Source organism: Oncorhynchus clarkii, chromosome 5 (genome assembly GCF_045791955.1).
Source record: "Oncorhynchus clarkii lewisi isolate Uvic-CL-2024 chromosome 5, UVic_Ocla_1.0, whole genome shotgun sequence".
In the NCBI taxonomy this organism is placed as follows: Eukaryota; Metazoa; Chordata; class Actinopteri; order Salmoniformes; family Salmonidae; genus Oncorhynchus; species Oncorhynchus clarkii.
Window position 1 is genome coordinate 53,462,240 of NC_092151.1, and position 124,349 is coordinate 53,586,588.

General features: G+C 43.9%; 2 protein-coding genes across 6 annotated transcripts; one reads left to right on the plus strand and one right to left on the minus strand.

Moving 5' to 3' along the window:
• Window positions 1–1,801: 1,801 nt before the first annotated feature.
• On the plus strand, window positions 1,802–97,097 carry LOC139409710 (obscurin, cytoskeletal calmodulin and titin-interacting RhoGEF a). The gene is made up of 83 exons (XM_071155110.1): window positions 1,802–2,045; window positions 3,177–3,293; window positions 3,398–3,682; window positions 3,998–4,159; window positions 5,296–5,400; window positions 5,536–5,802; window positions 7,286–7,555; window positions 7,746–8,006; window positions 12,551–12,814; window positions 13,129–13,395; window positions 13,517–13,786; window positions 14,027–14,296; window positions 14,570–14,836; window positions 14,981–15,253; window positions 15,414–15,677; window positions 15,926–16,192; window positions 16,417–16,683; window positions 16,845–17,114; window positions 17,268–17,537; window positions 17,881–18,156; window positions 18,326–18,592; window positions 24,206–24,472; window positions 24,689–24,955; window positions 25,058–25,327; window positions 25,568–25,834; window positions 26,088–26,354; window positions 26,712–26,978; window positions 27,288–27,557; window positions 27,852–28,130; window positions 28,259–28,516; window positions 28,683–28,949; window positions 29,677–29,940; window positions 31,144–31,410; window positions 32,770–33,033; window positions 34,237–34,503; window positions 35,863–36,126; window positions 37,329–37,595; window positions 38,958–39,221; window positions 40,412–40,678; window positions 40,831–41,094; window positions 53,142–53,408; window positions 54,840–55,103; window positions 55,262–58,549; window positions 59,629–59,704; window positions 59,796–59,893; window positions 65,895–66,004; window positions 66,201–66,404; window positions 66,588–66,670; window positions 66,769–66,942; window positions 67,070–67,229; window positions 67,360–67,467; window positions 67,558–67,722; window positions 69,516–69,674; window positions 69,957–70,134; window positions 70,510–70,623; window positions 70,855–71,022; window positions 71,271–71,373; window positions 71,512–71,641; window positions 72,136–72,241; window positions 73,988–74,096; window positions 74,182–74,321; window positions 74,439–74,551; window positions 74,808–74,976; window positions 75,260–75,347; window positions 75,490–75,690; window positions 75,808–75,868; window positions 76,002–76,079; window positions 76,235–76,407; window positions 76,529–76,555; window positions 76,662–76,814; window positions 76,900–76,945; window positions 77,062–77,136; window positions 90,449–92,204; window positions 92,314–92,445; window positions 92,546–92,668; window positions 93,067–93,234; window positions 93,328–93,433; window positions 93,605–93,844; window positions 94,055–94,272; window positions 94,417–94,473; window positions 94,763–94,838; window positions 95,800–95,949; window positions 96,114–97,097. The coding sequence occupies exons 2-83, from the start codon at window positions 3,257–3,259 to the stop codon at window positions 96,292–96,294; spliced, it is 20,541 nt and encodes a 6,846-aa protein (XP_071011211.1). The 5' UTR covers window positions 1,802–2,045; window positions 3,177–3,256; the 3' UTR covers window positions 96,295–97,097.
• Window positions 97,098–97,114: 17 nt separating this feature from the next.
• On the minus strand, window positions 97,115–117,017 carry LOC139408996 (guanylate kinase-like). 5 transcript variants are annotated; one of them, XM_071153593.1, is made up of 16 exons: window positions 116,915–117,017; window positions 114,682–114,797; window positions 114,182–114,223; window positions 113,877–113,973; window positions 113,442–113,580; window positions 111,255–111,339; window positions 111,047–111,132; window positions 110,886–110,929; window positions 110,673–110,788; window positions 110,242–110,283; window positions 103,531–103,608; window positions 102,347–102,443; window positions 102,056–102,194; window positions 101,537–101,621; window positions 101,320–101,405; window positions 97,115–98,681 (listed from the first exon to the last, which is right to left on the minus strand). In XM_071153593.1, the coding sequence occupies exons 2-16, from the start codon at window positions 114,791–114,793 to the stop codon at window positions 98,646–98,648; spliced, it is 1,284 nt and encodes a 427-aa protein (XP_071009694.1). In that variant the 5' UTR covers window positions 114,794–114,797; window positions 116,915–117,017; the 3' UTR covers window positions 97,115–98,645. The 5 variants fall into 5 exon arrangements, with proteins under 5 accessions (XP_071009694.1, XP_071009696.1, XP_071009697.1 ...); XM_071153592.1 differs by lacking the exon at window positions 97,115–98,681 and adding an exon at window positions 100,249–101,182; XM_071153595.1 differs by lacking the exon at window positions 103,531–103,608.
• Window positions 117,018–124,349: the final 7,332 nt, after the last annotated feature.

Sequence of the window (124,349 nt, forward strand, 5' to 3'; positions counted from 1 at the left end):
GTACTCTTCCCCAGATCTGTGCCTCGACACGATCCTGTCTCGGAACTCTACAGACAATTCCTTCGACCTCATGGCTTGGTTTTTGCACCGTCAACTGTGGGACCCTATATAGACAGGTGTCTGCCTTTCCAAATCATGTCAAATCAATTGAATTTACAATAGGTGGACTCCAATGAAGTTGTAGAAACATCTCAAGGATGATCAATGGGAACAGGATGCACCTGAGCTCAATTTTGAGTCTCATAGCAAAAGGTCTGGATACTTATGTAAATAAGGTTTCTACATTTTTCATTTTTAATACATTTGCAAAAATGTCTAAACCTGTTTTCACTTTGTCATTATGGGGTATTGTGTGTAGATTGCTGAGGAAAGGTTTAATGTAATCAATTTAAGAATAAGGCTGTAACGTAACAACATTTGGAAAAAGTCAAGGGGTCTGAATACTTTCTGAAGGCACTGTATATTTAAAACGACACACATAGCCTACCTACTGTATATGTACATAGAAACAAAATATCTAGGTCAAATAGGGGAGAGGCGTTGTACCGTGAGGTGTTGCTTTATCTGTTTTTTCAAACCAGGTTTACTGTTCAACTGAGCAATCTGAGATGGGAGTTCCATGCAACCATGGCTCTATACTGTATAATTGTAGCGGTGCGTAATAGGCGGCAGAGAAGTCAGGCGCAGGAGAGCAGAACTGGGTAGTAACCGGAGATTTATTAAGCAAAACCAATGGCATCCAGAACAACAAGACAAATGGGCACAAAAATAACCCGCCGTGCACTCATGGGGAACGTTCACAAGCACTACAATAAACAATCCCACACAAAGACATGGGGGGAACAGAGGGTTAAGTACACAACAAGTAAATGAGGGAATTGAAACCAGGTGTGTGGAAAAACAAGACAAAACAAATGGAAAATGAAAAGTGGATCGACTATGGCTAGAAGACCGACGACGCCGACCACCGAGCGTCGCCCGAACAAGGAGAGGACCCGACTTCGGTGGAAGTCGTGACAATAATACTGTATGTTTTAATGAATTTGTTCTGGTTTAGGAGACTGTGAAAAGACCCCTGATGGCATGTCTGGTGGGATAAGTGCGTGTGTCAGAGCTGTGTGTAAGTTGACTATGCACACAATGTTTCTCTTCTCTATAAAAAGAAGAAGTAATGTAATCAGTCTCCCCTCAACTTTTAGCCAAGAGAGACTGGCATACATGGTATTGAATTTAGCCCTCTGATTACAATGAAGAGCAAGATGTGCCGCTCTGTTCTGGGCCAGCTGCAGTTTTTCTACGTCCTTCTTTGTAGCACCTGGCCATATGACTAGGTAATAATCAAGATAAGATAAAACTAGAACCTGCCGGACTTGCTTTGTGGAGTTTGGTGTCTAAAAAAGAAAATAATCTCTTGATCATGGACAGACCTAGCTTTTCAACCGTTGAATCAATATGTTTCGACCATGACCGTTTACAATCCAAGGAATTTGCAGGAACAGGCACAAAACAAATTTGTTGGTCAGAGGAGAGCTTCCCATCCAATATGACATAAGCACAAATGTGAAAACCATCATAGCATGTTTATTATATAATTGTCTGGTGATTTATGAACTTGCGTGGATATATCCACACTACTGATGCCGGGCAAGGCTTGCCTCACTGCAGTAAAGCCAAAGCTATCTTAGCGTGTGTAATGACACTGGTCTATTTTGGAGGAGAGGCTGACAGGAGAGATATGTCAGCTGTTCAGCATTAGGCTTTACCAAAGTAGACAAAAAAGAGAAAGGGCCACTGGCTGACCATCCGCTCTGGAGACCGTGTGGTAGGCTAGCCCTCCAACCTGGGCATTCTCTCTCCTCGCCAAACCTTTGTTGTTAATCTTGAGGGATTTGGGGTGAAAGAAGACAAGGGTCGGACATACCCTTCATGACAGGCGGACAGTTTTGGCAGCTTTTTTGTCCAGCTGAAAGTGGTATTTTTGTAAGGATACTGAGAGGGCATGTGAGGAAAGAGATTTTCCCAGAATACAGCTGAGCAGGCTTAAGGTGGGTACAACCACAGTAGGTGGTCAGAGTTCTATTTCTGATACTGTATGTTATTGTATCAAAAGAAATCACTGCCATTGACCATTTTCTGGCGCTTATTTATATGCGTCAGGAAATTGATAATGATTGGGGACCATAATGCTCGTTGGTCTGAGAATTATAATATTACAGGCAGGTGTTCACGTGAACATTTAGTATAACTTCGAAGCTGCTTGGCGTTGTATCTATCTGCTGTTCTGCTCTATGTTCCTGCAGTGACAAGTTGTGAGCATGTCATCCATCAATTAGTAATGTAGACTGAATATCGTACTACGTGCTCACCCTAGCCAGTTGCCCATTTGGCCAATGTTAATGTGATCCAGTTGTTTAGATTTTTAACTTCCATGGAAATGGATACATGGAAAATGACACAGTCCCGAGTGGGAGATGCATGATGGTTAATCATATACTCTCTCCACAGCTGTTTGGATATATAAATATGTGAAGTGACTTTGGCTGACCTCCTTTGTCGATAACCTTATTGGGTTTCGTGGCATTAGCTCTGTGAGACAATGTTGTCTGAGATTGAGAACGTGTTTGCATTTCTGTATTGCGCACACGGCACCACGTGAGTAAAACCGATGTGACGTGGCAAGTCATTTGATGAGGTCTTGTCCTTGGATGGCCCTCCGCCATTATCAAGCTTCATGCCCCTCCGAGGGGGTGGAGTCTTAATAACCTTTCAACTCATCGATTGGTTATGTTTTTGTATTCTATGTCAGTCAGTCATACTGATTGACACCTTTCGTTTGTTTAACCCATTTTGAGGTTAGTGGAGTTTCCTAACATACATACTATACATGTAGACTGCTGGAGGGGGCAGCACAGCTGACGCTAAATTAGTGATGCTGAGCTCAGCCATGTCAGGTGACAGAGATGACTTGTCATCTTCATGATGTCGGGTGCCAGCCAGCCATGCCACATCACAGTATAGCCATATTAAAGTGTCGCTCTCAAGTCCACGTTGGTCCTTCATTTTGAAAAATGTCTGCGAGAGTGAGAGAGTGGAGGGGTTATTTACAAGTCAATAGGAAGGTTTCCTTGACTTATAGCATGTTTTTTTTTTTTATGTATCAAACTGTGCCGTTTTAGCCCCAGGGACAACCTAGATACGGACAAGGGGAAAGCCAACCACTATCAGAAGTGGTTGATGCCACCCCTCCTGACGAACCATGGGAGACAAGTCTGGGAGCAAAGTAGCTGCTGCAAGTAAGGCCACATTCTATGCTGTTACTTTTCTTTTGACTTTGTTTTTCCGCTCTAATTTATTCAATATTCAATGACCCCCCCCCCCCCCCTCCCCACTTGTACAGAGAACCAGATCCATCTCCGGGTAGTGAAGGGGCTGGAGGATGTGGATGTGCGTGAGAGGGAGGGCTGCACGTTCGAGGTGACCCTCAACCTGTCCTACATAGCGGGCACGTGGACCAAGGACGGGGTCAGGCTACAAGCCAAGCCCACCTGTCACATCGCTGCCCATAAGAATAAACACACTCTCACCTTCACCCGGGTCACCGTGGGAGACACTGGCCTGTTCTCCTTCCAGACTGACGGGAGCCAAAACTGGATCCAAACCTCAGGCCAACTCACTGTCATAGGTAACAGCATGACAGAACACAACAGTGGAGAGGAATAATGCAACGGGGACAATTGTATGACCCTCCCTCAGTCTAACGTTCTTGTAATAGCTGGAAGTCTTATTGCCTGTCTGTTTCTATGTTAGCCGGGATATTTTCTCACTGACTTATCATCCAGACTTAATGGCTTGGCGAAAAATACATGTAAAATCACAGATAAATCCCAGTACAGACCACAATACTTCTTAGCACATAATTTGATGGAATCGCATACTGGATCTCTAGGTAATGTCGGGCCTATCTGTCTGTGTTTGTCTCCCTGTGGTTGTCTGCCAGCCAGAGACATACAGATTGTGAAGGAGTTGGAAGACGAGGAAGTGACTGAGAGGCAGAGCGTGACCTTCCTGTGCGAGGTCAACTGTGAGGACGTGGACGGGCGTTGGTACAGCGACAACACCAGGATCAAACACGGAGACAACGTCAAGATCAGGCACGAGGGTGAGCATGGGCCACAACTGAGCCACAATGTGTTTATAGCTCCGTATACTACCGATGATATGTATTAACCCTAGATGACTGACAGGAGGCGCTGTTTAACTGCAGAGGAAGTTTTACCTTACTAAAAGTTGACAATGAACACTTTTTAAAATTGTATAGTAACAGCTTTAACAGGTGTATTATTTCTGTCTGCCTTGGGCATTTCATCACTTTACCTGAAGCAATCAAAGATGACTTCATAGTGGCTTATAAGTATGCTATAACACACCATAACAAAGATTATGATGTAGTAATCATGATGTGCTGCTCATTGACAAAAACAATACATTAGAATCATCACACTGATGGTCGTTATAATACTGTATGATCCTTGAGGAAGAAGTGACCAGCGCTATGTTGCTGTACATTATAAGTGGTTATAAACTGGGTGGTTTGAGCCCTGATTGCTGATTGGCTGAAAGCCGTAGCGTATCAGACCGTATACCACGGGTATGTCAAAACGTTTATTTTTACTCTTCTAATTATGTTGGTAACCAGTTTATAATAGCAATAAGGTTCCTCTGGGGTTTGTGGTATATGACCAATATACCACGGCTAAGGGCAGTATCCAGGCACACCGCGTTGCATCATGCGTAAGAACAGCCCCTAGCTGTGGTATATTGGCCATATACCAGACCCCCTCGGGCCTTATTGCTTAATTCTAATTATACCCATGATGCACTAGGAGTATTGGTACACGGAATTATGAGTCTATACAAGTCTTTATGTGAGTGTATAACTATGCTTATAGGGCATTATTACTCTATCGTAGTGCATTATGAGTACATGTATAATGCATTACGCATATGTTCTTCCTAGAAAGTGTTACCATATTTTTTTACTGTCCCCATTAATGTATCTGTCCCCATTACAACAAACACATACTTAAATACATGCAATTTTGCCCTTGAAACATTTGATTGAAGTACTGTAGGATTCCATTCATTCCTATGGAGGACAGCTCCAACTGGGGAGTGCCAATATGGCAGCCGGTGGCTTCAAAGCCTCTCATTGGCCATTAAATAGCATCAGCAATCCAGGGGTTATACACACAATTGAAAACTACTAATGAAACACCTATTTCTATCTGAATGCAGGTAAAACTCACACCATGTGCTTCAAGTCTGTAAGGCCAGCAAACGCTGGGGAGATCAAATTCACTGCAGACAGGGTCTCCTGCTATGCAACTCTCACGGTAAAAGGTGAACAACATCTATTTTTAGAATCAACGATCTCGATGTTTGTCAATGACAAAAAAAAACTGTAATCTGGCCTAAGTGGCCTCATCAGGTGAAGCGTCAATAAACAATGGTTCAGTGTTACCCCTATTTCCACAGAGCTGCCTGTGCAGATAGTGAAGCCTCTGAGAGTGAAGATTGCTATGTACAAACACAAAGGACTGCTGGAGTGCCAGGTGTCCAGGGCCAACGCCCTGGTCAGGTGGTTCAAGAACAGGAGTGAGATCCAACCCAGCAAGAAGCACCAGATTGTTAGCGACGATGTCTACAGGCAGCTGCACATTGATGACGTGGCCTCGTCAGACGAGGACACCTACACCTGTGATGCTGGCGATGACAAGACCTCCTGCCAACTACTAGTGGAGGGTGAGATGCTCAATGTAATTCCTTCTGACTTATTGTCTGGTCAGCTTAACATACTAGTTCCAATGTTAGGTATATTTTTATGCTAAATGTTCATAAGCAGTTTACAAGCAGACCTTCATATAAAGTGTTACACCCTCATACTTATCCGTAAGTCACCAAAACATATCATTCAACTAAACATGCTACATGGCTAAAAGTATGTGAACACCCCTTCATTAGTGGATTCGGCTATTTCAGCCACACCCGTTGCTGACAAGTGTATAAAATCGAGCAGACAGCCATGCAATCTCCATAGACAAACATTGGCAGTAGAATGGCCCGTACAGAAGAGCTCAGTGACTTTTAACGTGGCACCGCCATAGGATGCCACCTTTCCAACAAGTCAGTTAGTCAAATTTCTGCCCTTCTAGAGCTGCCCCGGTTAACTGTAGGTGCAGTTATTGTGAAGTGGAAACATCTAGGCTCAGCCGCGAAGTGGTAGGCCACACAAGCTCACAGAACGGGACCGATGAGTGCTGAAGCGCTTAGCACGTAAAAATCATCTGTCTTCGTTTGCAACACTCACTACCGAGTTCCAAACTGCCACTGGAAGCAACGTCTGCACAATAACTGTTCATTGGGAGCTTCATGAAATGGGTTTCCATGGCTGAGCAGCTGCATACAAGCCAAGGTCACCATGCACAATGCCAAGCATCGGCTGGAGTGGTGTAAAGCTCGCCGCCATTGGACTCTGGAGTAGTGGAAATGCATTCCCTGGAGTGATGAATCACGCTTCTCCATCTAGCAATCCGATGGACGAACCTGGGTTTGGCGGATGCCAGGAGAACGCTACCTGTCCGAATGCATAGTGCCAACTATAAAGTTTGGTGGAGGAGGAATAATGGTCTGGGTCTGCTTTTCATGGTTTGGGCTAGGCCCCTTATTTCCATTGAAGTGAAATCTTAACGGTACATTCTAGACAAGTCTGTGCTTCCAACTTTGTGGCAACAGTTTGGGGAAGTCCCTTTCCTGTTTCAGAATGACAATGCCCCTGTGCACAAAGCGAGGTCCATGCAGAAATGGTTTGTCGACATTGGGGTGAAAGAACTTGACTGGCATGCACAGAGCCCTGACCTCAACCCCATTAAGCACTTTTGGGATGAATTGGAATGCCGGCTGCGAAGCAGGCCTAATCTCCCAGCATCAATGCTCTTGTGGCTGAATGGAAGCAAGTCCCTGCAGCAATGTTCCAGCATCTAGTGGAAAGCCTTCCCAGAAGAGTGGAGGATGTTATAGCAGCAAAGGGGGGACCAACTCCATATTAATGCCCATGATTTTGGAATGAGATGTTTGACGAGTAGGTGTCCACACACTTTTGGCCATGTAGTGTATGTTCACACTGATAACCCAACTATCTACATTACTCACTTCCTGGGTGTACACTTTCCTTTGAAGTAGCTCTAAGTGATGATGCTGATCCAATGTGTGCTCCCTGTGCATGCAGAGCAGGCGATCAGCATAGTGCAGGGGCTGAGGTCTGTGGAGGTGACCGAGCCCAGGGAGGCCCTGTTCCAGGTGGAGACCAGCCTGAGGGCAGGGAGGCCCCCAAAGTGGACCCTGGACGGAGAGGTCCTGATGGACGGGCCTGAACTGAGCATAGACCAGCAGGGCACAGTGCACACCCTCTGCTTCATCAGCACGAACAGCTCTATGACCGGCCCTGTGCAGTTCAACGCCGGGAAGAGCCGCTCCACCGCACAGCTCACCGTGAAGGGTAAGGTTGATTGTCACCAAGTGGAAGTTGGAAAGATGCCCTGCTTACTGTTGACAATGACTCTCCAGGCCCTAGGATAGAGTACTGTATTGTGAGAGGTGTTTCCCGTTGGGTTCATACTTTGCTTTTTAATCCCTTAAACAGACTAAGATACAGTATTATGTCATTATCCATCCCTGTGCCTTTCCAGAACGCCCTCTGAAAGTGGTCCAGCCCATGCCAGACGTGGAGGCTAAAGAGAACAGCTCGGTCACACTGAGGTGTCAGTTTGCCCCCTCCCCCAGGGTGGTGCGCTGGTACAGGGGCCGCACTGCCCTGCAGACAACCAGCAAGTACAGCATGAGGACGGAGAAGAACCAGGCAGAGCTGACCATCCAGGGCCTCAAGGAGACCGACACTGGCCAGTACAGCTGCATGGCTGGAGGGTCAAAGAGCACAGCCAAGGTCGATGGTGAGGATGCTGTTAATCATACAGTATTAAAGAGAACAACAAATATTTTTCAGGGACAAAGCTTCAACGTTCAGATGGTTGATCATGGAAATCAGCTTCATGCTTGAGGAAGTGAAACTCTTTGTATAAAATGTAATCTACACTGCTTCGCCTATACTGTGCAGCTTCAGTGATAATGCCAGATAAGCTGGTGTTTGGAGGATACATTGGCATGGGTGTAGTTACGCCAGAGACGAAGTTGAGGGCCGGCAAACCGTGCCAATATATCCTCCAAACACCGGCTTTGAGGACATTATCAAATAAAATGTTATTTGTCACGTGCCGAATACAACAACCTTACAGTGAAATCTTGACTTACGAGCCCTTAACCAACAATGCTTTAAGAAGTTAAGAAAAATAAGTGTTAAGTAAAATGTTGTAAATAAGAAATAGAGTAACACAATTAAACAGCACCAATAAAATAACTATGCATAGATAATAAACAGAGAGCAGCTGCAGCATATTAGAGGGTCCTTTGATTAACTGTTCAGGGGTCGTATGGCTTGGGGGTAGAAGCTGTTAAACAGCCTTTTAGACCTAGACTTGGCGTTCCGGTACCACTTGCCGTGCAGTTTGCAGAGAGAGCAGTCTATGACTAGGGTGGCTGGAGTCTTTGACAATTTTATGGCCTTCCTCTGATACCGCCTGGTATAGAGGTCCTGGATGGCAGGAAGCTTGGCCCCAGTGATGTACTGGGCCGTACGCACAATCAATCAATCAAATGTATTAATAAAGCCCTTTTTTACATCAGCCGATGTCACAAAAGTGCTATCCAGAAACCCAGCCTAAAACCCCAAACAGCAAGCAATGCAGGTGTAGAAGCACGGTGGCTAGGAAAAATTCCCTAGAAAGGCAGGAACCTAGGAAGAAACCTAGAGAGGAACCAGGCTCTGTGGGGGGCCCAGTCCTCTTCTGGCTGTGCCGGGTGGAGATTATAACAGTACATGGCTAAAATGTTGAAACGTTCACAGATGACCAGCAGGGTCAAATAATAATAATCACAATGGTTGTAGAGGGTGCAACAGGTCAGCACCTCAGGAGTAAATGTCAGTTGGCCTTTCATAGCCAATTATTCAGAGTTGGAGACAGCAGGTGTGGTAGAGAGATAGCGTAGAAAACAGCAGGTCCGGGACAAGGTAGCACGTCCGGTGAACAGGTCAGGGTTTCATAGCCGCAGGCAGAACAGTTGAAACTGGAGCAGCAGCATGACCAGGTGGACTGGGGACAGCAAGGAGTCATCAGGCCAGGTAGTCCTGAGGCATGGTCCTAGGGCTCGGGTCCTCCGAGAGAAAGCGAGAGAGAGAGGAAAAAAGAGAGAAAGAGAATTAGAGGGAGCATATTTAAATTCACACAGGACACCAGAAAAGACAGGAGAAATACTCCAGATATAATAGACTGACCCCAGACCCCAACACATAATCCATTGCAGCATAAATATGGAGGCTGAGACAGGAGGGGTAGGGAGATACTGGCCACGATACCCCCTGGACAGGGTCAACCAGGCAGATATAACACCACCCACTTTGCCAAAGCACAGGCACCACACCACTAGTGGGATATCTTCAACCACCAACTTACTACCCTGAGACAAGGCCGAGAATAGTCCACGAAGATCTCCCCCATAGCACAAACCCGAGGGGGGCGCCAACACGGACAGGACCCACTGAACAGATGAGTCTTCAATAAAGACTTAAAGGTCGAGACCGAGTCTGCGTCTCTCACATGGTTAGGCAGACCATTCCATAAAAATGGAGCTCTATAAGAGAAAGCCCTACCTCCAGCTGTTTGCTTAGAAATTCTAGAGACAATAAGGAGACCTGCATCTTGTGACCATAGCGTACGTGTAGGTATGTATGGCAGGACCAAATCGTAAAGATAGGTAGGCGCTATCCCATGTAAATGCTTTGTAGGTTAGCTGTAAAACCTTGAAATCAGCCCTAGCCTTAACAGGAAGCCAGCGTAGAGAGGCTAGCACTGGAGTAATATGATCACATTTTTTGGTTCTAGTCAAGATTCTGGCAGCCGTGTTTAGCACTAACTGAAGTTTATTCACTGCTTTATCCAGGTAGGAGGAACGTAGAGCATTCCAATAGTCTAATCTAGAAGTGTCAAATGCACGGATACATTTTCCTGCATCATTTTTGGACAAAAAGTTTCAGATTTTTTCAATGTTACGTAGATTGTTAACAGCTGTCCTTGAAACAGTCAAAAGAGAGTCCAGAGTAACGCTGAGGTCCTACAGTTTTATTTGAGACGACTGTACAACCATCAAGATTAATTGTCAGATCCAACAAAAGATCACTTTGTTTCTTGGGACCTAGAACTGGCATCTCTGTTTTGTCTGAGTTTAAAAGTAAAACTACCCTCTGTAGTGCCTTGCGGTCGGAGGCCGAGCAGTTGCCATACCAGGCAGTGATACAACCAGTCAGGATGCTCTCAATGGTGCACCTGTAGAATCTTTAGAGGATTTGAGGACCCATGCTGAATCTCCTGATGGGGAATTGGTTTTGTTGTGCCCTTTTCACAACTGTCTTAGTGTGTTTGGGACATGTTAGTTTGTTGGTGATGTGGGCACCAAGGAACTTGAAGCTCTCAACCTGCTCTCAACCTGCTCCATTATAGCCTTGTCGATGAGAATAGGGGTGTGCTCAGTCCTCCTTTTCCTGTAGTTCACAATCATCTCCTTTGTTTTGATCACGTTGAGGGAGAGGTTGTTGTCCTGGCACCACACGGCCAGGTCTCTGACCTCCTCAATATAGGCTGTCTCATCGTTGTCAGTGACACTGTTGTGTCATCTGCAAACTTAATGATGGTGTTGGAGTTGTGCCTGACCATGCAGGCACAACTGAGAAGCAGTGCCTTAGACCGCTGCGCCACTCGGGAGGTAATGGTAGGTAACGACACATCTGCCATGCTGATCCTCAAAACGGGGGCCCCTCAGGGGTGTGTACTCAGTCCAATACTGTACTCCCTTGGACTGAGTACACACCCCTGAGGGGCCCCCGTTTTGAGGATCAGCATGGCAGATGTGTCGTTACCTACCATTACCTCCCGAGTGGCGCAGCGGTCTAAGGCACTGCTTCTCAGTGCAAGAGGCGTCACTACAGTCCCTGGTTCAAATCCAGGCTGAATCGCATCTGGCTGTAGGGCGTCCCATAGGGCGGCGCACATTTGGACCAGCATCGTCTGGGTTTGGACGGTGTAGGCCGTCATTGTAAATAAGAATTTGTTCTTAACTACCTTGTCTAATTAAATAAATGTAAAATAAAAATAAATACTACCTGGCGGTGGCCCATCAGGAAGTTCAGGATCCAGTTGCAGAGGGAGGTTTTTATTCCCAGTGTCCTTAGCTTTGAGGACACTATGGTGTTGAACGCTGAGATGTAGTCAGTGAATTGCATTCTCACATAGGTGTTCCTTTTTTACAACGGGTTACCAACATATGCAAATAATGATTTACATATTTTCATTAAAAACTTTACTTCAATTAATTTATTCATACTATTTCCTCCTTCCACAAGATATTGTCACGACACAAATCTTTGGTTGCTACCCAAGCCGGCTGGTCGTTCATTCTATTCGTTCGGTTGCCAGAGACGCGACCCAGTCATTAAGTATTTTTGTTCTGTATCTATGGATGCGACCCAGTCGTTCGGTCTAAATGTTCTATTGCCATACTGGCTGGCAACGTTCTTATCCCTTGCTTGCTAGCTAGCCAACTACGGCTAAATTACAGTCACATCAAACAGTGCAGACTGAATAACAACAAAGTAGCTGCATTTTCATTTGGTTAAGCTGTTTTCTAGTGACATTTATTTGGATAGATCCAATACAATGAGCTAATGATGTGTGATTTCACCTGGCATAAATAATGTGCTCTCTTGCCTGGTTTTGTTGTTCAAAGGAGCTAGCCAACAACACAGCTACAACAATCACTTCAAACTGAAGCTGGAAATACTGCAAATTAGCTGCTCTTTCTTTCGTTTGACCTGTTTTCTATTGATATTTCTTTGTATGTATCCATAGAAATGATGCTGATTCATGATTTCGACTGGCTGAGAAAAGCTGCCTGCCTGTCTGTCTCATTCCGACTCGAGATTCGTTCATTACTATGCGACAACTGGAGATCGAATTTGAATAATAAGACAATGTTGCAAATGTCGGAGAGACAGACAGTAAGGTTTAAACTATTCTCTGCTGTTGAAAACCAACATGTTAGTCTAAAAGAAATGTGAGATAATGTCTAGATGCTTTTTATAGTGGAGATCAAGTTTATAAATTGCCTGGCTGGGCTGATGAGACAGTGGATTGCGCAGTCAGATGGAATAGAGTAAATAGGCATTTAAACATCAGAGATTTAGCCGGTGGTAACTTGTGGAAAAGACTCCAGCTGAAATGCGGTTATAACTAATCAGCATTCAGGATTAGACCCACCCCTTGTATAAAAGTTAGATATTAATGACAAGAAACCCCTTACACCATGGAACTATATATACTTTTTTCAGTGCAAAGGCTGAAGATCGTAAGGCACCTGGAGCACGTGAAGGTGGAAGAGGACAGCAACGCCACATTCACATGTGAACTCAACTACGTGGTAGCCAATGTGCAGTGGCTTCTGAACGACAACCACCTCAACGCCAACATTGTTACCAGGATTCAGAACATGGGCACCATTCACAGCCTCACCATCAAAAATCTCCGCCCACAGGAGAGCAGGGTGACCTTCAAGGCTGGCCTTCTCACAGAGTCCACCTCCCTCAAGGTCAAAGGTATGCCTTGTACAGTTGTCACTTTTCACTTGTGAGCTGCCACTGCAAGAGTAATTGAGAAACTAATGTAATTCTAGTGGTTGTATGTTCCTAGTCAGTACAGAGTTTGTTTCTCCCCAATCTGGAGATCTAATTGGAAAATGAAGCAAACATAGTAGACTTGGTATTTCTGAGATCTGAAGATGATTGAAATGATCTCCTTAAGTAACTCTGAATGAGCAAGATATCTATCAGCTACTGATGCATGGAAGAACTTAAGAGATTTGGATTAGATCAGTAGCTAATGTGTTCGTACTGTTTTTTGTCTCCTCCAGAAAAACCAGCAGTGTTCCTCAGGTCTCTAGAAGACATGTCAGGGGAGGAGGAGGGGAAGGTGTGTCTGCAGTGTGAGACCTCTAAGGAAATGGCCACCCCCATCTGGAGGAAGGATGGTACGGTCCTGTACAGCAGTGACAAATATGAGCTGCTCATGTTTGGGAAGTCCTTAACGCTCATCATCCATAGTCTGAGTAAGGATGATGCAGGCGTATACAGCTGTGACTTGGGCACCAGCCAGACCAAGGCCAAGGTCACTGTACATGGTATGTATGGTCCAGATCATCAGTGAGGTCTGGTTCAGAAATTATTAGACCAGAAATCCATCTGATCCATCTGATCGTCAATCAATTGTCCATCTCATCACACTGAAATCTCCCTCCACAGACATTCACATCACCATCGCCCAGCGTATGAAGACTGTCTCTGTTCTGGAGGGCGAGAGCTGCAGTTTCGAGTGCATCCTCTCTCACGATGTCATCGACGAGCCCTCCTGGACCCTGAACGGTCAACTTGTGATCAGCAACAGCCGCATCCAGATCGTAAACAAGGGTCGCAAATACAAGATGACCATCAGAGACGCAACTGTGACTGAAGCCGGGGACGTAATCTTCTTCATCAAAGACCTCAGCTGCAGGACCATGCTGTTTGTCAAAGGTGAGTGTCTGAAATGTCTACTAAGCTGGGTGTCATCATGGCCAGTCATGACCTAATCTCTCGAAAAGCAAAAAGAGTATTGCACTCAAGTAATATGAATTACTCTATAATGTGTGTTTGTTTCTAAAGAGAACCTATAGCGACACATGTCTGTGTCTCTGATGTGCCTCCCATGTGCCTGCTGTAAACATATCTGTCCCTAGAGGAAATCTGATGTAATATGTAACCCTACTCCTATAGAGAAGCCAGTGCATGTGTTCAGGGACATGATGAGCGTTAAAGCCACCCCAGGGGAGAACGCTGAGCTGAGCTGTGAGATCACCAAGCCTGAGGCCTTCATCCGCTGGCTGAAGAATGGTCATCAGATCAGGCACAGCCCCCCCAAGTACGAGATCAGTGTGGAGGACCACCTGGTACGGCTGGTTATCACGAACACCTGCATCAGAGACTCTGGGGAGTACTGCTGTGAGGCTGACGGCATTGCCACCCGGGCCAAGCTGGAGGTCAGAGGCAAGTACTGGGTGGTACTACAGTATTTCTGTAACAGTATAGTGCTGTTTAGCAAAGTTGTGGATTTGTGTCACATGCACATTAGATTAATTGTGACGAGACTTTGACTCGAAGCCTCAAGACTCAGACTTTAACTTGAGACTGATGACTTGAACGACTTCTTTAAAAATGGTCTGGACAGTTTTTGCACTGCTTTTGTACCATGTTGTCGCTCCACACACCTGCTCGGGTGTAGCACACAGGAAGTGCATTTAACCCCTCCCACCCCTGCAGAGCTGCAGCACACATTTGCTCGGGAGCTGCGGGACACACGGGCCGAGGAGAAGAGCAAGGTGATGCTGGAGTGCGAGACGAGACTGCCGGCCAAGCGGGTGACCTGGCTGAAGGGCATGGCAGAGCTCCGGGCGGGCAGGAAGTATGTGATGAAGCAGAAGGGAGTGGTCCTCTATCTCACCATCAGCTGCCTGGAGAAGGTTGACACCGACGTGTACACCTGCGATGTTGGCACCATGCAGAGCCGGGCGCTACTGACCGTGCATGGTAAGACCATAGAAATAGAATGAATAGCTCTTTCCCATTCAAGTCAGCATTCAGTGATAGGTGGAATGGCAGGCATTTTGAGTATACCCATTCTATGCAGCTTGCGCGTTTCATGTTAAATCCCTGTGTGTGGGATCTCTGCAGGTCAGAAGGTGTTGATCATGGACGAGCTGGAGGATGTTGAGTGTCTGGAGAATGACACGGTGATGTTCAGGTGTCGTATCTGTCCCAGCGATTATGTTGGGGTCAAGTGGTACCTGGATGAGACCTTACTGTACACCAATGAGCTGAATGAGATCCAAGTGATCCCGGGGGGCTACCACAGCCTCACGTTCAAACAACTGGCTCGTAGAGACTCGGGCACCATCTCCTTTGAGGCAGGCGACAAGAGGTCCTACGCCTCGCTGCTTGTTAGAGGTAACGTCAGCGTAAAGTTGTTCTGTTTAATGAACATCTATTAACACACTGTACTATTACAACAACTATTCACAACATGTAAATGATGTGTCTATCATTTTTGTCCAGAGCGTATGTATTTGACATGTTGTCTATGTAATCTACCCTTCCCGTGGTAAAGAGAGACGTCCCACCATCACCAAAGCATTGGAGGACTGTGAGGCCATTGAGGGAGGCGGTTTGGTGCTGGTGTGTATCACCTCTAAGCCATGCCACATCCTGTGGTACAAAGATGGCTGCCTGATGTGGATTTCCTCGAGGTACCACGTCAGTCGCTCAGGTAACGAGGCCAGGCTGACCATCAGGGAGGTCAGTAACAGCGATGCTGGGGTGTACGAGTGCAGCGCTGGGTCGGTCAGCACCAAGGCTGTCGTCACTGTAAAAGGTGAGAACAGGACCTTTTTTCCTTCATTTTATCATGTTGTTGTCCTGCTTACTGTGCATTTGGCATCACATGTAAAGTAGTAAGGTATGGGATAGTGGTCATAGACAAATATGATAACAATTATTTCAGAAGACAAAACAGGATTACTTCTTTACCTGTTTGCTTTACAGCGCCCCCTAGAATATTCTTGTCACAGTACAATGTACAGTATTACTCATTGGGAGATGCTGTCCTTCTTTCTATTCCAGCCATTCCAGCTGAGTTCACCCAGCCGCTGCAGAGCATGGAGGTAAAGGAGGGGGAGGATGTGACCCTTTCCTGTGAGTTCTCCCTGCCGGGGGTTGCGTTCCACTGGAGGAGGGGCTTGGAGACCCTCAGAGCTGGAGAGAGGTACCTGATGAAGCAGAAGAGGTCCTTCATCTCTTTGACCATCACTGGCCCGAAGCCTCAGGACTCAGGAGATTACACCTGTCAGTGCCGAGACCACAGAACCACAGCCAGCCTCACAGTCCACGGTAAAAGCCATCCTTGCTTTTCATTTCAATTTCCAGGATGCATCATATGGAGTAAAAAAAAAATGAATTCAATAACTTTGCAATGTTGCATTATCACACCCAACAAATTAAACCCAATCTATCTGAAGATTAATGGAACTATTTTTCATATACATTTTCCATTGTCATTCAGTCTTCATGCCTGTTGGTGGTTAATACTAAAATATGGCTATTTTACTCCCCAGCCATCCCCATCTCCTTCACACAACAGTTGAAAAATGTTCAGGCCGAGGAGGGCAACAGTTTAACGTTGCGCTGTGAGCTTTCTAAACCAGGAGTCCCTGTGGAGTGGAGGAAAGGGGAGGAGCTGTTAAAGAATGGAGTGAAGTTTCAGATAAGGAAGAGAGAGACCATATCGGAGGTTCAGATATGGAAAACTGTGCCTGAAGACAGTGGAGTCTACAGCTGTGAGTGTGCGGACCAAAAGACCACAGCCACCGTCAAAATCAGCGGTAGGAAGTTTCTCAGCCTTATTGTGTTTTTATGTAGAGCTAATCTTTCCTGAAGTTACATTTTATAAATGTACATTTCGGACATTTACACGAAGGCAATTTTTTTTTAAATAAAAAATGTTTGTACTATTCTCATATTTTCTTTCTTCCTGTTCTATCAGCCCTGCCTGTTACCTTCAAACAAAAGCTGAGGAACGTGCATGTTGAAGAGGGGAACAATTTGGTGTTACACTGTGAGCTCTCTAAACCAGGAGTCCCTGTAGAATGGATGAGGGGAGGAGAGGAGCTGCTGAACAACGGAGAGAGGTTTCAGATAAGACAGAGAGAGTTGGTGAATGAACTGAAGATAATAGATGCCAAACCTGAAGACAGCAATATCTACACCTGTGTTTGTGGCAATGTGGAAACCACAGCCGGTGTTACAGTCACAGGTAAGGGTTTGAGACAACTGAGAAAATATTTAAATTCACATTGAATTCATATCCAATGTGAACAAAATTGTATGCAGTGCATCAGCATGAAACCACAGTCCTTTAAGTGAATAGAAGGCATTCCATGTCTCTCATTGCCATGGTGTCTTCCAGCAATTCCCATCACTTTCAAGCAAAAGCTGAGGAACCTGCAGACTGAGGAAGGGAACACCATCTCGCTGCACTGTGAGCTGTCTAAAGCAGGGGTGCCAGTGGAGTGGAGATTGGGAGGAGAGAGGATACTGCAGAATGGAGACAAATACCAGATCAAGCAGACAGACTCAGCACTGGAACTCCTCATCAGGGAGGCTCTGCCAGAGGACAGTGGAGTCTACAGCTGTGTGTGTCGAGACAAGAAGACCAAGGCCACTGTCAAAGTCATTGGTATGGGGGGCTGGGAATGCTCTGTGCTCTAATGAAACAACTGTCACTGGTGTTAATGGCATATAAACTTGGTTAAACTAGAGTCGATGTCTGCGCCCCCTGCGTACATCTAATTAGCATAATAATAAAAAATCCCTGTAATAGTTTTTTGCATGGGTTATGTCTGAATCCTCCGCATCCGCCGACGTCGCATCCGCCAACTTAACCAGAGCCCTTAGCTATAGTGTAGGGTTCATTCAATGGCCTTCATCTTATCTACCGAAGGGAAAGGTTTCTCAAGGCTGTTCTAGCTTTCAGTACATTCAATGTTCACTCTATGATGAAATAGTTTTTTTTCCCCAAGCTGTACCTGCCACCTTCAAAGTGGGTCTGAAGAACCAGGAGGCCCCAGAGGAGGGCAGCATAACCCTGCACTGTGAGCTGTCTAAGGCTGGGGTCTCAGTGGAGTGGTGGAGTGGGGAGACAGAACTGTCCCAAGACCTGTCTGGAGGAAAGTACCAGATGAAACTGGAGGGGAAAACAGCCGAGATGACCATTACCAATGTCAAACCGGAGGACATAGGGAAGTACAGCTGTGTCACTGGAGCCCAGAAGACCACCGCTGAAGTTAAAGTGCAGGGTAAGAAACATTTGATATCAATGCTTTTCCTTCTAAATAAGCTAATTTACTTCTTTAGGTTAGAGGTGGAAGGGTTGAGTGACTCCCGCTTTGAGACCATAAAAATAGTTAGTTTCTATTTGTACTTCTTGCGCTCATACAATATGAACCAATGTTAATGTTTCCACAGCTCTCCCTGTAATGTTCACACAAGAGGTCCAGAACGTGGTGATCAAAGAGGGGGACAGTGGGGAGTTCTGGTGTGAGCTCTCCAAGCCTGGTGACCCAGTGGACTGGAGGAGGGGCAGAGTCCTCCTGAAGTCTGGAGACAAATATGAGATGAGGCAGGAGGGACGCATCACTAAACTGCTCATCCATAACGTGGAGGAGAGGGATGCTGGGAAATACACCTGTAAGAGTCGAGATGCCAAGTCAACTGCTGAACTGACCGTGACGGGTGAGTCAGACCAAACCTATGAATGCACTCCCAGACATTTTTCTTTTAATGTGTGGTCTGTGAACATGGCTCGATTTTTTATTAACCATGACTTCATTATGATGAAATACAAATTCCTGCGTGCATTTGTGGTACTGCACATCCAGGGGAATCTTCAGTCCAGTGTGATAAACAAGAGAGGTTAAATTACATACAGTTCTGTCGTGTCTTTGGCTGTGCCGGATTAAGTGATATGACATGCTATTCTATAAAATAATTTATCTGCAATTAATATCACCTGATTGAGCTAATCATGTAAATGTAATTAACTAGAGAGTCGGGCACCACAAAATAATATTTATAGAGCTGTTATCTTCCGAATAAACTCTTAAAGACCTAGTAATATTTTACATCAATAGCAGTCAATATCAATCGTCATCTTACTTCAGTCTCATCTGAAAGTTGTAAATTCTTGGTTATCTGCATGAACCCTGGCTAACAATTTGAATCAGTAATACAAAATTGGGTTTAATTATTTATTTACTAAATACCTAACTAATCACACAGAATTACACATACATATAATTAAATCATAACTTGATTACACATTACGTCATAAAGGAAAAAGTCCCTAGCGGGCGGAACAGATATGACAGCTTGTTACACAAAAGAAAAAGGGGCTGGGTTGAGTGAAGGAGCGGGAAGACTGAGGAACAAAGGGAAGAAGCTGGGCTATCGTGAATACAGTATCTTATGCATTCTAAATTACCGCCCATTTGGAAAAGGAAAATGCAATAAATATTTACTCTGAGCTGCGCTTCGGTAGGTTGGTGGAAGATGGAAGGCCGTGTTGCCAAACCAAGTCCTTTGTCCTTTGAAGAATGTCTCTGGTGGTCAATTGGATACGTTGTAGTAACGTCGTTGCGTGATAGACGGGATACTCTGTCTGTTTCTTCATTTGCAGCGGCTGTTGCTAACTCAATGGCTAGGAGGTATCACTTCTGTAGTGAATAAGAGTTCAAAGTTCATACCATTCGCAACCAAAGCTCACGCTGATGTTGGCTTTGTTCTGTAGTTATTATCTGAACCATTCTGACATAGGACCGTCGTCCTACATCCCCCGGAACAGGAAGTTCTATTGTCGTCAAGGGCTTATATAGGAAGGGAGAGGAGGGCGAATTTGAAAAGTTTTATAGCCCATGTCCCTTCACAGGGCGGGCCACTGATGGAGCAGCCCTATCTTATGAAATCCCACATCTCACATTTTAGAAGCTAAAATCACATTTCATCCCATCACAAATAATTTCATATTCAATTGAACAACAATTTCATGTGAATCCGATAACTCTGATGTGTAGACTTTCCACTGTAGAGTTTATGTCATCTTATCATTGATGAGAATGTCTCAGATGACAACCGAACTGACATCATATTCATTAAGTACCACCGCATATGTTCAATTGTTTGGATTACCAGAATATAGTTCATTTCCCCCCACCTACTGATGTTCCCAGAATATCTATGTTAACCAAGGGATTTTGCAAATGTAACCTCAGTAGGGTAGAGAGAGGAAAAAGGGTGGAAGAGGTATTTATGACTGTCATAAACCTACCCCCCAGGCCAACGTCATGACAGTTCTATATCTTCCTGTGTACCCATGATTTAAGTACTCAGCACTGAAAGAGCTTTGTCCCTTACTTGTAACTGTTTGGTTACCTGCTTATTGTCCTGTAAAGGGTTAACAGATCAGAGTCCTTGAATATGAACGTTATCAGGCAAGTTCAAGGACCAGAATGCTCTATATGATTTAACCCTTTACAGGACATTTATGACTGGGATTACTGCAATCGAAGTTTCTTGAAACCACTGTTCGCAGAAAACAAATCCTCAGATCAGTGTTACTGTGAGTCTTTTTGTGGTTGCTGTCTGTGTGTAAGTCGCAAAGTGTGCAGAAAATGGATTGCTGTGGTCGTTATCCTCCTGCTCAAGCTTTTCAGTGATCCAAAGAGGCTACCTAGTAATCGTATGTCTGGGGCACACAACCTGCAACAAGTGGGCATACTCAGGGCTGTGGCGGTTATGAAATGTCATTAGCTGGTGATTGTCATGCAAATAACTGTCAGTCTCACGGTAATTGACCGCTGATTAACATAAACACATGTAGCATCTCCTGGCTTCCGCACATAGCCCACAAGCCCCCGATGCAGACCTTTGGAGCATCTACAGTGCCTTGCGAAAGTATTCGGCCCCCTTGAACTTTGCAACCTTTTGCCACATTTCAGGCTTCAAACATAAAGATATAAAACTGTATTTTTTTTGTGAAGAATCAACAACAAGTGGGACACAATCATGAAGTGGAACGACATTTATTGGATATTTCAAACCCATGATCATGAGGCCCATGATCACTCTGGATGAACTGCAGAGATCTACAGCTGAGGTGGGAAACTCTGTCCATAGGACAACAATCAGTCGTATATTGCACAAATATGGCCTTTATGGAAGAGTGGCAATAAGAAAGCCATTTCTTAAAGATATCCATTAAAAGTGTTGTTTAAAGTTTGCCACAAGCCACCTGGGAGACACACCAAACATGTGGAAGAAGGTGCTCTGGTCAGATGAAACCAAAATGGAACTTTTTGGCAACAATGCAAAACGTTATGTTTGGCGTAAAAGCAACACAGCTCATCACCCTGAACACACCATCCCAACTGTCAATCATGGTGGTGGCAGCATCATGGTTTGGGCCTGCTTTTCTTCAGCAGGGACAGGGAAGATGGTTAAAATTGATGGGAAGATGGATGGAGCCAAATACAGGACCATTCTGGAAAAAAACCTGATGGAGTCTGCAAAAGACCTGAGACTGGGACGGAGATTTGTCTTCCAACAAGACAATGATCCAAAACATAAAGCAAAATCTACAATGGAATGGTTCAAAAATAAACATCCAGGTGTTAGAATGGCCAAGTCAAAGTCCAGACCTGAATCCAATCGAGAATCTGTGGAAAGAACTGAAAACTGCTGTTCACAAATGCTCTCCATCCAACCTCACTGAGCTCGAGCTGTTTTGCAAGGAGGAATGGGAAAAAATGTCAGTCTCTCGATGTGCAAAACTGATAGAGACATACCCCAAGCGACTAACAGCTGTAATCGCAGCAAAAGGTGGCGCTACACAGTATTAACTTAAGGGGGCTGAATCATTTTGCACGCCCAATTTTTCAGTTTTTGATTTGTTAAAAAAGTTTGAAATATCCAATAAATGTCGTTCCACTTCATGATTGTGACCCACTTGTTGTTGATTCTTCACAAAAAATACAGTTTAATATCTTTATGTTTGAAGCCTGAAATGTGGCAAAAGGTCGCAAAGTTCAAGGGGGCCGAATACTTTCGCAAGGCACTGTAGTTAAATAAAGGAATAAATAAAAATCTACATTTTAAAAAGTATCATAGATCCATGTAATATAGCCTACACCTTCACAATAAATCCATTCTTTATTTTAGACAGGTCTAAAGAAGCATGATATGAAGAAGATGTAGTCTATTTCAGAAGAACAGAATAGCATTCTCTGAGTTGTCCTTATGTTAGGTCCTGATCTGGTTATACCAAATGGCTGTGGGCTACATTTGTTCATTTAGCAGACAAGATTTGCTTAGAATTCCTTGGCATTATTTTATAGTATGAATAATACAGTTGAACAAAGCTGAATAAAATAGAAAGGATATTTTCTCCAAACAATTTGAGGGAGTGAGCAAATATGGCTGTTCTGTGTTGAGCGGTATTCCTGTATGCTTAATTAAGAGTTATTAATGTAACTTTAGTTGTTCTACAAACGTTGGGCTATATATTTAGATTTTTATGCGACTTTAATGATACTTTGAAAAAAGTTGCTTGAAAGGCATGAGCTCTGCTTTTTTTGCGCAGGCTACACACACTACATCAGTCTCTCATTCACAATTTGTCAAGCACTTGATAATGCCTAGAATTTAACGGCAGCATCCCCTTTGTGTGGCTGTACTGCACCGTAATAAAATCCCTGCCTTTTGTGCCAGTGGCCGTTGTACCCCTCTCCCTGAGTGCTGAGCGCTCCGAATCACCTCTCACTCACATGGCTTTCCATCAAGTGATCGGGTCTTTCTCACAGGCTACAAGTGAAGACAGACACTCAACTGCGCGTGCCCTTATCCAATTCCGAGGTGCGTTTTGAAGATATTGGAAGAACTGTCCACATTTACTTTTCGTCAGCCAACAAGATGAGTAGGCCTAACGAAACGCAAAAGCACTAGCCTATGTCAATCTACTATCCCCATAATACAAAAGTCGACCTATTCTGTGTGAGAAATAAATATTCCAAACATAGTCTGGGACAGTTGTGGGGTGCAATAGATCCCAAATTAATACAACCACTAGCATCAAAAACCTTTTTTACGCAATGTGGCTGATGCAACAGATCAGAACGTTCAGCTTAAAATGTTGATAAACTATTAGGCTATTTCTTCACATTATAAGCACAGCAATGCGCACATGGTAGTAGGCAATAAGCGCAAATGTTTCATTAGCGGAAAACACCATTATCAAAAGTGACCCAAATTCAATTATGCATGCAATGCTTTTATTATAAAGGGGAATTTTTATGGTGAAAGTTCTTTCCCAAACGTGAAACTCACACATTGCTTATGTATGCCAGTTAGGCTTTACACCCCTTGTAAAGTGGACTAATGTGCTTAATTTTAAGAAGTTATTTGGCCACTTTAGTTGTGATACAAACCTTATCAAAACATATAGGCCTATGGGCTAGCCTACATGAGGTGTGCGACTATGATTAGAAGAAATCGGGGAAAAATGCGTTGTTTTTTATGCGGGGCATCATTCAAATCAAATCAAATTTATTTATGAAGCCCTTCTTACATCAGCTGATATTTCAAAGTGCTGTACAGAAACCCAGCCTAAAACCCCAAACAGCAAGCAATGCAGGTGTAGAAGCACGGTGGCTAGGAAAAACTCCCTCCCTGATAATATATCATTCACAAGAGATAGGCTAATATTGTCACCCATCAGACTATTCTTGATTTAATCTTGCCTTTACATATACTAAATAATATGTGTGAAATGACCTAATGACCATCAGCAGCATCATAGCTTGGAGAAGCCTAATTACCGTGACTAAACGGCCACGTGGAATTTGACTGTCTTCATAACTTGTGACCGCCAGCCCTAGACATACCACATTTAACTCTCCATTTACTCAACAAAAAACAGTGCAAAATGAATGGGACGTTGCTAAGGAGACCGTGCATGTTCATCACTGATTCTTCAATGAGCAACGAGCCAGTAAAATGCCCTGTTGCCTGTAGCAATGTGCCTGAGAACCAATAATAATAACATTGTCTCGCAGCGCTGCTCTGAAAGTGAAAGAATAAACCTGATGCTGCATCAAAAAAAAGATGTCTCGTCATTGTGAAGAAGAGTACTGTATTTCAGCTTTCATTCCAACCCAGGAAAACCAAAAGCTCCTCTGGATTAGTGAATTCTCTCTGTGACAGAAGCACAAGCATAAAGCATGACATGGAATAGCCCGTTGTCCTTTCCACGTGCAAGTTGTACCACCACTCACTACTGTTCCTGGTTTTCCTCAGGCCCACCCCCCTCTTTCAAAGAACAGCTGAGGAACGTGGAAGTTGAGGAGGGTAAGACTGTGACGCTACACTGTGAACTGTCTAAAGCAGCAGCCTCAGTTGAGTGGAAGAGGGGAGCAAAGCTGTTGACGAATGTAGCCAAGTACCAGATGAGGAAGAAAGATTTACTGGTGGAATTGAAGATTATCGACGCAAATCTGGAGGACAGTGGAGTCTACGCCTGTATTTGTGGCGAACAAAAGACTACAGCCACTGTTACAATAAAGGGTGGGTATATTTTGGTTATGTAAAGTGCAGAAGTCATGAGTTGTTTGATGTCTTACGGAGATGTTGGAGAAAGCTTGAATGTTTAATTGGGAAAATGGACTGCAGATTTAATCAATAGGACACACGTTTTCTATTCAATCCCAGGCGCTTACATAAACAAAGGGAAATGCAGGTTTCATGTAGGTTTTGACTACCCTCTCCTATGGTGTCTTTCAGCTCGCCCGGTCACATTTATAGAAGAGTTGAGGAACGTTCAAGTTGAGGAGGGCAACACTGTGATGTTGCGCTGCGAGCTCTCCAAACCAGGGATGTCAGTTGAATGGAGGAGAGGAACAGCTCTTCTGCAGAACGGAGAGAAGTACCAGATGAAGCAGAAAGATGCAACTTTGGAGCTGGTCATCAGGAAAACCTTGCCCGAGGACAGTGGTGTCTACAGCTGCGTGTTGGAAGACCAGCAAACCTTCGCCACCATCATTATCACTGGTAGGAGGAACACTTTTTGTGTGTCTTCTTGACATTCAAAATTCACAGTGTACCCTTCAATCCCACACACGGTTGATGTTATGGGTTTGTATCATTCTTCAGCCATCCCAGCCACTTTCAAACAGACGTTGAAAAACCAAGAGGCTCTAGAAGAGGGAAGCGTGACGTTGCGCTGTGAGCTGTCTAAATCGGGGGTCTCTGTGGTGTGGCTGAAGGGAGAGGAGCTGCTGAGGGAAGGTGAGCGGCACCAGATGAAGCAGGAGGGCAGGACCGTGGAGATGGTCATCAGGAATGCGGTCCTTCAGGATGCTGGGGAGTACAGCTGTGTCACAGCCTGCAACGTCAAGACGACAGCTGATATCAAAGTTAGGGGTATGTTCCAAAACTGACGTTCAGGCCTGCTCAACACTAATATTTTGATGTGCTTCTGAAAATGTCAATGTCTTTAAATGTCGTGTTTGGATTAAGTGAATTTTCCATAAAGAGGGATAGGGATACACATGAGATGAATCATTGACCCTCCTTGTCAAATAACATGCCACTGATGGATAGAAATCAAAGCAGTTGAGCCAAATGATGTTTCTCACAGTCTTAAATATGTGTTCTTGTCAGCTCTCCCTGTAATGTTCACACAAGAGGTCCAGAACGTGGTGATCAAAGAGGGGGACAGTGGGGAGTTCTGGTGTGAGCTCTCCAAGCCTGGTGACCCAGTGGACTGGAGGAGGGGCAGAGTCATCCTGAAGTCTGGAGACAAATATGAGATGAGGCAGGAGGGACGCATCACTAAACTGCTCATCCATAACGTGGAGGAGAGGGATGCTGGGAAATACACCTGTAAGAGTCGAGATGCCCAGTCAACTGCTGAACTGACCGTGACGGGTGAGTCAGACTGGTTATATTGATACACTTTGAGTATACACTTTGTTATATGTTGTTAATATGTGTGCAACAAAAATATACTGTATAAACCCCTGAAGACATAGGCCTTGTACATGCCCTTTGTATTTGTTACTGTATCTGCTTGCAGTTTCTGATATTTCATGGGTCCGTGACTGAGTAACTGAGTTTGACACTTTTCCGCTGCGAGGACTTTATATGAGTTTTAGGATTTAATTTTGCTTGTTGTCCCCAGCTCCTCCCGTCACGTTCAAGGTGAAGTTGAAGAACCAGGAAGTCGAGGAGGAGAACAGCGTGACGTTATTCTGCGAGCTCTCTAAACCAGGACTGACGGCAGAGTGGAGAAAAGGAGAGGAGCTGCTGAAGAACGGAGTAAAGTACCAGATAAAGAAGAGAGAGGCAACGATGGAACTGACAATAAGGAATGCAGTGCTCGAGGACACCGGATTCTACAGCTGTGTTTACGCAGAAGCAAAAACCACCGCCACTGTCAACATCACCCGTAAGAGGAGTTGCTCTTGGTTTGCTATAACTTTATTTAACTTTATGGGGGAAGGCCTCCCTCTGTTAAGCCTGGTTCCCGTTAAAGGGATATTTTATTGAAAAATGATCATTTGCATATAATTTGCATAACAATCACCATTTTTGCTCTGTACTGAAAGTGCTCTTAAATCTTGAAAACTCAACAGCTGACATGCAACATTTATGGGGATTGTATTAACAGTGAATTTATATAAAAAATAAAATAAACAATAAACAAAATATTAAAATATAGTTTTTGAGTAAAATATCCCTTTAAGCACTTAATGACATATTTGCAAAGCACTACCAATGGTTGGTTTGGATCTCATTTCCTCAGCCATTCCTGTTACCTTCAAGATGGGTCTTAAAAACCAGGAGGCCTCAGAGGGGGGCATCGTGACCTTGCGCTGTGAACTGTCTAAAGCTGGGGTCCCGGTGGAGTGGTGGAAAGGGGAGGAGGAGGTGAGCCCTGGAGGAAGGTACCAGATGAAGCTGGAGGGAAAGATAGCAGAGTTGCACATTAAAAACATCCAGCCAGAGGACGTGGGGGAGTACAGCTGTATATTCGGAGATCAGAAAACCACTGCTGAAGTCAACGTGAGAGGTACAGTACGTTACTGTTGTCTGGCTGTCATTTTGTGTTTGTTGGACATGAAATGCTCATTTACCAAGAAACAGAGTTGATGTATGGGCCTCCCCAGCAACTGCACCAAAATGTTCTAGAATACGCAATAAGCAAGAGGTCAATGCAATTGCTCTCTCTAGGAATAAAACAATACTTATATTCAATATATTCTAGAACAATGTTTTACCATGACAGACAAATCGTAGCCTACACAGTATCGTATATACACTGTGTCGTGCAATGGCCCCAAAGGACAAGGCATTTTCTGTCGCTCTCTGGTCCATACAGCTGCTGCCTCAGTGTTCTTTGAGAAGGAGCTGGAGAGCAATGTGGTGATGGAGGGGAAGTCCGTGGTCCTCTCCTGTGAAGTCTCCAGTGACACTGTCCCCGTCACCTGGAAGAAGGACGCCTGCCTGGTCACAGATAGGGAGAGGTTCATTGTAAAAAAGAAAGGTCCCGTTCACACCCTGGAGATCGAGAAGCTGAGTCTGGAGGATGCCGGGGAGTACAGCTGCATCACTAGGGGAAAGAAGACCACAGCCATGCTGGTTGTGAAAGGTAGGCCTAACCCAATCTTAGTGGGGGCTGAAGTAAATCTACAGTACTGCATATCCTCTTTAAACTTACAAAATTATAGGAGCACAATGAGTCTTTGTTTCACCCTGTTTTGGTTCGTGATTAGTGTGGGTAGAGGATAGCTTATATCTTTCCCACAAATATAAGGGATGGTGGTAGGCCATCAACCAGATAAGATTACTTAATTGCATTTTTTTGTATAGGTCATCTCATCTCTGTATGGCTTGCTACATTAACCTATTAAAAACGCTCCGGAGTCTAACGCTTTCTCTACAGAGCGTGTGAAAATATTGTCCGGACTGAAGGACATGAAAGTCACAGCCGGGCAGGACGCAGTGTTTGTGTGTGAGCTGTCCCACGCTGAGGTGAGTGAAGGCGAGTGGTGGCTGGGCTCCAGCCCACTGCAGAAGAACGAAATGAACCAGATGAGCTTTGAGGGCCACCAGCACTGCCTGGTCTTGACCATGACCACCCCGGAGGAGACCGGGACCGTGGCCTTTGTGGTTGGGGAGGAGAGAACCTCTGCCCAACTGCTAGTTGTCCCCAAACCCAAAGGTGTGCTGCCTCTTTTAATTTGTTCATGGACAGTACAATGCGAAATTATTCTCTTTAACCACTCATACAGTATGTGTATGCAATTAGGGCGCATTTACTTAGTTTAATCTGTTTCCTGTCTCTGTCAGTACACATTGAGAAGAAGCCCCAGGACATTGACATCATGGAAGGGGAGACAGCCACCTTATCCTGTACGACCTCTGACCTCATTACCCCTGTCACATGGAGAAGGAACAACATGCCCCTCCTGAACGGAGACAAGTATGAGACGCGTAAGAAGGGCAAGCTCAACCTCCTGCTCATCCATGAGACGGAACCAGAGGACTCTGGGATATACTCCTGTGACACTGGAGACATGCAGAGCGGTGCCAATCTGACGGTCAATGGTAAAGACATAAAGCAACATTGTTTTTCTGTACCTTAGTTAGAGTACGTTATTCTTTGACTTATCCTCATGGGCCATTCTATGGGGATATTCTGTAAGTGCAATACTCACCTTAAGATGTATTTTATGATAATTTGAGTGAAACTAACATTCTTCCATCTACCCAGAGCTACCACCGTACTTCGAGGAGGAGCTGCAGGCTGTGGAGGCTGAGGAAGGGGGCACAGCCTTTCTGTTTTGTGAGCTGTCTAAGCCCGGAGTCCCAGTCCAGTGGAGGAAAGGCCGGCTGCCTCTCCGGCCCAACAGGAAGTACCAGATGAAGCAGGACGGCTGCGTGTTTCAGCTACACATCCTGGAGCTGAAGTCCGAGGACAGTGGCAGCTACTCGTGCCAGGCAGGCTGTGTGGAGACCACCGCCTCTGTGTCTGTGAAAGGTATGTCTGTGATTGGTTGTGTAATAGCACACACCTGCTGCATGTAGAGGACTCATACCTCATCAAATCAAATTGTATTCGTCTCATGCGCCGAATACAACAGTGAAATGCTTTATCACGAGCCCCTAACCAACAATGCAGTTTAAAAAATACAGATAAGAACAAGAGATAAAAGTAACAAGTAATTGAATAGCAGCAGTGAAATAACAATAGCGAGACTATATACAGGGGGGTACCGATACAGAGTCAATGTGCGGGGGGCACTGGTTATTTGAGGTAGTATGTACATGTAGGTAGAGTTATTAAAGTGACTATGCATAGATGACAACAGAGAGTAGCAGTGGTGTAAAGAGGGAGTGAGAAGGGTTGGTGGGGCACTGCAAATAGTCTGGGTAGCCATTTGACTAGATGTTCAGGAGTCTTATGGCTTGGGGGTAGAAGCTGTTTAAAAGCCTCTTGGACCTAGACTTGGCGCTCCGGTACCACTTGCCGTGCGGTAGCAGAGAGGACAGTCTATGACTAGGGTCACCCTCTGCAGTGCATTGCGGTCGGAGGCCGAGAAGTTACTGTAACAGGCAGTGATGCAACCAGTGCTCTCGATGGTGCAGCTGTACAACAGCTCATCACGGTCATATTCAGTGCAACAAAACTCCAAGAAGTATAAACTATAAACACAAATATATATGTACTGTACACATTTTGAGAGTTGACTTTCCTCTGTGTCCAGTTAAAATACTCTTTGAGAAGAAGCCCCGGGACACCGTCGTCATGGAAGGGGAGATGGCGACCTTATCCTGTACGACGTCTGACCTAACTACCCCTGTCACATGGAGACGCAACAACATGCCCCTACTTAACGGAGACAAGTATGAGAACCGTAAGGAGGGCAAGCTCAACCTGCTTCTCATCCACAATGTGGACCCAGATGACTCTGGCATATACTCCTGTGATACTGGAGACATGCAGAGCAGCGCCAAACTGATTGTCACAGGTAAGGATTTCCCATCATCTACAAAGAAGCAACATAACCAGGAACTCAGGTTTATCTCAGGGGGTCACAATATTCAGAATTCTTTCTGTGTATTACTCACCCTAACATTGGTCAAATGGAACATAGATGTGTAAGAGAGGGCAACAATGGGAGGGTGGGACAAGCTTGACTTGGGTGGAGTAAATAGGGGAGAACTGGGACGAGGTTGTGGAGAGGGATGTATTTTGTTTGGGAGACAGAAGGAAGAACTTAATAATACTAAGAATTAGACAAGACATTGATAAACATTAATATGAACTAAACTTATTTGCAGATGATCTCCTGATATACCTGACCAATATTGAAAACTCAATGCCCTCTTTGCTAAAAATATTTTCAGAATACACTAAAATCTCAGGATATAAAATAATTGTGGAAATAAAATAAATACTGGGGAAAAAATAATACCTCATGACATTCAGCAATCCTTTAAGTGGATAACAAAACATATGAAATACTTAGATGCTTAATAAGTGACAACAAACAACAAATATATAAAGATAACTTTATTCCATTACTCAACAGTATGAAATATGATCTAATAAAATGGAATAATCTTCCCATAAACCTTACAGGTAGATTACATTTCTTTAGACTGGCATGACTCCCAAAGTTTTTCTAATTATTTTCGGTAATAACAATTACCCCACCGAAGACATTCTTTAAAAAAGTATACTCGTCATAAAATCCATAGAATAAAAAGGAAAGTTTTATATCTTCCTAAGTCTGAGGCTGGTTTTAACCTTCCAGACTTGGAATTGTATCAACTCGCCATCCAAGGCTTTTACTTGCTACATATATTTAAATGCTCTAAAGAGGAACAATGGGTACATACTGAAGATGTGCATGCTCGTCCCCCGGAATATATTCACGTGTCTATTTTCAAAGGATAAAGCTAAGAACATAAATAACTTTATATTTTAAGAACACTATAACAATATGGTGGAAAAATGTACGTACTCTGCAAGAACCAATATCTCTCCCTAAAAACACAACCTTATTTAACAATCCTTTGGATAGCTTTTCAGAATTCACTGATAAATTGATCCACATCTTACAATATTATAGTACAATATTTTGAATAATCTCTTTCTATTACTCAGCCTAACATTGGTCAAATGGAACATAGATTTAGAATTCCCTTATTGTCTTCCAACTACCCAGAGCTGGCTCCATGCTTTGAAGAAGAGCTGCAGGCTGTGGAGGCTGAGGAAGGAGGCACGGCCTTCCTTTCCTGTGAGCTGTCTAAGCCCGGAGTCCCAGTCCAGTGGAGTAAGGGCCGACTGCCTCTCAGGCCCAACAGGAAGTACCAGATGAAACAGGACGGCTGCGTGTTTCAGCTACACATCCTGGAGCTGAAGTCCGAGGACAGTGGCAGCTACTCGTGCCAGGCAGGCTGTGTGGAGACCACCGCCTCTGTGTCTGTGAAAGGTATGTGTGTGATTGGTTGTGTAATAGCACACACCTGCAGCATGTAGAGGACTCATACCTCATCAAATCAAATCAACTTGTATCGGTCTCATGCGCCGAATACAACAGTGAAACGCTTTATTACGAGCCCCTAACCAACAATGCAGTTTAAAAAAATACAGTTAAGAACAAGAGATAAAAGTAACAAGTAGATTACAGGTAGATTTACAGGTAGATTGAATAGCAGCAGTGAAATAACAATAGCGAGACTATATACAGGGTGGTACAGATACAGAGTCAATCTGTGGGGGCACTGGTTATTTGAGGTAGTATGTACATGTAGGTAGAGTTATTAAAGTGACTATGCATAGATGACAACAGAAAATGGAAGAAGTAAAAGATGACGGTCAATCACCCTCGGTCTGGGGCTCCATGCAAGATCTCAACTCAGGGGGCATCAATGATCATGAGGAAGGTGAGGGATCAGCCCAGAACTACACGGCAGGACCTGGTCAATCACCTGAAGAGAGCTGGGACCACAGTCTCAAAGAAAACCATTAGTAACACACTACGCCGTCATGGATTAAAATCCTGCTGCACACACAAGGTCCCCCTGCTCAAGCCAGCACATGTCCAGGCCCGTCTGAAGTTTGCCAATGACCATCTAGATGATCCAGATGATGATTCAGATGGTCAGAATACACAAAAATTTCAGGATATAACAAGTAATTGAATAGCAGCAGTGAAATAACAATAGCGAGACTATATACAGGGGGGTACCAATACAGAGTCAATGTGCGGGGGGGCACTGGATATTTGAGGTAGTATGTACATGTAGGTAGAGTTATTAAAGTGACTATGCATAGATGACAACAGAGTAGCAGTGGTGTAAAGAGGGTGTAAGAAGTGTTGGGGGCACTGCAAATAGTCTGGGTAGCCATTTGACTAGATGTTCAGGAGTTTTATGGCTTGGGGGTAGAAGCTGTTTAAAAGCCTCTTGGACCTAGACTTGGCGCTCCGGTACCACTTGCCGTGCGGTAGCAGAGATGACAGTTTATGACTAGGGTGGCTGGAGTCTTTGACAATTTTTAAGGCCTTCTTCTGACACCGCCTGGTATAGAGGTCTTGGATGGCAGGAAGCTTGGCCCCAGTGACGTACTGGGCCGTTCGCACCACCCTCTGCAGTGCAATGCGGTCGGAGGACGAGCAGTTGCCGTACCAGGCAGTGATGCAACCAGTCAGGATGCTCTCGATGGTGCAGCTGTACAACAGCTCATCACGGTCATATTCAGTGCAACAAAACTCCAAGAAGTATAAACTATAAACACAAATATATATGTACTGTACACATTTTGAGAGTTGACTTTCCTCTGTGTCCAGTTAAAATACTCTTTGAGAAGAAGCCCCGGGACACCGTCGTCATGGAAGGGGAGATGGCGACCTTATCCTGTACGACGTCTGACCTAAATACCCCTGTCACATGGAGACGCAACAACATGCCCCTACTTAACGGAGACAAGTATGAGAACCGTAAGGAGGGCAAGCTCAACCTGCTTCTCATCCACAATGTGGACCCAGATGACTCTGGCATATACTCCTGTGATACTGGAGACATGCAGAGCAGCGCCAAACTGATTGTCACAGGTAAGGATTTCCCATCATCTACAAAGAAGCAACATAACCAGGAACTCAGGTTTATCTCAGGGGGTCACAATATTCAGAATTCTTTCTGTGTATTACTCACCCTAACATTGGTCAAATGGAACATAGATGTGTAAGAGAGGGCAACAATGGGAGGGTGGGACAAGCTTGACTTGGGTGGAGTAAATAGGGGAGAACTGGGACGAGGTTGTGGAGAGGGATGTATTTTGTTTGGGAGACAGAAGGAAGAACTTAATAATACTAAGAATTAGACAAGACATTGATAAACATTAATATGAACTAAACTTATTTGCAGATGATCTCCTGATATACCTGACCAATATTGAAAACTCAATGCCCTCTTTGCTAAAAATATTTTCAGAATACACTAAAATCTCAGGATATAAAATAATTGTGGAAATAAAATAAATACTGGGGAAAAAATAATACCTCATGACATACAGCAATCGTTTAAGTGGATAACAAAACATATGAAATACTTAGATGCTTAATAAGTGACAACAAACAACAAATATATAAAGATAACTTTATTCCATTACTCAACAGTATGAAATATGATCTAATAAAATGGAATAATCTTCCCATAAACCTTACAGGTAGATTACATTTCTTTAGACTGGCATGACTCCCAAAGTTTTTCTAATTATTTTCGGTAATAACAATTACCCCACCGAAGACATTCTTTAAAAAAGTATACTCGTCATAAAATCCATAGAATAAAAAGGAAAGTTTTATATCTTCCTAAGTCTGAGGCTGGTTTTAACCTTCCAGACTTGGAATTGTATCAACTCGCCATCCAAGGCTTTTACTTGCTACATATATTTAAATGCTCTAAAGAGGAACAATGGGTACATACTGAAGATGTGCATGCTCGTCCCCCGGAATATATTCACGTGTCTATTTTCAAAGGATAAAGCTAAGAACATAAATAACTTTATATTTTAAGAACACTATAACAATATGGTGGAAAAATGTACGTACTCTGCAAGAACCAATATCTCTCCCTAAAAACACAACCTTATTTAACAATCCTTTGGATAGCTTTTCAGAATTCACTGATAAATTGATCCACATCTTACAATATTATAGTACAATATTTTGAATAATCTCTTTCTATTACTCAGCCTAACATTGGTCAAATGGAACATAGATTTAGAATTCCCTTATTGTCTTCCAACTACCCAGAGCTGGCTCCATGCTTTGAAGAAGAGCTGCAGGCTGTGGAGGCTGAGGAAGGAGGCACGGCCTTCCTTTCCTGTGAGCTGTCTAAGCCCGGAGTCCCAGTCCAGTGGAGTAAGGGCCGACTGCCTCTCAGGCCCAACAGGAAGTACCAGATGAAACAGGACGGCTGCGTGTTTCAGCTACACATCCTGGAGCTGAAGTCCGAGGACAGTGGCAGCTACTCGTGCCAGGCAGGCTGTGTGGAGACCACCGCCTCTGTGTCTGTGAAAGGTATGTGTGTGATTGGTTGTGTAATAGCACACACCTGCAGCATGTAGAGGACTCATACCTCATCAAATCAAATCAACTTGTATCGGTCTCATGCGCCGAATACAACAGTGAAACGCTTTATTACGAGCCCCTAACCAACAATGCAGTTTAAAAAAATACAGTTAAGAACAAGAGATAAAAGTAACAAGTAGATTACAGGTAGATTTACAGGTAGATTGAATAGCAGCAGTGAAATAACAATAGCGAGACTATATACAGGGTGGTACAGATACAGAGTAAATCTGTGGGGGCACTGGTTATTTGAGGTAGTATGTACATGTAGGTAGAGTTATTAAAGTGACTATGCATAGATGACAACAGAAAATGGAAGAAGTAAAAGATGACGGTCAATCACCCTCGGTCTGGGGCTCCATGCAAGATCTCAACTCAGGGGGCATCAATGATCATGAGGAAGGTGAGGGATCAGCCCAGAACTACACGGCAGGACCTGGTCAATCACCTGAAGAGAGCTGGGACCACAGTCTCAAAGAAAACCATTAGTAACACACTACGCCGTCATGGATTAAAATCCTGCTGCACACACAAGGTCCCCCTGCTCAAGCCAGCACATGTCCAGGCCCGTCTGAAGTTTGCCAATGACCATCTAGATGATCCAGATGATGATTCAGATGGTCAGAATACACAAAAATTTCAGGATATAACAAGTAATTGAATAGCAGCAGTGAAATAACAATAGCGAGACTATATACAGGGGGGTACCAATACAGAGTCAATGTGCGGGGGGGCACTGGATATTTGAGGTAGTATGTACATGTAGGTAGAGTTATTAAAGTGACTATGCATAGATGACAACAGAGTAGCAGTGGTGTAAAGAGGGTGTAAGAAGTGTTGGGGGCACTGCAAATAGTCTGGGTAGCCATTTGACTAGATGTTCAGGAGTTTTATGGCTTGGGGGTAGAAGCTGTTTAAAAGCCTCTTGGACCTAGACTTGGCGCTCCGGTACCACTTGCCGTGCGGTAGCAGAGATGACAGTTTATGACTAGGGTGGCTGGAGTCTTTGACAATTTTTAAGGCCTTCTTCTGACACCGCCTGGTATAGAGGTCTTGGATGGCAGGAAGCTTGGCCCCAGTGACGTACTGGGCCGTTCGCACCACCCTCTGCAGTGCAATGCGGTCGGAGGACGAGCAGTTGCCGTACCAGGCAGTGATGCAACCAGTCAGGATGCTCTCGATGGTGCAGCTGTACAACAGCTCATCACGGTCATATTCAGTGCAACAAAACTCCAAGAAGTATAAACTATAAACACAAATATATATGTACTGTACACATTTTGAGAGTTGACTTTCCTCTGTGTCCAGTTAAAATACTCTTTGAGAAGAAGCCCCGGGACACCGTCGTCATGGAAGGGGAGATGGCGACCTTATCCTGTACGACGTCTGACCTAAATACCCCTGTCACATGGAGACGCAACAACATGCCCCTACTTAACGGAGACAAGTATGAGAACCGTAAGGAGGGCAAGCTCAACCTGCTTCTCATCCACAATGTGGACCCAGATGACTCTGGCATATACTCCTGTGATACTGGAGACATGCAGAGCAGCGCCAAACTGATTGTCACAGGTAAGGATTTCCCATCATCTACAAAGAAGCAACATAACCAGGAACTCAGGTTTATCTCAGGGGGTCACAATATTCAGAATTCTTTCTGTGTATTACTCACCCTAACATTGGTCAAATGGAACATAGATGTGTAAGAGAGGGCAACAATGGGAGGGTGGGACAAGCTTGACTTGGGTGGAGTAAATAGGGGAGAACTGGGACGAGGTTGTGGAGAGGGATGTATTTTGTTTGGGAGACAGAAGGAAGAACTTAATAATACTAAGAATTAGACAAGACATTGATAAACATTAATATGAACTAAACTTATTTGCAGATGATCTCCTGATATACCTGACCAATATTGAAAACTCAATGCCCTCTTTGCTAAAAATATTTTCAGAATACACTAAAATCTCAGGATATAAAATAATTGTGGAAATAAAATAAATACTGGGGAAAAAATAATACCTCATGACATACAGCAATCGTTTAAGTGGATAACAAAACATATGAAATACTTAGATGCTTAATAAGTGACAACAAACAACAAATATATAAAGATAACTTTATTCCATTACTCAACAGTATGAAATATGATCTAATAAAATGGAATAATCTTCCCATAAACCTTACAGGTAGATTACATTTCTTTAGACTGGCATGACTCCCAAAGTTTTTCTAATTATTTTCGGTAATAACAATTACCCCACCGAAGACATTCTTTAAAAAGTATACTCGTCATAAAATCCATAGAATAAAAAGGAAAGTTTTATATCTTCCTAAGTCTGAGGCTGGTTTTAACCTTCCAGACTTGGAATTGTATCAACTCGCCATCCAAGGCTTTTACTTGCTACATATATTTAAATGCTCTAAAGAGGAACAATGGGTACATACTGAAGATGTGCATGCTCGTCCACCGGAATATATTCACGTGTCTATTTTCAAAGGATAAAGCTAAGAACATAAATAACTTTATATTTTAAGAACACTATAACAATATGGTGGAAAAATGTACGTACTCTGCAAGAACCAATATCTCTCCCTAAAAACACAACCTTATTTAACAATCCTTTGGATAGCTTTTCAGAATTCACTGATAAATTGATCCACATCTTACAATATTATAGTACAATATTTTGAATAATCTCTTTCTATTACTCAGCCTAACATTGGTCAAATGGAACATAGATTTAGAATTCCCTTATTGTCTTCCAACTACCCAGAGCTGGCTCCATGCTTTGAAGAAGAGCTGCAGGCTGTGGAGGCTGAGGAAGGAGGCACGGCCTTCCTTTCCTGTGAGCTGTCTAAGCCCGGAGTCCCAGTCCAGTGGAGTAAGGGCCGACTGCCTCTCAGGCCCAACAGGAAGTACCAGATGAAACAGGACGGCTGCGTGTTTCAGCTACACATCCTGGAGCTGAAGTCCGAGGACAGTGGCAGCTACTCGTGCCAGGCAGGCTGTGTGGAGACCACCGCCTCTGTGTCTGTGAAAGGTATGTGTGTGATTGGTTGTGTAATAGCACACACCTGCAGCATGTAGAGGACTCATACCTCATCAAATCAAATCAACTTGTATCGGTCTCATGCGCCGAATACAACAGTGAAACGCTTTATTACGAGCCCCTAACCAACAATGCAGTTTAAAAAAATACAGTTAAGAACAAGAGATAAAAGTAACAAGTAGATTACAGGTAGATTTACAGGTAGATTGAATAGCAGCAGTGAAATAACAATAGCGAGACTATATACAGGGTGGTACAGATACAGAGTAAATCTGTGGGGGCACTGGTTATTTGAGGTAGTATGTACATGTAGGTAGAGTTATTAAAGTGACTATGCATAGATGACAACAGAAAATGGAAGAAGTAAAAGATGACGGTCAATCACCCTCGGTCTGGGGCTCCATGCAAGATCTCAACTCAGGGGGCATCAATGATCATGAGGAAGGTGAGGGATCAGCCCAGAACTACACGGCAGGACCTGGTCAATCACCTGAAGAGAGCTGGGACCACAGTCTCAAAGAAAACCATTAGTAACACACTACGCCGTCATGGATTAAAATCCTGCTGCACACACAAGGTCCCCCTGCTCAAGCCAGCACATGTCCAGGCCCGTCTGAAGTTTGCCAATGACCATCTAGATGATCCAGATGATGATTCAGATGGTCAGAATACACAAAAATGTCAGGATATAACAAGTAATTGAATAGCAGCAGTGAAATAACAATAGCGAGACTATATACAGGGGGGTACCAATTCAGAGTCAATGTGCGGGGGGGCACTGGATATTTGAGGTAGTATGTACATGTAGGTAGAGTTATTAAAGTGACTATGCATAGATGACAACAGAGTAGCAGTGGTGTAAAGAGGGAGTAAGAAGGGTTGGGGGCACTGCAAATAGTCTGGGTAGCCATTTGACTAGATGTTCAGGAGTTTTATGGCTTGGGGGTAGAAGCTGTTTAATAAAAGCCTCTTGGACCTAGACTTGGCGCTCCGGTACCACTTGCCGTGCGGTAGCAGAGATGACAGTTTATGACTAGGGTGGCTGGAGTCTTTGACAATATTTAAGGCCTTCTTCTGACACCGCCTGGTATAGAGGTCTTGGATGGCAGGAAGCTTGGCCAGAGTGACGTACTGGGCCGTTCGCACCACCCTCTGCAGTGCATTGCGGTCGGAGGACGAGCAGTTGCCGTACCAGGCAGTGATGCAACCAGTCAGGATGCTCTCGATGGTGCAGCTGTACAACAGCTCATCACGGTCATATTCAGTGCAACAAAACTCCAAGAAGTATAAACTATAAACACAAATATATATGTACTGTACACATTTTGAGAGTTGACTTTCCTCTGTGTCCAGTTAAAATACTCTTTGAGAAGAAGCCCCGGGACACCGTCGTCATGGAAGGGGAGATGGCGACCTTATCCTGTACGACGTCTGACCTAACTACCCCTGTCACATGGAGACGCAATAACATGCCCCTACTTAACGGAGACAAGTATGAGACCCGTAAGGAGGGCAAGCTCAACCTGCTTCTCATCCACAATGTGGACCCAGATGACTCTGGCATATACTCCTGTGATACTGGAGACATGCAGAGCAGCGCCAAACTGACTGTCACAGGTAAGGATTTCCCATCATCTACAAAGAAGCAACATAACCAGGAACTCAGGTTTATCTCAGGGGGTCACAATATTCAGAATTCTTTCTGTGCATTACTCACCCTAACATTGGTCAAATGGAACATAGATGTGTAAGAGAGGGCAAGAATGGGAGGGTGGGACAAGAGGGATTGGGTTGTGGAGAGGGATGTATTTGGTTTGGGAGACAGAGAAGGAAGAACATAATAATACTAAGAATTAGACAGGACCCAAATGTAACAGGTATTAGTAAACATGAATATAAAATAAACATATTTGCAGGTGATCTCCTGATATACCTGACCAATATTGAAAACTCAATGCCCTCTTTGCTAAAAATATTTTCAGAATACACTAAAATCTCAGGATATAAAATTATCGTGGAAAAAACAAAATAATGGAAAAAAAATAATACCTCATGACATTCAGCAATCGTTTAAGTGGATAACAAAACATATGAAATACTTAGGATGCTTAATAAGTGACAACAAACAACATATATATAAAGATAACTTTATTCCATTACTCAACAGTATGAAATATGATCTAATAAAATGGAATAATCTTCCCATAAACCTTACAGGTAGATTACATTTCTTTAGACTGGCATGACTCCCAAAGTTTTTGCGTTTATTTTCAGGTAATACCAATTACCCCACCGAAGACATTCTTTAAAAAAGTATACTCGTCATAAAATCCATAGAATAAAAAGGAAAGTTTTATATCTTCCTAAGTCTGAGGCTGGTTTTAACCTTCCAGACTTGGAATTGTATCAACTCACTACCCAAGACTTTCTTGCTACATATAGTTAAATGCATTAAAGAGGAACAATGGGTACATACTGAAGATGTGCATGCTCATCCCCAGAATCTTTTCACGTGTCTATTTTCAAAGGATAAAGCTAAGAACATAAATCACTTTATATTTTAATAAGGACGCTATAACAATATGGTGGAAAAATGTACGTACTCTGCAAGAACCAATATCTCTCCCTAAAAACACAACCTTATTTAACAATCCTTTGGATAGCTTTTCAGAATTCACTGATAAATTGATCCACATCTTACAATATTATAGTACAATATTTTGAATAATCTCTTTCTATTACTCAGCCTAACATTGGTCAAATGGAACATAGATTTAGAATTCCCTTATTGTCTTCCAACTACCCAGAGCTGGCGCCATGCTTTGAAGAAGAGCTGCAGGCTGTGGAGGCTGAGGAAGGAGGCACGGCCTTCCTTTCCTGTGAGCTGTCTAAGCCCGGAGTCCCAGTCCAGTGGAGTAAGGGCCGACTGCCTCTCAGGCCCAACAGGAAGTACCAGATGAAACAGGACGGCTGCGTGTTTCAGCTACACATCCTGGAGCTGAAGTCCGAGGACAGTGGCAGCTACTCCTGCCAGGCAGGCTGTGTGGAGACCACCGCCTCTGTGTCTGTGAAAGGTATGTGTGTGATTGGTTGTGTAATAGCACACATCTGCTGCATGTAGTGGACTCACATCTCATCACGGTCATATTCAGTACAACAAATCTCCAAGAAGTATAAACACTAATATGTGTACACATTTTGAGAGTTGACTCTACTCTGTGTCCAGTTAAAGTACTCATTGAGAAGAAGCCCCATGATACCGTCATCATGGAAGGAGAGACGGCGACCTTATCCTGTACGACCTCTGACCTCACTACCCCTGTCACATGGAGACGCAATAACGTTCCCCTACTGAACGGAGACAAGTATGAGAACCGTAAGGAGGGCAAGCTCAACCTCCTTCTCATCCACAATGTGGACCCAGATGACTCTGGGATATACTCCTGTGATACTGGAGACATGCAGAGCAGCGCCAATCTGACTGTCACAGGTAAGGATTTCCTATCAGAGAACTAACATATCCAGGGACTTATCTTGTGGTTATTTCCTTTATTATCAAATGAGGAGATACAAACTTATCACACAAGTCAGAGTTATACTTAAACTAAATCTTTATTCACTTATTAATAAGGAACGCATTCACTCACAAGTGAATGATGTGAGTGCTCTATAATAACGATGGCTGGTCGACGAACCACCCTTAGATGAGTCATCGAGAGCCCCGAGACAAAGCATACAAAGATATTTTATAGCAAAGATACACCCCCTTAGTCTACATGACAAACAACAGACGTGTGGAATGGGTCACAAGGTTGGGATTTGCATGACAGAAATTAATCATTCACAGCAGAAGGTATCTGCTGTAAAGACTGTTCTCATTGTGTGGAAATCAGGGTCTGGCCCCCAAAACAAATTTCCCCTCATAATTATCCATAACCGAGCCATCTCCACCCTAGTACCTCCCGGCACACAAACATCAACTCATGCTTTATCACCAAATGCATGGTAAAACCCACTGTCAGCATTAAGCCCCAGAGGACCGCTCAGTTCACACAGACACAATATACTTCTAAGAACCCACTATTCTGTTGCAACCATTTGATGCAATAACAGTATTATAACATATTGTAATTTCGCTCCCCCATTTTGAGAATTCTCTCAACTTTAAAGAAAATGACACAATTTAGAAACATTAATTCACATGTAGAAAACAAATAAGGCATCAAACAACTTTTGACTCAAACATACAGGAAAAAAACTTCCTTGCACTTGTATACAACCATTGTAAATGACCATACGTTGGTTCATTGAGCCTTTAACCTTAACATAAAATGATCCTTCATTGGGAATGATGTAAACATTGAAACATCGTTAACAAATGATCTGCAGTTTAAAGTACATTTTTCATCAGTACGAAACAAATCATCATGTTGATGCTAAGCATACTCCCTAGGTCAGCATGGTGGAAATAACTATTTCCATCCCAGAAACTAAAATGAGCATATCTTATTGGACAAATCAAAGAAGTAAATCCCGGTTTATTGTGCTGGTGCGTAATGAACATAACCCACGACAAGCAACATGATTCCACTATTTATAAGGCTACTCCTATAGATCACATAGATTAGGATAATTTTCATTCTCAGGATCAGAGTTCACCCTCTCCATTCACCAGGACATGCTGAGAATAGTGTCAACATCTTTAATACACAACAACAATCAAAACAATCAATCAATCTGTAATACATGAATTGCTTCACTCATATGGTTATTAACGTACTAAACTCAAATCAATCAGTCAGTTTTAAAAATCATTCCGTTTCCAAGTCGTAATCAAAACACAACTAATTATCCAACCCAAATTTAGAATGACAATGTTTGGGTTGGGGCGGCAGGGTAGCCTAGTTAGAGCGTTGGACTAGGAACCGGAAGGTTGCAAGTTCAAACCCCCGAGCTGACAAGGTACAAATCGGTCGTTCTGCCCCTGAACAGGCAGTTAACCCACTGTTCCTAGGCCGTCATTGAAAATAAGAATTTGTTCTTAACTGACTTGCCTAGTTAAATAAAGGTAAAATAAAAAATAAACATGTTTAGGGATTCACATTGGTCCTAACACTCAGTTAAAACCCTCATAATAACACACATCAACATTGGCAAAGTGTACATGTATATTAACGTACAGTATAATTATCCTACAATTCTAGTGTTACGTTTTATTATCGCAATTATAATTACAGATCATTATCTTAATGCATTCTTAATCTAAATTACTGTACATTTTGCAGTTTGTAGATGACCCAAAATATATATATATTTTTTAGACAAGCCTAAATCAATTATGGGCACAGGTGACCAATCCCCCCCTTCAGGCACGGTTTCTTCTGCCGTTTTTTCATTGGTTCTTCTTCAGATAGCTTCATAGTTCAAAGTTGAAGGCCCATGATAATGTCCCAATTTCAATGTCTCACCTGAGCTGCCATCACCTTTACCACCCATTATATCTCGACCACTTGCCAACCAGCGTACCAGCGACATGAGAGACGTTTGGAACAGATCTCTCTCCATGCGGACTCCTATCACACTACTAAGGGAAAGGCATGAGAGAAAAAACAGTTGATAGCGCCGATTGGATGCTGTACACCAGTTGCAGGCTCGGACTCAGGTCTCTCGGTAGAAATGGTGCGGACAGGGCCGTATTGAACGCCTTTGTCGCTCTTCTTCAGCCGGTTAGAGGGAGTTTTGAGGTTCAAACTGTTCTCGGCCGAATTATCGCTGCCATGCATCAAGACACCATCTGACGGCACCTTTCATGATAACCTCGAGAGAGAGGACAGATCAGAACAACAGCTTAGTTCAGTTAATTTCTGATTCAGGAAATCCTGACAAATTATGACTTTTCCCAATTATTCTTAATACAAATCTCTAAACACATGTCAAAGAGAATAACAACACATTCTGTTGAACTATTTTTTTCAAATTGGCTGACACTCCCCATCACATTGTCAACTTCATCGCAGAGCCACAGGATTTTTGATTTATTTCACCTTTCTTTAGTTGAGAACAAGTTCTCATTTGCAACTGCGACCTGGCCAAGATAAAGCATTGCAATTCGACACATACAAGAACACAGAGTTACACATGGAATAAACAAAACATAGTCAATAATACAGCAGAACAAAAGAAAACAAAAAGTCTATGTACATTGAGTGTAAATGAGGTAAGGTAAGGGAGTTAAGGCAATAAATAGGCCATGGTGGCAAAGTAATTACAATATAGCAATTTAAACACTGGAATGGCAGATGTGCAGAAGATGGATGTGCAAGTAGAGATACTGGGGTGCAAAGGAGCAAGATAAATAAATAAATACTGTATGGGGATGAGGTAGGTAGATAGATGGGCTGTTTACAGATGGGCTATGTACAGGTGCAGTGATCTGTGAGCTGCTCTGACAGCTGGTGCTTAAAGCTAGTGAGGGAGATATGAGTCTCCAGCTTCAGAGATTTTTGCACTTTGTTCCAGTCATTGTCAGCAGAGAACTGGAAGGAAAGACGACCAAAGGAGGAATTGGCTTTGGGGGTGACCAGTGAGATATACCTGCTGGAGCGCGTGGTACGAGTGGGTGCGGCTATGGTGACCAGTGAGCTGAGATAAGGCGGGGCTTTACCTAGCAGAGACTTGTAGATAACCTGTAGCCAGTGGGTTTGGCGACGAGTATGAAGCGAGGGCCAACCAACGAGAGCGTACAGGTCGCAATGGTGGGTAGTGTATGGGGCTTTGGTGACAAAACGGATGGCACTGTGATAGACTGCATCCAGTTTGTAGTTGTCCACGTATTCTAAGTCAGAGCCATCCAGAGTAGTGATGCTGGATGGGTTAGCAGGTGCGGGCAGGGATCTGTTGAATAGCATGCATTTAGTTTTCCCTGCGCTTCAGAGCAGTTGGAGGCCATGGAAGGAGAGTTGTATGGCATTGAAGCTCGTCTGGAGGTTAGTTAACACAGTGTCCAAAGAGGGGCCAGAAGTATACAGAATGGTGTCGTCTGCGTAGAGGTGTACCAGAGAATCACCAGCAGCATGAGCAACATCATTGATGTATACAGAGAAGAGAGTCGGTCTGAGGATTGAAACCTGTGGCACCCCCATAGAGACTGCCAGAGGTCCAGACAACAGGCCCTCCGATTTGACACACTGAACTCTATCAGAGAAGTAGTTGGTAAACCAGGCGAGGCAATCATTTGAGAAACCAAGGCTGTCGAGTCTGCCAATAAGAATGTGGTGATTGACAGAGTCGAAAGCCTTGGCCAGGTCGGTGAATATGGTTGCACAGTAATGTCTCTTATCGATGGCGGTTATGATGTCGTTTAGGACCTTCAGCGTGGCTGAGGTGCACCCATGACCAGCTCTGAAACCAGATTGCATAGTGGAGAAGGTACCGTGGGATTCGAAATGGTCGGTAATCTGTTTAACTTGGCTTTCGAAGACCTTAGAAAGACAGGGTAGGAAAGATATAGGTCTGTAGCAGTTTGAGTCTAGAGTGTCATCCCCTTTGAAGTGGGGGATGACCGCGGCAGCTTTCCAATCTTTGGGAATCTCAGACGATACGAAAGAGACGTTGAACAGGCTAGTAATAGGGGTTGCAACAATTTCGGCAGATCATTTTAGAAAGAGGGGGTCCAGATTGTCTAGCCCGGCTGATTTGTAGGGGTCCAGATTTTGCAGCTCTTTCAGAACATCAGCTATGTGGATTTGGGTAAAGGAGAAATGGTGGGGGCTTTGGCGGGTTGCTGTGGAGGTTGCCGGGCAGTTGACCGGGTTAGGGGTAGCCAGGTGGAAAGCATGTCCAGTCGTAGAGAAATGCTTATTGAAATTCTCAATTATAGTGGATTTATTGATGGTGACAGTGTTTCCTAGCCTCAGAGCAGTGGGCAGCTGGGAGGAGGAGCCCTTATTCTCCATGGACTTTACAGTGTCCCAGAACTTTTTTGAGTTAGTACTACAGGATGCAAATTTCTGTTTGAAAAAGCTAGCCTTAGCTTTCCTAACTGCCTGTGTATATTTGTTCCTAACTTCCATGAGAAGTTGCATATCACGGGGGCTATTCGATTCTAATGCAGAACGCCACAGGATGATTTTGTGCTGGTCAAGGGCAGACAGGTCTGGAGTGAACCAAGGACTATTTCTATTCCTAGTTTTAAAAAAATGGAATGGGGCATGCTTATTTAAGATGGTGAGGAAGGCACTTTTAAAGAATAGCCAGGGATCATCTACTGACGGGATGAGGTCAATGCCATTCCAGGATACCCCGGCCAGGTCAATTAGAATGGCCTGCTCGCAGAAGTGTTTTAGGGAGCGTTTGACAGTGATGAGGGGTGATTGTTTGGTCGCAGACCCATTACGGATGCAGGCAATGAGGCAGTGATCGCTGAGATCTTGATTGAAAACAGCAGAGGTGTATTTGGAGGGCGAGTTAGTTAGGATGACATCTATGAGGGTGCCCGTGTTTACGGATTTTGAGTACCTGGTAGGTTCATTGATAATTTGTGTGAGATTGAGGGCATCAAGCTTGGATTGTAGGATGGGTGTTAAGCATGTCCCAGTTTAGGTCACCAAGTAGCACGAGTTCAGAAGATAGATGGGGGGCAATCAATTCACATATGGTATCGAGGGCACAGCTGGGGGCAGAGGGAGGTCTATAGCAAGCGGCAACAGTGAGAGACTTGTTTCTGGAAAGGTGAATTTTTTTAAGTAGAAGCTCGAATTGTATACAGAACTCTGCAGGCTATCTTTGCAGTAGATTGCAACACCGCCCCCTTTGGCAGTTCTATCTTGGCGGAAAATGTTATAGTTAGCAATGGAGATTAAGGTTTTGGTGGTTTTCCTAAACCAGGATTCAGACACGGCTAAGAGATCAGGGTTATCAGTGTGTGCAAAAGCAGTGAGTAAAACAAACTTAGGGAGTAGGCTTCTAATGTTAAACATGCATGTAACCAAGGCTTTTACGGTTACAGAAGTCAACAAATGAGAGCACCTGGGGAGTGGGAGTGGAGCTAGGCTCTGCAGGGCCTGGAGTAACCTCTACATCACCAGAGGAACCGAGGAGAAGTAGGATAAGGGTACGGCTAAAAGCTATTCAAACTGGCCCTCTAGCACGTTCAGAACAGAGAGTAAAAGGTGCAGATTTCTGGGCATGATAGCATAGATTCAAGGCATAGTGTACAGACAAAGGTAAGGTAGGATGTGAGTACATTGGAGGTAAACCCAGGCATTGAGTAAGAGAGATATAGTCTCTAGAGATGTTTAAACTAGGTGATGTCATCGCATATGTAGGAGGTGGGATAACATGGTTGGTTAAGGCATATTGAGCAGGGCTAGAGGCTCTGCAGTGAAATAAGACAGTAGTCACTAACCAGGACAGTAATGGACGAGGCATATTGATATTAGAGTGAGGCATGTGTAGCCAAGTGAACATATGGGTCCACGGCGATTCAGACAGTTAGCAGGCCGATGCTAACACGCCAACAGTTAATAGCCCGGGGCTAAACAAGCTAGCAGTTAGCAGACCGGGTTAGCAAGCAAGCAGTTTCCAGGGGCTAGCAGTTAGCAGACCGGTGCAGGCAAGCTTGCAGTTAGTAGACCGGGGCTAGCGAGTTAGCCTTTGGGGGACGTCGCAATGGGGGTAAGTCTGTTTTTGCCTCGTCATGCGGTGACGTCGACAGACCAGTCGTGGAGTTAGTAGGGTTCCAAGTAGCTCTAAGTAGCTAGCAGGTTAGCAGAATGGGCCTTCAGCGGGCGTCGCGCCTGAGGGGCCTGTTGGAATCCTTGGCCAGGTTATGTCGGTATTCGAAGAAGGAAGAAACCTAGAGAGGAACCAGGCTATGTGGGGTGGCCAGTCCTCTTCTGGCTGTGCCGGGTTGAGATTATAACAGAACATGGCCAAGATGTTCAAATGTTCATAAATGACCAGCATGGTCGAATAATAATAAGGCAGAACAGTTGAAACTGGAGCAGCAGCACGGCCAGGTGGACTGGGGACAGCAAGGAGTCATCATGTCAGGTAGTCCTGGGGCATGGTCCTAGGGCTCAGGTCCTCCGAGAGAGAGAAAGAGAGAAGGAGAGAATTAGAGAACGCACACTTAGATTGACACAGGACACCGAATAGGACAGGAGAAGTACTCCAGATATAACAAACTGACCCTAGCCCCCCGACACAAACTACTGCAGCATAAATACTGGAGGCTGAGACAGGAGGGGTCAGGAGACACTGTGGTCCCATCCGAGGACACCCCCAGACAGGGCCAAACAGGAAGGATATAACCCCACCCACTTTGCCAAAGCACAGCCCCCACACCACTAGAGGGATATCTTCAACCACCAACTACCATCCTGAGACAAGGCTGAGTATAGCCCACAAAGACCTCCGCCACGGCACAACCCAAGGGGGGGGGGGGGGGGGGGGGGTAAACAAAAAGTAAACAAAAAAAGTAAACAAAGTAAACAAAAAAAACTATTTGCGGGATGTGGTATCCACTCGGCTCGCTTCCTCTCAGATCTTAGGCGGGTCCATTTGCTCCGTTCCCGAAGTGTGGTCTCCCTGAGATTGCAAGTTTGAGGGATCCCTTGTGCACGATTTACCCAGGTCGTCAGGAGCGGTCAACAAGTGAAGATTCACATCCCCGTCTCCAAATGTCGTGGTTAATTCCTTTATTATCAAACGAGGAGAGACAAACAAATCACACAAGTCAGAGTTATACTGGGTCTTCCATTTTCTGTGGCAGTCCTCATGAGAGCCAGTTTCATCATAGCACTTGGTTTTTGCGACTGCACTTGAAGTAACTTTCAAAGTAATTGACATTTTCCGGATTGACTGACCTTCATGTCTTAAAGTAATGATGGATTGTCATTTCTATTTGATTATTTTAGCTGTTATTGTCATAATATAGACTTGGTCTTTTATCAAATAGGGCTGTATTCTGTATATCACCCCTACTGATTGGCTCAACTGATTGGCTCAAACGCATTAAGATGGAATGAAATTCCACAAAGTAACTTTTAACAAGGCACACCTGTTAATTGAAAAGCATTATAGGTGACTACCTCATGAAGCTGGTTGAGAGAATGCCAAGAGTGTGCAAAGCTATCATCAAGGCAAAGGGTGGCTACTTTGAAGAATCTAAAATATACACTATCGTTCAAAAGTTTGGGTTTACTTAGAAATGTCCTTGTTTTTGAATGAAAAGCAAAAAGAAATTGTCCATTAAAATAACTTCAAATTGATCAGAATGTAACGCTCGTCTGATGAAGAAGGAGTAAACCAAAGCGCAGCGTGGTACGTGTTCATGATATGTATTAAGATCTGAACGCTAGAACAAAAAAATCTAAGCGAGAAACGAACAGGTCTGTAAGGTAACTAAAACTATACAGAAAACAACTACCCACAAACCCAGGTGGGAAAAAGGCTACCTAAGTATGATTCTCAATCAGAGACAACGATAGACAGCTGCCTCTGATTGAGGACCACACATGGCCAAACACAAAGAAATAAAAAACATAGAAATAAAGAAACTAGAATGCCCACCCTAGTCACACCCTGGCCTAACCAAAATAGAGAATAAAAGCCTCTCTATGGCCAGGGCGTGACACAGAAATACAGTGTAGACATTGTTAATGTTGTAAATGACTATTGTAGCTGGAAACGGCAGATTTTTAATGGAATATCTACATAGGTGTAGAGAGGCCCATTATCAGCAACCATCACTCCTGTGTTCCAATGGCACGTAGTGTTAGCTAATCCAAGTTTATCGTTTTAAAAGGCTAATTGATCATTAGAAAGCCCTTTTGCAATTATGTTAGCATAGCTGAAAACGGTTGTTCTGATTAAAGAAGTAATAAAACTGGCCTTCTTTAGACTAGTTGAGTATCTGGAGCATCAGCATTTGTGGGTTCCATTACTGGCTCAAAATGGCCAGAAACAAATAACTTTCTTCTGAAACTCATCAGTCTATTGTTCTGAGAAATGAAGGATATTCGATGTGAGAAAGTGCCAAGAAACTGTTTGCCACTGTGCACTACTCCCTTCACAGAACAGCGCAAACGGGCTCTTACCAGAATAGAAAGAGGAGTGGGAGGCCCTGGTGCACAACTGAGCAAGAGGACAAGTACATTAGTCTAGTATGAGAAATAGATGCCTCACAAGTCCTCAACTGGCAGCTTCAGAGGAGAGGAGAGTCAACTCTCAAAATGTGTACACATTTTTGAGAGTTTTCACTGTTGACCTTGTGACAGGTAATTTTGCAGGTAATGAAGCTGCCAGTTGAGGACTTGTGAGGTGTCTGTTTCTCAAACTAGACACACTAATTGCAAAAGGGTTTTCTAATGATCAATTAGCCTTTTAAAATGATAAACTTGGATTAGCTAACACAACGTGACATTGGAACACAGGAGTGATGGTTGCTGATAATGGGCCTCTGTACGCCTATGTAGATATTCCATTTAAAAAATCAGCTGTTTCCAGCTATTATAGTCATTTACATCATTAACAATGTCTACACTGTATTTCTAATCAATTAGATTTTATTTTAATGGAAAAAAATTAGCTTTTCTTTCAAAAAAAGGAAAGAAAATTTTCATAGTACCCGCAAAACACCAGTCTCAATGTCAACAGTGAAGAGGCGACTCTGGGATGCTGGCCTTCTAGGCAGATTTCCCCTATCCAGTGTCTGTGTTATTTTGCCCATATGAATCTTTTATTTTTATTGGCCAATCTGAGATATGGCTTTTTCTTTGCAACTCTGCCTAGAAGGCCAGCATCCCGGAGTCACCTCTTCACTGTTGACGTTGAGACTGGTGTTTTGCAGGTAATGAAGCTGCCAGTTGAGGACTTGTGAGGTGTCTGTTTCTCAAACTAGACACTCTAATTGCAAAAGGGTTTTCTAATGATCAATTAGCCTTTTAAAATGATAAACTTGGATTAGCTAACACAACGTGACATTGGAACACAGGAGTGATGGTTGCTGATAATGGGCCTCTGTATGCCTATGTAGATATTCCATCTAAAAAATCAGCTGTTTCCAGCTATTATAGTCATTTACATCATTAACAATGTCTACACTGTATTTCTAATCAATTAGATGTTATTTTAATGGGAAAAAATGTGCTTTTCTTTCAAAATAAGGACACTTCTAAGTGACCCCAAACTTTTGAAAGGTAGTGTGTTTGTATTTGTTTAACACTTTTTTGCTTGCTACATGATTCCATATGTGTTATTTCATAGTTTTGATGTCTTTGCTATTATTCTACAAAGTAGAAAATAGTACAAATAAAGAAAAACCTTTGAATGAGTAGGGGTGTCCAAACCTTTGACTGTTACTGTATGTAATGTAGAGAATAACTGTTTTATACTGTGATCCTCCCCTTCTATGGAATGCTCGCTGCCTTCATATGTCATTTTGACATATTCTATACAAGTAAAGACCAACCATATCCAATTTATCACATGGAATATGCACAGGGAAAAATAGCATCTGGTTTGCAAACACTTAAAGAGATTTTCAGCAGATATGGTTTTCTTGCAAGATTTACATAAAAAAAAGGAGAAATTGAACATCTAAAGAGGAGCTGGGTTGGAGAGGCCTATGCTGTCACCTACTGTAGCAACAGCAGAGGTGTAGGCATCCTGGTAAATGAGAATATACCATTTCCCCTTATATCCCAGCACATGGACCAAAAAGGCAATTTTCTAAAATTGAGTTAATTGTACTTTACATGGTGAAAAATACACATTGATTACATAGTATATCCCACCAGTGGCAAATCTGGTGTTTTTAGATGTAATTCATACTATATTAGATCAAATCCAGACAGGAGCTATTATTTTAGCATGTGACCTAAACCATACATTCGATAATATTGACTGATGTAGTAATAAAAAAGGGAGCCTCCAAAGAGGCTGAAAAATGTTATCTCTACAAATACTTTACACGACACCTGCAGATGACTATTCCCACCTACAAAAGACAATTCCTTTTTTTCCTCAAGAGAAATGCTATTCAAGAATTGACTACATTTTTTTTCTCTAAAAATGCACACAGCAATTTACTGGATAAAGAAAAATCATGATATACTGGATCATTCTCCGGTATCATGCTTAATTACACCAATAGAAAATGCACTTAGCGACATTTTGAGAATGAATTTGGAGAATGAACAGCGCGCATCTTATAGACCCGAAATGCGTTAAATATGTAAATGAAAGACTAAAACCTTTACCATTACAAATGCAGACAGAGAGGACAGGGAAAAGCTGACCCCTGATATCATTTGTGATTCCTTTAAGGCGTACATTAGGACAGGGTTTCCCAAACTCGGTCCTGGTGCTCCTCCTTTGTACATGTTTGCCTTAGCACTATTCAAATAACCAACTCATCATCAAGCTTAGATTATTTGAATCAGCTGTGCTTCGAATAACCTTTTCCTATTAAAAACTTTGAAAGCTTTCAGCATTCCAGCTGAAAAAATAGATTTTATGAAAATATTGTATAAATGTCCAAAGGCAGGGGGCACAAGACAGGGATGTACCCTCTCCCCCTTCCTGTTTGTACTGTTAATTGAACCACTTGCAGAAATAATTAGACAAGACCCCAATGTAAACATGAATATAAACTAAACTTATTTGAAGATGATCTCCTGATATACCTGACCAATATTGAAAACTCAATGCCCCCTTTGCCAAAAATATTTTCAGAATACTCTAAATTCTAAGGATATAAAATGAACTTGGAAAAAATGAAATAATGTTGATAGGAAAAATAATAACTCATAATCTACAGCAATCCTTTAGGTGGACCACAAAAAATATATTATATACTTAGGATGCTTAAGTCACAAAACACAAAAAAATAATATATAAAGATACATTTATTTCATTACTCAATAATATGAAAGTAGATCTAATTAAATGGAATAGTCTTCCCATAAATCTTAGAGGTAGAATAAACCTCTTTAGAATGGCAATGCCTCCAACGTTTTTGTATCTATTTTCAGTAATACCAATTACCCCACAGAAGACATTCATAGAATAAAAAGGAAAGTTTTACATCTACTGTACATAAGTCTGAGGGTGGTTTTAACCTTTCGGACTTGGAATTGTATCAACTTGCTACCCAATACCTTTGCTTGTGACATAGTTAAATGCACTGAAGAGGAACAATGGGAACATATTGAAGATGTGCATGCTTATCCCCAGAATCGTTTTAAGTGTCTAATTTCAAAGGTTAAAGCTAAGAACATAAACAATGTAATTGTTAAGAATACTATAATATGGAATAAAATGAAAGGTGTTTTATAAGAACCAATACCTCTCCCTAAAAACACAACCTTATGGAACAATCCTTGAATAGCTTTTCAGAATTCGCAGATAAATGTATCCACATAATTACAACATTACAATAAAATATTTGGAATTATATTACTGTCTTTGTATTACTCAGCCTGACATTGGTCAAATGGAACATAGATTTGGAATTCCGTATTATCTCTCCAGAGCTGCCTCCATACTTTGAGGAGGAGCTCCAGGCTGTGGAGGCTGAGGAAGGGGAAACGGCCTTCCTGTCCTGTGAGCTGTCTAAGCCTGGAGTCCCAGTCCAGTGGAGGAAGGGCCGGCTGCCTCTCAGGCCCAACAGGAAGTACCAGATGAAGCAGGACGGCTGTGTCTTTCAGCTATACATCCTGGAGCTGAAGTCCGACGACAGTGGCAGCTACACGTGCCAGACAGATGGCGTGGAGACCACCACCTCTGTGTCTGTGAAAGGTATGTGTGTGATTGGTTGTGTAATAGCACACACCTGCTGCATGTAGAGGAATCACACCTCATTACAGTCATATTCAGTGCAACAAAACTCCAAGAAGTATAAAGTATAAATACTAATATACAGTGCCTTGCGAAAGTATTCGGCCCCCATGAACTTTGAGACCTTTTGCCACATTTCAGGCTTCAAACATAAAGATATAAAACTGTATTTTTTTGTGAAGAATCAACAACAAGATTTCCCAAGCTTTAAACATCCCAAGGAGCACTGTGCAAGCGATAATATTGAAATGGAAGGAGTATCAGACCACTGCAAATCTACCAAGACCTGGCCGTCCCTCTAAACTTTCAGCTCATACAAGGAGAAGACTGATCAGAGATGCAGCCAAGAGGCCAATGATCACTCTGGATGAACTGCAGAGATCTACAGCTGAGGTGGGAGACTCTGTCCATAGGACAACAATCAGTCGTATATTGCACAAATCTGGCCTTTATGGAAGAGTGGCAAGAAGAAAGCCATTTCTTAAAGATATCCATAAAAAGTGTCGTTTAAAGTTTGCCACAAGCCACCTGGGAGACACACCAAACATGTGGAAGAAGGTGCTCTGGTCAGATGAAACCAAAATTGAACTTTTTGGCAACAATGCTAAATGTTATGTTTGGCGTAAAAGCAACACAGCTCATCACCCTGAACACACCATCCCCACTGTCAAACATGGTGGTGGCAGCATCATGGCTTGGGCCTGCTTTTCTTCAGCAGGGACAGGGAAGATGGTTAAAATTGATGGGAAGATGGATGGAGCCAAATACAGGACCATTCTGGAAGAAAACCTGATGGAGTCTGCAAAAGACCTGAGACTGGGACGGAGATTTGTCTTCCAACAAGACAATGATCCAAAACATAAAGCAAAATCTACAATGGAATGGTTCAAAAATAAACATATCCAGGTGTTAGAATGGCCAAGTCAAAGTCCAGACCTGAATCCAATCGAGAATCTGTGGAAAGAACTGAAAACTGCTGTTCACAAATGCTCTCCATCCAACCTCACTGAGCTCGAGCTGTTTTGCAAGGAGGAATGGGAAAACATTTCAGTCTCTCGATGTGCAAAACTGATAGAGACATACCCCAAGCGACTTACAGCTGTAATCGCAGCAAAAGGTGGCGCTACAAAGTATTAACTTAAGGGGGCTGAATAATTTTGCACGCCCAATTTTTCAGTTTTTGATTTGTTAAAAAAGTTTGAAATATCCAATAAATAAACTTCATGATTGTGTCCCACTTGTTGTTGATTCTTCACAAAAAAATACAGTTTTATATCTTTATGTTTGAAGCCTGAAATGTGGCAAAAAGTTGCAAAGTTCAAGGGGGCCGAATACTTTCGCAAGGCACTGTATGTGTACACATTTTGAGAGTTGACTCTCCTCTGTGTCCAGTTAAAGTACTCATTGAGAAGAAGCCTCGGGACACCGTCATCATGGAAGGCGAGACGGCCACCTTATCCTGTACGACCTCTGACCTCACTACCCCTGTCACATGGAGACGCAACAACATGCCCCTACTGAACGGAGACAAGTATGAGAACCGTAAGGAGGGCAAGCTCAACCTGCTTCTCATCCACAATGTGGACCCAGATGACTCTGGGATATACTCCTGTGATACTGGAGACATGCAGAGCAGCGTCAATTTGACTGTCACAGGTAAGGATTTCCCATCATCTAGAGAGAAGTAACATAACCAGGAACTCAGGTTTATCTCAGGGGGTTACAGTATTCTGAATTCTCTCTTTGCATTACTCACCCTAACATTGGTCAAATGTAACATTGATTTTTAATTCCCTATTGTTCCGTCTCTCCAGAGCTGCCTCCATACTTTGAAGAAGAGCTGCAGGCTGTGGAGGTAGAGGAAGGAGGCACAGCCTGCCTGTCCTGTGAACTGTCTAAGCCTGGAGTCCCAGTCCAGTGGAAGAAGGGCCGGCTGCCTCTCAGGCCCAACAGGAAGTACCAGCTGAAGCAGGACGACTGTGTGTTTCAGCTACACATCCTGGAGCTGAAGCCCGAGGACAGTGGCAGCTACACGTGCCAGGCAGGTGGTGTGAAGACCACAGCCTCTGTGGCAGTAAAGCCTCTCCCAGCCAAGACAGAACCTCCCAAGACAATGCCTCCCACAAAGGCTCCCACGAAGGCTGCCTCTCCCACACCTCCACCAGGGCCAAAGAAACAGGGCATGATCTGGGCATCCATTGTGGGGTCAGAGAAAGACCTGGAGCCTGAGGCAGAGACAGTGGTAGACCTACATGAGAAACAGTCAGTAAGGTCTATAGGTAAGGAGACTAAGGTAGACCAGCAGGAGAAACAGCAAGTCAAACAGACAGTAAGAGCTATGGTAAGGGACACAGAGGAAAAAAAGCCATTGAAGTCTATGGTTAAAGAGATTGAAGTAGACCACATGGTGAAACAGCCAGTGCCCCCAGCGAGACGAGCATCTATAATGTCAGATACTGGAATAGACCAAGTGGTGAAACAACCAGTTCCACTAGTGAGACAAGCATCTATAATGTCAGATACTGGAATAGACCAAGTGGTGAAACAACCAGTTCCACTAGTGAGACAAGCATCTATAATGTCAGATACTGGAATAGACCAAGTGGTGAAACAGCCAGTTCCACCAGTGAGACAAGCATCTATAATGTCAGATACTGGGGTAGACGAGGTGAGGAAACAGCCAGTTCCACCAGTGAGACAAGCATCTGTAGTGTCAGATGCTGGGATAGACCAAGTGGTGAAACAACCAGTTCCACCAGTGAGACGAGCATCTATAGTGTCGGATGCTGGGATAGAGCAAGTGGTGAGGAAACAACCAGTCCCACCAGCGAGACGAGCATCTGTAGTTTCAGTTTCAGATACTGGGGTAGATGAGGTAAGAAAACAGCCAGTTCCACCAGTGAGACGAGCATCTGTAGTGTCGGATGCTGGGATAGAGCAAGTGGTGAGGAAACAACCAGTTCCACCAGCGAGACGAGCATCTGTAGTTTCAGTTTCAGATACTGGGGTAGATGAGGTAAGAAAACAGCCAGTTCCACCAGTGAGACGAGCATCTGTAGTGTCGGATGCTGGGATAGAGCAAGTGGTGAGGAAACAACCAGTTCCACCAGCGAGACGAGCATCTGTAGTTTCAGTTTCAGATACTGGGGTAGATGAGGTAAGAAAACAGCCAGTTCCACCAGTGAGACGAGCATCTGTAGTGTCAGATGCTGGGTTAGACGAGGTGAGGAAACAGCCATTTCCACCAGTGAGACAAGCATCTGTAGTGTCAGATGCTGGGATAGACCAAGTGGTGAAACAACCAGTTCCACCAGTGAGACGAGCATCTATAGTGTCGGATGCTGGGATAGAGCAAGTGGTGAGGAAACAACCAGTTCCACCAGCGAGACGAGCATCTGTAGTTTCAGTTTCAGATACTGGGGTAGATGAGGTAAGAAAACAGCCAGTTCCACCAGTGAGACGAGCATCTGTAGTGTCAGATGCTGGGTTAGACGAGGTGAGGAAACAGCCAGTACCACCAGTGAGACGAGCATCTGTAGTGTCAGATGCTGGGATAGAGCAAGTGGTGAGGAAACAGCCAGTTCCACCAGTGAGACGAGCATCTATAGTGTCAGATGCTGGGTTAGACGAGGTGAGGAAACAGCCAGTTCCACCAGTGAGACGAGCATCTGTAGTGTCGGATGCTGGGATAGAGCAAGTGGTGAGGAAACAACCAGTTCCACCAGTGAGACGAGCATCTATAGTGTCAGATGTTGGGGTAGAAGAGGTGATGAAACAGCCAGTTCCAGCAGCGAGACGAGCGTCTGTAGTTTCAGTTTCGGATCCTGGGGTAGACGAGGTGAGGAAACAGCCAGTTCCACCAGTCAGACGAGCGTCTGTAGTTTCAGTTTCGGATACTGGGGTAGACGAGGTGAGGAAACAGCCAGTTCCACCAGCGAGACGAGCGTCTGTAGTTTTAGTTTTGGATACTGGGGTAGACGAGGTAAGAAAACAGCCAGTTCCACCAGTCAGACGAGCGTCTGTAGTTTCAGTTTCGGATACTGGGGTAGATGAGGTAAGAAAACAGCCAGTTCCACCAGTGAGACAAGCGTCTGTAGTTTCGGATGCTGGTATAGACCAAGTTGTGAAACAGCCAGTGCCATCATCTATAGTGTCCGATGCTGGGGTAGATCAGATAGTTAGATCTAAAAAGAAGATGGATATAGAAATAGAAATAGACCATCAAGAGAAACAGCCAGTGAAGTCTATGGTGAAGGAGACAGAGATGGAACAGAGGGATCAACAGCCAGTAAGGTCTACAGTGCAGGAGACTGAAAAACCCAAGATGGTGGAGGATGATAACCAACTCCATTTCTCAGAGGATGAGTCCTTCACAGAGGCCCACACCCAGGTAACAGTCAACCAGAAGACCAGCAAGCCAGTAGTCGCTGTTGCTGGAGTTCCCAAGGGGCTACAGATGACTCGGCAAGTTGACGAGATTGCACTTGACAGTGTCGAGGATGAACATGAGATGTTGGAAGCTGCCATCAAGATCCAGGCAGCTTTCAAGGGATACAAGACCCGCAAAGACATGCGGCCCATCTTCAAGCAGGTGTTTAAGAACCAGAGTGCTGAGACCAATGGTACCATCCAGCTGGAGTGTAAGGTGGAAGGGAAGCTCAACGCAGTACGCTGGCTGAAGAACAGCCAGGAAGTCATAGGAGACCAACGCCACCAGATGGACACCTCAGAGGATGGCGTCTGCACACTGGTGATCATCAACATGTCTGCCATAGACACTGGGGTCTATACCTGTGAGGTGGTTAACACGTTTGGTGTGTCCTCATATAATGGTAACATTACTGTGGGTGAACCTCAAATGCCTCAATCTTCTACCCAGAGGCCCGCAGCCCCATCCCAGCCCTCCACCCCTTCTGTGCATCCAGTCCTGGCCTCCATTGGCCCTCTCCAGCCAGTCCAGACTTCCACCCCTGGGAAGGAGACTGTAGATTCTGTGGAGTGCGAGGGGATCTCCCTGTGGCAGACCTACAATCTAACCAAGGAGGATCCCCGCATGACCTTGCAGGAGAGGAGGAGGGCCTCCCTTATTGCCGCCAGCTCTAGTAAGTCAAGTTAGAAACCTTATAGATGTCCTTAATATGTGACCTGGGTCATATGCAGTAATTGTGTCTGCATTTGCTAGGAGTGAGTTGTAGCTGTTTGTTGATAGACTGAAATTCATGTTTGTCTTATTAAAGGGGCCATTTGTACATCCCCTTTTTGGACTAAATTAATTATATATTCCCATTGATTCTTGAAGAATGTAATGTGTAAATGACTCACGAGCTTCATTCAACTGTCGTAGCCCATCAGATCCCAAAATATAAGCTTTTTTTACTCCATTTTGTAAACAATGCAATTGAAAATAAAACACTGTATACAGGAGCATCATGCGAGGATGACTGGGGGGCGGTCCGTAGAGGGGCTATGTCTCCGGTCCGTAAGTTGGAGAATTCAGAAACAGCTTTTTCCTGCAATCTAGAGCCAAAATCATTAAGTGTAATTCTATGTAAAAAATATTGTCATTTTTCTGCATATCTTTTAAACTGTCTGTGTCCTCCTGACTGGTGTTTATTTTTTTAAAGAAACTAAATATGGTATCTCTGCTAATATCTGGGAAAAATATTGAAAGAAATGTGAGTCTTATTCAGTACATTTAGTTTATTGCTTGCTTTTCTAAGTCTACCAATCTAGCCAGCAGGCATGCCAGCTAAAATGGTTAGACAAGCTACTTATGAGGTTGGGAGATTGGGAACCTATCTGGGCTAGCTAAAACCAACTTCATACAATTGTTAAGTGGCTAGTGGTATTACAGAGAGAGAAAAAAATATATCTTATTTTATATTAAAAAAAAACTAAAATACAGAACAAATCTGAGGGGGCACGTGCCCCTGTGCCATCTATGGGCATGCCACCTCTGCTGTATACCCTCAAAACATGGTTAAAACTATCATTTTGATCTCATCGATGGTCATTCCTTGCATCCATAGCTCTGTCAATAAATTTGATTGTACTTACATTTCTCCAGTCCCATCCCTCAGATGTTCACCAAAGCAGTAGCGGGGTGGCCGCTTTGTTATTGTTGATTTGCAGATTGCCCCTTTAACTGACAATTATAATTTATTTTTCTCTGTTTCCCCAGTGTCTAGTCCCTCTGACTACGATACAGCTCCAGATTTCATAGAGCCTGCTGACATAATCCCCAAAGATCACCCCAGGTAAGCCATTCAAAATCATAATTTAACATGTAACTATATCCTCCTGTTCTATGGCATTATTGTTTGTTAATAAGAAAATATTTTCCCAAAGGGAAAAGGAAGCCATTAAGTCACAGGACCAGTTATCCAATAAGGAGGATGAAGAACAGAAAGTCACGTCTCAACCACCCAGGCATTTTAAGGCCAAAGGTCAGCCATATTCTGTTATGTTGTTAGATCTAAATAGTGAGTTGTTACCTTTTCTGGTGATGGTATTTCACATGTTGTACTGAATCCATTCACTTTAACACTAATGGCTGTAATGTAATATCATGCACATATAATGGGTTGCACTCTGCATTGTGTTGTGTAGAGTTGAGACAGAGTTATATAAATAGAAAATAACAGGTTCAATGCCTCTTAACTGCATCTGCACCTTCTCCAATAGGAGAAGACACAGTCATGCTTAGACCTATACAAGTATTTGTGCACGTGCACATGCATTGCATGTGGCACCAGAATTTGCATACCAGTGACGTGCAGTGAGGTCGGTGGCTGGATAAACAGTACTCACAAATAAACATTGGTGGAGCCCAAATTCACCATACAATAGATAGCTCCAATAACCAGAGTTACATAGGCTACTAACCAAAATTGACAAGCAATTTTCATAAAAAGTAAATACCAATGTAGCCAAGAAACACAAGCAATAGCCTCTGATAGCGACCTGTTTCATTGCTATCATCTGACAAAAACACACCGCTCAACTGAGTTTAGCCATAAACCGATGTAGCATCCACAGCTACAGCTGATAGCTGGCTAGCTAATCAAATGTGTGGCTGTCTGATCACAGACATCAGAAATATAACACAATGTCAAGGATACATAAAGTTATAGCTAGTTACAACTGAATAGCGAAGCAACATTTTATATTAAAATAAAACAAACCAATGCATGACGCAGTCAGCTAGCTAACAAGCCTGCTACACTAACTAGCTAGCTGCTTGGAAACAGCAATCAAAACAAGTAATCCATTGTAGTTTTAACACTCGCAAAAATATTTACAACGAAATAGCAAATGCGACATACAGTTTATTCACAATGTATTCAGATCCCTTCACTTTTTTTTTTCCACATTTTGTTACATAACATCCCTAAAAATAGTTTGTTTTTCTTTTCAATCTACACACAATACCCCAAAATGAAAAAAAAAGGTTTTGAGACATTTTTGCTAAATGGAAACAAACAACTGAAATATCACATTTACATAAATATTCAGACCCTTTGCTAACTACTTTGTTGAAGCACCTTTGGCAGCAATTACAGCCTAGAGTCTTCTTGGGTATGAGGCTACAGGCTTGGCACACCTGTATTTGGGGAGTTTCTCCTATTCTTCTCTGCAGATCCTCTCAAGCTCTGTCAGCTTGGATAGGGAACATCACAACACAGCTGTTTTCAGGTCTCTCCAAAGATGTTTGATCGGCTTTAAGTCCGGGTTCTGGCCTGGCCACGCAAGGACATTCAGAGACTGTTGTCTTGGCTGTGTGCTTAGGGTCGTTGTCCTGTTGGAAGGTGAACCTTCGCCTAGTCTGAGGTCTGAAGCAGGTTTTCATCACGGATATCTCATTCCCTCAATCCTGTATAGTCTCCTAGTCCCTCCTGCTGAAAAACATCCTCACAGCATAATGCTGCCACCACCATGCTTCACCGTAGGGATGGTATCAAGTTTCCTCCAGATGTGGCGCTTGGCATACAGGCCAAAGAGTTCAATCTTGGTTTCATCAAACCAGAGAATCTTGTTTCTCATGGTCTGAGAGTCATTTAGGTGCCTTTTGGCGAACTCCAAGCTGGCTGTCATGTGCCTTTTTACTGAGGAGTGGCTTCCATCTGGCCACTCTACTATAAATGCCTGATTGGTGGAGTGCTGCAGAGATGGTTGTCCTTCTGGAAGGTTCTCCCATCTCCACAGAGGAACTGGAGCTTTGTCAGAGTGACCATCAGGTTCTTGGTTACCTATCTGACCAAGGCCCTTCTCCCCCAATTGCTCCGTTTGGCCGGGCGGCCAGCTCTAGGAAGAGTCCTGGTGGTTCCAAACTTCTTCCATTTAAGAATGATGGAGGCCACTGTGTTCTTGGGGATCTTTAATGCTGCAGAAATGTTTTGGTACCCTTCTCCAGATCTGTGCCTCGACACAATCCTGTCTCGGAGCTATAATTCCTTTGACCTCATGGCTTGGTTTTTGCTCTGACATGCACTGTCAACTGTGGGACCTTACAGTTGAAGTTTAGAAGTGTACATACACCTCAGCCAAATACATTTAAACTCAGTTTTTCACAATTCCTGACATTTAATCCAAGTAAAAAAGTCCCTGTCTTAGGTCAGTTAGGATCACCACTTTATTTTAAGAATGTGAAGTGGCAGAATAATAGGAGAGACTGATTTATTTCAGCTTTTATTTCTTTCATCACATTCCCAGTGTGTTAGAAGTGTACATACACTCAATTAGTATTTGGTAGCATTGCCTTTAAATTGTTTAACTTGGGTCAAACTTTTTGGGTAGCCTTCCACAAGCTTGGGTGAATTTTGGCCCATTCCTCCTGACAGAGCTGGTGTAACTGAGTCAGGTTTGTAGGCCTCCTTGCTCGCCCACACTTTGTCAGTTCTGCCTAAAATTTTCTATAGGATTGAGGTCAGGGCTTTGTGTCGGTCACTCCTATACCTTGACTTTGTTGTCCTTAAGCCATTTTGCCACAACTTTGGAAGTATGCTTGGAGTCATTGTTCATTTGGAAGACCCATTTGCGACCAAGCTTTAACTGATGTCTTGAGAGGTTGCTTCAATATATCCACATAATTTTCCTCCCTCATGGTGCCATCTATTTTGTGAAGTGCACCAGTCCCTCCTGCAACAAAACACCCCCACAACATGATGCTGCCACCCCCGTGCTTCACGGTTGGGATGGTGTTCTTCAGCTTGCAAGCCTCCCCCTTTCTCCTCCAAACATAATGATGGTCATTATGGCCAAACAGTTCTATTTTTGTTTCAAGAGACCAGAGGACATTTCTACAAAAAGTACGATCTTTGTCCCCATGTGCAGTTGCGAACCATAGTCTGGCTTTTGTTATGGCAGTTTTGGAGCAGTGACTTCTTCCTTGCTGAGTGGCCTTTCAGGTTATGTTGATATAGGACTTGTTTTACTGTGGATATAGATACTTTTGTTCTTGTTTCGTCCAGCATCTTCACAAGGTCCTTTGCTGTTGTTCTTGCACTTTTCGCACCAAAGTCAGTTAATTTCTAGGAGACAGAATGCGTCTCCTTCCTGAGTCGTATGACGGCTGCGTGGTCCCGTGGTGTTTATACTTGCATACTATTGTTTGTACAGATGAGCGTGGTACCTTCAGGCGTTTGGAAATTGCTCCCAAGGATGAACCAGACTTGTGGAGGTCTACAATGTTTTTTTCTGAGGTCTATGCTGATTTGTTTAGATTTTCCCATGATGTCAAGCAAAGAGGCACTGAGTTTGAAGGTAGGCCTTGAAATACATCCACAGGTACACCTCCAATTGACTCAAATTATGTCAATTAGCCTAACAGAAGCTTCTAAAGCCATGACATCATTTTCTGGAATTTTCCAAGCTGTTTAAAGGCACAGTCATTTTAGTTTATGGAAACTTCTGATCCTCTGGAATTGTGATACAGTGAAATACTCTGTAAGCAATTGTTGGAAAAATGAATTGTGTCAATGCACAACGTTGATGTCCTAACCAACTTGCCAAAACTATAGTTTGTTAACAAGACATTTGTGGAGTGGTTGAAAAATATGTTTTTTTTTACTCCAACCTAAGTGTATGTAAACTTCCGACTTCAACTGTAGATAGGTGTGTGCCTTTACAAATCATGTCCAATCAATTGAATTTACCATAGCTGGACCAATCCAGTTGTAGAAACATCTCAAGGATGATCAATGGAACCTGGATACATCTGAGCTCAATTTCAAGTCTCATAGCAAAGGGTCTGAATACGTATGTAAATAAGGTATTTCTGTTTTTTATTTGAAATAAATTAGCAACATTTTCTAAAAACCTGTTTTCGCTTTGTCCTTGTGGGATATTGTGTGTAGATTGATGAGGGAAAAAAATATTTAATAATTTTTAGAATAAGGCTGTAACGTATCAAAATGTGGAAAAAGTGAAGGGGTCTGAATACTTTCCAAATGCACTGTATCATTTTATATCTAGCAAGATATTAGCTATGTCTTACCTTTTCAGGTAAGCCAAAGACATTCCCATTCCTTACATCTACAAAGCAAAAGTAAATGTCCAAGATACGTCAAAATCTCAGTAAAAATGTGAAGTAGAGGGTGTCATGGTGATTGCTTGTGCACAGCTTACCCCAGCAATAGCCACACAACATGATTAGGCAATGTACATGCTCAAAATATGGAAACGGCTTGAATGAAGGTATTTCAAGCTAGGCAAAGCAGCTATGCCTATGCTGACCCTTTCCACTAACAGTGACTGGAGTCAGATGGTTGCTAGCATCAAGGCTTTTAAATGGCTTTGAATGTATGGAAAGAAGGTTGAGGCAGTTGTAGCAAATGTTGAGATTGAGCATAAAAAGCACCAGAATCATTGAGAAAAAAACATTAGATAACAAAAAACGTCACATGTTATTTGGATAGTTCTGATAGTCATTTAAAAAGAAGTTTAGTAATTTAGCAGACGCTGTTATCCACAGCGACTTAGAGGAGCAATTATGATTAAGTGCCTTGCTAAATGGGCACATCAACAGATTTTTTTCACCTTGTCAGTTCGGGGATTCGAACCAGCAACCTTTCAGTTACTGGTCCAACACTAACCGCTAGGTTACCTACCTCTACAGATGGTCATACTATCAACAAACTATTTTTAACCAATTTTTTAAATGTAATTTAACCCTTATTTTATCAACTCACCTGGTAAAATAAGAGTTAAATATATATGTTTAACTATCTGTTGATATGCAACTGCTTGCTAAGTTTACGGTTAGGTTTAGAATAAGGGTTAGGGTAAGGCTAGGGTTAGGGTAACGGTTAAGATTTGGGCTAACCCTTATCCCTTAGCTTTAAGGTAAGAGTTAAGTTTAGGGTTAGGATAAGGGTTAATGTTAGGGTTAGGGTTAGTAGATAGTTGATATCTTACTGATAGTCTGTGGAGCATCGACTGCATCGGTGCCTATTGGATAGTAAAGCAATATCACTTTCAGTGCCTGACCAGTGAGAATACAATTTGTTTCACCAAAGCAAACATCTTGGCAAAAAGACTCAAATGTTAGGCTGCGCAGCTAGCATGGAATGCTAAAACAACACACCTTCTCTAATAGAGCTGAAGACAAGAGAAAGTGAAATTGACAATGTAACAGGTTCATGGGCGATGGACCAAAGCATTTTACACATTGTTGATCGTCATACTTTCTTATAACAGCTCCGCAAAACTCAGATGACAGATGCGGATTTGTATTGATTTGGCAAATTATACACCGTAATGCAATAAAACAAGTAGAACGTTTATTCAGAAACGCCATCATCCCGGAAACCCTAGACCCACCTGGACAAAAGGAATACCCATATGAGAACGCTGTTCATTGACTACAGCTCAGCGTTCGGCTCAGTACAACACTGGGGCCAAGCTTCCTGCCATCCATACCTCTATACTATGCTGTGTCAGAGGAAAGCCCCAAAAATTGTCAGACTCTAGCCACCCAAGTCATAGACTGTTCTCTCTGCTACAGCACGGCAAGGGGTACCGGAGCGCCAAGCCTAGGTCCAAAGGCTCCTTAACAGCTTCTACCCCTACACAACTGCTGAACAAATGGCAACCCGGACTATTTGCATTGACCCCCTCGTTATTGTTATTTTAATGTGTAACTTTTCTTTACTAAAGTTTATTCAGTAAATATTTGCTTAACTCTATTTTCTCAACTGCATTGTTGGTAAGTAAGCATTTCATGGTACCTGTTGTATTTGATTCGATTTTTTGAATAATCCCTAAAAAGGGACCTAATTGACCCAGTCCACTCTATAATCACTCTGCTCATTCAAAGTAAGAGTGGCAAAAGTACAAATGTAATATCTCTGGTATGTCGAAAGCTATCTACAGTATTTCATAACCTAGGGAAAGATTACGGTGCTAACCTTTGCACACTTCTCTCACCACTTCTGAACGTCCCATCAGTACCTGATGCCATGTTGAGGACTCCATCCCCCAAACACTATCATGCCCACACACCTGCTGCTCTTACAGGCTCTGGCTCGGAGTCAGATTGTGACGAGGATAGAATAGAGGTACAGTATGGTTTGAACATGGAGCCCTCTTTCAAACAATTTTGTTCTGATCATTTTTTCATTGAGACAAAAATTATACTTTTTTTAATCTCACTAATGAATACAGTAACCTTATCATACTTGGTCTTTATACAGTAACATTTGCTTGGACAAGCAGTTAACTACCATTTTTTTTTTACCAACCTCTTTTCCATAGACATTTGATATATACGTGGCCAGAGCTAACTGCAGTCCTCAACAAGGTGGCAACAAGGAGAGCTTTGTGTTGAAGGAGGGTCAGTACGTGGAGGTCTTGGACTCTGTCCACCCGGAGAAGTGGCTGGTCCGCACCAAGCCCTCCAAGACCACCTCCTCACGCCAAGGATGGGTCTCTCCTGCATACCTGGAGAAAAAGAGAAACGTATGAGGTCATCAGTATGTCCTGGTTGGGCATGAAGGATGGGCGTAAAATGGACAACGTTGACATGTTTTGACCGTGCAAACAACCACGTTTTGTGTTTCGTCATGTAAACAGGATTCGGATGATGATAATATTTCACCGTGCATTAATTCAAGTGTTCACTGTTTTTTTGTTGTTGTAAAGGAGACATTCCCACAAATGAGAACACCACAACAGGAGCTTGATGTACCAGGGTCTACAGGGGAGAACTACAGGAGAACCCTAAGGTGAGTGAACAAATATTACTTGATTACACAGTGTGTTTCGCATATTTGATTCACATCGTTTCTTAAAGACAACTGTCTACATTCCCTTCTGTCTTTAGCCAATTAATCCAGGGGCTGATTGATGGGGAGGAAGAGTTTGTGAAGGAGATGAAGGAATTCATGTCCCACCACCTGCACCACTTAGACACCAGCCCTCGTGTCCCTATCAACATCATCAACCAGAAAGAAACCATCTTCCGCAATATAAAGGACATCATGGCTTTACACGAGAGGTCGCACCTGTTCTCTTTGTTGAGAGGGAGAGCTGGTTCTAGTGCTGACGTTTTTTACTCGTGTAAATGAAATGTAAGTAAAAAACTTGAAATAAATACTGTCCTTATTTTCCTACCCCATACTCAGATCTATTCTGCCCAGTCTGAGTGAGTGTTCTACTGACGATGACGTGGCCATGCATCTGGTCAAACATGCAGTGGACTTTGAGAAGTATCTGCAGTACATGGTGGGCCAATCACAGGCAGAGGCCTGTGTCACTGACAAGACCATCCAGCAGTACTTCAAGGTATGCAATACAATAATTTACCCATAATGCACAAAAATCGACCCCCCACTCTCACAAGAAAAACTATTTGCACTCACATGCTCCCAGTTTTCCATACTCACATTCACGCGTATGGAACTTTGTGTTCCAGCAAAACACGGAAACACACCCTGAGCACCCGGAAACTGCAGTCCTGGATGTCATCACCTTCTTACAGAGACCAGTGGAGAGGATTCAGACCTACCAGGCCTTGCTCAAGGTCAGTGCTCATCATCTGATTCTAAGTGTCCATGTTGAGACCTTTCTGAAGCCTTAAGCCATGTATTTCTCCCTGTGTTTGTGTTGACAGGAACTGATCAAGAACAAGGCTAAGTGTGCGAAAAACTGTCTTCTACTGGAAGATGCCTTCTCCATGGTGTCCTGTCTGCCCTGGCGTTCTGACAACCTACACCAGGTGTCTCTAATTGAGAACTACCCTGCCCCACTCACTGCACTAGGAGAACCTGTCCGCCAGGTAACTCACCCTTCCTGAACCCCTAGTTTATCTCCATAGAATGTCAGTCCTGAAAGGCTGAAACAGTTCCTAGTTTTCATCCTCTCCTTCTAATAAGGTACTAATTCAGTCCTGATACACCAGGTGAGTGCAGTTAAAGACATGCTCCGGAACTTTGGCGACTACTAAGTATTTTTTAACCCTCCCACTTTGGGCTGGATGTATCAATATGTCGTTCATACATGCAAAATATATGACCAGAATTTCTGTTTTACATCTAGCAATTCGAGTTGTAGCCAAAGAGCTTCAGCCCCTCGCCATTTGAGTGACAGCTAGCAAGATACACACACAGCAGAGCGAGAGAGAAAGCAATGATGTGGTGCACATCTACACATCTCAGTTGCGGCCAAATACTGTACATGGGCACCCTTGCACATTTCTTCTCAAATAAATTGAAATGTCAAAAAACAGTTTTGGCCACCACACCTTGTAATAGGACTTTTAACATTGCAGAACCAATTTAATTTGTGTAAACTTAAATGTACATTTTAATTTAGAAAATAAAGACAAATGGCATAGACAAAATTATTGGCAATCCGGAGCTAGTACTTGGTTGCACAGCCTTTGGCCAAGATGACTGCAGGCAAACACTTCTTGTAGCCATCAATGAGCTTGCTGCACCTTTCCACGGACAATTTGGCCCACCTTTCAGCAGCAAACTGCTGTAATTCCTTAATGTTTGAGGGGTGCTCTCCACCAACTGCTGTTTTCAGATCTCGCCATAGGTTTGAATGTGTTTCAGATCTGGACTCTTTGCCGCCCACTACAGAACAGTCCAGCATCTCTTCTTAACCATTCCTGGGTGTTTTATGATGTGTGTTCTGAGTTGTTGTCCTGCTGGAAGAACCACAAACTTCAATGGAGTCCCAGTTTTTGAACACTGGGTTCAACATTGGACTCCAAAACACCTGGTAATCTGCTGATTTCATGATGCCTTGCACACTTTCTTGGCCCCCAGTACCAGAGGCAGCAAAGCAACACCACAGTATTATCAAATCTCCCCATGTTTGTTTGTAGGGAGGGTGTTGTTTTCATTGAATGCTTCATTTGGCCATCAGTAAACACAGCGCTGATCTGTATTGCCAAAGAGCTGTAATTTTGTTTCGCTGGTCCACAGAACATTTCCCCCAGGATGTATGCTTGTTTAGGTGGGGGTTTTGAGAAGGTCAGCCAGCCTTTCTTGTGGCCCCTTTAGCAGTGGGGTCTTCCTATGTTTACCAACGACCAAAGGAAGTGTTCAAAGAAAATAACAACCAAAATACAATTTGTTCCGTAATGTTGAAAATCCAATAACAAAGTGTGGAAACAATGTTTATTTTAGGAGAAGTCTGGAATTATTTAAGAAAATTGCAAGGGTGCCAATATATGTGATGCAGTACGGGGGGCACCTTTTGGCTCGCGAGTTCTACTTTCAGAACTACTGGCTAAAAAGTATGTAAAAGTATAGGATAATCTCTTTAATTACCAGGTCGAAACAAAAATATGTTTTTTTGTCCCTCCAGGACCAGAATTGAACAGCCCTGGTTTAGAATATGCCAACATGCCTAAACTACCTGAGCTGTACTGTAACAAACAGTGGAAGTTTCTCAGATGCTGATGGGGATACAGCATCATTGGAAGTTGAATGTCAAGGACATAGCTTAAAATGTGCCATCTTGATCTCGCATTGGTGCAGAAATTGGCTCACTCATGTTTTCCTCATCAATAATCCAGTTCCTCCTGAAGCTTTCATCCCACATCTCTCCTCCTCCCAGAGTCCTTTCACTGTGTGGGAGGAGTCTCCCGAGATCAAGACGTCCTCCAGGGGCCACCAGAGGCAGGTGTTCCTCTTCAAGGACTGTGTCTTGCTGTGTAAGCTCAAGAGAGACCCTGGCATGAACTCTGACACCTACGCCTTCAAGAACAAGATGAAGGTGAAAACCTGCCCCTTGACCTTTTCCCCAGTCAATGTAAATGCATAGTCCAATTCCTCTGTGCCAAGCTTATGTTACCAACCTGGGTTCGAACCCAGGTCTCCTGTGAGCCACAAGATTGTGTTATCTCTTGGAGATAAAAACCTAAGCGTTAGCTTGGGGAGATAACACACGTGGTAAGTCAAGGCTATTCACCACATTTAGTATGGTTTCTCCGAACCATCTCCATGACACACAGAGTGCCTTCCTTGTAATATTAACTTACTAACTCCCCTTCCCCAGCTGAATGATGTGGAGGTGAAGGAGACGGTGGGGGGAGAGGAGAAGTCCTGGGGGCTGTGGCACGAGCACCGGGGCTCAGTGAGGAGGTACACACTGCAGGGCCGCTCCGCCGTGCTCAAGCTGTCCTGGCTCAAAGACCTGAGAGAGTTGAAGCAACGCTCCAGCCTGACTGCCAGCAGTGAGTTCCTCTATGGCCGTCTTTTGGCACTGTCCATTGTTAAGTTTGTCTAATACACACTCTTAGAAAAAAAGGGCTCCAAAAGGGTTTCTTCAGCTGTCTCCATAGGAGAACACTTGTTGGTTCAAAGTATAAAAAAAACGTTTTGGTTCCAGGTAAACCAAAGGGTTCTACATGGTTCTACTTGGGGAGAGCCGAAGAACCCTCTCAGGTTCTAGATAACACCTTTTTTTCTAAGAGTGTACGAACACTGGCTTTATCTTCTGTTAACTCTGTCCAGCATGAACTCTATCCAATGTTGGATTTGGGCAGCACTAGATTTATTTTTCCTCATCTCTTCCCATTATTACAGTAGTCATGTGTGTGTTTCTGTAGGTCCACCAGAGTTTGAAGTTCTCCTGGCTGACTGCACCACAAAGATCGGGCAGACAATCAAGCTGGCCTGCAAAGTCACAGGAACACCCAAACCAGTGGTCAGCTGGTTCCAAGGTATACAAACCAGATGGCTTGCATAGGGTTTGTTCTTTTTTTAGTTGTTTATAGCAAATAGTTTAACCATATAGATTTGAGCTTTAGACTAGTTAGCCAGCCATTCAGGAGTAGTGTGGAAGTTCAGGGAGTACAACCTTGTGTACCAAATGTAGCAAGCAGAATGAGGTATGTCCTGTTCTTTAACAGCAGTACGATCTCTGACGCTCTGATATGACATCATCTCCCTAGATGGCCTGGCCCTAGAGGATGGTCCCCACCACATCATCACTGCAGACCGGGCAGGCACCTGCTGTCTCATCATGGATGGGGTCACTCCTGAGGACTCTGGACAGTACTTATGCTACGCTTCCAGCTCTGTGGGCCATGCTAGCACACTGGCCAAGATAGTGGTGGATGGTGAGTCCACGTTCACTTACAGTAGCTCTGGTGCTGAACTAAACAACCACAGTCCGGGATAACAGAGCATTGGTCTCCCTCACTCACTGTATGCATTTCATGTTAATGAATATTAGGGCTAAAGAACACTAAAATACAACAAACATAGCCATATGATTGTACTCTCTAACATGTTACGGTATACTCCATGGCATATTGTGCAAAGGCAATGCGTAGAGTGAACAAACTCATTATTTCCTGTCCTACAGCACCCCCCAGATTCCTTACCAGGCTGCAGAGTGCATGTCTGCTGGAGGGAGAGGACATCAAGTTTAGCTGTTCCACACACAGTACTCCTTTACCCCGAGTCAGGTATGGTGCAGTAAACTGGACAGGATTTACTGTATCCCCCTACAATGTCATGGGAACCTGGCTAGTACCTGCTTGATTCCCATTAAGATCGTCCCACATGTTGTTATTTGGTTGTGTGCCCTGGCATGTTTATGATAGTTGGTTTAAGGATGGCAGAGAGCTGACAGACCAGAGGAAGTACCACATAGAGAGTGATGCCCGCAGTGGGATCCTCACGCTCACCATCATGAACCCTGGAGAGACAGACCTGGGACAGTATAAGTGTGAGGTAGGCCTACCGTACATGTATGAACCCCCTTTATGTACTGTACTTCATATGTAATAATTGTTCCTAACATACAGGTAATAGTAATAATAATAACAATAATACATTATATAAAACCCCTTAAAAAAAGAACAAGGACACCGTACAGGAAAGAGTGGAAAAAACGAAATGGGGATTAAACAATTAAAATTAAACAAAAGTTACTTATCTTAAACTAGGGCTGAGTAAGGGGGCGAGCTAAGGTGAGGGAAAAGGTAGGTTTGAGTTCGGGCTTTGAAAGTGGTGATGTAGTCAGAGTTGCGGGTGGCTGGGGTGAGAGAGTTCCAGAGTTTGGGGGCAGTGGCGCTGAATGGCCGGTCCCCCATGGTGCACAGTACAGGTATTGAAGGTACAATATATATACTGTTGCTGTTCTTTATAGCAATGCATTCTTTGAGCTTTTGTGCACTGGTATAAAACAGTGCCGTTTTAAAATGTGAAATCCTGTCATGTTTTAGCTGTGGAACAAGTTGGGCAGTGCCAAGAGTAAAGCAGAGATGTGCTCCGCTTTTGCACAAGTGATGGACAGTGAGCCTGACCAACCACAGGCCATCTTGATCCAAGGTACAGTAGGAGAGTTCCCTCCACCAAATCAAGGTAAATGTCCACCTCGGAGTCAGGTCACAGGTTTTGAGAAGAAGGCTACAGTAGAGATGTTCATCTTTAGTGTCCACATGTTCTACACTATAAGACATGATGACAGTCTAATACAATCTAGGACAAGGACCCCATAGGTCTAACTCTTTTCTGATATCTAATGAGAGACAAGGGAAAGTATTGTTTTTATCCCAGTTTTATTCTGTGGACAATACAAGCTCAGTGTTAACTGAAGAGGGATCAGAAAAGCACATGCCATGGTCCTTACTTAGTTTCACCTCACCTCACGTTCACCTACTTTACCTCAGATCACTTTACTTCACCTCACGTTATCTCTGTTTTCATGCTGTCAGTCGTCATTGCCATTCCTCGTGTTCAATTTGGATTGTCTCATTACCCAGGTTACCCTTTCTATCCCATTTCATTCCAAACACCCGTGAAACCATAAACACTTCCAGTCACCGACATTAGCAATCAACATAGATATCATATCCTGGCTAGTTGTGCATATTCATGAAAGACATTGATACACTTTAGTATTGGATGTTTTTGCTCGTGTTTTCATCATGTTTCCATCTTTCAGAAATGACAAGCATTGGAAAGGACCGGGTCCTTTCCTCCCATTTGACTGATCTTGATGGATTTCCAAAAGCTTTTCCAAACAGGATAAATAAGGGGCCATAGCTCATTTACATCTCAGGGTGTTTCCCGGACATGGATTTGAACCTACAGTAGTCCTGGAGTAAAAAACTCTTTCAATAGACACTCTCCTTTGAGTTTACTTTTTAGTCCAGGACTAGGCTTAATCTGTGCCCGATAACGGCCCCTCAGAGTCCATATCAGGACCCCGAAAAGTCGATTGATTACGACACAGCAGTAATCCTTGCCATATCCATATATCTGACAAGTGTATATTTCATCCATATCATACACCTTCAACGAAACACATTCAATCACATAGAGTACATTTATATTTACTGTATTTCAAGGCAGATTAAAATTTTGTAATTTAAAAAAAAATAATACAATTTGAATACTGGCATTGCTGTATCTATCAATCACTTTCCTTCATGAGCTATGATTCCACCTCTAAGTAGTTTTCCCTTTGGCTTTTGGACACCAGTTGATCATGTGAGTCAATCCATTCTCTGTAACCCTCCTGCTCTCCATCTTCTGTAGTCCCCGAACAGGAAGTACCTCACAGAGCCTTCATCATGCTCACAGTATCATGGACCCAGTGCATGTGGATGGGTCCTCTCTCCTCTTCAACGCATGCCCAGTTAACTCTCCACTCCTACCCATACAAGATGGTCATGTGCTGGGCATCAGGCGCCCCTTATCCCCCCCCCCCCCCCCCCCCTGGGGAGTGGGCATGTGTCCATGTCCTGTTCATGGGCTGATTTACAAACTATTGGGTGTCCTTCAAGTCTGGAGGTAAGACGTGCACTGGTTATTGTGTTCCTGTGAGTCTGGAGGTAAGGGTACTGTACGTTCCTAACATTAGCTTTTATCATATTTCTCATTCATTCTACATTTTTAAATAGACAGTTGCTGATGTCTCGACACGCTTTGCCTCGGTCACAAATTAGCATGGCTTCAAAAAATATATTCATTGTAAAGGCCAGTTAATAATATGAATGAATGATTTTGGACTATTAGACCCGAACAGCACCTAAGAGCATCAATATGAGAGAGGTGTCATTGTGCTTCCAGACTCCGACTCAGAGGGCTGGTCCACTGCCATGGTGAAGCAATGGCTGCAGACAGACTTCCACCCCACCTCTGTTGTCAAAATGCTCTTCCAGCCTGGATACCCTCAGCCGTGAGTCTGCCTGCCAGAACTGTGATACATTCATCATCCTACTGCACCATCTCTATTTTTATCCCAATATATATTTTCTCTACAGAGCCGAGGGTAGCCAAGAGGAAAGGGACCCTTCCGCCAGAGGACACGTGGAGGCTCCACAGTTCCCCACTGAGCTTGAGGAGAGACCGGAGGTTGAGGAGGAACTTTATGTTCCTGAGGCCATAGAGGAAATGCCAACAGGTACTATACTTTGCAATTGTGCATACACACTGTAGTTCCTTATTTTCTAAAAGAGGTGGCCACTGTGCCTAAGACATGAATCATCTCATGAAATGACCTCACTTCCTGTCTCCTCAGCTCCTCCCTCCATCCAGGTGCCGGTGGAGGACCTGTGTGTGGAGCCTGGTCAATCAGCTACCTTCACCATCATCATCACAGGAAGGCCCACCCCCGAGATTCAGTGGTACAAGGTTGGGACGCTTCAAACTTCGTCAATCTAAGACCACCATCATCTCATTCACTGTTATAATTCACTTAATCCAAACCTTCGTTATGACATTCCCCAATACATTTAAGCATAGCTGACACCGCCGGACATAACTAACCAAAACTATTAATCAACTGAGTAGTACGAGCATGGTAATTGTTGGTGTTCTCCTCCACGGCTTGGCCCCTGTGCTGTCGTAGAAGCTGTACCTTAGTAGTGTCTCTCTCATATGATTGGAGGATGGAGAGGAGCTGTTGGCCACTGAGAATGTGGAGGTGGTCCAGAATGGTGCCCGCTGCTCTCTGACTGTGCTGTGCCCGGAGAGTGAGGACGGTGGCATCTACACCTGCTGGGCCTATAACGACTTAGGACACACCTCCTGTCAGGCTCGGCTGACAGTGGAGGAGGGTAAGACCTCAGTACACACCTATGGTGTCTGTCAAATTAATTAAAAAATGAATCCCCCTTGTACAGCAGCACACTACTTTTCACCTGAGCCATGTGTCTATCCGTTCACTGTCCTTATTTTTTACTGTCATTCAAACTAGCCGATGCCAAACCTATGACAGATGTAACACAAAATGCCTAGAATATGAGCATCCCAATCCCCGAATGCAGCTGAAACACCACAAATGTGATGCTCTCTGGCTGCCTGCATGTGACTGCATGGTCCTGGTCCTCTTTTCTGTAGGTCCACTGGAGTCGCAGGAGAGAGAGGCGGAGCTTGGGAAGAGGAGGAAGCTGCTGTCTGTGTATGACGTCCATGAGGAGATTGGGAGGTAAGTACACATTTAGTTGGGTGTCATATTTCGCACTGCAGCAATCGGTCAAACTGCAACTGTGGAGGTGATGTTCCCTTTGGCTGCGTTCCAATAAACTCAAATGGGTTCCGTCCTCTTCCTCTTCTCCCCGTGTCTGTAGAGGCACGTTTGGGGTGGTAAAGCGGGTTACCCACAGGAGGACGGGCGAGGGCTTTGCCGCCAAGTTCCTGCCCCTGAGGAGCAGTACGAGGACCAGGGCGTTCCAAGAGAGGGACCTGCTCTCCCGGCTGGCCCACCCCAGGGTGGCCTGTCTGCTGGACTTCTTCTCTACACGGAGGACCCTGGTCCTGGTCACCGAAGCGTATCCTTCCCCATGGCGCTTTTAGCCACTTCACCGATGAAGACCTAAGGGTGGAGATGTAGCGCTCAATTTGATCCATGTTTAACACGGCACATCGTTCTTAATACCATAACGTAGCTGCTCTTCTCGCGGTCTCCTTGATCATTTGCTGTCGAAGGGATCAATCAGCGAGAGAGAGGTAAAACCTTTGCTCTTTTGACTGTAAAACCCAATCTTGTTGAACGGTGTTTAGAGTTGACCCCAGTTTTGCCTGGATGCTAAGGCTATTATGACTTCCCTATGATGTTTATAAACTGCGTTCATGGTACCAGGTGCAGATGTACATTCAGCAAATCCTGGAGGGAGTTGGTCACATCCACAGCATGAACATCCTACATCTGGACATCAATGTAAGTTTGCATGTTTCGTTTGGTTGTTCATGCATTCACTTTCGTTTTGTGCACATTGAAACAATGCACCCTGGTCGATAGTTTGACGGACAGCTTAGTCCGTGACATGGTAAGTTCCCTCACCCACCATCTGCCATTGGAATTCAATCACACAGCCGGACAATATCCTGATGGTGTTTCCACCCAGAGAGGAGATCAAGATCTGTGACTTTGGCTTCTGTCAGGAGATGGACACTTCCAGACACCAGTACAGCCAGTTTGGCACTCCTGAGTTTGTGGCCCCTGAGATCATACATCAAGACCCCGTCACTATAGCAAGTGACATCTGGTAAGCGAAACGTATTATCTGTTTCAGTACATCTGTGCCACTCTATGTGACATTCCTATCATATGAAGGGGAAAATGTGACGATTTATCGCGACAGAAATATTTTCTCTCTTCTTTGTCAGGTCCATTGGTGTTGTGGCCTATTTATGGCAAGTACTGTATGATTTATGTTTTTTTTTTTTTAAATGCAATATTTGAGTCTCATCATATAGTACATGGAGTGTTAAGTGTTGAAATCATGCTGTGTCCTGTCAGTCTGATGTGCCGCTGTCCGTTCATGGGGGAGACGGACCGGGCCACTCTGATGAGGGTGGGGGAGGGGACACTGAACTGGGACGCACCCGACCTCACCTACAGGAGCACCGGTGCCCAGGGCTTCCTCCGCACGGTCCTGCAGCCAGACCCAGTGTAAGATACACAACCATCGACATGAATGAAGATATTATGATTTCTTATATGGATATAACTCTAAATGATTTGATTCTCTCCTTAGAAAGCGGCCAACTGCATTTGAGTGTCTGGGGCACAAATGGTTCCAGGTAAGAATTACATACACAGTTTGTTTCTGTCTCAGCCGGGTTGGTGGAGACAAATAAAATGGAGGAAAACAATTAATCTTGTCTAACACATTCTCTCTTGTTGATTATGTTGTCAGGGTGAACATGAGGATGAGACTGATGATATCAATACAAGGGCTCTGAAAGTCTTCATCTCAAGGAGAAAATGGCAGGTACAATAATGACATGCAGGGCTCTATTTTAACAAACCTAATGCAATGATAAAGTGGTAGCATTATAGGTTCGGGGGTGTGTCGGAAATATTTGTGCTATTTTTTACAAACGGAATTATGGGCACAGTAACTGGCGTTGGTGCGAAAGGGCTGGGTTTTGATGACTAAACAAATTGGAGGCTTTAAGCCTCACTGGCCAATCGGAACATGCTCCATGGCTAAATATTTGGTTGCTTCAAGTTGTGTATTTACAATCTTTTATGTATTGCCTTTATGTATTGCCTTGTCATCAACTCCAATTTCAGTGTTAGTCCGTTATAGCCTAGTTTGTTAAATAGCCTACAGAAACCAAAAATGTTGAACATGTTTTCAGTCCACATTGTTCTAAGTAATTGCATGTCTTCAATAAGGAAACATATTGCTAAACATAGCATTCACACTGGAGGCTAGGCCTACTGTAAATTGCATTATGGCTGATTCACTGACATGCCAAACGTACGATTAAATTCACTATTGATAAGGCCTAAAAAGAGTGAATAATTCTAATCAAATTAGAATCTAAATGAAACAAAAACTGGTTTTAAATAGGGTACAGTATGTCTAAATACAGTTACAGGCACCATAATTGCTTCCTGTGGGCAATATAATATCAAGGCAACGCAGACAATAGAGGGTTTTATGCACATCCAAACTTTTCACAGAAGATGGACAAAGATACAATATATAGAGAATGTCCACTCGAAGCACGTGATGCCGCGGAGCTGAGCAGACGTTGACAAACCGAGCTCTTCAAAGTTATTCCATTATTACCTAAATAACAACGTTGAAACAATATTCTAACATTGGCTGATAAAGAGCCATGGCCCTCCGACCGAGAGGCAAGAGGGACGACCAAAACGTTGTTGATTTCCAAGATAACTGTTACGGTGCGTGAATGAGGACCCAAAAGCGAATTAACTTAAACAGAGCTTCTTTAATTACCAAACATAGGTAGGCTCAGACGGACCGGCAGATTCCGACAGGACAAGACAAGGTTACAGCAAACATGACGACAGTCTGGTTCAGGCATGAAACACAACCAACAAGAATCCGACAAGGACAGGAACAAAAACAGAGAGAGATATAGGGGACTAATCAGAGGGAAAAAGGGAACAGGTGGGAAAAGGGGTGACGAGGTGGTTAGGAGGAGACAAGGCACAGCTGGGGGAAAGAGGGGGTGGAAAGGTAACCTAACAACGACCAGCAGAGGGAGACAGGGTGAAGGGAAAGGACAGAGACAAGACACAACATGACAGTACATGACAGTACCCCCCCACTCACCGAGCGCCTCCTGGCGCACTCGAGGAGGAAACCTGGCGGCAACGGAGGAAATCCTCGATCAGCGCACGGTCCAGCACGTCCCGAGAGGGAACCCAACTCCTCTCCTCAGGACCGTACCCCTCCCAATCTACGAGGTACTGGTGACCACGGCCCCGAGGACGCATGTCCAAAATTCTACGGACCCTGTAGATGGGTGCGCCCTCGACAAGGATGGGGGGGGGGGGGGGGGGGGGGGGAAGACGAGCGGGGGCGCGAATGACGGGCTTGATGCAGGAGACATGGAAGACCGGGTGGACGCGACGAAGGTATCGCGGAAGAAGAAGTCGAACTGCGACAGGATTAATGACCCGAGAAATACGGAACGGACCAATGAACCGCGGGGTCAACTTGCGAGAAGCCGTCTTAAGGGGAAGGTTCTGAGTGGAGAGCCAAACTCTCTGACCGCGACAATATCTAGGACTCTTAGTTCTACGCTTATTAGCAGCCCTCACAGTCTGCGTCCTATAACGGCAAAGTGCAGACCTGACCCTCTTCCAGGTGCGCTCGCAACGTTGGACAAAAGCCTGAGCGGAGGGGACGCTGGACTCGGCGAACTGAGATGAGAACAGCGGAGGCTGGTACCCGAGGCTACTCTGAAAAGGAGATAGCCCGGTCGCAGACGAAGGAAGCGAGTTGTGGGCGTATTCTGCCCAGGGGAGCTGTTCTGACCAAGACGCAGGGTTACGAAAAGAAAGACTGCGTAAGATGCGACCAATAGTCTGATTGGCCCGTTCTGCTTGACCGTTAGACTGGGGGTGAAAGCCGGAAGAGAGACTGACGGAAGCCCCAATCAAACGGCAAAACTCCCTCCAAAATTGAGACGTGAATTGCGGACCTCTGTCCGAAACGACGTCTGACGGAAGGCCATGAATTCTGAAAACATTCTCGATGATGATTTGTGCCGTCTCTTTAGCAGAAGGAAGCTTAGCAAGGGGAATGAAATGAGCCGCCTTAGAGAACCTATCGACAACCGTAAGAATAACAGTCTTCCCCGCTGACGAAGGCAGTCCGGTGACAAAATCTAAGGCGATGTGAGACCACGGTCGAGAAGGAATAGGAAGCGGCCTGAGACGGCCGGCAGGAGGAGAGTTACCGGACTTAGTCTGCGCGCAGACCGAACAAGCAGCCACGAAACGACGCGTGTCATGCTCCCGGGTGGGCCACCAAAAACGCTGGCGAATGGAAGCAAGCGTACCCCGAACGCCAGGGTGGCCGGCTAACTTGGCAGAGTGAGCCCACTGAAGAACGGCCAGACGAGTAGGAACGGGAACGAAAAGAAGGTTCCTAGGACAAGCGCGCGGCGACGGAGTGTGAGTGAGCGCTTGTTTTACCTGCCTCTCAATTCCCCAGACAGTCAACCCGACAACACGCCCCTCAGGGAGAATCCCCTCGGGGTCAGTGGAGGCTACTGAAGAACTGAAGAGACGAGACAAAGCATCAGGCTTGGTGTTCTTAGAGCCCGGACGATAAGAAATCACGAACTCGAAACGAGCGAAAAACAGCGCCCAACGCGCCTGACGCGCATTAAGTCGTTTGGCAGAACGGATGTACTCAAGGTTCCTATGGTCAGTCCAAACGACAAAAGGAACGGTCGCCCCCTCCAACCACTGTCGCCATTCGCCTAGGGCTAACCGGATGGCGAGCAGTTCGCGGTTACCCACATCATAGTTACGTTCCGACGGCGACAGGCGATGAGAAAAATACGCGCATGGGTGGACCTTGTCGTCAGAGAGGGAGCGCTGAGAAAGAATGGCTCCCACGCCCACCTCTGACGCGTCAACCTCGACAACGAACTGTCTAGAGACGTCAGGTGTAACAAGGATAGGAGCGGATGTAAAACGATTCTTGAGGAGATCAAAAGCTCCCTGGGCGGAAACGGACCACTTAAAGCACGTCTTGACAGAAGTAAGGGCTGTGAGAGGAGCTGCCACCTGACCGAAATTACGGATGAAACGACGATAGAAGTTCGCGAAGCCGAGAAAGCGCTGCAGCTCGACGCGTGACTTAGGGACGGGCCAATCAATGACAGCTTGGACCTTAGCGGGATCCATCTTAATGCCTTCAGCGGAAATAACAGAACCGAGAAATGTGACGGAGGAGGCATGAAAAGTGCACTTCTCAGCCTTCACAAAAAGACAATTCTCTAAAAGGCGCTGGAGGACACGTCGAACGTGCTGAACATGAATCTGGAGTGACGGTGAAAAAATCAGGATATCGTCAAGGTAAACGAAAACAAAGATGTTCAGCATGTCTCTCAGGACATCATTGACTAATGCCTGAAAGACAGCTGGAGCGTTAGCGAGGCCGAAAGGAAGAACCCGGTATTCAAAGTGCCCTAACGGAGTGTTAAACGCCGTCTTCCACTCGTCCCCCTCCCTGATGCGCACGAGATGGTAAGCGTTACGAAGGTCCAACTTAGTGAAAAACCTGGCTCCCTGCAGGATCTCGAAGGCTGAAGACATAAGAGGAAGCGGATAACGATTCTTCACTGTTATGTCATTCAGCCCTCGATAATCTATGCAGGGGCGCAGAGACCCGTCCTTCTTCTTGACAAAAAAAAACCCCGCTCCGGCGGGAGAGGAGGAGGGGACTATGGTACCGGCGTCAAGAGCTACAGACAAATAATCTTCGAGAGCCTTACGTTCGGGAGCCGACAGAGAGTATAGTCTACCCCGGGGGGGGGTGGTTCCCGGAAGGAGATCAATACTACAATCATACGACCGGTGTGGAGGAAGAGAGGTGGCCCTGGACCGACTGAACACCGTGCGCAGATCGTGATATTCCTCCGGCACCCCTGTCAAATCACCAGGCTCCTCCTGTGAAGAAGAGACAGAGGAAACAGGAGGGATAGCAGACATTAAACATTTCACATGACAAGAGACGTTCCAGGAGAGGATAGAATTACTAGACCAATTAATGGAAGGATTATGACAAACTAGCCAGGGATGGCCCAAAACAACAGGTGTAAAAGGTGAACGAAAAATTAAAAAAGAAATGGTTTCACTATGATTACCAGAAACAGTGAGGGTTAAAGGTAGCGTCTCACGCTGAATCCTGGGGAGAGGACTACCATCCAGGGCGAACAAGGCCGTGGGCTCCTTTAACTGTCTGAGAGGAATGTCATGTTCCCGAGCCCAGGTCTCGTCCATAAAACAGCCCTCCGCCCCAGAGTCTATTAAGGCACTGCAGGAAGCTGACGAACCGGTCCAGCGTAGATGGACCGACAAGGTAGTGCAGGATCTTGAAGGAGAGACAGGAGTAGTAGCGCTCACCAGTAGCCCTCCGCTTACTGACGAGCTCTGTCCTTTTACTGGACATGAAGTGACAAAATGACCAGCGGAACCGCAATAGAGACAGAGGCGGTTGGTGATTCTCCGTTCCCTCTCCTTAGTCGAGATGCGGATACCTCCCAGCTGCATGGGCTCAGCACCCGAGCCGTCAGAGGAAGATGGTAGTGATGCGGAGAGGGGGGCGACGGAGAGCGCGAGCTCCTTTCCACGAGCTCGGTGACGAAGATCAACCCGTCGCTCAATGCGAATAGCGAGTTCAATCAAGGAATCCACGCTGGAAGGAACCTCCCGGGAGAGAATCTCATCCTTTACCTCTGCGCGGAGACCCTCCAGAAGACGAGCGAGCAAGGCCGGCTCGTTCCAGCCACTGGAGACAGCAAGAGTGCGAAACTCAATAGAGTAGTCTGTTATGGATCGATTGCCTTGACATAGGGAAGACAGGGCCCTGGAAGCCTCCTCCCCAAAAACAGATCGATCAAAAACCCGTATCATCTCCTCCTTAAAGTCCTGATACTGGTTAGTACACTCAGCCCTTGCCTCCCAGATTGCCGTGCCCCACTCACGAGCCCGTCCAATAAGGAGAGATATGACGTAGGCGACACGAGCAGTGCTCCTGGAGTAAGTGTTGGGCTGGAGAGAAAACACAATATCACACTGGGTGAGGAACGAGCGGCATTCAGTGGGCTCCCCAGAGTAACACGGCGGGTTATTGATTCTGGGCTCCGGAGATTCGAAAGCCCTGGAAGTGGCCGGTGGATCGAGGCGGAGATGGTGAACCTGTTCTGTGAGGTTGGAGACTTGGGTGGCCAGGGTCTCAACGGCATGTCGAGCAGCAGACACTTCCTGCTCGTGTCTGCCTAGCATCGCTCCCTGGATCCCGACGGCTGAGTGGAGAGGATCCGAAGTCGCTGGGTCCATTCTTGGTCGGATTCTTCTGTTACGGTGCGTGAATGAGGACCCAAAAGCGAATTAACTTAAACAGAGCTTCTTTAATTACCAAACATAGGTAGGCTCAGACGGACCGGCAGATTCCGACAGGACAAGACAAGGTTACAGCAAACATGACGACAGTCTGGTTCAGGCATGAAACACAACAAACAAGAATCCGACAAGGACAGGAACAAAAACAGAGAGAGATATAGGGGACTAATCAGAGGGAAAAAGGGAACAGGTGGGAAAAGGGGTGACGAGGTGGTTAGGAGGAGACAAGGCACAGCTGGGGGAAAGAGGGGGTGGAAAGGTAACCTAACAACGACCAGCAGAGGGAGACAGGGTGAAGGGAAAGGACAGAGACAAGACACAACATGACAGTACATGACAATAACGATAACGCTACAGTTAGCAAGATTAGCATTAGCCCTCATAACTCTGTTGCTCTCGGCAGCCTCTTGAGAGCCTGCTGACATGCTGGCTACTCTCCTCCGGGGAATTCAGGATGGCAACAAAGGCCTTTCTCTGAAAATTGACAAGAAATCGTCTGAACTCCATTCTTCCATTGACGACCTGAAATCCTCCCTGAATGATCTCCTTTTGAGAACGACTGAGGCTGAGTTGCGCATTAGCACAGTTGAAGATACCATCGCTCGACATGACCAGGTTCTGATACAACTGCAGAAGGACAATGCCTACCTCAAAAACAAGGTAAATCAGATGGAGAACCAGAGCAGATGTAGTAATATCCATGTGGTGGGATTGAAAGAGGACAGCGAGGGCCGTGACCCGGTCCGTTTCTTCACTCAATGGATCCCGGAGGTCCTAGGCATAATCAACTTCACCAAGCTGCTGGAAATCAAACGCGCCCACAGAACATCAGCGCCGAAACCCCGGCCAGATGAGCCCCCACGGGCCGTCCTGATCAGGTTCCTCCGGTTCCAGGACAGAGGGAAGATACTGCAACTCGCAAGAGCCAAAGGGGACATCACCATCGATGGCAAGAGGGTCAGCATTTTCCCGGACATGAGTACGGATCTCGCCAGACGTCACAAGCAGTTTAGACCTGCCGCCAAAGCACTGAAGGAGAAGAACATCACCGGCTACCTCATCCACCCTGTGTGGATGAAAGTTCAGTACAATGGCCGAAGCCATCTCTTCAACACACCGGGAGAAGTGTTCACTTTTCTCAAAGAACTGAACCGCGTCTGAACCAGGATGGTCTCTCTGGGGGATAAGATGCAGTTTGTTTGTTTTCTCTTATCCAGGCTGTCCTGGGACTGAACTGCTGATATCTTCTTTGAATTTTGATCCGTTTACCCCGCTATCCGGTCACTATAATTGATTTGTACATTTTCAACTAACCGTTTTTATCCCGGGGTGAGTTCTATGATATTTACAGGAAAGTATATTTTGGTTTAGTCTATATCCACTGGGCGACGCAAATTAGTGGGCTTAGGCCCACTGCCCCCCCCCCCCCCCCCCCCCCCCCCCCCATTTATGTTTCTCCTCTCCTGAAAAGAGACTCAAGCAGCCCTTACTGTGGGCAGTAAATATTCAGCCATAAATGTCTATTCACAACGTTTGTTTTTAACTCAGAGAGCTTGCAGGTTTTAGTTTACGCCAAAGTTTAGCTAGTATGCGCAAGATGGAAAGCGAGCAACAACGTATCTCTAAAAGTGTATTCATGTTTGATTGTTGTTTTAGTCTTCTGTTTAGGTTTCTGTTTTTTGTGTGTTTTTTTCTATGTTTATTGTTGTTTCCTTCCCAAAGAGACACATAGGTCACTTCTGTGTTCAAACTAAAGTTGAAACATTTCCTGACTATTTACATATGAGAGATTTCCATTCGGTTACATATTTGAAACCCAATTTATGCTTAATACACTAAAATATGTCACATTCAACGTAAAAGGTCTTAACAGCCTGATTAAAAGGAAAAGAGTCTATACATACCTTAAGAAATTAAAGGCTGACATTATGTTTTAACAAGAAACACCTCTTACAGCCAGTGAACACAAGAAATTGAAGAGGGAATGGGTAGGACAGGTTTTTGCATCCTCTTTTAACTCCTCAGCAAGAGGAACTGCCATTTTGATAAGTAGACACATCCCCTTCTGCGTCATCAACACCATCTCTGATCCCTCGGGCAGGTTTTTTTTTTTGTGTGCAGGGGAATATGTTTTCGGAGTCAACAACACCATCTCTGATCCCTCGGGCAGGTTTGTTTTGGTGCAGGGGAATATGTTTTCGGAGTCTTGAACCCTATTGAATATTTATGCTCCTGACTTCGATGACCATATGTTTATTCAGAATGTCTTCCTTCAGGTTGCTCAAGCACCACAGTTCTTGATAGGTACTCTGATAAACCCTCACTTCTTACCAAAGCCGGCAAACTCACCATGTCATTCATGAAAGATCTCAATTTACTAGACATCTGGAGACAGTTGCACCCACAGGATAGGGACTACTCTTTTTATTCACACCCACACAACACACACACACGCATAGATAGCTTTTTACTATCAACCCAACTGTTTCATAGAGTGTTAGATATCGAGTATCTCCCCAGATTGTTTAGTGACCATTCTCCTCTGGTATTATCAATCTCCATTCTTACCAAGGTAAATGGAGCATATAGATGGAGACTAAATTCTACACTCCTAAAGCAACCTGAATTTTGTGCATTCATCAAAGAGCAGATCAATATTTTTACTTTGACAAACAAACAAACCCTCTGCTCCTGTCAATTTCATTCTTTGGGACACATTGAAAGCCTATCTGAGGGGACAGATCATTTCCTATACTAAAGGGTTTAAGAGAAAACACGGTGCGGAACTGAGTGTCCTTGAATCTGATATCTCTGAGCTAGAGAAAACCTACCAAAGAGGCCCGACTAAAGATCTATACAGGTAAATAAAAACTGAAATATAATATTCTGAACACATATCAAGCTGAGAAGGCCATTACTAAATCAAAACAGCGTTATTACGAGCTTGGAGAGAAAGCTCACAATGTATTGGCATGGCAACTGAAAGCAGAGGAAAGTAAGAGGACAATTAATGCTATAGAAACTCTTACTAATGAGATATATTTAGACCCTAATAAAATTAATGACACTTTTAAGAAATACTACGAAGACCTCTACACTTCCCAATCAAGCGATGATCTATCAGAGATCGACTCCTTTCTCTCCTCTCTCAACCTCCCATGCCTGTCAGAGGATGACAGAGAGCGCCTGAGTGAACACTTCTCAGTTCCTGAATTGTTGGAGGCCATTAAATCCTTACCTTCTAATAAATCTCCTGGGGAGGATGGCTTCCCTCCAGAGTTCTATAAAGAATTTAGGGAGCTGTTGGTCCCCTACCTTATGGAGGTACTTAAAAAAGCCGGGAAAGACAACTGCTTTCCAGAGTCTTTCTCTCAAGCAGTGATTACTGTGATCTACAAGAAAGGGAAAAACACGCAAAGTGCACCTCCCATAGACCAATCTCTCTCCTTAACACAGATTGTAAACTGGTCACCAAGATGCATTCTAAGAGACTGTCTTCCCCTGTTGGTCAACCCAGATCAGAATGGCATTATAATTAATAGATTGTCCTCCAGTAATGTCAGAAGGTTCTTTGACATAATTCATCTTGCTAACAAAAACAAAATACCTAGTGTCGCAGTCTCCCTCGACACTGAAAAGGCCTTTGATAGGGTTGAATGGCCATACCTCTTTCGCGTCTTGGAAAAGTTTGGTTTAGGTACCGTGTTTGTAAATTTGATCAAATCCCTCTACAAATCTCCTAAAGTTAGGATTGCCAACAATGGGATTACTTCCTCCTCTTTCCCTCTTTATAGGGGGAACAGACAAGATTGCCCAATTAGCCCCCACCTCTTTGCCCTCGCCTTGGCTGAGGCTATTAGAACGTGCCCTGACATACATGGCTTTGAGGTGGGCCCCCATACCCATAAGTTATCACTCTTTGCGGACAACCTTATCTTATTTCTAACGAAGCCAGAACATTCCCTCTATCACTTGCAGATCCTACTACAGTGTTATAGTTCTTTCTCTGGATATAAGGTACATTTTGATAAAAATTAAATCTTACCGTTGTCTGTCTTTGACCACCATACCATCAAGCACAAGTTTCCTTTTAGATGGTCTCCTATGGGCTTCACATATTTGGGCCTAATGGTGGATGGTCACCTGAACAACCTCTATAAACTCAATCTTGCCAGCTTGTTGCAAAAGGTGGAGGGTAACCTTTGTAAATGGATGGACTTGCCTCTCACTCTACTGGGTCGAATAAATGTAATTAAAATGAATGTCCTGCCCAGATTTCTATATTTGTTTCAATCTCTCCCTATCCCTGTTCCCGCAGCATTCTTTTCCCCTCTCGACAAGCTGACTTGCTTGCTTGTTTGCAGGTGACCAAATACTTATTTTCCACCATAATTTGCAAATAAATTCATTAAAAATCCTACAATGTGATTTTCTGGATTTTTTTTGTCATTTTGTCTGTCATAGTTGAAGTGTACCTATGATGAAAATTACAGGCCTCTCTCATCTTTTTAAGTGGGAGAACTTGCACAATTGGTGGCTGACTAAATACTTTTTTGCCCCACTGTATATATATAAAAAAAGAGAATGTCCCCTCACCGTTATACTGTTTGATGAACATAATGGAACCATCTTACAGATCGTATTCACATTTCTTCAGAAATAGCAGACGGCTCCTAAATTACATTTCATGCCAGCTGGATGTTCTCATCATAAAGCCAGGATGGTGAATCATTCTAAGTTTAGCTTTTAATCAAATAAAATTCCGCCGTAGCACCAGCCGGAAATAGAGTAAGCCACCCAGAAAAATACCACTTGAGTAAAAGTCTAAAAGTATCTGGTTTTAAATGTACTTAACGTCTTAGGGATAGCCCCCTTTTTTAAAATTTTTGCCTAAAATGACAAATCTGCCTGTAGCTCAGGCCCTGAAGCAAGGATATGCATATTCTTGGTATCATTTGAAAGGAAACACGTTTATGGAAATGTGAAGTTAATGAGGAGGAGAATATAACACAATAGATCTGGTAGAAGAAAATACAAAGAAAAAAACTACTTAAAAAAATATATTTGAAATGCAACAGAAAGGCCCCAAATCTAGCCATCACTCTGGTAATTACACTGCTGCCATCTTGTGGACACCATCGGACGTGCAAAGTTTCAGACAACTTGAAGTATGAGCAAACTACATGACTTTTAGTGTGTAGTCACCCAGGTACATTTGGGCAAATCGTGAAGGAGACATTCACATACCATTTTTCTGCAAGAATATCGTCAAATCTGTTTACTTGGACTTTGATTTAGATTTTCCAGTATTAGTGACATCGGGTGCTGTAGGTCTCCTGGAGGTCAGGCAGTGTTCCCCCGATGATGCGTTGGGCAAACCGCAACACCCTCTGGAGAGCCCTGCGGTTGCGGATGGTGCAGTTGCCATACCAGGCAGTGATATAGCCCGACAGGATGCTCTCAATTGTGCATCTGTAAAAGTTTGTGACGGTCTTAGGTGCCAAGACAAATCTCTTCAGCCTCCTGAGGTTGAAGAGGCGCTGTTGCACCTTCTTCACCACACTGTCTTTGTGGGTGAACCATTTCAGATTGTCAGTTATGAGTATGCAGAGGAACTTGAAGCTTTCCACCTTCTCCACTGCGGTCCCGTCGATGTCGAAAGAGGCGTGCTCCCTGTTGTGCTGTTTCCTGACTTCCACGATCAGGTCCTTCGTTTTGTTGATGTTGAGGGAGAGGTTATTTTCCTGGTACCACCCCGCCAGGGCCCTCACCTCCTCCCTGTAGGCTGTCTCGCCATTGTTGGTAATCAGGCGTACTACTGTTGTGTCGTCTGCAAACTTGATGATTGAGTTGGAGGTGTGCGTGGCCACGCAGTCATGGGTGAACAGGGAGTACAGGAGGGGGCGGAGCACGCACCCTTGTGGGTTCTCTGTGTTGAGGATCAACGAAGTGGAGGTGATGTTTCCTACCTTCACCATCTGGGGTTGGCCCGTCAGGAAGTCCAGGACCCAGTTTCACAGGGTGGGGTTCAGACCCAGGGCCTTGAGCTTGATGATGAGCTTGGAGGCACTATAATGTTGAAGGCTGAGCTATAGTCAATGAACAGCTTTCTTACATAGGTATTCCAGTGTGCAGTGCGATGGGAATTGCGTTGTCTGTGGATCTATTGGGGCGGTAAGCAAATTGAAGTGGGTCTAGAGTGCCTCTCAATGCAGTCATGGAGTTCAGTTGACATCTTGAAGCAAGTGGGAACAGCAGACTGGGATAAGGAGAGATTGAATATGTACATAAACACTCCAGCCAGCTGATCTGCGCATGCTCTGAGGACACGGCTAGGGCTGGCAGCCTTGCGAGGGTTAACACACACTGTCTTACTCACTTCAGCCACGGAGAACGAGAGCCCACAGTCCATGGGAGCGGGCCACGCCGGTGGCACTGTGTTATTCTTAAAGCGGGTGAAGAAGATGTTAATCTTGTACGAGAGCAAGAAGTCCACTATGAATAGCTCTTCTCCGCCGGCTTCGTCTTGGAGCAGCCTCAGGGATAAGATAAATTGCCCTGGGGAGTACGAACAAAGGATTAAATTCTGGAAAGTTGTATTCCTGGTCGTAATGCTGGTGAGTTACCGTCGCTCTGATATCCAAAAGTTATTTCCGGCTGTATGTAATAACGAAAAAAAACGTTCTGGGCTAATAATGTAAGAAATAACACTCAAAAAAACGAAATACTGCAAAGTTGCTTAAGAGCTAGAAGCAGAGCTGCCATGTCTGTCGGCGCCATCTTGCCATCAAGATTGTATCGTTGCTTATGTACGAGTCAGATAAAATAAATTGTTGTTGATATGGCATTATAGGACGACTGAATTCTTTGGAGGAGCGTGTCTTTGGTAATTGGACGAGGGGCGCTCTTTGAAAATTGGAATGGATAGCCTACTTGAACAAGCAAAATGTAAGTATGTGAATTGTGAATATTGAAAAAAGCATGAGGGCAAAATCCTCATATTTCAAAGCTCAGTCAACCATTTAAAACCCCTTTATTCATAGGCTACTTTTGGCTAATGGCCAGGATAAAAAGACACACCTACTGTATGTGATGCTGCTAAACCAGCCTTGATTAAGGGAAAAGTAGGCTATGATTGGTTTTTAATCAAATCGAAATGGGGAAACCAATTTTTTTATGTTCATAAATACGAGATTCACAGGCAAAAAAGGCACATCTCTCCTTCCATGGTGACTGTGCGTCATGGCTAGAAGGCTGCGCTTCCAGTCTCAAAATCCATTCCATTATCAACTACTTCCTTTAAGACGTGCTTTTTGTGGGTCTTAAAACTTCCCACCAGCGCTGCAGCAAATTGTCACTTTTGCACTTGTTTTTAAGTGCACACCTCAAATTTTGCCACCCCTCCCACCTCAGCGCAAGTGAGCTGATGTTAGACAGGTAAATCGTGGAACCTGGCTTTAGGGCTGGAAAATGCCAGTGTGCCAGTTTTAACATGACAAAATTGCAAATAAGCCTCCTTAGCGCCAGCCGATAAAATAGAGCCTTCAGTCTTTTAACTCTGTCCAGTGTTTTCTTGTCTCTTCTCTCTCTTTATGTCAAGTGTTTTCTGAACTGTCTTTTCCCAGCTCTGTATGAATGCTCTGTCTTCTCTCTCACCTGCATTTTCTCCCCTCTCTACCCAGCGTTCTCTGACCTGCCTGGGCTCGGTGCTAATCCTGAAGCCCATCCCAGAGCTGCTGGATGCCCCTCTTCGGGAGACCTCCATCACAACCCCTAGGGACCCCCATGAGCCCAGCAGCACCTCCATGAGCAGCGGCTCCTCCTCTGAGTACGACGAGGCTGATGCCTGGGACTTCTTCCACCATTGCACCACAGCTGACGAGGATGAAGACGAGGAGGAGGAAGAATTTGACCCCCTCATGGAGAGAGCCAGGATCCCTGAGCCCTTTGCCAAACTGAAATTGGAGGAAGAGGAGGAGGGGACCATGGAGGAGGAGGACGAGGAGGAGGAGATGGGAGGACAGATGAGCGTGCTGGAGAGGAGCCTTAGCAGGCAGTCTATAGGGTCCTCGGATGCGTCACAGCAGCCGACCCCCCAGAGGGAGAGGAGGGTCAGCCGAGAAAGCAGCCCGTCCCTATACCTCTCAGAGGGGGATGATGGCTCCGCGTCCGGGAGTGAAGGAGGCTGCATCGCCAGGAGCAGCCTGATCCGCAGCACTTTCTACAACAGCTCCGCGCAGCTCTCACCCATGTCCGCTCGCCACATGACCCTCAGGGACAAGTTCCAGGCCAAGAAGCAGGAGAGGGGCCGCAAGCCGCTCCGCAGAAGCCTCTCTAGCCGCCTCAACGAGCCTCTCATTGAGTATGTGGAGGACGAAGGCGAGACCAATCACGGGCAAAGGCGAGGGTCTTTGCAGTCGTCCATGCTCAAGTCCTTCTCCTTTGACAGCGGGGTCAGCCTCTCGCACAATGCACCACCACAGAGGAGGAGCAAGTCGTTGGACGAGTACTCCCGACGCTCACCAGGATCCGCCAAACGTAGAGAAGAGGAGAGTGCTTTGAATCTTAAGGAGGATTTCACTGACAAGGAGGAAGAGGAGAAGAGCTTGGACATTCCCCCTCTCCAAGTGAGAGGTAGAAGAGGTTCAGCGGCAGTGGCTCCCAAACAGCTTACGGCCAGGCTTCAGGAACTGTGTGCAAAATCGCCCCATGCTGGTCCAGAGAAGAGCCTCAGGCCAGAGGAGGAGGCGGGGAACCTGGCTGGCTCTCAGTACTCCCTGGCTGAGTCCCTCATCCTGGAGCATGGCTCTGAGGGCTCCAGCAGGCTGGACTCTTGTGAGGAGCTGTCCCACGGCTACCCTGCAGCCACACAAAGAGGGAGAGCAGGGGATGAGTATGATGACCAGGAGGAGCCCCTGATCACAACGTCCCCCTGCTCCCTGCTCCAGGGGTCTGAGGCTGTGGAAGCTAATAAGGAGCCCCAGTGCCGGAGCGGCCAACTTCAGATCCCACCGAGAAGGACAACCCACCCCAACCAGAACTCAACGGACAGAAATAATGGTAAGGTAGAGAAGACAATCCTGCCGGTGAAACCCAGCCCCTGCCTGTCCTTCAAGGCCCCAGAGAGACCCTCGAGGGCCAGCGACACAGAGGCACGTCTCCAGAGGCACTCGTCCACCCCGGCCCTCCAGGCCAAACCGCCCACGGGGAAGTCTCCCAGGATGTCACCCAAGGTTGGGTTGATGAATCTGTTACGTAGGCAGTCCTGGGCGGGGCATTCCTACTCACAACTGGAGGGCACGGAGCAGGGACCCACGCTAGGGGAATTGGAGCCCAAAACCCCCACCATGTCACTCAGGAAAAAGATGAGGGCATCAGCCTCTAGCCTCACCAAGCTGTTCACCAAATCGTCCAGCAAGGAGGACTTAACGAAGGGAGGTGAGCTACCATGCACTTTTAGTTTCGTACACTTTTTCCGAATGGGATCCCTCTCATGTAGTGGAAACAATCAGAATGTCCACCCTTTATGTTTCTTGGTGTGATGCAGGGCCGATTGTAAAGGGTTCCTCTCCTGCTCCACCTGAGCAAAAGGCGAGCGCTGGCTTGGAGAGTGCTAAAAAGAAGTCCACATTATTTTCATTTAGAATACCTAAAATACCTGCATTCAAGAAGAACAAAGGTGAAGTATATTTGGACTCAATTTGCAATCTACTCAGCAGGACAGAGGCTTTGTGTGTCTCTTTGCAAGTCTAATGTTTATCTTTCTGTTTTCTCTCCAGAGATGCTCATCCACCTGACCAGGCCTGATGTGCACCAGTTGGAGGCAGGTGGATTTCTGCTGGTATGGAGACCAGTGCAGTCCAGCGACCCAGTGGTTTACTGTGTTCAGTACAGCACAGACGGTACGGAAAACACTGCTTACAGATCACACAGATTTGCATATTGATTTTCCACAGAAATGTGTATGTCACAGGAGGCTGCTGAGGGGACGATGGCTCATAATAATGGCTGGAATGGAGTAAATGGAATGGTACCAAGCACATGGAAACTGTGTCTGATGTGTGCGATATCATTCCGTTTGTGCCGTTCCAGCCATTACCATCCGCCCGTCCACCCCAATTTAGTACCATGAGTCGCTGTACCACCAGCCGCCTTTGGTGTATGTGCAGTGAAGTGAAGCGACACTAAATTGAACAAGTTTAACACTGTCTACCGGATGTTGACGATGATGATGTTGATGCACCTGTTGCACATTAAATATTATAATTATAAAACATTCCCATACCCTCTACTGCCACAGGCGGGGAGTGGAAGCTACTGTGCGAGGAGGTGACAGACAGTTGCTACGTAGTGAAGGACTTACTCAGAGGAGCAGGATACGTTTTCAGGGTGGGCTGCATCACCAAGAAGGGGGCAGGACCTTTCAGCGACCCTTCACCCCCTGTTGTTATGGCAACCCATCCTAAAGGCAATTAGTGTTAATTGATGAAAGTTTGTTTTTGTGCTCTACGTCCCTTTTTGAGTCTGTGGCCAGAAGTAACAGTTCTCCTTTCATCTACAGAGACCCACATTCCCCTCATCCAGACCGAGTACCCAGGATCAAAGGGCAGTGGGTCAAGAGGTCAACCTAGCCACAAGACCTACAGCTTCCTCGCAGAGATCAACAGGTACTGGACGGTCAACACTGGGTTAGGAAAGTTGGCGTTTTTTTTCTACGCGACGCGAATGTGTACTCATTGAGCATTTCTTTACTACACATCTGTCCTTCCTACCTGTAAAGCACAGATGTGTGTGCAATCTCTCTCACCGTCTCTCTCTCGCCGTGTTGTCCATGTCAGGGGTCGTTTCAGCGTGGTGACCCAGTGTCAGGACGGCCAGAGCCAGCAGCTGTTTGCTGCCAAGATCACCCCTTACAGGCCAGAAAATAGAGCTCTGGTGCTCAGGGAGTACCAGCTGCTTAAGAAGCTCAACCACCCCCACCTGGTGCAGCTGCACACGGCCTACATTACCCCCCACTGCCTGGTGCTCATCCAGGAGCTGTGTGCTGGCAGAGAGCTGCTCTACAACCTGACTGAGAGGTCAGAAAGACACAGCTGCCTGCTTTACACTGCAACATTACTTAGTAGTGTTTTGGGGGTGTGTTAGTTTTGTAGCGTTGCCTGGCTAATGGGTTTTGCAATTTCCAGAGTGTGGATGCAAAATGTGTTATTTACTGTACTTGGTAAAGATGCAGAAGATGGGTTTTAGATATACCATGTTCCCCCTCCCTCCTTTTTTACCCCAAACAGAGATCTTTATGCTGAACTCCATGTGGCAGAGCTGCTGGCTCAGATCCTGAGTGCTGTGGACTACCTGCACAGCCGCCGCGTCGTCCACCTGGACCTCAAGTCGGACAACATGCTGGTGACGGACCGCAACGTGCTGAAGATCGTAGACCTGGGCTCCGCTCAGTCTTTCACACCCGGACAGACACTCAACATAGAGGACATTCCGGGACAAGAGAAAGGTACATCAAGAGAATGACTGGAAAGGATGAGCGGGGAGGATGGGTGGATAGGGATGATAGGCTGAACAAAAGCTTGCCTAACTTGCCTAATCACTCCACTTTGCTCTTGAAGAACAGTTACATCCGTCTTCCCATTTCACACAGAGACTCCATCGAGCGCCTCTCCACAGACAGCGGGCAGAAACAGAATGGCAGATGGGGGTACGCTAACCCAATGTTAACTGTTATGCCTTTCCTAACCCTTACCCTAACCGCACCGAAACGATGCCAAACCTTAACCTAACTCTTTTTCCTAAACCTAACCTTTAACCATTACCTTAATTCATTTCGACCTCTGTGTTCTGCCGCTGGAATATAAACGTTCTTCCTTGAAAGATTGACTTCAATTCACTGGCACGTACTAATGGAAACAATGGAATGTAAAACTCTTATGAAGAATGCCCTCTTGATCTGTCATGTTTTGTCAGTTTACATTGTCCTTCCTCTAAAGCTCCAGAAATCCTCGACGGACAAGGAGTCGGACCTGAGACCGACATCTGGGCTATTGGGGTTTTGGCTTTTATAATGTAAGTAAGAAGGGTTGTTCCACGAAATGAGTGCCTTTTGTGTCCCTTTGAATATTTTAAGTAGAAATTGTGCACACGTGTTGCATTTTAAAAGCCAGTTACATTAAATGAAGACCACGTGGACGATTCAATATATCTGACTTGCTGAAGTGCCAAAATGGAGCATTTTGACATATCCCTCTGTGCTCCCTGTGTGACTTCTAGGAATATATTAACCTATTTACCCTGAACATGTTTTCACCGTCATTGTAAAGCCCTAATTATTATGTTGTTTTGACAAAGTCATTTCTGGCTGCTATTATTTAATCTGACCCTGTTACGTGAACTGAACTCAAATTTGAATATGGTGAAACTTTTTCCTTTTTACGTAGTCAAACCCCTGTGTAAAAGCAGGTGAGCTGGTTCTACTCGTTTTGGCCATGTTCTGGTGTTTTGTGGTGGGAAACTGAGCGGGTCGAGCACAACACTTTAACCCTGTTACCCATAGACAGGCTAGAAATGTTTTAACAATGTCATTTTTTTGTGAAGCTTGCATGGTTTTTTGTTTTGTTGTCAATTAAGACCGTTTTCCAGAGAAAAACGGAATCCCCCTGCAGGCCGGATTGAATGGGCTCGCAGACCGGATCCGTATGTTTGACACCCATACAGCCATACTACCATTTATTATTCTGTTTCTCCACTGATATGAGGGGACTGCGAGGGGACACACACACACACTCTAACACACAGATTATTTTTGTTGTTGTATTGTTTGTATTAGGGTTAGTATTATATATTTTTTATTTCGCGTTTGTGTATCGTTGGATTTTACATTTTTGTTGACTGGCCTCATCTATCAGTGTTTTGTTACTTGTCATGTTCTGTGTTTTTTTGTGGACCCCAGGAATAGTAGCTGGTGCTTCTGCAAAAGATCCAAATAAAGATCCAAATAAACAAATATGTCCTCCCTCTCACCGCCTAGGTTGAGTGCAGATAGCCCGTTCCATTCAGACCTCAACTGGGAGAGGGACAGAAACATCCGGAAGGGGAAGATCCAGTTTGGCCGCTGCTACCCTGGCTTGTCAGAGGGAGCGATCAACTTCATAAAGAACACACTGAGCATCAAGGCCTGGTGAGTCGATTGTCCATATCTGACCAGGACCTATACAGTACCCATTGCCTATTTGAGACAGCCAAGCACACCCACAGTTGTTTCATTGAGGGGTAATTGATAGATAGTGTTAACAAACCATTTAAGAATGTTCCTGATGTGTTTCATCTGATGCGTTTCTTCAGGGAGAGACCCTCGGCGGCTGAGTGCCTCCAGAACCCGTGGGTACGGGGCGAGCGGGCCCCCTCCAAACACAGAGACTCCATCTTGTGTTTCTCCACTGACAAGCTGCAGGCTTTCCTCACGGAGAGAGAGGTGAAACGAGACCAGGTCCGCACAAAGCTGCAAGGCCCGTTCTTCCAGTAATTATACTTCTCTCTGATGTTTAGAGTAGGGCTTGTAAGGACTTACACATGAACTGGCGCTGGATGACGTCTCTTCATAGCCCAGATCCTGATCACAAAATATGTGACCTCTTACAAATGTTGACCTAAAATGGAGAGTGGTCAAATGTGTGCGTAGAGTTTTGTTAAAAGTTTGTCTGAAGGACTTGGACTTTGGCTTTGGTTGAATGACAGCACCATGGTATCAGGGAAATGTTTAGTTAAATGCTTCCTGCAAATACTGTTGCATGAGTTTGAAAACATGATGATATTGATGTGTAAAATGCATCATCCCTTTGAGTTTGCAGCATTGGACACTAAACACATTTGACATTTACATTTGAGTCATTTAGCTGACGCTCTCATCCAGAGCGACTTACAGTTAGACGTTTGTAATAACAAAGGCTGTTGCATCTCGCCATTCAGACAATGTTTGTGTTTTTTTTTTGTGAATCTTAACAATATGTTTGTGGTTCATTAGCCAAAGTGAAAGATCAGAGGAGGATTCATGTGCCCAAAGCATAGCAAGGGCCCCTACCAGAATACGGCTTTGTCTCACAAAAGGAGGAACATTGAAATATTTATATATAAATATCGATAGATATTTACACTACTGCAATGTTTTCAACTGTCTTATTGTTATGTATAAATGCAGAAACAGATTATATCAACGGAGAATAAGATCACGAGTAAACTAAGAACATTTTTGTTGATCCTTTGTTTGATTTCATGGCGTATACCTTGTGACGGATGTACCTGAAAGGCTAATTAAACAGTATGTTAGTAGTACGTTTGACCTGCTTTTTATTCATCTAGCTCAGTTGCATGCAAAAACAGACACACCAAGACACACACGTTTTCCTTTCTGCTGGAAGGCTACAGCAAGTAACCTTGAGAGTTAAAATGACCACCTCGGGACTGACCTGTGACCTCTGAAAGCTGTCGGGTCCTTACCCAGCCAGTTACATGTTCATCCACAAATACACTCAACAACACACATCCCTCCCTTTTTTTGTGTAACATTTACTCAAGAACTTTATCATTGATTAAAACCAAGAGAGAAAATTAGACTACAGGATACAGAATGGTTTCTTACTATTGGACCAAAAACCGGTTTAGATTAAAAGACAGTGTAGTGTTTACCTCAAAGGTATTCCGCTAATGTGACATTTCACAGCTAAGACAGTTTTATAGTTGTACTACTTCTCGGGTTGTTTGTCCATGATATGTTGGATGGTCATCACACATGTTAAGTCAGGGGCATGTTAAGTATAATGTCGAACCTTGACAATGAAGGATTAGTGGAAGGTCTAGTGGCTTTGGCAGTAGTTTCTATTTGTCGACAGGAAGTAGACATTTACTAGCATCTACTGTATACTCGACACGTACTGTTGAAGTCAGAAGTTTACATACCTCAGCCAAATACATATAAACTCAGTTTTTCACAATTCCTGACATTTAATCCTAGTAAAAATTAGGATCAGCACTTTATTTTAAGAATGTGAAATGTCAGTATAATAGTAGAGATGATTATATATTGGAGCTTTTATTTCTTTCATCGCATTCCCAGTGGGTCAGAAGTTTACATACACTCAATTAGTATTTGGTAGCATTGCCTTTAAAAGACACAGTCAACTTAGTGCATGTAAACTTCTGACCCACTGGAATTGTGATACAGTGAGTTATAAGTGAAATAATCTGTCAGTAAACAATTGTTGGAAAAATGACTTCTGTCATGCACAAAGTAGATGTCCTAACCGACTTGCCAAAACTATAGTTTGTTAACAAGAAATGTGGGGAGTGGTTGAAAAACGAGTTTTAATGACTCCAACCTAAGTGTATGTAAACTTCCAACTTCAACTGTACCTATCAAATGTCCCATTCCCTTACCCATTTCTCATGTTCTATTGACTCTAAGAATGGAAGACAATCTTCTTGAGTCCTAGGCAGGTGTTGGAAGCAAAATTGTTTTTCAATTGTTTCGTTCTGAACAGAACCATTATTATAAAAATGTCAAATGTTAAATAACATTATTAACCGGTTTTCCGTTTTTTAAAATAACGGTTCTGTTCTGGAACAGAACCTTCGTTCTGATTCTGTTTCTCGAACCAGTTCCAACCCCTGGTCTTAGATGCATATTGTATGTTTCTCTGCAACGCTCAGAACAGTTCTTTATGTGGCTAAATCAGCTGATGTCTCAGGGGAGTGGATCTTATTGTGTTTCAGTGTTGATGCAGTATCATAGATGGTGTTGTTCATGCTGGAGTAAAAGTATTCATATCTCCCGTAAAGTACCAGGCAAGAGGAAGACTGGGACACTGTTACTGTAGCTCCTTATGACTTGATGACCTCCTGAACTTTTGTTATTTCCTGTTGAGGAGAGGAGTAGAATTATGAAAAAATGATGAGCATTAGGCCATACAAATGTAATTAAATGCTTAACCGATTACCCTCTTTACTTATCTCAAAAATAAAATAAACATCTGAAAAATGTAAAAATTGTACAGGAAAAATTGCAAGATTATAGCAAAAATAATGTCCTCAATCTTTCAGTAAAGAGATACACAACTTCCTCTCAGATTATGGCTGAACTATGCCTCTTTTAGCCTCACCAAGAGGCTTGATTGGGTCGATAAGTGTTGGGCTAAGGTCGCTATAGTATTTTTTTTTTTAAAGGCACACTTGCTTTTTCCATTCGCTTTTTGCCTCAATTTTCAAAAAACATCATCTGTGAAACATTTAATAAAATCTGTATGGCCTTAGGAAGGAAAAGGCACAACTCTCGCACACAATTGCCAACTTGGGTAACACATCATTTAAGATGCCCCTATAAATGTGTAACTACAAAGCAATAACTGTAGAAAAAAACATTGTAGTTACATACGACGTGTGATGTAATAACATAGTAAGAGTTTATCAGTATAGGTTATTACACAACTGGAACACAGACTGTCATTTACCTGTTGAAGTTAAATCCACATATGTTGTGTAATCACCCGTGTTCTATTTTATGTTATTACACATTTCTTTGTTCCAGTGTGTAACTAATATGGTTTGTAGTTACACTTTTGGAAGTCTCCTGTGTATTACCGTGTTATGAACTCCAATCCAAACGGCTAACATTGCTACATGTAACTACAAAGGGCCAGTAAAAACTAAATCACCAGGTAGTCTCAGGGGTTGACATGGTCTTGATATGTGGATCTTAGTAGACTATGACCTGGTAACAACACTTGTAACAAGGCATACCCTGCCATTAACTAAAGATTGTTTTCAGTAAAAAGTATATTGCCACGCTACATAAACCAGGTATATTGAATCAAATGCAGTGGCGAACCGTGACTATTGGACCTTCAGTGGGGGTCACAGCGGTCTAAGGCACTGCAACTCAGTGCTATTGGAGTCACTACAGACTCTGGTTCGATTCCAGGATGTATCACAACCGGCTGTGATTGGGAGTCCCATAGGGCGGCACACAAAAATAAGAATTTGTTCTTAACCGACTTTCCTAGTTAAATAGAGATGTAATTAATTAATTAACATGCGGTCTAGTGCCTGAGGGCCTCGCCAATGGCTGATTTAGCTAGCTAGATTTGTCTCCCCAGAAACCACCAAAGAAAAATTCAGACTGGACCTTTTTTTCTCTTCCGTGTTTAACCCTTCCCTTTCCAACACAAACTGAAGATGTGAAATCAGAATATAATTTAAATGATAGAAAAAAATATTAAATCTTAAATGTACATTTTTAAAAAGAACACATCATTTTACACATCCTTGGACCTTTTCTGAAGGCTTTTTCTCACGGATCCCCACTGATCAAATGTTACGGTTAGAAGAATGTTGTCACAAAGGTTGCACATGTATTTACAATGTGCTTACCCAAGAGCAAGCAACTTAAGGTAGAGTGAAGTAACCTTTTTGAATTACTATATAGTTACAAAGTCTCTTTGTAATAGGCCTATGAAAGTATTTTGCCTTGTGATCTCATGTGGCAGGCCAAAGGATTCCATCCATGCAAAACCTGCCAAATAGAAGATCCTGTATACGTTGTATTTTCAACCAGCAGCTACCGGGACATAACACTGATCACATTTTTTTCCCCCACTTTTTACAGTGTTAGTTTCATCAGCTGTGCAAAATGATACAAAACACAGGCAAAAAAACAGAAGTTTGACTGCACTGGGCCTTTAATGGATTTAATAAAGATTCATATTCAAAATCAATCTCATTTAATACAATGCTGTAGACGAGTAGCTAGGCCTGTAGCTACATTACATGGTCAAAAACAAACATTGTAAACAATTTGAATTGGTTTTATGCCATGAACGTTAAAAAGTTATCATTAGGAGATAGTGGCCAGGTTAACAAAATCAAAGCATGTCTTACCTTCTCCAAAAACGGTAACTACATATTAAGTTGCTTGCTCTTGGGTAAATACATTGTAAATACATGTATATCCTTTATAACAACATTGCAATTACAAAGTTGGTTGTCAAATGTTGTGATGTAGTACAAAGTAATCAAAAGGGTTATGCCTAATGTCGCCTCATTTACCCATTTGGGGTTGGAGTTCTTGACATGGTAATACACAGGTGACTTCCAAAAGTATAATTACAAAACATATTAGTTGCATACTGGATCAAGGACGTTGTGTAATAAAATAACAACATAAAATAGATTATGAGTCACTACACATGTGGAATTACCTTCATTCAGCGAGTGGATTTTTATGGAATTACCTTCAGCGAGTGCATTTTGTAATTACAAAGTCCTTGTTCCAATTGTGTAATTACCAATAAACACTATTAAAATGAAATTAAATAGCAGGTTTGGCCTTGAAAGGCCTTCATCAGAATCACATCCGACATTTCCTGTTGAGACAGATATGAGAATATAAAGTGTGTTTACAGAACCTCAGTACAAAAATGATTCTTGTCCAACCTGGACATCGAGTCATCAACAACTCCTCCATCTACTCTTTAGACAATCATCCACTTTTCAGACTCACCTCCTTAAGAACACTTTGCAACTTCTCATAGGCCTCATCCAAGTCGCTGTTGACAATGACAATGTCAAACAATCCAGGCTCGTTGCCTAAAATAGTGAAGAAACAATTATGGAAACACTACTCAAATCATGCAATATACTATCCTTAGTTCAATTCCCATCCCTCAAGCATGTGTCGTCTTAAAACCAGTTAACACAGGATAGTATGGGGGACCTACACTCCTCCATGTCAGTCCGGGCTTCTTCCAGGCGGCTCTGTATTTTCTCCTCTGTCTCCGTCGCTCTACCCCTCAGACGTTCTTCCTGTCCATATCAATGATCCCCAAAAACATTGAGAGTTTATACAGTAGCAGAGAGGTAGGCAACTAGATTCAGACGCGGGCTGATTCCATTCTGAGCGAATGGTCAGCGGGCCAGAACATAATCATTTGTACACTACAAACAGACCACAAATAAGCTCAAAGGTATTATGTTGTTCACAATAACATAATTTCATAATCACATATTTTTAAATGTATTCCTAGGAATACTAGGGAACAGGATTCATGAATGACTTATTATTTTGTTGAATTCCTAGTGATTTAACAGTCTTCTTGGTCCAACAACATCTGTTTTCTTATTTTTTTACTTAAAACTTTGGGGGGCCAAATAAAAATCGCTTAGGGGTCAAATTTGTCGCCTTTTGCGGACCCCTGCTGTGGAAGAACCCTGTGGAATGTATGGTTGTGGACTCTTACCAGGACCTCAATAGAGGGGGGCTGGATAGAGATGTAGATTGGGTCCAGGTTAGTCTCCTTGATGTGCCTCACTCCTGCGATATCCACGTCCAAGATACAAATGAGGCCCTTGGCCCTCACGTCCTGTACAGCACTCTTACTGTGGAGAAAACAAATAAAATAGCTACGTTTCTTCATTGCATCCACGATTCCACTGAACAAACTAGAAATTATATATCTTTCCACAACTATCACTGATTCATACTATAAGACATTTTGGTGCCAACAGAAAGTTCCGAAAATATACTCTACCTTGTTCCGTACAGGTTGCCCGAAAACTCATCAGTCTCAATGAATTCTCCCTTGTCAATATCCTCCTGCATAGCCTCCCTGTTTGTGAAGTGGTAATCTTGAAAAGGACAGGAGAAAAGAAGACGAGGTTAGTCATCAGTCAGCCTGGATGGAGTTCTCTCAAAACAACTGTGGGTAAGTTCACAGGGTACAATACATTTATATTGATTAGTAATCAGGCACTAGAAAATGTGTTATAGAAAGAATGCAAGAACAAGTATGGGTAGACAGGGAAATTAGCATTCACATCACTACACATTACTGTGTCCCTACCATTGCGATTAACTTATTCCTCCACAACATCACACTGGATCTAACACAGTGGGGTGAACTCTGTAGGTAACACAGGACAACCTTGTCACGATCACATTTACAGGGACAACAACACTCATATGGAACCTAGAGCCACTGACATCAACACATACACATATAGCATCACAACATTACAGGTTTGTTCAGAATGAATCCCAGCACATTACAATGTGTCCAGGTAAAAGGTAGATGGATAGAGGATTTCAATGGATGAAGGTGAAAATGATTTAAATGATTCATAAAAAATAGACAATGAACGTATATGGGGGGGAAGTAAACTATCACAGACTGATTCCAACAAGCTCACTGTCATGGTGGTGCAGTTTCTGTGTCATTTTTCGTAAGAAAACACAAAGGTATATTGATCAAAGAAATATAAATAATATCAAGGATATTTGCCTTTACAACAGGACCAGACCTTACTAGCAGCTATGATCCATACTATAAATTGATATTACTGAACTGGAGCTATATTAAACAAACGGCTATACTATGAAGCCTATCAAAATCAAAATGTTGCAATGCTAATGATGGGTACAAAACAGACATTTTATGGGTGTGAAGACTTCTCTCTTTGGGTCTGGAGAGGGGATCCACTACTGAGGAATTACAGGGGGCTAATTTCAAATGCTTTTTACTCCAAAGTGCACACTGGCATTTGTATTCCTTTGAATAATAGACAAAGTACTTTCCATGACTATTAAGCCCTTGGTGTTTGGTCACTCTGTACTTGAAATATGAAAGTAACCCCCATCACTCTCTCTTGGTAATGTTTTTATGAATCACATTTAGGTGTGGTTCAATAGAAGCCTAAATTAGGAGGATAGCTACACCTGCAGATGAAACAGAAGATAGGACGTCTGCTACGGGCAGTAACATAGCCCCCAGAAGCATAGGCAGACCGAACAGGCCTACGGAGAAAAAAAAAAGGCATAAACAAAGATGTATATCCCTGCATCTTACAGGGGGATACTTGGGAGAGCCATTGGTGCAGTTCGCTTGGGAGTAAGAAGCATTGGAGCTTCAGTGTCAATAGTAGAGTGGGAGAAGAGGTGGTGGGTAGGCACAAAAAGGGCAAAAAGGGTGTTGAAAGAGTGGAAGAGTCCATTTTTTATATTTTTTTATTTAACCTTTTATTTAACTTGGCAAGTCAGTTAAGAACAAATTCTTATTTTACATTGACGGCCTACCCCGGACAAACCCTCCCCTAACCCGGACGGCGCTGGGCCAATTGTGCACCGCCCTATGGGACTCCCGAAAAACCTGGAAGTAGTAGGTTTAAGATTTTTTTCATATATATATATATACAGTACCAGTCAAAAGTTTGGACACACCTACTCATTCAAGGGTTTTTCTTTATTTTTACTATTTTATACATTGTAGAAGACATCAAAACTATGAAATAACACACTGAATCATGTAGTAAGAAAAAAAGTGTTCAAAAGATTGCCACCCTTTGCCTTGATGACAACTTTGCACACCTGGCATTCTTGCATCCAGCTTCATGAGATATTCACCTGCGAAGACAGATTTAGGTATGGACGACATGAGCAGCTGCCCAGGGCGACATCTTGTCAAGGTGCGGCACAGGGCGTCCGCACAAAAAACAAATCGGAATGGGGACATTTGTGCGATAAAAATTTGAGCTGGTATACAGAAGATAGCCCTATTTGGTAAAAGCCAAGCAAAGAACAGCTGAAAAAAGCAAAGAGAAACGAGACAGTCAATGCGGAAAATGTCAAGAACTTTGAAAGTTTCTTCAAGTGCAGTCACAAAAACCATCAAGCTCTCATGAGGACCGCTACAGGAAAAGAGTTTCCTCTGCTGCAGAGTATAAGTTCATTAGAGTTACCAGCCTCAGAAATTGCAGACCAAATAAATGCTTCAGAGTTCAAGTGACAGTGTCTGTCACTCAACATCAACTGTTCTGAGGAGACTGCGTGAATCAGGCCCCTCTTTTACGTTGCTTCTACTCTGTGTGTTATCTCTGCATAGTCACTATAACTCTACCTACATGTACATATTACCTAAATTACCTTGACTAACCGGTGCCCCCACACGCGGACACCAACGTCTTGCTGCCAGACAAGCCTAACACGTTATTTTCCTGCTTTGAGGATAACACAGCATCACCGACGAGGCCAACAACCGAGAACTGTGGGCTCTCCTTCTCTGTGGCCGACATAAGTAAGACATGTCTGGGCCTCGCAAGACTGCAGGCCCAGACGGCATCTCTAGCTGCCTCCTCAGAGCATGTGCAGACCAGCTGGCTGGTGTGTTTACGGACATATTCAGTCTCTCCTTATCCCAGTCTGCTGTCCCCACATGCTTCAAGATGGCCACCATTGTTCCTGTACCCAAGAATGCAAAGGTACTGTAACTGAAGTAAATGACGTAGCACTCACTTCTCTAATCATGAAGTGCTTTGAGAGACTAGTCAAGGATCAGATCACCTCCAACTTACCGGTCACCCTAGACTCACATCAATTTGTTTTCCGCCCTAATTGGTTCACAGATGATACAATCGCCATCACACTGCACACTGCCCTATCCCATCTGGACAAGAGGAATACCTATGTATGAATGCTGTTCAATTACTATAGCTCAGAATTCAACCCCATAGTAACCTTATAAGCTAATCATTAAGCTTGAGGCCCCACCAATCTTAGTCATTGGTGCTTCCTGCTTTAGTTTTTGCTTGTAAGCAGGAATCAGGAGGATAGAATTATGGTCAGATTTGCCAAATGGATGGCGAGGGAGAGCTTTGTACACATCTCTGTTTGTGGAGTAAAGGTGGTCTAGATTTGTTTTCCCTCTGGTTGCACATTTAACATGCTGGTAGAAATTGGGTCAAACATATTTGAGTTTCCCTGCATTAAAGTCCCTGGCCACTAGTAGTGCCGCCTCTGGATGAGCATTTTCCTGTTTGCTTATGGCCTTATACAGCTCATTGAGTGCGGTCTTAGTGCCAGCATCGGTTTGTGGTGGTATATAGACAGCCATGAAAAATATAGATAAACTCTCTTGGTAAATAGTGTGGTCTACAGCTTATCGTGAGATACTCTACCATAGGCGAGCAAAACCTCAAGACTTCCTTAGATTTCATGCACCAGCTGTTGTTTACAAATATACATAGACCGTCACCCCTTGTCTTACCAGAGGCTGCTGTTCTATCCTGCTGAAAAACCTTAAAACCCCGCCAGCTGTATGTTATTCATTTCGTTGTTCAGCCACGACGAAACATACGTTTTACAGATTTTGATGTCCCTTTGGTAGGATATACATGATTGTAGTTAGTCTATTTTATTGTCGATTGATTATACATTGGCTAATAGGACCGATGGTAAAAGGTAACAGCGACAGCTCCTTACAAGGCACCCGGACCTTCGTCCTCGATACCTCTGATTCTTTCTCCTGCGAATGACGGGGATGAGGGCCTTGTCGGGCGTCTGAAGTAAATCCTTCCCATCTGACTCATTGAATAAAAACTATTCCTCCAGTACAGGGTGAGTAATATCCTGATGTCTTGACAATCTTTTCGGTCATAAGACACGGTGGCAGAAACATTACGTACAAAATAAGTTGCAAATAATGCAAAAAAACATACAAAATAGCACAATTGGTTACGGGAGCGTAAAACGGCAGCCATCTCCTTCGGCGCCATTCTTCTGAATCAGATGACCTGGCCTCCACAATCACCTAACCTCAACCCAATTAAGATGGTTTTGGGATGAGTTCGACCGCAGTGTGAAGGAGAAGCAGCCAATAAGTGCTCAGGATATGCGGGAACTCCTTCAAGTCTGTTGGAAAAGCATTCCTCATAAAGCTGGTTGAGAGAATTCCAAGAGTGTGCAAGGCTGTCATCAAGGCAAATGGTGGCTACTTTGAAGAATCTAAAATATATTTTGATTTGTTTAACACTTTTTGGTTACTGAAAGATTCCATAGGTGTTATTTCATAGTTTTGATGTATTCACTATTGTTCTACAATGTATAAAATAGTAGAAATAAAGAAAAACCCTTGAATGAGTAGGTGTGTCCAAATGTTTGACGGGTACTGTATATATTTGACAGTTTGTGGGCAATTTGATATGATAGTTGTTGACAATTAGGCTAAATGTCTTATAAATGTCCTGTGAATATAAAATGATAAAAAATGACTCAAGAGCCATAAGAGTCTAGTAATATATCTCTGATATAAACTCAGCAAAAAAGGACCCTGTCTTTCAAAGATAATTCATAAAAATCCAAATAACTTCACAGATCTTCATTGTAAAGGGTTTAAAATACTGTTTCCCTTGCTTGTTCAAAGAACCATAAACAATTAATGAACATGCACCAGTGGAACGGTCGTTAAGACACTAACAGCTTACAGACAGTAGGCAATTAAGGTCACAGTTATGAAAACTTAGGACACTAAAGAGGCCTTTCTACTGACCTTGAAAACACCAAAAGAAGATGCCCAGGATCCCTGCTCAGCTGCGTGAACGTGCTTTAGGCATGCTGCATGGCGGCATGAGGACTGCAGATGTGGCCAGAGCAATAAATTGCAATGTCCGTACTGTGAGACGCCTAAGACAGCGCTACAGGGAGACAGGACGGGCAGCTGATTGTCCTCGCAGTGGCATACCACGTGTAACAAGACCTGCACAGGATCGGTACATCCGAACATCACATCAGCAGGACAGGTACAGAATGGCAACAACAACTGCCCGAGTTACACCAGGAAAGCACAATCCCTCCATCAGTGCTCAGACTGTCCGCAATAGGCTGAGAGAGGCTGGACTGGGGGCTTGTAGGCCTGTTGTAAGGCAGGTCCTCACCAGACATGAGGCTCATCCTGACACGACCCTCCAGCATGACAATGCACCAGCCATACTGCTCGTACTGTGTGTGATTTCCTGCAAGACAGGATTGTCAGTGTTCTGCCATGGCCAGCGCAGAGCCCGGATCTCAATCCCATTGAGCACGTCTGGGACCTGTTAGATCGTAGGGTGAGGGCTTGGGCCATTCCCCCTAGAAATGTCCGGGAACTTGCAGGTGCCTTGGTGGAAGAGTGGGGTAACATCTCACAGCAAGAACTGGCAAATCTGGTGCAGTCCATAAGGAGGAGATTGCAGTACTTAATGCAGCTGGTGGCCACACCAGATACTGACTGTTACTTTTGAATTTGACTCCCCCACCCCACCCCCCACACACACACACACTTTGTTCAGGGACACATTATTCCATTTCTGTTAGTCACATGTCTGTGGAACTTGTTCAGTTTATGTCTCAGTTGTTGAATCTTATTTTCATACAAATATTTACACATGTTATGTTTGCTGAAAATAAACGCAATTGACAGTGAGAGGACATTTCTTTTTTGCTGAGTTTATGTCATTCTACTGTACATTCACTTTAATATTGTTTTCTGTTTTTAGTTATACTTATGTATGATGGAAAACATCACTTTTGGCTTTTATTTTTTTAATTTTACCCCCTTTTCTCCCCAATTTCGTGGTATCCAATTGTTAGTAGTTACTATCTTGTCTCATCACTACAACTCCCGTACGGGCTCGGGAGAGAAGAAGGTCAAAAGCCATGCGTCCTCCGAAACACAACCCAACCAAGCTGTACTGCTTCTTAACACAGCCAGCTGTACCAATGTGTTAGAGAAAACACCGTGCACCTGGTTAGCACCCAGCCCACCACAGGAGTCGCTAGTGCGTGATGAGACAAGGATATCCCTACCGGCCAAACCCTCCCTAACCCGGACAACGCTAGGCCAATTGTGCATCGCCCCATGGACTTCCCGGTCGCGGCCGGCTGCGACAGAGCCTAGGCTCAAACCCAGAGTCTCTCGTGGCACAGCAAGCACTGCGATGCAGTGCCCTAGACCCCTGCGCCACCCAGGAGGCCACTTTTGGCTTTTCAGCGAGCTGTCTGAACATTAATAGTCTATGCAGAAATATAACAATTGTGTGCAGATACAGAGCCTTCAGAAAGTATTCAACCCCTTGGATTTTTTGTTGTTGTGAAACAGCCTGGATTGAAAATTACATTGATATTTTGTATCACTGGACTACACACAATACCCCATAATGTCAAAGTGGAATTATATGTTTTAAATATTTTAACAAATTAATGAAAAATGAAAAGCTGAAATGTCTTGAGTCAATAGGTATTCAACTCTTTTGTTATGGCAAATTTGCTCAACAAGTCACAAGTTACTTTTGAATGACTACCTCATCTCTGTATCTTTAAGGTCCCTCAGTCTAGCAGTAAATTTCAAACACAGATTCAACCAGAAAGACCAGGGAGGTTTTCCAAGTCCTCACAAATTATGGCACCTATTTGCATATTTAAAAAAAACAGACATTGAATACCCTTTGAGCATGGTGAACTTATTAATTACACATTGGAATGTATCAATACACCCAGTCAATACAAAGATACAGGCGTCCTTCCTAACTAGTTGCCGGAGAGGAAGGAATCAGCTCAAGGATTTCACCATGAGGCCATTGGTGACTTTAAAACAGTTACAGAGTTTAATGGCTGTGGATGGATCAACAATGTTGCAGAGTGAAAAGAAGGAAGCCTGTACAGAATAAATATATTCCAAAACATGCTTTCTGTTTGCAATAATGCATTAAAGTAAAACTTTGGCAAAGAAGGAACTTTCCAACACAGCACATCACTGAGTACCACTCTTATATCATATTTTCAGGCATGGTGGTGGCTCCATCATGTCATGGTTATGCTTGTCATCAGCAAGGACTAGGGAGTTAAGGATAAGAAGAAACAGAATAGAGCTAAACACAGGCAAAATCAGAGAGGAAAACCTGGTTCAGTCCGCTTTCCAACAGACACTGCGACTCAAATTCACCTTTCAGCAGGACTATAATCTAAAACACAAGGCCAAATATACACTGGGATGCCTTACCAAGACAACGTTTAATGTTTTTGGGTGGCCTAGTTACAGTTTTGACTTAAATCTGCTTAAAAATGTATGGCAAGACTTGAAAATGGCTGTCTAACAATGATCAACAATGAACTTGACAATACTTTTTTAAAGAATAATGTGCAAATATTGCACAATCCAGGTGTGCAAAGTTCTTAGAGACTTATCCAGAAAGACTCACAGCTGTAATCGCTGCCAAAGGTGATTGAACCATCTATTGACTCAGGGGGGTTGAGTACTTATCAATATATAAAAAATTTTTATTTTTTTATTTTTTACAAATGTTAGAATTTTTCTTCCATTTTGACATTACAGGGTATTTCGTGTAGATTGTTGTCAGACAATTTTAATCCCACTTTGTAAAATGTGGAAAAAGTCAAGGGGTGTGAATACTTTCTGAAGGCACTGTAACTGCCACCACACTCAACATTCATGGCACTGCAACACACATTAAGTTTGAGGCCTGGCGTTCATACGGTAGGAAATTCTTACTAAAGATACAGTAGAAGGCCAGCACCATTCTTGGCCTGGAGAGCACCACCAATATCCTTCTGGGTTTACAGACATGATCTGTGTTTATGAGTAAGAGAATGATACTGTACCTTTGCCATCTACCTCTCCTGGACGTGGGTCCCTTGTTGTATCTGTAAGGACACATTTAGTGAGCATAAATGTAACACCCATCTTATTCTGTGAGCTTACATGTCATAAATGATACAGAATGATATCAATAACCTCAACCAATGATGAGCATTCAAAGATATGCCAGACAACCCTAACTGTATGCTGTTTATTTTGTGCTCAGTGGTCTTCCTCGTGATCCAGTCGATAGCCATCAAGAAGTGAAATGGTGACAGTGGATATCCCTGTCTCGCACCAATCAGTACAGCCATAACTAAACTGTTAAAAAATTGTTTGGATATGAGTGGTCTACAGAAATATCACACTCCAAGTACTATGACAAACGGCCTGTAGTTAGATAAGGCTTAGACAGTGGGGATAGATCCTACATGTTGGGTGACACAATACGTACGTGATACGCTGAAGCCGAAAACTCCCTTGTAGTCCTTCAGCAGCTTCTTCAGCAGAGTGCTCTTCCCTGCCCCTGAGGGGCCACTTATTACAACAGGCCTGGGTCCTGACATAATACTGACGCAAAGGGAGAGAGGGATTGAATACAATGAAAGATTTTGTTATAGGACATGTGTGGCTATGATATGCATAATAACAAAATTCTTCTTCTTACGAATTGCATCTTTCTTTCTTGGTTGACTGAACTTTAGTAATTTCCTGTAGAGACAAACATGTGAGAAAATTGTGTGAGACCACTACCGACTGACTCAAATTTAGAGAATTCTACTTTGTCCCTATTCTAAATGTAGACAGTCATCCTCTCTTCAGACTTACCTCAATAAGAACACTTTGCAACTTCTCATAAGCCTCCTCTAAGTCATCATTGACAATAAGCATGTCAAACACTCCAGGCTCGTTGCCTAAAATAGGAAAGTGATAGTCATAGCATGGAGTCATAGCATGGATTATTAGTGGTTCCATCCATATTTTCCAAAGATGTGCAGTACAACTATGTCTATATGGGACAGTAAGGGGGGCCTACTGAGCTCCATGTCAACCCGTGCTGCCTCCAGACGCTTCTGCAGACTCTCCTCTGTCTCCGTATTTCTGTCCCTCAGACGCTTTTCCTGTACACATCAATTGTCCCTAAAGCTATTACAATATCTACATTTCAAGAGTACATTCATACATTTCAAGAGACTCATGTCACTAGCTCAAGGATGACATTTCCAAGGGCTAGCATGTGTGATCCGTTTCATGATGTCGCACGTCACTACTTTGCATTTCAATGTTGTTGTTTTTTTTTATCAAAAGGCGTTTTGGGGCGGAAATACCTTCTTGAACATGTGAACTTTCATGTGCTTTAATAACAAACTTGTATGCCATTTGTAAATACTAATAAACATTTTCAATTACAAGCCTAGTTGGTTTAGCGACTGAAAAAGGAAGGAACCCTCCCACTTGCCATGATTGGTTCAAATAATGGATGGGTTGGTCATGCTGAGAGAGGAGTTCGGATTGGTTTGCCACTTCTGTCTATAACATGATCTGCTCAGTATGTGTAGTAGATCATCCTGGCTTTTTGAAAGACAATGTTAGCCATAGAGAACTGCAAAAGTGTGGCTACTCCTCTCAACAACATTGTTGCCCCGAATTTAGCAGACACTATCGACAAAGATCAGTGGGAAAAGGTTGTGATGGACTGACGTTACTTTCTGCACACAGTTGACTGGAGTGACTTTATTTAACTAGGCAAGTCAGTTAAGAACAAATTCTTATTTTCAATGACGGCCTAGGAACAGTGGGTTAACTGCCTGTTCAGGGGCAGAATGACAGATTTGTACCTTGTCAGCTCGGGGGTTTGAACTTGCAACCTTCCGGTTACTAGTCCAACGCTCTAACAACTAGGCTACCCTGCCGCCCCAACTAGGCTACCCTGCCGACTTTACACAATAACGGGCCAAACAAGCTATAGCTAGCTACAAACCAAATGGGTTAGGGTTAGGGTTAGGGTTCGCATTCATCCATATATACGGGTAAGAGTCTAGCTACATTTTCAGAATTTATACATTTCTACGTTCTTTATACGTTCTTGGTCAGAAAGTCGTTTTCATTGCAAGTTAAAGCGTACTAGCGAATGTTAGCTTGCTGACTCGTGTATGTTATGTGTAGTAATATTATTCGTATCTCAGAAATATGTTTGCATTGCTAGTTATAGCCTAATGTTAGCTAGCTAGCTAACATTGAACCTGGTTGGTTAGCTTTAGCTACCTGCAAATTCATACTCAAGCATTTCATGGGTGGTAGCTAGCTATGCCAATTGTTTGTATTGTAGCTATGGGTTGGGAATATAGTTCATTTATTAGCTAGCTAGCTAGCTACATGTCTGAACAAAAGACTTCACTTCGCAAGTGAATGATTACATGACCCATCAAGTTAGCCAGGCGTATCTGGGGGAGATTACAGCCATCGATTATATTTCATGAATATGTGTACATGTGTAGACAATAATGACCCATCCACTTAGCTAGATGTGGCTGGGGGATGATTATAGTATTTCCTTCACATGACCCATCAATTTAGACAAGTTTCTGGGTAAGCATAATCTAATAATAAGAAAATATTTATATTATATTTTTATCTGGACACTTTGAAAGTCAGGTTAGGATATAGGCCAAGGACTAGATAAAGTGTATTTTTACCTGGAGTTTTACCTTATTGTAGGCTACTACTTTCAACACTTTTAGTCTTGAAATCTTTGGTTATTTTCCTTAAAGAGATGGTTGGGGATAAGGTTTAAGAGGGTGTGAACGATGCTGAATAGGTGTAGACAAAGAAGAGCTGGCCGCTATTGTAGGTGTACCAAAACATTCAAGAGACATTTTCTCAAAAGTGGAGTTACAAGTTTATCAAATTTCAAAGCAGAATAATGTTCCCATTCTTCTTCATCTGCAGTGTATGATATACCATTTTGTAGCTCTGAGTCTCTACTTTTATCCAAAAATAGCAGTCCAAGCACAGAACATTGAGGAATGCCAAAATAGACAGTAGTACCCTTTGCGTTGTGTGATTGTGGACTTGTTGCAGAGTTTACAGTCGCTCAGCCATGATAGTCTGCGTTCCATTGTGACATTTAAGAGCCTCATTTGATATACTCCATGAGGCTCTTAAATGTTTCATAATGGGCCATGCTGACTATTGCGGCTCTGAACTCTGAATTGGGCATTACCAGGATCTCTATAGAGGGGGGCTGGATAGAGACATAGATAGGGTCCAGGTCAGTTTGCTTGATGTTCCTCACTCCCTGGATGTCCACATCCAGAATGCAGATGAGACCATTGGCCCGCACTTCATCTACAGAAGACTTGCTATGTAGAAAACAGGAAATACAAGTTATGTTTATTCATTGTTTCACAATTCCATTGAACAGCAGAAACAAGAACATATGCATCTTTCCACCTGGTTTTGCACAGTAGGTTTACAACACGGGGGCTTTTAAACAATACATATGGACAGCGTAAGAGTGACACCTCACACCAGTGACTATTCCTCACATGCTCCAGTATGACTAGGCTAGAGGATAGATTTCTGGAAAACCTGAGACGTCACCGGAATTTTGCAACTCATTTTGATGTCAACAGAAAGTTATCAAAATGTACTCTACCTTGTTCCATACAGGTTCCCGGAAAACTCTGCATTCTCAATGTACGTCCCATCGTCAATATCCTCCTGCATAGCCTCCCTGTTGGAGAAGTGGTAATCTTCAGATAGAGCGGAGAGGAAATGATGTCGTTAATTGCTGAAGCCAGCATTTAAGTTACAAAATCAGAAGTGAAAAGCAGAAGTTACAAAACCAAACTTGATTAAAAGCCTGGAGAGCATCACTGATATCCATCTGGGATTACTAACATGACTGAGATGGGTTTACAGACATGATCTGTGTTTATGAGTGAGAGGATGTTACTGTACCTTTGCCGTCTACCTCTCCTGGTCGTGGGCTCCTTGTTGTATCTGTAAGGACACATTCAATGAGCATTAATGATCAACATCCGTCGTCAACATCCAGTCATACCGAATGCCATCCACAACCTTAACCTTATGTGCATTCAAAGACATGCCAGACTACCCTAACTGTATGGCGGTTCTTTTGTTTTCAGTGGTCTTCCTTGCAGCCATCAAGAAGAGGAATGGAGATAGAGGACATCCCTGTGTCACACAGATCCGCACAACCATAACTAAACTGGACATGGATGGTATACGGGAATATCCCACCCCTAGTCCAATGACAAACAGCCTATGCTTGGATACAAATTGGGATACAATAACCCAGACCAAAGTCCTATGACAAACGTGGCCTAGAGGTAGAGAAGGCTGAGACAGTAAGGACAGATAGGGCCTACTGCTGTCCCACTTCCTTCCAGACAGGATATTGGGATAGGAGTCAAATGGCGGGTGAAGCACAAACGTACGTGACACGCTGAAGCCAAAGACTCCATCGTAATCCCTCAGCAGCATCTTCATAAGAGTGCTCTTCCCTGCCCCCGAGGGGCCGCTCAGAACAACAGGCCTGGGTCCTTCCATAACACTGCAGAGGGAGAGACGAAATACAATGAAAGATACAGTGAAAAAACAGTTTGTACTGTAAAATTATGTACATTTAGATTTTTTTTTTTACAAAACCAATGCATTTGCTACACAAATAATCTTAAACTAATTTAATGGAGCCACGCAATCCATTTTAGACACTTTGGGATAATTTTGGCATGAAATTAAAACATACTAACTTTTGGACAAAAATGCTTCAGTTAGTATTTGGTGGCACCAGCCAGGTAAACAAAACCAAAGCATGGATTGTTGGCTCTCTTTGTACAAAGACTGCTTATAGCGTAATCGAAGTCTGTGCACGGTTGTGTGACAATAGTGACCTTCTATGCAAAGTAGCGATAACTGGCGTAGCCTTTCACTATTCAGTAGCCCACCACTGTCTAGCCTGCCACTACCATGACCAGGAACAGATATACACAAACAATAATGGAATGAAGCACACTCGAGATTTATTCTGTAACCTTCAAAATGATTAAGTCAGGCCCTGACTAACTCCACTCATAGGAGCCAATCTGCGTAGAGTGCTTGGAAGCTAACCAGCTAGCGAGCCTATAGCTAAGCAGTTCTTCCTCTGGCCTTAGGCTCAGATGCTAACGTCTAATCCACTGATCCAGTGAATAAGCCACTATGATTTAATGGCTACGCCACAATCAGATATGGGGGGATGGGGGGGGGGGGGGCATGTGACTGCACATTAGGACCACACGACGAGTGTCAAGAGGTTTTAAAGGGTTAAACACAAAACCCCACAAAAACCTTAAGAGAAAATTGCAAAACCCCTGAGTGTTTAATCTAGCTAGGTGGTCATAATCACTACTTTCATTTAGATCATAGATGTGCAGCTATTCCAGTAACACAACTCTTCCACGAAACCAACATTAGGTTCCACAACAAATTAATCACATCAGCGATAGCCCAACTCAACATTATACAAATGGGTAGACATGTGATTTGATGGAGCAGGCTGGATGATAGGACCTTGTAAACGGGATTAGGCCAAGGCCCATATTCCACGGTCCACTCCAAAACAGATGCCATGCTCTCAAGGTGCGTTTAAAAAGGCCTTTTCGTTAAGTCAATCCAGGTCAATGAGGAAGATTGCATGGGAACGGGTCCAAATGGAACATCAGGTACAGAGCTGGGTCAACACCCTTACAGTGTATCTGCCAGAAGAAAGGCATATTGGTTTGTCTACTGTGACTCGGACAATAAGGATATTCCCATACACCGTGTTCAAATAGGTGCGTTTCAAGTCAGTCAGTAGTGGTGGCAAAACACTGGAGGTAATGTCTGAAGCTCTTCATCCTATTGGTGAAAGGATGTTCTTGCTGACTTTAGACTCAGTGGCTAATCAGCCCATCTGACCTATTTTGAGTCATGTTTGACTCCCTATATCAATGAGGTCGTGACCCTTCAAGGATATTTCCTGGGAAAACACACTCCAGGCTGTCAAACTCTTTACTTATTTAATTGGAGTGTGTACCAGACTTAACTCGAAGAGAGCCGTAGATCATTGAACCATCACAACCCAGATCCCTGTCTGCTGACCTTAGTTGGGAATTTCATGAAAACAACAGACCAGACTGGCCATAATTGAATAAATGAGCTAAGGGTCTATTGCCTAACCCCTTAAGATGACTCAACTTCACAAAGACAACATACCGTAGCTGTTACTGTTATTATATCTAATCATTGTATAACCTTTTCAAATATACGTTGTCAATAATTCAGGGGAATCCTACTAACGCGTACAGCTGAGATCTCCAAGCACGGCAACAAAAGAACATTCAAGGACTACATACTTGTGAATGATTTCCAAATGTCGATGTGGAGTCCATAAAAAGCAATTAGTTGTACAGTATGTAATTGCCAGGTTACATTGATTACTGAAGACAGACCTCAGTTTCAACTTGATGTACTGTATATTAGCTCTGTCCTACTGTATATTAGCTCTGTCCTACTGTATATTAGCTCTGTCCTACTGTATATTATCTCTGTCCTACTGTATATTAGCTCTGTCCTACTCTATATTAGCTCTGTCCTACTGTATATTAGCTCTGTCTTTCTTACATCTTTAAAGTTGCATGTTTGTCTTACCTTATCTCAGTGGCTGTACTGGGTGGCTGTAGAGAAGATGTCTCGGAGTGATTGAGACGGAGGAGAGAGCTCTACCTGGGTGTGTGTTTGTGAGTTGTTGGTAGGTGTGTGTCAGACTGATTGACATAGACAGCTTACTGACAGCCTCAATTACCACCTCCTCCCGTCAGCTCATCAGCCAATCGCATGCTGGCATGCTGGCCTTGTTTATCTGAGCCGTCCAAACAGGTAGCGCCTTAATTACTTCAAGTCATGTGACAGGACTGGCCCTGTTGGCTTCTCGGCTCCGTTTTTTTCTGATTTGTCACAATGTATCACTGGTCAATCAGGTTGTCGTCCTCAGCTCTTGGCTAACAAACCCTGTAAACTTCTTAATGAAGGAGGAAATGTGATTAAGGGGAACAAAAGGCCACACCATCATTCACTTTAGTATACACAGACAAAGTCGAGGGACATAGAGCTTGTTTGATCTAGTAGATTTGCAGTCTGTAAGTGAGAGGTGGCTGCCCTGGCATGGTTGGTGTTACATGCAACACTGGTCTCACATAGAGGATGGGTCCAGATTAGGGTTGGGGCGGTCTTGACATTTTGTCAGTCGGGTGATTGCCAAGCAAATAACTGCCGGTACATTTTGAAAAAGTATAATAAATCCATGTAATATAGCCTACACCTTCACAATAAATCCATGTAATATAGCCTACACCTTCACAATAAATCCATGTTATATAGCCTACACCTTCACAATAAATCCATGTAATATAGCCTACACCTTCACAATAAATCCATGTAATATAGCCTACGCCTTCACAATAAATCCATGTAATATAGCCTACACCTTCACAATAAATCCATGTAATATAGCCTACGCCTTCACAATAAATCCATGTAATATAGCCTACACCTTCACAATAAATCCATGTAATATAGCCTACACCTTCACAATAAATCCATGTAATATAGCCTACACCTTCACAATAAATCCATGTAATATAGCCTACACCTTCACAATAAATCCATGTAATATAGCCTACACCTTCACAATAAATCCATGTAATATAGCCTACACCTTCACAATAAATTAATGTAATATAGCCTACACCTTCACAATAAATCCATGTAATATAGCCTACGCCTTCACAATAAATCCATGTAATATAGCCTACACCTTCACAATAAATGAATGTAATATAGCCTACACCTTCACAATAAATCCATGTAATATAGCCTACGCCTTCACAATAAATCCATGTAATATAGCCTACACCTTCACAATAAATCCATGTAATATAGCCTACACCTTCACAATAAATCCATGTAATATAGCCTACACCTTCACAATAAATCCATGTAATATAGCCTACACCTTCACAATAAATCCATGTAATATAGCCTACACCTTCACAATAAATCCATGATAAAGAAACATGACATGAAGAAAATGTAGTCTATTTCAGAAGAACAGAATTGCACACTCTTGAGTTGTCTTTATGTTAGCCCTGGTCTGGCTATGCCATATTATCACAGCTCAGGCTAAGACCCAGATGCAGACACAGGAGGCGGATAGTACGAGTCTCAGAGTTTATTACAGTACAAGGCAGGAAATCAGTAGGTCAAGGCAGGCAAAGGGTCGTAATCCAAATCAGAGTCAGGCAGGTACAGGACGGCAGGCAGGGTCAGGACAGGCAGAAAGGTCAGAACTTGGATGACAAGAAGAAGCAAAAACTAGAGCACAGGAAACACAGGAACACACTGGTAGGGATGGACGGGACAAGGCGAACTGGCAACAGACAAACAGAAAATGCAGGTATAATACACAATACACAATGGGAGACACCTGTTGGGGGTTGGAGACAATCACAAGGCAGGTGAAACAGATCAAGAAGTGACTCTACCCCCCTGAGGGCGCAATTTGGCATCTTACCCTGGAACATAGTTGACTGGGGTGTTAACAGCAGAAGTCCGCGATGAGGGCTGGGTCCAGGATATTCCTGACGGGGACCCAACACCTCTCCTCCGGGCCATAACCCTCCCAGTCAACCAGGTACTGGAATCCCCTGCTTCGAGGTAGAACACTCAGGAGGCGCCTCACTGTGTATGCCAGATGGCCATCGATGAGACGGGGGGAGAGGGGGGAGCCCGGAAACAGGAGACAAAGGGCTGTGAGACAGGGGTTTAATCCTAGATACATGGAAAGTGGGATGTATACGAAGGGTGCGGGGCAACAGAAGGCGAACAGCAGAGGGGCTAAGGACCTTAGAAATGGGGAAAGGGCCGATAAAACAGGGGGAAAGGTTGCGGGACTCCACCCGGAGGGGCAGATCCAGAGTGGAAAGCCATACCCTCTGCCCAAGACGGTAGCGGGGAGCAGGGGTCCAGTGGCGGTTCACCTGTCGTTGATACCTGGAGATGTTCTTGAGAAGAGCGGCCCGGGCTATCTTCCAGGTACGGCGACGGACGAACATCTGGGCAGAAGGTATGCTGATCTCTTCCTCTTGCTCCTGGAAGAGTGGGGGCTGATATCGCAGGGAACACTCAAAAGGTGAGACCAGCAGCAGAACAGAGAAGAGTGATGCGGGAATATTCCATCCACATGAGTTGCTGGCTCGAGGCAGTGGGATTGGTGGAGACGAGGCAACAAAGAGTCGTTACCAGGTCCGGATTGGCTCGATCTGACTGGCCGTTAGACTGGAGATCAAAACCAGAGGACAGGCTGGCTGACGACCCAATAAGGGTGCAGAACGCCTTCCAGATCCAGGATGTGAACTGAGGACCGCGATCGGAGACCATGTCATCCAGAAGTCCATGGATCCGGTAGACATCCTGCACCATGAGTTGGGCCGTCTCCTTAGCTGAGGGCAACTTAGGAAGGGGGATCAAATGGGCGGCTTCGGAAAACCTATCCACCACCGTAAGGATGGTGGTTTTGCCATCTGACGGAGGGAGACCTGTGACGAAGTCCAAGGATATATGGGACCAGGGGAGGTGAGGAACAGGCTAAGACCCAGATGCAGACACAGAAGGCTGATAGTAAGAGTCTCAGAGATTATTACAAGTGGCAGGCAATTGTTAGGTCAAGGCAGAAAGGTCAGAACAGGGAAGACTAGAAAAAAGCAAAAACTAGAGCACAGGAAACACGGAAACACGCTGGTAGGCGAACTGGCAACAGGCAAACAGAAAACGCAGGTATAAGTACATGAGGTAATGGGAGACAACTGTTGGGGGTTAGTCACAAGACAGGTGAAACAGTTCAGGGTGTGACACATACAGTATGGCTGTGGGCTACACTACTTCATTTAGCAGAAAAAATTTGCTTAGAATTCCGTGGCATTATTTTATAGTATGAAGAATACAATTGAACATAGCCCGAATCAAACACAAAGGACATTTTCTCCAAACGAGTCGAGGGAGTGCGCACTTGCAACTGTTCAGTGTTGAGCAGCTAACAAAGAAACAGGTCCTCCTATATACTTGATTTAGAGTTATGTCTGCAACTTTAGCTGTGATACAAACGTTGGGCTATATGTTTAGATTTGTAATACATTCTAAGGCTGCATGATGCTACTCTAATGATCATTTGAAAAAAAACGTATGAAAGCCGTGAACACTGCTTTGCTTGCACCCACTTCATCAGTATCTCATTCACAAACAAGAATTTCCCGGCGGCATCCCCTTTGTGTGGCTGTAATGCCCGCAAAAAAACAATCCATGCCTTTTGTGGCCGGTGGGTGAATATAATCATTATAATTCCCTTCTCACTCGCATGGCTCTCTCAGATATCTCAATTCTTATTAGCCAATGCCCGTCACGTGATCAGGTCCTTCTCACAGTCTACAAATGAAGACAAACATTGGGGAAGCAACTGCAAATTCCGGGGTGCATATTGAAGATGTTGGAAGGTGTCGATGAGCTGTTAGAGCTATTTCGTCACATTACTAACGCAGCAATGTGCACAAGGCAGAAGGCTATCAGCACGAAGGTTCCAAAATGCTATCAACTAGCGGGAGAACACCGTTCTCAAAAGGGACCTCAAATGCGGTAATGCATGTAATGCTTTATTATAAAGGTGCATTTTTTGTGGTGAAAATGATCACCCCAAACTCACTGCCTATGTATGCCAGTTAAGCTCTACACCGGTTGTAAAGCGGATTAATGTGCTTCATTTTAAGATGTTATTTGGTCACTTTAATTGTGATACAAGCCTTATTCAAAACATACAGGCCTACGGGCTAGGCTACGTGAGATGTGCAACTATGATTTGAAAAAGTCCCTCAAAAAAAGGCATGAGCTGTTTCTTGCCTTACTGCACACAAGCAGGGCATCGTTCACAAGTGATACTACATCATTCACAAGTGATATTGTAATATTGTCACCCATCCGACTAATCTTGATTTAATGTTTTCTTTACATATACTAAATAATATATGTGTGAAATTGGTTTTGATTTACAATGGACCATTATCATGCACCGTCTTGAAACGGAGCCGGGGGACAAAATATGTCATCTATGCACTTAAATCAAATCAAATCAAATCAAATGTATTTATATAGCCCTTCGTACATCAGCTGATATCTCAAAGTGCTGTACAGAAACCCAGCCTAAAACCCCAAACAGCAAGCAATGCAGGTGTAGAAGCACGGTGGCTAGGAAAAACTCCCTAGAAAGGCCAAAACCTAGGAAGAAACCTAGAGAGGAACCAGGCTATGTGGGGTGGCCAGTCCTCTTCTGGCTGTGCCGGGTGGAGATTATAACAGAACATGGCCAAGATGTTCAAATATTCATAAATTACCAGCATGGTCGAATAATAATAAGGCAGAACAGTTCAAACTGGAGCAGCAGCACAGTCAGGTGGACTGGGGACAGCAAGGAGTCATCATGTCAGGTAGTCCTGGGGCATGGTCAGTTGAAACTGGAGCAGCAGCACAGCCAGGTGGACTGGGGACAGCAAGGAGTCATCATGTCTGGTAGTCCTGGGGCATGGTCCTAGGGCTCAGGTCCTCCGAGAGAGAGAAAGAAAGAGAGAAGGAGAGAATTAGAGTACGCACACTTAGATTCACACATGACACCGAATAGGACAGGAGAAGTACTCCAGATATAACAAACTGACCCTAGCCCCCCCGACACATAAACTACTGCAGCATAAATACTGGAGGCTGAGACAGGAGGGGTCAGGAGACACTGTGGCCCCATCCGAGGACACCCCCGGACAGGGCCAAACAGGAAGGATATAACCCCACCCACTTTGCCAAAGCACAGCCCCCACACCACTAGAGGGATATCTTCAACCACCAACTTACCATCCTGAGACAAGGCTGAGTATAGCCCACAAAGACCTCCGCCACGGCACAACCCAAGGGGGGGGGGGCAACCCAGACAGGATGACCACATCAGTGAATCAACCTACTCAGGTGACGCACCCCCTCCAGGGACGTCATGAGAGAGCCCCAGTAAGCCAGTGACTCAGCCCCTTAATAGGGTTAGAGGCAGAAAATCCCAGTGGAGCGAATGGAGGACGCTTTTCCCGTGGTTCATTTTCATGCCAGCCAGGAAGGCTATACTCCTGTTGTAAAGAGAAGCAATGTGTTAAGAAAGGAACATGAAGTGTTTGTTTAGATTTTTGATTACATTTGCATTGATGTCGGAGTGATTAGCGGGACAATAGAGTGCTGAGTACCAGGAAGTTAGCAAGTTTGGTAGGCTACTAATGACCATCAGCAGCATCGGAGCTTGGAGAAGCCTAGTTACCGTGAATAAACGGTCACGTGGACCACTGGTAAATGGTCACCGTAACAGTCCCAGTCCAGATGCTCCTTCCCCTCGGGTCCCGCACCCGTCTCAGGTGAGCTGATGGTATGACATGTATTATTTATTACATGTGACACTGGCATCTAACTCAATTCCTGGAGTGCAGTGTCTGCGGGTTTTCTTTTCGCTCCTCCCTTGTAGTTCATTGATTATTTAAGGAATTGATAAGTTAGGAACTCCCCTCACTTGGTTGTCTAGGTGATAACAACAACCAGTAGACAAATAGCTTTTCCCAGGAATTGAGTTGGACACCCCTGGCATACAGAAGATGGGTCCTGACGCTACTGATGCGTCATTGTGAAGACTCCCCTTTTACTCTTTGCTCAGCCCATGGAAATAGTCCCCCCCCCCCCCCCTCTGGCTTCATTCTCTCTCTGTCCATCCCACCCTACTGCCCTACCAGGTCAGACTCCTTAGCTCATATCCTTCGTCTTGGCAGGAACAGTGGGCGGTCAGAACCTGAAAAAAAGCTCAAGAATAGTAGGATTGAATGGCTTAGTCTTGACCTGACCTGGCCTGGACTAATCCTGAAGTAACCCATTTGTTTCTTAAAGGACAATTGCATAGACATACAGTTAATCAAGGCTCCGGACTGGACAGATCAACATGCAAGGAGCTGCTTGTCTTTTTTATGATGGAACAAATCACACCATAGATAAAAGGGCAACAGGTCAGGACTAATTCGTCGAACTGTGAACATCATTTAGATCAAGAGACTTGGGTTTAACTTTCTAAAAACCTTTCACGAATAAGAATTAAGGAACTATTTATGAACTAAATAAGTATTTAATTTTTTTGTTGTTGTAAAAGTACAATTCATAAGCGTAACAATAATTTACAAAGCATTTAAGCATGTAATAAGCATTTATAATTGTTTACCGGTATTTCATGACAGTTATTATAAAGTGTAAGCAAGATTATGGTTTTGATCTATAACATTGTACACACATTGATTCTAAGGCCGGGATTCAATTCGATCGTGGGTTATAGGCATCGCAGCTTTGAAAAGTCCATTTCCAATTTGAGCCGACACATGCAGCCTTACCGTGAATGGGATCTATGTGAACACGTTGCCTTTAAACGTCACAGTGCCTATAACCCTCGATCAGATTTAATCTGGGCCTAAATCAAAAATCGGTGGAATAAATGTTTTTCAATGATATCGTTGTAGTGTAGATATTTATTTATGCAATAACCATCTTTTTTTAAAGACACATTGTTTTTTTGTAACATTGATTAATTACACTTTGTACTCCTGTACAAAGAAACACAACCTAAACGACAAAAACACAAAATAATGAATATCAAAATATGACAATTGTTATGTTCACACTTTCCTCCCACCCGAACTAACCAAAAAACATGACTTCATAAGAACATGACCGTTAACACAACGGGAGTGTTAATCTTTTTCACATACACAATTGAAAACATACACAAAACTATTTACATGTGCTTTATCTTGATAAAAACAGACAATTATTATTTCTAAAAAGAGTATACAGTATATAATAATAGTCCAGAGTGATCTACATCCACCTGAAAGCTTTCTTTCAGTGCCTGAGCGCTGAGAATACTTCAGTTCTTGTCCTTTATTTCATTTATATACCTTACGGGGATTAACGGATTGAG

Excerpts from the sequence above, each read along its gene's own strand:
- LOC139409710 (XM_071155110.1), top strand. The coding sequence starts at position 3,257 with ATGGGAGACAAGTCTGGGAGCAAAGTAGCTGCTGCAA. Across the intron at positions 59,894-65,894 it reads CAGGCATTTTAAGGCCAAAG|TACCTGATGCCATGTTGAGG; the intron begins GTCAGCCATATT and ends ACGTCCCATCAG. Across the intron at positions 74,322-74,438 it reads CATAGAGGAAATGCCAACAG|CTCCTCCCTCCATCCAGGTG; the intron begins GTACTATACTTT and ends CTGTCTCCTCAG.
- LOC139408996 (XM_071153592.1), bottom strand. The coding sequence starts at position 114,793 with ATGGAAGGACCCAGGCCTGTTGTTCTGAGCGGCCCCTCGGGGGCAGGG. Across the intron at positions 113,974-114,181 it reads AGGAGAGGTAGACGGCAAAG|ATTACCACTTCTCCAACAGG; the intron begins GTACAGTAACAT and ends CTCTATCTGAAG. Across the intron at positions 101,622-102,055 it reads CCCCCTCTATTGAGGTCCTG|GAAGAACGTCTGAGGGGTAG; the intron begins GTAAGAGTCCAC and ends TGATATGGACAG.